The sequence below is a fragment of the Eumetopias jubatus genome, unplaced genomic scaffold, assembly GCF_037043125.1.
Source record: "Eumetopias jubatus isolate StellerSeaLion01/CBP00866 unplaced genomic scaffold, mEumJub1_p1.0 scaffold_8, whole genome shotgun sequence".
NCBI lineage: Eukaryota > Metazoa > Chordata > Mammalia > Carnivora > Otariidae > Eumetopias > Eumetopias jubatus.
In genome coordinates, this window is record NW_028274814.1 from 47,388,446 (window position 1) to 47,532,624 (window position 144,179).

General features: G+C 37.7%; 6 protein-coding genes across 18 annotated transcripts; 2 read left to right on the plus strand and 4 right to left on the minus strand.

The window, feature by feature from the left end:
- Positions 1 to 3,250: 3,250 nt before the first annotated feature.
- On the minus strand, positions 3,251 to 21,115 carry CLEC12B (C-type lectin domain family 12 member B). 6 transcript variants are annotated; one of them, XM_088025910.1, is made up of 7 exons: positions 20,008 to 20,249; positions 10,073 to 10,171; positions 8,470 to 8,566; positions 7,844 to 8,054; positions 6,961 to 7,115; positions 6,475 to 6,590; positions 3,251 to 3,605 (listed from the first exon to the last, which is right to left on the minus strand). In XM_088025910.1, exons 1-7 carry the CDS (start codon positions 20,043 to 20,045, stop codon positions 3,542 to 3,544), a joined length of 780 nt encoding a protein of 259 aa, XP_087882036.1. In that variant the 5' UTR covers positions 20,046 to 20,249; the 3' UTR covers positions 3,251 to 3,541. The 6 variants fall into 6 exon arrangements, with proteins under 6 accessions (XP_087882036.1, XP_027975520.2, XP_027975521.1 ...); XM_028119719.2 differs by having other exon boundaries at positions 3,251 to 3,692; positions 20,008 to 20,246; XM_028119720.2 differs by lacking the exons at positions 8,470 to 8,566; positions 20,008 to 20,249 and adding an exon at positions 20,932 to 21,115 and having other exon boundaries at positions 3,251 to 3,692; positions 7,844 to 8,062.
- Positions 21,116 to 26,576: 5,461 nt separating this feature from the next.
- Positions 26,577 to 35,508, plus strand: CLEC1B (C-type lectin domain family 1 member B). Its single transcript, XM_028119721.2, has 6 exons — positions 26,577 to 26,706; positions 27,338 to 27,436; positions 28,443 to 28,559; positions 28,714 to 28,865; positions 31,605 to 31,711; positions 33,527 to 35,508. The coding sequence occupies exons 1-6, from the start codon at positions 26,577 to 26,579 to the stop codon at positions 33,669 to 33,671; spliced, it is 750 nt and encodes a 249-aa protein (XP_027975522.1). The 3' UTR covers positions 33,672 to 35,508.
- Positions 35,509 to 35,605: 97 nt separating this feature from the next.
- CLEC9A (C-type lectin domain containing 9A) lies at positions 35,606 to 52,423 on the plus strand. 3 transcript variants are annotated; one of them, XM_028119722.2, is made up of 6 exons: positions 35,606 to 37,819; positions 39,474 to 39,554; positions 47,809 to 47,955; positions 49,684 to 49,835; positions 51,035 to 51,156; positions 51,856 to 52,423. In XM_028119722.2, exons 1-6 carry the CDS (start codon positions 37,729 to 37,731, stop codon positions 51,986 to 51,988), a joined length of 726 nt encoding a protein of 241 aa, XP_027975523.1. In that variant the 5' UTR covers positions 35,606 to 37,728; the 3' UTR covers positions 51,989 to 52,423. The 3 variants fall into 3 exon arrangements, with proteins under 3 accessions (XP_027975523.1, XP_027975524.1, XP_087882038.1); XM_088025912.1 differs by having other exon boundaries at positions 37,733 to 37,819; positions 38,810 to 39,554; XM_028119723.2 differs by lacking the exon at positions 39,474 to 39,554.
- Positions 52,424 to 55,655: 3,232 nt separating this feature from the next.
- On the minus strand, positions 55,656 to 83,873 carry CLEC1A (C-type lectin domain family 1 member A). 4 transcript variants are annotated; one of them, XM_088025913.1, is made up of 8 exons: positions 83,726 to 83,873; positions 80,719 to 80,778; positions 80,165 to 80,593; positions 68,186 to 68,284; positions 66,404 to 66,580; positions 62,947 to 63,098; positions 60,438 to 60,556; positions 55,656 to 59,124 (listed from the first exon to the last, which is right to left on the minus strand). In XM_088025913.1, the coding sequence occupies exons 3-8, from the start codon at positions 80,277 to 80,279 to the stop codon at positions 58,974 to 58,976; spliced, it is 813 nt and encodes a 270-aa protein (XP_087882039.1). In that variant the 5' UTR covers positions 80,280 to 80,593; positions 80,719 to 80,778; positions 83,726 to 83,873; the 3' UTR covers positions 55,656 to 58,973. The 4 variants fall into 4 exon arrangements, with proteins under 4 accessions (XP_087882039.1, XP_027975635.1, XP_027975631.1 ...); XM_028119834.2 differs by lacking the exon at positions 83,726 to 83,873 and adding an exon at positions 82,590 to 83,442; XM_028119830.2 differs by having other exon boundaries at positions 80,165 to 80,778.
- Positions 83,874 to 90,216: 6,343 nt separating this feature from the next.
- CLEC7A (C-type lectin domain containing 7A) lies at positions 90,217 to 103,657 on the minus strand. Of its 3 annotated transcripts, XM_028119845.2 has the most exons (6): positions 103,462 to 103,657; positions 101,644 to 101,742; positions 100,348 to 100,485; positions 99,086 to 99,237; positions 97,202 to 97,320; positions 90,217 to 91,560 (listed from the first exon to the last, which is right to left on the minus strand). In XM_028119845.2, exons 1-6 carry the CDS (start codon positions 103,562 to 103,564, stop codon positions 91,425 to 91,427), a joined length of 747 nt encoding a protein of 248 aa, XP_027975646.1. In that variant the 5' UTR covers positions 103,565 to 103,657; the 3' UTR covers positions 90,217 to 91,424. The 3 variants fall into 3 exon arrangements, with proteins under 3 accessions (XP_027975646.1, XP_027975647.1, XP_027975648.1); XM_028119846.2 differs by lacking the exon at positions 101,644 to 101,742; XM_028119847.2 differs by lacking the exon at positions 100,348 to 100,485 and having other exon boundaries at positions 90,218 to 91,560.
- A 22,936-nt stretch (positions 103,658 to 126,593) lies between these two features.
- OLR1 (oxidized low density lipoprotein receptor 1) lies at positions 126,594 to 137,440 on the minus strand. The gene is made up of 6 exons (XM_028119667.2): positions 137,307 to 137,440; positions 135,305 to 135,406; positions 133,374 to 133,619; positions 130,072 to 130,211; positions 129,683 to 129,798; positions 126,594 to 129,413 (listed from the first exon to the last, which is right to left on the minus strand). The coding sequence occupies exons 1-6, from the start codon at positions 137,392 to 137,394 to the stop codon at positions 129,269 to 129,271; spliced, it is 837 nt and encodes a 278-aa protein (XP_027975468.1). The 5' UTR covers positions 137,395 to 137,440; the 3' UTR covers positions 126,594 to 129,268.
- Between the last annotated feature and the right edge of the window lie 6,739 nt (positions 137,441 to 144,179).

A 144,179-nucleotide genomic window follows, 5' to 3' on the forward strand; every position in this document is an offset into this window, starting at 1 on the left:
TTTGTAGATTATTGAAAATCATGCTAAGATATATTTTGAGAGTACTGAGGGGAGATATATCTCATTTATATTTTATATATCTTGAAGGAGAGAGAAAAAAACCATGTTATTACTTCAAGTTACTGGCTCAGCAAGACTCACATACCTGAGGAATGAAACATTACATTTGCTTTGGGATCACCTTGCTAAATTTGACCCTCTCTTCAGTTCTCTGCTTCACAATAAATTCTCAATTTTAAAAGTTAATTATGCCCTCTTCCTGTCCAGTTTTACTATCATCATAACTGCTCTGAGGAAAATAGCATTATAAACTTGTCCTTCACATCTGTCTCCACATATAAGCAAACATATACAAGCATGATTACACATAAACTGCTCAGCATGCGGCCTCAATTATACCATTGACCTTAGCTTCAGATAACAGTCACTATGCCCACTGTCCCAGCGCCATGGAATCCTCACCAAGGGGACTAGCTCACTTGCTCTTTTAATATATGATGGAAGGTTGGCTATTTTGCCAACACGGTAGACCTGCATCAACATAACGGTCACTTAGAACGTTCTCAGTCCAGTGGTTTCCAACCTTAGCTGAAAATTAGAATCATAAAAGTAGCTTAAAATTTTTTCAATAACCGAACCACACCCTTGATCAATTAAATCAGAGTCTTAAGAGGTGACATAATCTCAGGCATCAACATGTCTTCAAAGCTCCTCAGTCTAATTTCAGGGTACAGCATGATTTGAAAACTATTTCCACAAAGGAAGATGGGTCAAATTGTGAATCACCTGTCTACCCTGACCACCCCAACCAATCTCCTCATTCAGGAGTTTTTGCACAAGTTTACAAAAGTGAAATAAGTGAGGTTTGAATTACTTTTGACCCAATTTTGACCTTACCTGACCTAATTTGGCCTACACAAACCAAAGTAATTTTGCTAACGTAGGAGAAAGGGCCGTCCACCGAGATATGGATGTGTTAACTAAACTTATTGTGGGCATCATTTCACAATACATATATACATCAAATCATGGTGTTTTACACCTTAAACTTATACAATGCTGTATTTTAATTATAACTCAGTGAAGCTGGAAAAAGATAAAAAATAAATAAATAAAAAATTTTTTAAAGGCGGGAAAGAAAGAGCCTTCAATTTGATGGTTCCACCACCTTTGCCTCTGAACATACTTGCTCAAGGAAGCTAGCGCTGAGATCATTTAGCCAAACATGGTCAAATACCCAGGCTGAGTTAAGTATCACCAATGGACTTTGTGAAACTTGCAGTTTCTGCTGTCTTGCCCTCCAGTCATTTGAGATGTGGCCCGGGAATCTGTCCTTTTAAGGGGCCTATCTCTATAAATCTTATGTGAAGACAAGTTTGGAAACCACAGTAGTCCCCAATGAGGGAAAGACAGTTATCCAAAAATAAATACAAAACATGGCCTTTCCCCAGGAATTTTGACAATGCATTTGTGTTGTGCACGTGTGTGAGTGTATGTGTGTGTGATATCTTCCAGAAATTTTGCGGAGAGAGAGAAAGAAATTCTTGTCATATGCCATGTCTTATAAGCCAAGGTACCAGAAAGCAGTAAGGGCTAAATTATTCCGGCAAAGAGTTTGGTGAATCCTCAAGAAGACCTTTGGGTTTACTCATCCAGTGTAAAGGCTGCCAGGGATGACATCATGATGGCAAGAAAGCAGGGATGAGCAATAGGATCTGATCAAATTCCAGAGCCACTCTGAGGTCAGAAACAGAAATGTTCTCTCCTTTAGTGAGTGTGAAAGTCAGAGTGTGCATGAGAGAAGAATGAAAAGATACAAAATACCGGGGGGGGGGGGGGAAGCATGTAACCTCTTTATAGGAACAAAATAACCAACAGAGATATTTTAATTATTAATAGCAGATCTTTCTATGGTTAGAAATAGAGGAATAAAAGAAGAAATGATCTTTCCCATGCGAATAAAGAAAAACCCAAATGTGTGGGCGTCAGGTGCAGAGTTGTTGACTTTACTGAATAATTTTATCTTTGTGAGATGACAGTGGCAGTAAGCTACTAAAGAATGAAAGAATAAAGTTTCTTTTTTAATCTGTGTATATGTAACTTATATTTCGGTCCTGTATGATAATTAGTAAAGCCTGTTCACTTAAACTATGACGAAATAATTATCTGTATTTTAAAATTTGTGCTTAAATATATTTTGCTTATAATTTTCACCAGATTTTCACATTGGACTTTAATTCCTGTGTTTTAGACTTTCTGTTAGTGTTTATATAAATTGTCCATTAGCTCACAATTTTAATTCTTTAGAGTATAACAGACTACTAGATGTCCCTATGGTGATGCTCTTTTAAAGAACTGTCAAAATATTCTGAAATGCACCTAGCTCAGAACTCGGATCATATCAGTTTTTCCAGTAAATTCTAGATCTCTGATTTAGACAAATCAGTATTGCAGGTTGGTTTACTGTTTTCTTTAGCCTATACATAGATATGTAATTATATGTGGAGCAAATGAAAACTCCTTCACCGTTATTCTTAAATCAGCAATTTTGTCCCAGAAAAACTCTCAAGTTCTAGATTTACAAGGTTTGACATCTAAAGTGCAGGGACACTGACCAACTATGTTAAAGGAAAGTTCTTTTTTTTTTTTGACAGAGAGAGACACAGTGAGAGCAGGAACACAAGCAGGGGGAGTGGGAGAGGGAGAAGCAGGCTTCCCGCTGAGCAGGGAGCCCGATGTGGGGCTCGATCCCAGGACCCTGGGATCATGACCTGAGCCAAAGGCAGATGCTTAACCAGCTGAGCCACGCAGGCGCCACAGGAAAGTTCTTAGAAATAAAATATAATGGTTCTACTATCTTCAGGTAATTTTTTAGGATTTCTCTAAAGGAAATAACATTTCAATGCAAAGATTATAAACTTCTATTAATAATGTCCAGATTACCACAACAATAACCTCAAGATTTACTTAATCTAAATAAATGAGAATGTAAATACTAAATGATGTGCTACTTCACCTGTATTACAAGGCTGGTACATGGCTACAAACCATTTGCTAAGATACTAAGATATTTCCAAATCACTTGGCACGATACTGCTGCTCTAGCCAGCGGGACCCCCACCCCAAAATCCCCCAGACCACTATCACAACAGGGTCTCCTGAATGTCATTCCAGTGCTGTGTCTTCTGTCAGTTCCAGCTGCTAAATATTTACATATCCCCCCGTGCACTTGTGCATATGCAATCACAAAGCAGGAAAATAATCTTTTATTCGAGACAGGGAATTCGGTGAAATGATGCTGAGATAGAACAATAGGGCCATAGAAGAGCTATTCCTCCGGGTCCCTAACAATAACCAGAACATCAGATCAGAAGGCATCGACGATGAAGTGGAGAATGTTCTGTGAAGTTTATTTGCCTGATGGGTCTGAATACACAGTCATTTTTTTCATCTGTTTTTGGCTCTAGTAGGGGAGATTTCTCTTTCTTCACATGAATTTAACCACAAGTCCCTTACATCCGGTGAATCTGGAAGAAGCATATTAATCCAAATCTTCAATCTTCACTAACGCAGCTGTCTTCTCACAAATCCAAGAAATTTCAGCACTGCAGCGGGAAATATAAATATTTCCTTTTTGAAAATAGGCACATCCTTTGGATCCATTGATCTGAGCATACTCTTTAGTGCTGAATCTGCAAGTTAATCCACTTAAAATTAATTTTAATTTCATATTTGAAATCTGATCACAATTCAGTGTCCTCAGTTACAAAAGACTATGTATCTGAACTTTGAGAGACTTCTGTTTCCATAACATATCAGAGGTCTTAAAGCTGGCAAATCTGAGCGTTCCATTTCAAGTTAATCATAATCCCAGCTAGAATAATTTAAGGAAGATACTTAAATTCCGGGTTAAGAATTTGTATCCCCTCCATTATCATGGTAGAAACTACCCAGTGCAGATTATATCAGAAGCACTACAATTTCTTTACTTTGGAACTTTAGGAAGAAAAACAGACAAATGAGATCATATTCTGGGTAAAAAGTTATAACATTTCATTATGCACAAATATAATTTTGTATATATATAATTTTGTGTTATATATATTTATACACACATATGTGGAAGGTGAAGAGAGAATAAGATAGGGGTTCAGAGAGAAAATGGACGATTACATAGATGTGGTTCTGATATCGGTCCCTAGTTCCTCTGCTAAGGAATTGGTGATAACTCTTCAATAATATCATTACAGGGGCAACTGGGTGGCTTTTGTTGGTTAAACCACCAACTCTTCATCTCAGCTCAGGTCATGATCTCAGGTGGTGGTATCAAGCCCTGTCCCAGGCTCTGGCTGGGGCTCAGCGGGGAGTTTGCTTGAGATTCTCTCTCTCCTGTCCCTCTACCCCTTCCCATGCATGCGGTGCACTTTCTCTCTCTCAAATAAATAAATAAATAACCTTTAAAAGAAATGTCATTACTAGATTATGCTCATCAGATCTAAATCCCCTGTGTGTCTTTTTACTCAAATGATCTGTGCTACACTGCAGTATTCTTGCTTCAGGGCTGGGCTTACTAAATTTTTTTTTAAGTCTTTATTTCTTTATTTGACAGAGACAGACACAGCGAGAGAGGGAACACGAGCAGGGGGAGTGGGAGAGGGAGAAGCAGGCTTCCCGAGGAGCAGGGAGCCCGATGCGGGGCTCGATCCCAGGACCCTGGGACCATGACCTGAGCCAAAGGCAGAAGCTTAATGACTGAGCCACCCAGGTGCCCCAGGCTTACTAAATCTTCCTCTTGGCATATGCATTTGCTGAGAGTAGCCTTACTCAGTAGGGAATATTCCGAAGTTCAGTTCCACCACCCCTACACCCCTAGGGTGGCCAGCACAGCCTCAGGGCGTCAGTGTCCACAGACTCCGAACCTTGCTGCAGGAGGCCACCTCCTCCATATTTTCACTAGGAGTGAGTGGAAGGGCCCGGGATGATGACAACTCCTTTAGGAGAGGGGACCCATCTTCTTAAAGTTCAAAGTGGAAACGGCTGCACTTACAGGGAGGGTATCCTGGTCCTGTTCTGTAAAGCCTCAGTCTAGCAGAAATACCTCAGGTTAGTGGGAAATCATCTCATGCCCAGGATCACTCCATTAAAAAGAAGTAACTGTCATTTTTGGGGGGCTGTTTGTTACTTTGCATGTGCATGTCACCACGATTATTTGCATGAAACCAGACTCACTGATTTAATATGACCAGTAGTGGACATTAGAGAGTAGGAAATTGCTGTGAGTAGGAAAGGCCATGACAGCATTGTGGGAAATGGGTGAAGATAAAGTCTCTCTGGGAGTAAAGTATAGGCATGTCATTGTGTATTATTCAGGGAATTGGGGGAGTCACAGCAGAAACCTAGTATCCTTGATGGAAATGAGTGATTATAACTCAGCTTAAGGAAACTTTGACAGCATGCATTAAGGAGCAAGACAGGAGGGAGGTGAACAGTTGAATAATTTGATGGGAAGGGAGGTGGAGAAAAACCTACTACACCCAGAAAGGGGCCAAAGCTCTTAACACTTCATGTGATATGCAAATACCATATATTATATTAAAAATGCAGATATAACTGTATCAATATTGTTGTGATGAGCTGTGTTCCTCAAAATATTTGGTTTGTAGTTGCTAAGAGAATTTTACAAGACTATGTGTTCCTTTCCATATTTTTAAGATAACCCTTACTTTTTATAACTTTAAATAGTTGCAAAAACTGTAATTTTCAAAGTATCATATATCCTGTATGCACTTTAAATATTTCTTCAACACCTTGAAGTGGCAGACTTAGCACATTTTAAGTCGTGAAAAACATTTGCCATATAATCTAATTAGCAAATCCCTATCACAGAACTAATTGTTAAACTAATCTGTCAATTCAGACTTACTTGCTGCTAGAAAATGGCTGACAATTATTGAATTTAAATAAATGTGTTAATGTATGTTCTTATGATAAACCACCCTTGGGACTGTAAGTGTTGGAGAGCCAGGGGAGCTGAGAGGCCAAGCTCCTGGTCACGGAAGCACTCAGTCCTGATTTTGCCACTCAGGAGGTAGTGAGCTTGGGCAAATTATTTAATCTCTCTCTGACAATTGTTTCATCCACAAAATAGGAATATAACAGTGCTTTTAACACAGAGCTAATATTTTACACTACTTCGAACAAAGCAAGTGTATTATTTGTTTATTATTAAAAAAATAAATTTTAACCAATAGATAAGCTTCAGTGTCTTGCCATGAGTTTGTCACATACACGAAATTAGGTACTCTTGCTTTCATTATTTCTTACTGAAGCTCTCTTTTCTTTGTATGTTGCACTCTTTTTTTGTATCTAGATTTATAATTCTTACAATTAACATTGACTTTCTTAGTATTCCATTTCCAATCAATTAACATTGATTTTCTTAGGATTCCACCCCCGCAACAGTTAGCGACTTACAAGGATGGAGAAGGGCCAGAGCCATCCTCCCATAGCCAGCTCCTTCCAGATGGGTCCCAGGATAAGCCCAGCCAGAAGAAAGAGAACGTGGGTAATGGCTGTGACTTCAGAAAATCCTGAGAGGGAGAACGGGAACAATGTCATATGTGAGCCACATTCTGGAGTGCAGAAGTAAGACGTTAGGGGCGCCTGGGTGGCTCAGTCATTAGGCGTCCACCTTCGGCTCAGGTCATGATGCCAGGGTCCTGGGATCGAGCCCCGCATCGGGCTCCCTGCTCCGCGGGAAGCCTGCTTCTCCCTCTCCCACTCCCCCTGCTTGTGTTCCCTCTCTCTGTCAAATAAATAAATAAAATCTTAAAAAAAAAAAGAAGATGTTAATTCTCCTTCAGAACGTACTGAATTCCTACTTTGTGAGTCACACATCCCACTTGCTCTACTTTCTACGACATGAATAATCTCTCTAACCAGGGAAGGAGTCAACCAGACCTTTTCCTCCAAACTATCTATCTTCACCAAAGTGGAGTTCCTGTCCATGCAGTTTTTCCTACTGTCAGTCCAGGTCTTCTCCTCATTTGTTGCAAAATAATAGCAGCTGTTTTGGGACCACTGCCACATCTTAGGACAAGGTTTACATCTGTGGTCTGAAAAAGAAATTACACCCATTAGTACAAATTAAATAATGCTAGAGTGACTAGGGAAGGTTTTTTTTTTTTTAAGATTCTTTCTTTATTTATTTGAAAGGAGAGAATGAAAGAGAGAGCGAGCACATGAGAGGGGGAGGACCAGAGGGAGAAGCAGACTCCCTGCTCAGCAGGGAGCCCGATGCGGGGCTTGATCCTGGGACTCCAGGATCATGACCTGAGCCGAAGGCAGTCGCTTAACCAACTGAGCCACGCAGGCACCCTGTGGGGAAGGTTTTAGAAACTAAATGATTGAACTTGGTGAGAGGGTCTGAGACCCAGCGTTCTGGAACCATACAGCTTTAGGAGCCTGTGAAAATGAAGTCACTCCCGATTATGGGGTGGAGCAACAGTGATTGAAATTCTCACTTCAGGGCTCACTTTACGGGTCTCAGAATTACCAGCTATACTTTTAGTTTCTTAAAATGTCAGGATCATCTAAAAATAGTTCACAAAATGAGAAGCTGAAGTATCCAGGTTGGTATCATTCCATGACGCATCTCAAATTCACCTCTGTGTTTTCAAAAATATTAAATAAATTGATATCTTCCCGTGTCTTCTATAAATTTAGTGTGATATCATTAGAGGTCGCTGGAGAACACAACTTTCTCATACTATGAGGTGGCGCACGTGATCAATGCAAACTGGTACAACAAATTGCACCTGACTGGCCCGTAGGTCCCAGTTACCTGAAGTGTGAATGATTAGCTCCTGGCAGAGTTTGATGGCCATTTGTCCCTGCCTCTTCAGCAGACTGGAGATCTGTGATTTGAGAAACTCCTCCTCGGTGGGAAAGTTTCTGTAGCTGTTCAGCTGCTCGGATAAGTTATCCTGCTGTTGGTGGATGATTTTTTGGAGTAGATTTAATTTCTCTGAATCTGAGTTAATTTCATTAGATGTCTGCAAAACTCCAAGACATAACAGGAGATAAGTTCATATATCTTCCCATTCTCATCATTGCCATAGATAATTCTTAACACAGAAATATTTCTCACATTGTTTAATATTTATCAGTAGCTTCCAATAATTGAAGTATCATGGAAGGAACACACCAGATGCCTTTCTATTCCAAATTGTTTGGAGCTCATCCTCATAATTTTATTGAGATTTTAAATATGATTACACTCGTATTAAAGTAATGAATTAATAATTGTATGTCTTTGACATTTAATCTAAGGCTGTGCCAGGCATTTTGCCATTCATTTAGTGGAACTACTTTTCTTTTTTTCTATTTGGAGCTGGTTCATGTAATTGTTGTTTTAATAGGAATAGAATCCTTTAAGGCAATGGGTATCTCAAAGTATGGTATACAGACCACTTTTATCAGAATCACCCAAATATCTGGTTTTGTTTTAAATGCAGATTTTAACACCATACTGGACCATTTCTGGCTCTGGATCCATAAAATCTGCCTTTAAAAAAAAAAAAAAGATTTTATTCATTTTTTGGAAAGAGAGAGAGAGTGCCAGCAGGGGTAGGGCAGAGGGAGAGGGAGGGAGAAAATCTCAAGCAGACTCCACGCTGAACATGGAGCTGGATGTGGGGCTTGATCTCATGACTCTGAGATCATGACCTGAGCCAAATCAAGAATTGGAAGCTTAACCAACTAAGCCACCCAGGCACCCCAAAATCTACTTTTTTAGTTAACACTTCAGGCAATGCATCATCACAATAAATTTAAGAGTTATTACACTAAAAGCAAAGCACTTCAGGAAAAAAAGGCTTCACCCTTCTATGGTGAACCAATGAATGTGTATCATTGCATCTTCATTGTTTAAAAGATTTTATTTATTTATTTCAAGAGAGAGAGAAAGCACGAGTGGGGGGAGAGGGGCAGAGGGAGAAACAGACTCCCCGCTGAGCAAGGAGACTGACGTGTGGGGCTCGACCCCAAGACCCTGAGATCGTGACCTGAGCCAAAGGCAGATGCTTAACCAGCTGAGCCACCCAGGCACCCTTCATCTTCATTTTTAAAATATACATCATTATAGAAGATCAACTGCTAATCCTCATAATGACTGGCTATTGAATATTTGTTACTGCTGCTAGAATATCATATTTCTTTCTAAAAGAGCAAGCTACATCATTAGGCCCTATTCATATGTCCAAATCGGTATGTCTAAATTCTAATTATCCATGAAATCCTACATATGTAAAAATAAAGTAGCATGGAAGACGCTAGTGTCATTCAGAGAATAAACATTCTTGACCGCAAGTCCCCCAAACGGGAATACTGTGCCAACTCACTACTCTGTCCATCATATAGTTAACAATATCCTACAGAGTATGGATTCTTAGGATATTCTTCCACTTATTTTTAGTTCAAGACTCCCTATCCTGTTCAACCCTGATGGCTCAGTGATGGGTCAGAACCAAGAGGATGCTTTTTTTTGGCTATTGTACTTGGGAGTGGAGCTTCCATTGTTATCTGGAGGTGGTTCAACTTTCTGTTTAGAGGGTGAGGTATCTCAAGCAACCATTCCTCCTTGTTTGTATCTCTTTTTCCTTTATAGCACACAAGTATTTCTATACTAGAATGGTCTTCAGTGAGTATATTAAGCCAGTCTTGTTCTAAGTCTTCAGGGTGAATGAGACAGCATGCTCTTCCTTGAGGCCACCTCCCTTGGCTCCCCATTTCTTACCATTGGAATAATAAGTGGATGTGTGTCTATGCAGAAAAGAACCTCCTTATTCCAACCAATAAAGAGGAATATAAAAGTTGTCTTCATAATCCAGTTTAGTTTATCAAGAGAAAATGGAGTTAGGGCAAAATCCTCAAGTCTGTCCCTTGCTTGCCAATCTTAGAGACTTGGAGAATGAAGGAGCTTTGATCACATAATACAATCAAACCGGAATTTACATAGTTTACAAACGAGTTTCCTAATCACTTTTCTTGGGTTTGATGAAAGTATACTTACACATAATCCCCAAGGTCACCAGCCCAATCAGCAGCATCAGACAAAGAGTTAGCAAACTCAGGGCAGCCTGGCGCCAGGTGGGTGAAAGAGCTGGATACCCTGAAGAAAGCCAACAGAGGAATTATGGCTACACATGAACTGTTTATTTCTCTCTTACCTCTTCAGTGCACCATCTAGAAAATACCTAAAGTGATGTGTGGTGAGGGCCCCACCATCAGTTCTCCCCCACTCCTCTTCCCCACCATTCTCCTTTCCTTTAAGAGTGTCTCCTAATTTTCAGGTTTTTGTTTTACATCATCACACATCCTTCTTCTTTAAGTTTACTAAATGCACGTACTAGATGTTGTAGAAACTGCTTCTCTGAATGATCCTGACAATAGGAGAGACCTCAAGTTTTTGAGATTACAATCCTCCACAAGGCAAGTGTTATTGTGGATTTTATTTATATCTATTATCCAGTCTATTTATCATCTCATAGATAATGAATGAGTATGAAATGAAAGACAAAATGAATGTGCACTCTAACCTACACTATTTCTTAATTCAGGATCTAATGGCATCTAGCCCAGTATTTCAGACAGATGGATTGAAAATTTCCAGGGGCGCTATCACATACATCACACCCATGACTCCTTTTCTCTCAAGGATTGCAGCTATAATTTAAACAAAAAAACAAAAATGTATAACCACTGTTATTAGACTCACAACAAACCTATTCCCATTCTCTTTGTATATCACCCCCAAACCATGCACACACGTGCATACGTACACACACCCACTTAAAGTAAAAATAAATCCAAGAGAAGAAGAAAGTAGTTCCTATATTTTAGATGATTTGGGGTAATAGCCTGAACTGTCAACAAATTCTTGAAAATAAGGGATATAGTCTGATATACTAAACTGGATTCCTGACCACAGAGATTAATATTTCTTCCAACAGGGGATAAGGGAATGAGGTAAAGACTGGCACTGAGTTTGGGCCTTTATCCTTCGTAGGAACTTGGTTAAATTGTTTAATTTTTTTTAGACTCAGTTTCGCTAATATTATTCCATTTACTTCACAAATATATTTTGATAAAAATATGATATAATGCATATAAAATACTATATGGATATTGTTATTATTGACTCAACACTACTAATTATACTAGGAATTTCCACTCCCTAAAAAAAATTTTAAACTACTTATAAAACAGAAACTATCTCTTACCTATTTCTGACTGTCTTGTTCTCCCATTTCTCACTTCAGTTATTTATACCTTTGAAAAGAAAAATTTCCTCTATTTTCTCTATTTTAGTGACCTCTAATCTGGCTACTAAAAGAATATTCACCTGGCATCTCTCACAAAGTATAAATATCAAGGATTCATTTGTAAAAAGAATTCTGTTAGCCCCCAAACTCAATTTCTCTCATGTCCAATGTTTCACTATAACACAGAGCTTCACGATACATAGTGATATCACACAATTTAAAGAGGTCTTGGAAGCCACAATGTTTTCTGGCCAAAATTGGGAACACTCATTCTACTAGTGTATTCCACAACTCTGTCTCCATTTTGGAGATTCCACAGCATACCTCTCTTTAGCATCTGAACCAAAGCATTTATCACCTGTGCATTCCCCAAGGTCACATCACGCTGTATCTGAACTCCTACCTCTTTTCCTTAGGTTATTTCTATCGCTGTTATTTCTCTCTCCAACAGAATCCTGAAATACGAGTGTCGCATAAGTCACTTCTTCAGACATTGTAGAAGAAAGCACTACTATAAATTATGTAATTAATGTTTCAATATCTTCAGGCCCAGGAACGGGATGTTCTTCTCAAGGCTGGGAGCTTTTATAAACACACTCAACTGACCTAAGACACACACCCACACCCCTCTGTAAAGACAGAATGACAAACAGGTTTTTTGCAGAGAAAGTGAGAGAAGTCAAATATTCTCTTTAGAAATCAAAATAGCATAGATCTCAATCTGCCTGCTCTTTCATCATTGTTTCTTGTGAAGCGAAAGGGATACTTAGAAGCAGAGAAGGAATAGTGGTTTCATGGGGGAATCCCCATGATCTTCAGGGTAGAGGCTGTTCTGAGTTATTCAATAAAGGGTCAGGTTGTCATTTTTACATGTGTCAAAGGCCAGCTAATCCTGTATGAAGACATTGGATCTGGTTTATACTCACTCATATCAGAGAGATATACATATGACAGAAAAAACTTTGTAGTTAATGACCACCCACACCTGGCTGATGTTTTAAGAAATGCAAATGTGTGTGTGTGTGTGTGTGTGTGTGTGTGTGTGTGTGTGTGTGTGTGTGTCAGACAGACAGAGACAGAGAGGCAGGGAGGAGGGAGAGACCCAGCGTTGGTAATGGGGCATAGAGAAGAAATTGACAGTTGTTAAAATTGGGCATGAATGGGAGCTCCCTCTGGCAGGGCTAAATCCCTAACAGAATAATCCCCCTGCAAATTACAACTAGCACGGAGTATGGTGCTTTCCCTTTTTTTTTTTAATTTGTTTGTTGAGTTGGTTTTTAACCTGAGGGCAGCCAACAGTCATTGTTGTGCAGCTAAAATTCCTATAGAAAGCAGGCAGTCTTTCAGGTTCGAAAAATCAGAAGATGGAGTTTGGGGCAAATGCAAGAACAAACAGTGCTGGCTATTCACATGGACCACTGGATATGGGGAATCCCTAGAGCATCTTTAAGTCTTGACCTCTCTTTGAGCTACAGGTTATATACATTTCATTTAAAAAATAATCTTATATGGGGGGGCACCTGGGTGGCTCAGTCAGTTAAGCGTGGGACACTTGCTTTCAGCTCAGGTCATAATCTCAGGGTTCCGGGATGGAGCCCCTTGCTGGGTTCGCTGCTCAGCAGGGAGTCTTCTTGTCCTTCTCCCTCCGCCCCTCCCCATGCTCACACGTGCACTCTCTCTCTCTAAAATAAATAAATCTTAAAAAAATTTTTTTAAATCTTATAAAATAATCAATCTCTATTTTCCCTTTCTTAGAACAACAACAACAAAAATGCCCTGAAAAGAAGTTTCTAATAAAACTGAAGTAAACTCACTGCAGAAGGGTTTAACTGTGACACTTTGTTTCAACAACGTCACATGAGCGGTAAAAAGCAGACAATTTATATAGAAAGCGTTCTGGCTGTTATTTGGAGGCACATGAGAGGAAAACCGCACATCACACGTGCAGTTTGTCACTTAGTCGGTGTCAGACTCTTAAAGGACTGCATTTACTTCTAATGCCAATATCACATCTTGTGAAATTTACTAATTTCTATAGGAAAATTCATTGTTACTGAGAACCTGTGAAACCTGTGAAAGGTAGAGTAACAGCCCCCAAAGCTGTGCATGTTCTAATCCCCAGAACCTCTCAATCTGGTAGTTTACATGGTAAAAGGGATTACGGATGGGAAGAAGGATTGCAGACCTTGAGATGAAGAAATGATCCTGCATTATCTGGTGGGCTCAATTTAATCACGAGTCCTTAAAAGTGGAGAACCTTTTCTAGATTCAGTCAGAGAGATAGAACACCGCCGGCTGAAGGTAGAGGATGAGGGCCTAGAACCAAAGAATGTGGGCTGGAAGACGTAAAGTTAGGGATGGGTGCTCCCACAAAGCACTCAGAAAGCAACACAAACCACCCCCCCACACACCCTTGATCTACCCCTGTGAGATCATGTCAGATTTCTTTTTTTTAATTTTTTATTGTTATGTTAATCACCATACATTACATCATTAATTCTTCATGTAGTGTTCCATGATTCATTCTTTGTGCATAACACCCAGTGCTCCACGCAGAATGTGCCCTCCTTAATACCCATCACCAGGCTAACCCATCCCCCCACCCTCCTCCCCTCTAGAACCCCCAGTGTGTTTTTCAGAGTCCATCGTCTCTCATGGTTCGTCTCCCCCTCTGACTTACTCCCCTTCATTCTTCCCCTCCTGCTATCTTCTTCTTTTTCTTTTTATTTTTTAACATATGTTGCATTATTTGTTTCAGAAGTACAGATCTGTGATTCAACAGTCTTGCACAATTCACAGCGCTCACCATAGCACATACCCTCCCCAATGTCTATCACCCAGCCACCCCATCCCTCCCACCCCCCATCACTCCAGCAACACTCAGTTTGTTTCCTGAGATTAAGAATTCCTCATATCAGTGAGGTCATAGGATACATGTCTTTCTCTGATTGACTTATTTCACTCAGCATAACACCCTCCAGTTCCATCCACGTCGTTGCAAATGGCAAGATCTCATTCCTTTTGATGGCTGCATAATATTCCATTGTGTATATATACCACTTCTTCTTTATCCATTCATCTGTCAATGGACATCTTGGCTCTTTCCACAGTTTGGCTATTGTCGACATTGCTGCTATAAACATCGGGGTGCATGTACCCTTTCGGATCCCTACATTTGTATCTTTGTGGTAAATACCCAGTAGTGCAATTGCTGGATCGTACGGTAGCTCTATTTTCAACTGTTTTAGGAACCTCCATACTGTTTTCCAGAGGGGTTGCACCAGTTTGCATTCCCACAAACAGTGTAGGAGGGTTCCCCTTTCTCCACATCCCCGCCAACATCTGTCGTTTCCTGACTTGTTAATTTTAGCCATTCTGACTGGTGTGAGGTGGTATCTCATTGAGGTTTTGATTTGGATGTCCCTGATGCCGAGCAATGTGGAGCACTTTTTCATGTGTCTGTTGGCCATTTGGATGTCTTGTTTGGAAAAATGTCTGTTCACGTCTTCTGCCCATTTCTTGATTGGATTCTTTGTTCTTTGGGTGTTGAGTTTGATAACTTCTTTATAGATTTTGGATACTAGCCCTTTATCTGATATGTCATTTGCAAATATTTTCTCCCATTCTGTCGGTTGTCTTTTGGTTTTGTGCACTGTTTCTTTTGCTGTGCAAAAGCTTTTTATCTTGATGAAATCCCAATAGTTCATTTTTGCCCTGGCTTCCCTTGCCTTTGGCGATGTTTCTAGGAAGAAGTTGCTGCGGCTGAGGTCGAAGAGGTTGCTGCCTGTGTTCTCCTTTAGGATTTGGATGGACTCCTGTCTCACGTTTAGGTCTTTCAACCATTTGGAGTCTATTTTTGTGTGTGGTGTAAGGAAATGGTCCAGTTTCATTCTTCTGCATGTGGCTGTCTAATTTTCCCAACACCATTTGTTGAAGAGACTGTCTTTTTTTCCATTGGACATTCTTTCCTGCTTTGTCAAAGATGAGTTGACCATAGAGTTGAGGGTCCATTTCTGGGCTCTCGATTCTGTTCCATTGATCTATGTGTCTGTTTATGTGCCAGTACCATACTGTCTTGATGATGACAGCTTTGTAATAGAGCTGGAAGTCCGGAATTGTGATGCCGCCAGCTTTGCTCTTCTTTTTCAATATTCCTCTGGCTATTCGGGGTCTCTTCTGGTTCCATACAAATTTTAGGATTATTTGTTCCATTTCTTTGAAAAAAGTGGATGGTATTTTGATGGGGATTGCACTGAATGTGTAGAATGCTCTAGGTAGCATTGACATCTTCACAATGTTTGTTCTTCCAATCCATGAGCATGGAACGTTTTTCCATTTCTTTGTGTCTTCTTCAATTTCTTTCATGAGTATTTTATAGTTTTCTGAGTACAGATCCTTTGCCTCTTTGGGTAAATTTATTCCTAGGTATCTTATGGTTTGGGGTGCAATTGTAAATGGGATCGACTCCTTGATTTGTCTCTCTTCTGTCTTGTTGTTGGTGTATAGGAATGCCACTGATTTCTGTGCATTGATTTTATAGCCTGCTACTTGACTGAATTCCTGTATGAGTTCCAGCAGTTTTTGGGTGGAGTCTTTTGGGTTTTCCACATACAGTATCATATCAACTGCAAAGAGTGAGAGTTTGACTTCCTCTTTGCCGATTTGGATGCCTTTGATTTCTTTTTGTTGTCTGATTGCTGAGGCTAGGACTTCTAATACTATATTGAGTAGCAGTGGTGATAGTGGACATCCCTGCCGCATTCCTGACCTTAGGGGAAAAGCTCTCAGCTTTTCCCCATTGAGGATGATATTCGCTGTAGGTTTTTCATAGATGGCTTTTATGATATTGAGGTATGTACCCTCTATCCCTATACTCTGAAGAGTTTTGATCAAGAAAGGATGCTGTACTTTGTCAAATGCTTTTTCTGCATCTATGGAGAGGATCATATGATTCTTGTTCTTTCTTTTGTTAATGTATTGTATCACGTTGATTGATTTGCGGATGTTGAACCAGCCTTGCAGCCCAGGGATAAATCCCACTTGGTCGTGGTGAATAATCCTTTTAATGTACTGTTGGATCCTATTGGCTAGTATTTTGGTGAGAATCTTTGCATCCATGTTCATGAAAGATATTGGTCTGTAATTCTCCTCTTTGATGGGGTCTTTGTCTGGTTTGGGGATCAAGGTAATGCTGGCCTCATAAAATGAGTTTGGAAGTTTTCCTTCCATTTCTATTGTTTGGAACAGTTTCAGGAGAATAGGTATTAATTCTTCTTGAAATGTCTAATAGAATTCCCCTGGGAAGCCATCTGGCCCTGGGCTTTTGTTTGTTGGGAGATTTTTGATGAGTGCTTCAATTTCCTTAGTGGTTATAGGTCTGTTCAGGTTTTCTATTTCTTCCTGGTTCAGTTTTGGTAGTTGATACATCTCTAGGATGCACCCATTTCTTCCAGATTATCTAATTTGCTGGCATAGAGTTTCTCATAGTATGTCATTATAATTGTATTTCTTTGGTGTTGGTTGTGATCTCTCCTCTTTCATTCATGATTTTGTTGATTTGGGTCCTTTCTCTTTTCTTTTTGATCAGTCTGGCCAGGGGTTTATCAATCTTGTTAATTCTTTCAAAGAACCAGCTCCTAGTTTTGTTGATCTGTTCTACTGTTCTTTTCGTTTCTGTTTCATTGATTTCTGCTCTGATCTTTATTATTTCTCTTCTCCTGCTGGGTTTAGGCTTTATTTGCTGTTGTTTCTCCAGCTCCTTTAGGTGTAGGGTTAGGTTGTGTATTTGAGACCTTTCTTGTTTGTTGAGAAAGGCTTGTATTGCTATATACTTTCCTCTCAGGACTGCCTTGGCTGTATCCCAAAGATTTTGAACAGTTGTGTTTTCATTTTCATTGGTTTCCATGAATTTTTTTAATTCTTCTTTAATTTTCTGGTTGACCCATTCATTCTTTAGTAGGATGCTCTTTAGCCTTCATGTATTTGAGTTCTTTCCGACTTTCCTCTTGTGATTGAGTTCTAGTTTCAAAGCATTGTGGTCTGAAAATATGCGGGGAAAAACCCCAATCTTTTGGTACCGGTTGAGACCTGATTTGTGACCTAGGATGTGATCAATTCTGGAGAATGTTCCATGGGCACTAGAGAAGAATGTGTATTCCGTCGCTTTGGGATGGAATGTTTTGAATATGTCCGTGAAGTCCATTTGGTCCAGTGTGTCATTTAAAGTCTTTATTTCCTTGTTGATCTTTTGCTTAGATGATCTGTCCATTTCAGTGAGGGGGTGTTAAAGTCCCCCACTATTATTGTATTGTTGTCAATGTGTTTCTTTGCTTTTGTTATTAATTGCCTTCTATAATTGGCTGCTCCCATGTTAGGGGCATAGATATTTACAATTGTTAGATCTTCTTGTTGGATAGACCCTTTCAGTAGGATATAGTGTCCTTCCTCATCTCTTATTACAGTCTTTGTTTTAAAATCTAATTTGTCTGCTATAAGGATTGCCACCCCAGCTTTCTTCCGGTGTCCACTAGCATGGAAAATTGTTTTCCACCCCCTCACTTTCAATGTGGGGGTGTCTTTGGGTCTAAAATGAGTCTCTTGCAGACTGCATATCGATGGGTCTTGTTTTTTAATCTAATCTGATAGCCTGTATCTTTTGATTGGGGCATTTAGCCCATTTACATTCAGGGTAACTATTGAAAGGTATGAATTTAGTGCCATTGTATTGCCTGTAAGGGGACTGTTACTGTATATTGTCTCTGTTCCTTTCTGATCTATGCTGCTTTTAGGCTCCCTCTTTGCTTAGAGGACCCCTTTCAATATTTCTTGGAGGGCTGGTTTCATGTTTGCAAATTCCTTTAGTTTTTGTTTGTCCTGGAAGCTTTTTTATCTCTCCTTCAATTTTCAATGGCAGCCTAGCTGGATATAGTATTCTTGGCTGCATATTTTTCTCGTTTAGTGCTCTGAAGATATCATGCCTGTCCTTTCTGGCCTGCCAGGTCTCTGCGGATGGGTCTGTTGCCAATCTAATGTTTCTACCAGTGTAGGTTACATATCTCTTCTCCCGAGCTGCTTTCAGGATTTTCTCTTTGTCTCTGAGACTCGTAAGTTTTACTATTAGATGTCAGGGTGTTGACCTATTTTTATTGATTTTGAGAGGGGTTCTCTGTGCCTCCTGGATTTTAATGCCTGTTTCCTTCCTCACATTAGGGAAGTTCTCTGCTATTATTTGCTCCAATATACCTTCTGCCCCTCTCTCTCTTTCTTCTTCTTCTGGGATCCCAATTATTCTAGTGTTGTTTCGTCTTATCGTATCGCTTATCTCTCGATTTCTGCCCTCGTGATCCTGTAGTTGTTTCTCTCTCTTTTTCTCAGCCTCTTTATTTTCCATCATTTGGTCTTCTATATCGCTGATTCTCTCTTCTGCCTCATTTAGGCAGAAGATTTAGCACTAACTGCTAACCTAGCAGTTAGTGCCCCCATTTTTGATTGCACCTCATTAATAGCCTTTTTGATTTTGACTTGGTTAGATTTTAGTTCTTTTATTTCTCCAGAAAGGGTTTCTCTAATAACTTCCACGCTTTTTTCAAGCACAGCTAGTATCTTTAAAGTCATGATTCTGAACTCTAGGTCCGACATCATACTAATGTCCGTATTGAGTAGGTCCCTGGCTGACGGTACTATCTCTTGTTCTTTTTGCTGAGGTAATTTTTTTTGTCTTGTCATTTTGTCCAGACGAGAATAGATGAATGAGAGAACAAGATGCTAACAGGTTAACAACGTCCCCAGCAAATATACTCTATACAAATCAGAAAAGACCTGAAACCAGGGGAAAAGAAAGGGAAAGAAAGGAAAAAGAAAGAGAAAAGAAAGAAAAGAAAAGAAACAAAAAGAAAAAGATAAATACAAAAACAGAACAATACAAAAAAAACAGAATATGATCAAATATGATCAGGCTAGTGCATAGATCAGTGCCACACACTAGATTTTGAGCGTATTTTGGTCTGTTAGAAAAAAGTGCCTCCTAAAATTTTAAAGGAAGAAAGACTTATATATGTACAAAATAAGGGTTGATACAATGAAGGGATGGAAGATGACTGTAAAGATGAAAACTATAAAAGATTTTATAAAAGGGACTGATATGATAAGAAGTTGTTTGAAAAAAGAAAGAAGAAGATTTAAAAAAAAAGAAAGAAAAAGAAAATTAAAAAAAGGGAGAGAATGTGATCAGGCAGGAGACTAGAACAAAGCCATACACTAGTGATTTAGAGTATATTTTGATCTGTTAGAAGAAACTGTATCTCAAAATTTTAAAGAGAGAACAACCTATATATATATATGCCAAAAATAAGGGTAACTACTATGAAGGGATAAAATATGACTCTAAAAATGAAAAATAAAAAATGTTTTTTTAAAAAAAGGGATCGAGGGCACCTGGGTGGCTCAGCTGGTTAAGCGGCTGCCTTTGGCTCAGGTCATGATCCTGGAGTCCCGGGATCGAGTCCCACATCGGACTCCCTGCTCAGCAGGGAGTCTGCTTCTCCCTCTGACCCTCTTCCCTCTTGTGCTCTCTATCTCTCTCTCTCAAATAAATAAATAAAATCTTTAAAAAAAAAGGGATTGATAAGATGTTGGTTGAAAAAGGGAAAAAGAAAAATTTTTAAAAAACCGTTTAAAAAATTACCTTTGAAAAACTAATGAATCATGGTAAAAAAAAGCCATGAATTCTATGTGCAGTATTCCCCTAGTGCTGGAGTTCTCCCGTTCTCCTTGATCGGTAAACTTGGTCTTGGCTTGCTGGCCATTCGTGCTGATCTTCTGGGGGAGGGGCCTGTTGCCATGGTTCTGAAATGTCTTTGCCGGAGGTGGAACTGCCCCGCCCTTGTCGGTCCAGGCTAAGCAAGCTGCTCGGGTTTGCTCTCAGGAGCTTTTGTTCCCTGCAAGCTCTCGGTACAGCTTTGGAGGACCAGGGTGAAAATGGTGGCCTCCCAATCTCCACTCGGAGGAGCCGAGAACTCGGGGCCCCGCTCCTCAGTGCGCCCCCAGAGAAAACCAGTCACTCCTGTCTCCCTGGTCTCCGGCCGCACTGCATGCTCACCCGGCCTGTGACTGAGCGTTTCTATCTCTGGCACCCAACCCCATGTGGAGTCTCCAAACCCAGCAGATCCCTGCGGTGCGCTCCCGCGCCACTCCTCCCCGGGGGAGGAAGGGGAGTCTCCCCGGATCTGTCACGTGTTGGGTCCCTGCTGGAGGAGCAGTGGCCCGACTGGGCCGCAGATCACGGTTTATGGCCACCCTGAGCTGAGAGCCCGCGCCTCGGCTCCGTCTCTGCAGCCGGCTTCCCCGCTCTGATACCTGGGAGCTCTGCCGCACTCAGGCACCCCTGGTCTTTCTGTGACCCCGAGGGTCCTGAGACCACACTGTCCCGGGAGGATTCCACCCCCCGCTTAGCCACTGGAGCGACGTCCCTCAGCGGAGCCGACTTCTAACAGTTCCGATTTTGTGCTCCGCGACTCTATCACTTGCCAGAAGCAGCCGACGGAGGCCCCCTCCCCCGCCGCCTATCCTCCCGAATATCGCCTCGGATTCACTTCTCCGCACGTCCTACCTTCCAGTAAGTGGTCGCTTCTCTGTTCAGAGAGTTGTTGCTACTCTCTTCTTCGGTCTCCTGTTGAGTTCGTAGGTGTTCAGAATGGTTTGACCCTATTCAGCTGAATTCCTGAGACCAGACAAAATCCAGGTCTCCTACTCCTCTGCCATCTTGCTCCGCCCCCCTTCTGGTTCCTCTTTATCTGACTTCAAATGCTGTCATGGCCCAGAGTTGAGTTCCCGGCCCTCTGACCTGTTTGTGCTCATCCTTGGATGAACTCTTCTAGATCCATGGCTTGGAGTGATGGCCATGTATAAGTGATCTCCAAATGTATATCTTCATGCCAGGGTTTGATCACCAGGTCCAAATATCTGACTGGAGACTTGGCATATGTATTTACATATGCTATAGGGTTTTTAAATGTAACACATCAAATAAATAAATAAACAAACAACTCTTCCCCAGTTTCACTCTGTGCTTCTCCATTTCAGTACCTAAGCCCAAAACTCAAATCAGTTTTGACTTTTCATGCTGCTCTCACATGCATTAAATCCACCAGAAAATACTGTTTATTGTGGAAAATAAGGGAATGCAGATATTAAATATGGAGGTATCGTTGGTCTGGGATACATTAAAAGAAATACTGAGTTTACACAATAAAAATTTATCCTCTACTCTGTTCTTCTGCGATCATTCCATTCCCACATATTATATGCCTATTTCAGAGAACACTTTAAAAGAGGGGTCTCTATTGGATAGTATCAAGCGATTAGGTAGAATGGAAATTAATTCAAAACTATTTACAAAAAAGAATGGAGAAAATGAAGATTTATTACAGAGGGATCGGACCTAAAGATAGAAGCAAAAGAAAAAAATGACCACAAGGTGGAGCTAGAGGATAAATACACGATAGACTATTTTGAGTTTTTTCTTGTTTTGGGTTTTGTTATTTTTTTTTTTTTAGAATTTATTTTGAAATGTATATTCATCCAATCAGGATAATCAAATATCCTGATTAAAATAAAGGGCTATGCAGACAGATTGATTACCTTAAATCTCAGATCAACATTTACTTGTCCGGTGAAATGAACACAACCAGGGTCTGCCCCAAGCTTTGCCAGTAAAGATCTATTATTCGAGTTTTTTCATAGTACGTATCATGATCTGAAATTACTTTGCTTTTTTCTTTCTTTGCTCTCTATGTTCACACCTTTCACTAGAATATAACCTTAATAAGAGCAAAACTCTTGGGTACCTGGGTGGCTCAGTTGGTTAAGCGGCTGCCTTTGGCTCAGGTCATGATTGCAGAGTCCCAGGATCGAGTCCCGCATTGGGCTCCCCCTCATGTTCTCTCTCGGTCTCTCAAATAAATAAATAAATCTTTAAAAAAAAAGGTGCAAAACTTTTGTGTGTGTTTTTCACCATATTATCCCAGAAAATAGAATAGTGCTTGAGACACATAAAGTGATCAGTAGATGTTCAAATAATGGATTAATTAATGGTCCCTGCAATGTACGTTTTATAGTGATTTTAACAGGATACTTTATATCCCAAAATATTGTAACATGAATCTTCAGTTCAAACATGCTTGATCACTTTGTTTTCCTTGATCATATCATACTCATTCATACTTCCATAGCTTTGTTTAGATGTTTGCCCTGCCTGATAAAAAAGTATTCCTTTCCACTCTCTTCTTCTGTAATCTTTGCCTTTCCTTCAAATCATAACTCAAGGCTTATATATTCCATTTGATATTATTTAACTTTACAGATATTTTGTATACATGTGCATGATAAGCTTATCAGTGTGGTAGATGCTGTCTGACATATTTTCCCCTTTATTTTCTCTACTCTGTAACAAAACGCTCTGCCACAGTTGTTGTCTGATAGTTATTCATTGTTTAGCTCATTAACTTTTAATAAAACATGCCACTTTTCAGTCCACATGTTTAAGCTTTCTGGAAGTGAAAGAGAAAATATTAATTATGCTTTTTTTCATGACAGGAAATTCTAGCTTTTTCCAAAGATAAACAGTATTTGGTATGTGTGTAGAAGGCTAGTAAGTCAGAGGTGAACCAACAATATTAATGCAGAGGACTGAGAGGGAACAGGATATCACTGATAAATGCACCGAAGGGTTAGCATAAAGGTGATGTGCCTTAAAAAGTCTGAGACTCTTAACTATAGGAAACAAACTGAGGGTTGCTGGATGGAGATAGGTTGGGGGGGATGGGGTAACTGGGTGATGGACATTAAGGAGGGCACTTGACGTAATGAGCACTGGGTGTTATATGCAACTAATGAATCACTGAATCCTACCTCTGAAACTAAAAAAAAAAGTCTGTAAAAAGATACCACGAGCTGCAAAATTATCCCTTTCTTTATATATTTTTTTCAGTTTAGATACATTACTATAGCATTCATAATAGTCAACATCATTTTCCTTCGGTCTTTCTCTTTTACACATCCACTAGCCCTCATTATATGTTGAACAGTCTTATCCACAATGTTATGAATTCCACTGATTTCTTATTGAATCTATACCTTGTTGTGAGTTTAGTGTCTTTTATTCATTCTTCAGCTATAAACATAGATAATGGAGTCAGGACAATCCTCAAATTTGAAAGACTTTATAATATAGTGGAAAAACTTGGAAACTAGGTAGATGGTACTGCTTTCTACAAGCAGTATGATCATAGAAATGTCTCCACATTCTTTAACCTTCCCTTTCTACATGTGTAATATGAGGATGAGACTGCTGTTTGGATACATATTCATTCATTCACCAAATATCTACTGGATGGTAACTGTATGTCAGTCACTATTTTAGACCATGCTTTAAAATTAAAGAGATAGCTTATGTAAAAGTGCCTCTTAATCTCTAAAATATTAAACAAAGATTTTTATTCCAAATTCAAACTCATCAGAATATTTGCAATAAAGGACTTTTTCTGTTATACTTTACTAAGCCAAGAAAAGAGGGGCAATAAAATATACAAACATATCAATGACAGACCTTGTAGGGTGATTAAGAGAAATCTAACAAAGAGGCACCTAGCTGGCTCAGTTGGTAGAACATGTAACTCTTGATCTTGGGGTTGTAAGTTTGAGCCCCACGTTGGGGGTAGAGCTTTCTTTAAAAAAAAAAAAAAGCGGTATCTAGCAAAGCCTTTGGATTTTGGAAAAGGAAAAAGAAAAGTTTTTAATCTCTATCTCTTTTTCCTGCAGTTCTCTGCTTAATTTTTGCTGAGTAACTCAGCTTGTATTTATAGTGTATTTAGAGGAAGAAAACAGAATGAAGACTAATGTTATCAGGGGCTCCTTTGACCCTGAGAGACTCTGTACTCACCCAGCATATTTCCTAACAAACCATGTTGGGGGGTTACAAATAAAGGCAAATATATTTTTATGGACCATAGATCCGGACATAAGACCCTCAGCCTGCGGCTAGTGTTACCAAAGATCCAAAAACCATGCCTTGCTGAAATAATATGGAGTTAGTGATTACTGTCTTTCAGTAACGTTTTCACTTTAAAGTGAACTTCCAGGAAGGGAAAAATCTTAATTAAGTGAAATTGTGTAATTTCAAGTATGGTGGTGCTTCAATGAAGAGCTATTTGTGGAAGGGACAGAAGATATCTTCTGTTATTCTGTTACCCAGAAGATAACAGAAAGGAAGGATAAATGATGCATTGCAATCATTAAAAGGAAAAAAACAAAAGAAAGTCCACAGGCTGAGCTATAGGTAGGAATGGAATAGCATCTGAGGCTTAGGTTTCAGCTTTACCTACATCTGGTGTTAAACATACAGTTTTAAACATTCATGAATCAAGTAAGCCCAGCATATTCCTGGCGATTTGCAAGAAGAATAAATGGGATATTTTTATAACTCAACCAATTGCCCAAGACCTAGAGAATGTGGAAACCACAACAAAGCAAGCTAACTGTTATGTTTCATAACTCCTGAAAGTTTCTGCTAATTGAACATGAAAATGTTTATAATAATTACGAAGGCTTCCAAATGTTCATGGATCTTGCATTTACATATTTGATTTAATTTAACCATAAATTTTCAGAAGTTACATGTTTGATTACTAAGAGAACAGAGTAAAAGGTTTATTGAAAAAATGTCATTTAAATTGACCTTCCATCCTTGTTTTGTTTATTCTTTACCTCACTTTTAAAATTATTTGAGGAGTGTAGGGCAAGAAATTTCAAGATGAAAGATTATTTTAAGGAAGCTGACAAAGAATTCAGAGTGAAGAAGATAACAGAAAGGAAGGACAAATGTATACCAGATGTACCAAAGGGAACATTAGTAAACAAAATACCTACCATGAGCTCTTATATAATTACTATATTGAAAAGTAATGTCTAACACACTAGTAACTAAAGAAAAAATAAAATAAGATTATTTATAAGATAAATGCCTAGAATTAGGCACTTAGAAGAAGGGAAGCTTTTCTGGCTGTAAAGGTTTAAAAAAATAAAAAATATATATCTGGGGGCACCTGGGTGGCTCAGTCATTAAGCGTCTGCCTTCGGCTCAGGTCATGATCCCAGGGTCCTGGGATCGAGTCCCGCTTCGGGCTCCCTGCTCAGCAGGGAGCCTGTTTCTCCCTCTCCCACTCCCCCTGCTTGTGTTCCCTCTCTCGCTGTGTCTCTCTCTGCCAAATAAATAAAATCTTAAATATATATATATATCTGCTATAAAACTATATAAAAGCTATCCTAATGACAAAATAGACAGCACCCTCACTAACATCCTTACATTAGCACAGCAGCTAGCCTTCTCTAGCTACTCTAACTCCTTTCAGTGTGAGCTACAATTACAATTTGAAAACCCATTTTATAGTTAAATGTGTGGAATACATATTACTCTCTGATGTGAAGGGCACTAGGAACCTGTCCCTTCCACAAATAGCTCTTCATTGAAGCACCACCATACTTGAAATTACACAATTTCACTTAATTAAGATTTTTCCCTTCCTGGAAGTTCACTTTAAAGTGAAAACATTACTGAAAGACAATAATCACTAACTCTGTATTATTTCACTTTATATGATTGTTTTTTCTTTAATGCCTAAACCTAAGCAATATGAAGCCTACCTCCTGTGGAGTCCTCAAATTTTTGAAAAATATGATTTGTGAATGATGCAAAAATTTGGACGGATTCTAGGTCATAATTAGGAATGGTGCCTTCTAACACAAGACCCTGAAACATCTACTTTAGCTCCTATTAGATCGAATTATATTAGACTTGCTCCTCACAATGGAATAGACTATGTATCTGCTCCTGTTTTATCCACGAATCTTCATCAGAGAGCAGGTCATTTAAACAATACAATTTAGACTCCACTAAAGTTAAGATGAAGCATGAACTTTTGTTCTTTGAAAGGATATAATAAGGAGACATTCCTTCATTCAGAGTTGAAGATAAGAAAACAGGAAACAAATGCGATATCTACTCCTTTACTGCAAGTTATTATTTTTATATTTTTATGTTCAAGGTCCATGTATTTCTGAACAGCTACGAAAGGGCTTCCTGGAAGAAAAAAAATTCAAAACACAGAAACAGAACAAAACAAAAAACATGTGCCCCAACACATATGGCTCCACCTTACCAGAGAGGGGAGGGTCACGGACTGGCAGGCACTGAAATCTATGCGTGGACATGACAATTCTCCTAAGTCATCCAACCCTGAGCTCACTTGCAGTCCGAGGGAAGCCATGCTGGACGAAGATGGATACATCACCTTAAATATTAAAAATCGAAAGCCAGCTCTCACCTCAGGTAAGAATACCCAGAGCCAGGGATTTGGAAGTTAATTATTGAAATAGGTCAACCCTACTTTCCTTTCTCTACTAGTGACAGCACATATAGTTTTATTTTATTTTCCTGATGATCTTCCTGCTCTACAGAATTCGAGTAACATCTACTTAGGCTCAGACAGACTTATTTAGAATATAAGCAACAAAAGATAAAAGCAGGAACATTATAATAAGACTTATAATAAGGAAAAAATAATAATGCAGGATGGAATAGAAACCAAGAGAGTAAGAGGAAAGAAGGTTTTATAACCTCATTTTCTAAGCTGTCAGCAAGTGGGTGTGATTCTTCAGTTGTTGCATATAAAAGCAATTATTTATGGGGGTGGGCACAAAACAAAACAAAGACACACAAAACCTTAACAGTTATATTTTGACTCAGAGAAAAGTCCATTGGAAAAGGGTTGTACATGCTATTGGGAATGGGAATGGGTTGTACTTGCTATTGATGATCACCAAAGAAACACCAGCAAGATATGGCAATGAAGCTGTCTATAACACTCAGAAAGCATTGAGAGGGCAGGGGGCAGGGGTGATGCTGCCCCATAGCTATGCCATACAGCCTGCCCCCTAACATCTGTATTCTATGTCTACAGTTGACCCTGCTTCCTCACCTCTGTGGCGTGTGATGGCTTTGATTCTGCTGATCTTGTGCATGGTGTTAGTTGTTGGGCTGGTGGCTCTGGGGATAATGTGTAAGTATTGACTCACTGCAAGAGATTTGTTCTGAGGAAAGCAACACCTAAGGGTCCTGGTGTAGGCCACTAGGCTTGATTGTCACTATGTGTCTCTTTGTTGCTACTTCAATCATTTTATACATGGCTGCCAATATATTCTCAATAAAGGAGAACTCTGACTTTTCTGTTCTAATTCAAATCGCTTTAATTAAAATTATTTTCAAGTTTTTAAACTCGTCTTTAAGATCCCCTAAGGTCTAGATCCACACTAGCTTTTCATTTTTTTTTTCCTATCCTGCATATCTTCAGTTCCAACCAACATGGACTTTTCACAGTTTCACAAATAAATCCTCTTTCCCTGCCTGAAATTTCTCTCCACTGTATTACCTCTTCCTAAAGTGCCCTCTTTCCCACTTTGTTTAATGAATGCATTTACTTTCACTCAGAAGCAATTCATATCCCACCTAATTTATATATTTTTTCTTTTTATAAATCTAAAAGCCCTCCAATGTCACATTACCCCATGTAGCTGTTGCTTGTTTGTGTGCTTGTTTATTTGTTAGAATGTTTTGTTCACCATCTTTTATTCACCTGAATATCATATTTTGAGCACAACGAGAAATCAATATGTATTTTTTAAATAAATGGATATTTTGATATTACATGAAAAACAAAATAACAGAGGTCATTCACCTCTGAAATCTGCTTAGAAATCTGTATTCAAAGAAATATCAAAACATTCGTTTTGATATGGCATGATCATGGCATTTTCTTATTTGTGATTGTCTCCTTCATATAGTTCACTTCTTCTTTTGGATAACCATCAGGCGTCAGTTTTGCATAGTTCTTAATTTGTTCTTTATACACCCCTTTACCCAGACCCCTTTGCAGTACTCATTTACTCGTGTGTATCTAGTAAACACTTCACAGATTGACAATTCTACTGAAATTAAAGTTCATCAAAAGGTCTCTGCATCACCCTTATGATCCTGATTACAAATTATTATCTAATTTTTACATCTAGCCGTCACAGAGCAAAATTACCAAGTGGAGAATAATAATGTCTCAGGAACTCTGCACCAAGTAGCAAAGAAGTTCTGCCAATATTTAATAAAACAATTGGAACAAAAGAGCAGTGTCAGTAAGTATGGTTTTGGAACCTCTTCATCTCCCCTCCCCCTGGAGTATTTCTGTGATGTTATCCATAGGGAATCTGGAGATCTGCAGAAAACACAGGATATGGGGGAAAAGCAAAAGTAAAAAGTATGGATTCCTATGCTTGGTTTCACCTTAAGGCCATAAATGCAGCCCATGTGACAGAAACTGGAGATATTATGAAGATAGTTGCTATGGATTCTTCAGGCGCAACTTGACATGGGAAGAGAGTAAGCAGTTCTGTATTAACATGAACGCTACTTTGCTGAAGATCGCCAGCCAGAACGTTCTGGTAAGGAGATTCCTATGTCAAATATTTTGGAGTCGTAAGAAGAATCTTAAGTGAAACATTTGACTTTAAAATCTATATCTATTTCTCACGTCTTCCAGTCTGTGCTGATCTTAGAACCTTATCAAGCCCAGTAGAAATGACCACATTTAAGAATTTCTTAGAAAGGGGTAAAATGAGCTAATGAGACTGACCTCTGTGACAAGTCATTTCACTTTTCTCAGCTTCCTTGGTTGCATTTACTAATCCATAAAAGAATCTGAAAGTATAAAGAAACTCAATATCATTGTAAAATATAAAAAGCAGTGCCATCCCAATATTACATGAATCCTCAGTTCCTGCTAAATTGTTGAACGACTGAACTTGAACAAACCATGCAGACTTTACCTTTTCACAGGCTCTTCCATAGTTTCGGGAACAACCTCATTTGTGAAACACACAGGATTTCAGTTGAAATTTCTTTACTAAACGTCTCCTCTTCCACATTTTTCTCTTTGACAGCTTCTAACAAAGGCTTTATTTTGAAGCAAAATATATTCACATCCACTCATGCACTCTCCCTTTATTATTTAATGTAGCTTTTCTCTTTTTTTTTTTTGTGAATCCTGGGAGCAAACCAGAAACCAAGCCTTGGAGTCTCCCTTCTGCCAAATGATAGATTTCTTAAGACATTTTTTGAAAGGCAGAAATTCTTTATGGTGTTTAACCTACAATTTCCAATATGGTAATGATTCACATTCTGTATATTAAAAATGAAAGCAAGGGGAGCCTGGGTGGCTCAGTCATTAAGCGTCTGCCTTCAGCTCAGGTCATGATCCCAGGGTCCTGGGATCGAGCCCCGCATCGGGCTCCCTGCTCCGCGGGAAGCCTGCTTCTCCCTCTCCCGCTCCCCCTGCTTGTGTTACCTTTCTCACTGTGTCTCTCTCTGTCAAATAAATAAATAAAATATTTTTTTAAAAAATTTAAAAAAAAAGCAAATAGGAGATCTGGATTTGGGCTTGTGCGGAGATTAAACTGAACTCAAATAGTCAAGCCAGTCAGATTCTACAGAACTGCTATAATTGATCAGCAAAATTGACTTATATTTTCCTGAGCTGAAGTCCACAGTAATGGGCCAGACATGAGGAGATCATTCCAGTGACACTGAAGGTCATTTGTTGCCTTGTTACTATCCTCTTAACTCTCTTTGTGGACTCAAACTAATAGAGAAGATATTCAGGTAAGTAAATTATCTTTCTTTCCAATCAGGCAAAATAAGAGAGTGTCCTAAAATCTCAACTTCAATAACAAGGGATTAATTGGAGACATACAATATGTCTTGAATCTTGCACTGATGCCAGGTTGAAGGTTTATAAATGAAAGAAATAATGTCATTTTTGAGAAACAAAGAATAGTTGAATTTCAGGCAGAATATATTTCATATAGTGAGGTATATAATGTAGATGTATTTTAAAGAATAGAACAGGAGTTAACAGAAAGGTGGGGGATAGCTCAAGCTTTAAAAAATAAGCAGTCAAAGTGCTTGGGTGGCTCAGTCAGTTAAGCATCTGACTCTTGGTTTCGGCTCAGGTTGTGATCTCAGGGTCTTGGGATTGAGCCCCATGTTGGGCTCCATGCTCAGAGGGGAGTCTTCTTCTTCTTCTTCTTTTTTTTTTTAAAGATTTTATTTATTTATTTGACAGGGAGAGACACAGTGAGAGAGGAAACACAAGCAGGGGGAGTGGGAGAAGGAGAAGCAGGCTTCCCGCCGAGCAGGGAGCCGGATGCAGGGCTCGATCCCAGGACCCTGGGATAACAATAAATAAATAAGCAATCAAAAGTGACTTTCATACAGTATCGATTATGGAATGCCATTCTGTGTCTCACTTCTGTTAAGAAGCTTGAGTCATTTCTTATTTGCTAAGAATGCATTCTCACCTACCTCTTTTTCTGGGAAGTATGAGAGTATATGAATATTTGACTCTTTAATTTTGTTACCCATGGATTGACTGATTGATTGACTGATTGACTTTTCCATTAATTTGACAAATATGCACTGGAACTATTTCAGAATCTGAACCCATGAAGTTAATAAAACAGAAATCTCTAACCTCAGGGAGCTTATGTTCTAGTTGGAGCAAGAGGCAATAAACAAAACAAATAAGTATAGTGCATCATATAGTAAATAGTGACAATTCCTAAGTAGAAAAAGGCAAATTAGAAAAAACAAATGCTGTTTGTAATCCCTTTGAGAAAGACATCATATAATTCCTTTTACTCAGTCAACTAAAACAAATTAATACTTCCAATGTAAACATTGTAGGCTACTACAAAACTAGCTAAGCAATGAAACCAAGGCAAGTAGAAGTTAAATGTAGGGAATAAAAACATTTCACCAACAATATATTTCTTTTTTTTAATTTTCCTTCTCTAGTTGTTTACCATTATCTTATTTAAGAGCCATATTTGGTACTCTATTTGAAACTCTAGTCTTTAATCAATGGAAGATAAACGTGTAGAAAGGTTAGAATATCCTCCTTCTGTGAACATTTTTTCCTATATTCTACAAGCAATTTTTTTTTATTCTAAAACAAGTGAACTTGGCACAATTCTAAATATCAAATATGATTAGTTAACATTAACGTAGACATACAATCTAACTTGTTTTTGTTGTTCAGGGTCTTATCATGAAACTTTGTCTTTACATCATTACGAGAATTGTGGAAGCAGGTTGACCATTATATTTATCTGTGTTTGCAATAGGAATACATGAAGTCCAGGACTGGATTAATTCGTTGGGTTGGATTGTCCCGCAAGAACCCTAATGAAGTCTGGATGTGGGAAGATGGCTCTGTGCCCTCCAAAAATGTGTAAGTCAATGGACATTCAGAATACAAGTCACAGCGAGCAAATTTTATTCTTGAGATCCTCTACCCTCTTGAAGGCACACTACTTAAAAGTTGGGAGGTGGCTCTATGACCTACTGTGTGCTATAGAAACAGCAGCACACTCACTGACACCCTACTCCTAATAAGTGAACACTGGTAATAAGACAATTCTACTTTACTTACTTTCCCATTCCTCTGCTCTTTATCTAAGTCATAATCCACCTCTATTCCTGATATTTTTCCGCATTCATTTCTACCCTCAAATTTACCATTAGAACGTGTGTGTGTGTGTGTGTGTGTGCGTGTGTGCACGCGTGTGTTGCTTGATCTGATTCTCTTCATGTATTTCTAGAACAAAATGATCGTTCTTGTTATTTTATGGTTGAAAGTGATTACTTTGGGGATTCTTTTGGCTCTTCAGTATCATTTTCCCTACTCTTCTTCCCTAGGGGTCTCCAAGAATCAGGCACACCATCATTCACAAGGTGTTTCTAATGTTCATATCATAAGGCTCCATCCTTGTACAGACAATCCAGGCAAAGGAGGCATTTATTTAATGTGGCTTTCCAATCTCCAATCTCAAGACCTTTGCTCATCTTGTATATCAAAACTGTAAGGTCTCTCCAGTTAAAATTAAAACTGATAACCACAACCTGTACAACCTGATCATTACTTAACATTTCAATTCATTTATTCAACAGATACTAAGTATTTACTATGGGTAGGAGCAAAGGATACTGCAAGTACAAGCAGACTTCTTCATAGATCTTGAGCTTTCTCTCCTATCATTTGCGCGTCATTCACAATATTGCAGGCAACTGGTGAACCCTCTGTTCTTTCAACAAATTAAACTTGTTTTGTTGTCTTAGGGCTTTTGTACTTAACTGTTTTCTTCTAGATTGTTCCACTTCCAGAACTCCATGATGGGCTCCCCCTTGTGACTCATGTGTCTTTTAAACATCCCTTCCTCAATGAGGTCGACTTTAATTACCCAAACTAAATTAGCCTCCTTCCACACACACCCACTCGAGTCCATTATCACACCATTTCATTTCTTCGTAACTCTTACCACTCTGAAATTTTCTATTTGTTGGCTTCTTACCAACATCCTCTTACTATAATGTAAGTTCCCCAGTAGAAGAGACCGTGTCCCTGTTTACTCTATCAATATCGGCACACAAAACAAATTTGGCACATAGTAGGTATCCCATAGATATTTGGCGAATAAATTAGATCTACACATTTGTTGTTCTCTTGTCATAAGCAATGCAGCGGGGAATATAGACAAGTTAACAGGCAATTACAGTAGAGTGTGCTGCCTTATTTCTGCTACCCTACAACATAAATCCTCATTTCAAAAATATTTAATCAACTTTCTTTTCCTTGAGCTCCTTCCCACTCTGTACAGCTACAGCCCCTACAGGGCTCTCCCATCTCCTCTCTGTTTATCTAAATCCTACCCTTCTTTCAAGACAGAACTAAAGTGTGATCTTCTATGAAAAGATAAAGCTTTCCCCATCATTTTCAGATCCCATCCATCTCTTTCTCTGGGCTCCTATTGTGCTCCTGCTCACTAGTTGCTTAATCAATGCTGTACTAAATTGCTATTGAGTTACTCAGCTGTACATACTTAATACTCCCAAGCAGATGGAAAATTTCTCAATGATCTGAATGTTGTTTTTTACTTTTATCCCCATATTTTTGTTTCCATTTTGTGAGACAAAATACTTTCATGCAGAGTTTGTTGACTGCTTATATAGCTTTTGAAGGAACTCATTCTACCTTTTCCTTTCACAGGTTTGAGCTTTCTGGAAATGAAAGAGAAAATATGAACTGTGCTTATTTTTATGATGGGAAAATCTACCCGACCTTCTGTAAGAACAAACATCATTTGACGTGTGAGAGGAAGGCAGGCATGGTGAATGTGGACACACTACTTTAATGCAAAGAGATGAGCAGGATGTCACAGACAAGTGCTTGATTATACAATGAAAGATCTGGATGAAGTACTCACTAGCCATAAAATTGCTTATTTTTCCCTTTATTCCCATTGGAGTGATCTTTACATCAACTTTTCTACCAATACCACCTCATCCTTTCTTTGTATATCCCTTTATACTAAGGGATGATTTCATCCCTTCTTTTATACATCCAGAATTGTGTCTGTGAGTTGATCATTTGTTCTTAATTGTTCTGTTTCCATGGATTTTCTTTCTTGTTTTCATTCCTAATTATCTCAGCATGGTGTATGATTCACCACATCTTCAGACATAAACATATACACTTTAAATTGAAATAAGAAAGGTTAGGACTTAATTGACTCAAGTTGTGCAAAATATCTAAGTCTGAAAGACAGCATAAGGTAGCTGAAAGAATACTAAACTTGGAATCAGTAGAACAATCTAGATGGTGTGATTACTTAACGTACAACCATGGACCAGCTAGTCATGTAGCCTCTTTACCATTCATTTTCTCATATTTCAAATAGAATAACACTCATTACTTCACAGCTGTACAACCTAACAAAACATTGGAGTAGTAGCTATGTCAGAAATTCCGTAAAGGCCAACATCATGGCTTTCCCATTTGCTGCTGTATGCCTGGCACCAAGCATGGTTCCTGGCTCACGGGAAACAGAAAAAATAGTTGCTTTTCATTATGTGAGAAGCACCACAATCTGTAAAACACTACACAATTATAATTTGGATTCCAGGTCCACCTTTGGTCAGATTCTACAGCAAGGGAATTAAAGTTTCCTTCTGTGGAAGGAAATGAAATTTCTGTGCAAGGAACTTGACAGTGTTTGAAAATAAGAAAATATTTCTTAGGAAGGCCTATAGGCAAGTAGACAAAACAGCAAGTACAAATGTTTTATCTTTTCCTGACAGTTCTATGTTTGGTTTTTGCTGAGTAACTCAGGAAGTATTTATGGATATGTGGCGAGGCAGCCTTTCACAGGATAACAGGCAAAAATTGCATTTCTTTCCCACAGCTTCCCTGAAGCTGCTTTTTCTTCTTACATTGGTAGTAATAAAATTTATGAATATGATTCTCAAACATCTCAACTGAGATGTTTGTTAAAACATACAGATGCTCAAGAACAAATACTTAAGGTTCTCAGTTGGAAGGTTGAGGAGACACTGAGACCTGGGCTTTTAATAAGCTCTCCTACTTGATTCTGATCAAGTAGTTTTTAATACATTTTGAGAAAAATTACATTGAAACTTATTCCCTATGTGGCTTTTGCTAAGTTACTCTGTTTCCTCATTTATGAAATGGGCTTAATATAATTATTTTACTCATAGGTAATAGCGAGGATCATTTAATATAATATATAAAGCATTGAGCAGAGTATCAAGGATGTAATAAATACTCAATAAATATGTATTATTTTATACCTTTGAGCACTAATACTCAGACACTTGAATCATTGTCTTGTTTTAGACTATCAGTAAACAAGCAGATTTTGGGGGCTGAGGAAAAATAACACAGATACCTCAAATTCTGCTTCTACTTCAAATGTCTTGAGATCTTGACTTTTGGGGGATAGTATCATTATTTTATTGTTTTTTTACTTGTTGATTTAGAGAAATGGAATAGGAAATAGTAATTCAGAAAATCATCCAAAAAACAACCAACCATGTCTCTGGACTTTAGTGTTTTATTACCCACAAATGGAAAAACATATATTTAAATATTACTATATGGCACAAGTAAATTTCAAAGAATAATATCTTAGTTTGTGACAAAAATGCAATTAAAAAATGTAAACCAACCAACTGTGCCTACAAAGATTCTTTTTTCTGGTACTCATATCAAAATCGTCTTACCCATGAAATCAGAATAGCACAGATTTTAATAGCAGAGGCTCCGTGATCAGACCACCTAGTTTCAAATACTAACTTTTCCACTCACTACGCAAGTCAACTTCGGTAAATAATTTGACTTCTCTGTGCTTCAGTGTACAATTAAGTTATAATGTACTCATAACAGTGCTTATTTCACAGAGCTGTTTTGAGAATCACAGTAATTCATGTAGCCCTTTGAAACAGTACTTGGAATGTAATGAATAAATAAGTAACATGTAGTATGATTTAAAACATCAAAAGCAAAGCTAGTAACATTAGTTCCTTATTGGAAGAGCCCAATGTTTCCCCCAAAGAAATTTATCAGAGAATATGCCATATTAGAGAAAACTAGATCTTTCTGAGCTTGATATAAACTAGATCTTTCTGAGCTTGATATTTAGCACTGATAAAATTTGAGAGCACCTGGAAATTGATGACAACTCATTAAATTTCTGTTCCTGTGCTCCCAACATTAGTCTTAATGCATATTTGGTATGCTTATGGTTTCTTCCTCTTTTTCTCCTCAAGGTAGAAATCATTACATAATGAAGTCTGCAGAGAGTTAAGTCACTTTATTTTTCAGGTCAGAATCTCAGGTCACATGAAAATCATTTGAAATATTTGGAGAATTTGCTGGATATTCTCCATTTACCCCTTGAGATCCTCTCAACCCCACCCTGTGCCTTGTGAGGCAGAACTCAAATGAACAGCACTATTTGGGGCAATTTTCCTCTGGCTTCCAGTTAATTTAGCTATTGAGAAGTACTTGCAGTAATCAAAGGGTGAAAGGTGAGAGTGGTCAGGGTACTCGTCATTCCCTTGGCTCTCTCCCTACAATGCCATGTTCGGCAAAGGCTGCATGTTCCCTACCTTAGGCCATGGCCCTTATCAGATACCCTCCCCTTAACTCCTCAGGCGTAGGAGTGATAACATCGTGGCAATGCATAATTCACCACCTCTTTTTGTTCCAGTTAATCTTTCCCCAAACTTTACAAACAGTGTCTTCATTCAATGCCCTGAGATTACTCCTTGAGTATGTCATTTGTTTTCCTTTGCTATAGAGATCAATGATTGATCCAGGGAGATACTGAAACAAAAGAGAACATTGCAATTTTGCAGATTGTTGAGATTTGCAAACTATAAATTACCAAGACATGACCTTTGGCCATAAGGACAAATGGCCAATATGTGAATGATGATTAAAATATCAAGTTTCTTAATGCTATAGTCACAGGATGTGACAGAAATGGCCATCTATCCACTAAATAATTTAGAGTAAAGTTGTCATCAAAAGTTTGCTAGCCAGGCAAAAATTACATTTATCAGGCCCAGCCTTTTAGATCCAAACAAGGGCATTACATTAGTGGATGTGGACGTGATACATGTTACTTCTAGGTTATGGCTTTCAAGAGGCCTATGTGGATTTGCCATCTTCTCTTTTCCTTTCTAAGGGACTCCAATATCTCACAAGATAGAAGGAGCTTGGGTCCCATTTGGAGGAAATCTCTCCACTAACCAGGATTACTGGAGCTAAATTGTTATGTGAGCAAGAAATAATCTTTATTGTGTTAAACAACTGGGTTTTTTTTTGAGACTTCCTTGTCACAGAAACTACATTACCTTAACTAATAGAGTGGGCAAATTTATTTTAGGGATGAAATCCCTTCCTAGAAGCTTTTTTGTTTAAGGATACACAGTGATCTACAGCTCTTCACCATGGCTTGTCTGATGTGAGCTAACATCAAGTCTTTGCTGGCTAAGTCGTCCACATGCTTCATGTCCTGTACCAAAATATAAGTGCATTGTTTGCACGCCTATTCTTTTTATCTTGATAATAACCCAGTGCTATCACCTTCAACATCTGCTGGACTTCAGAACCCAGAGCAATAACCTATTCTACTTTAGGCCATTTCAAGTTCAGTTTCTTTTCTCATTTCCTTCTTTAACAAGTTGTACATTGGCTTAAACTTCATAAACTTCTACTTTCTAGATGAAGATACATCTACTGCATCCCTTAAACCCAAGCATAGTTTCCCACCGGTGTGAGAAGTAGCCAATTTCAGTTCTTTCACGAACGTGCTCCTACCACAAGAAGACATATTTGTCTTAGCTTCTCGGGTGGAGTGCCTTACCTATCACAGCATCTCAGACATGCAGGAGGAAGAAACATACACCTCTCTTCAGTGGGATGATCCAACACCAAGCCCTTACCAGAAACATCTGTCTTCCACCAAATATTCAGGTAACCAGTTCTGATTATTTAGTCCAAGACTTTGCAATTTATGCTTTGTTTCCGGTTCTATGATGAGCCCAAGGTGACTTTTCTAATGAGATAACCCACATATGGGTCTGATAATGTGCATTATATAATAACGAAGTGATGTGTAAGAGTAAGTAAAGGTGTCAAAGGGAAAGAGCAATGGATTTGACAAATATATAGTACCTTTTTTCCCTCTTTCTTGCTGGGAAGACAAAGCATTCCGGGATTTGGAAGACAAATGAAAGAAATCATATATTTTTTTATTATTTTAGTTCTTGCATAAAACTCCCTGAAAATTACCTGACAAACACTAGGAAATAAAGAGAAAACATAGGTTGAAAAATGGACAAAACTTGCCAGCCTGGAGCTGTGTGCTGTGGTGATCAGTTCTGGTATTCTTATTTAACATGTGTATTAGCTTCTTATTATTTTGATAATAAATGTCCACAGACCAGGGGGGTTAATACAACACAAATTTATTATCTTACATTTCGAAAGATCAGAAGTCCAAAGTGGGTTTCGCTGGGCAAGCTGTTGTCAGGGCTGCATTCCTTCTAGAGGCTCTAGCTAGGGAAGAATGCATTTGTTTGTGTTTCCCAGTTTCTGGGGCTGTGTTTCTTGCTTCACTTGGGCTCTTGGCCCCTTATTCCATCTTCAAAGCCAGCAATGCTATGCCTTCAAATTTCTTCCTGCTTCCATCATCATACAGCACCCTGACCACTGATCTCTCACTTATAAAGGCCCAGATAAAACAGGATTATGTCCCCAACCCAAGATCCTTAACTTAATTACAGTTTAAAGTCTCTTTTGTCACATAAGGTAATATTTACAAGTTCCAGGGAGTAGGGCATGGGCACTTGGGACAGGGGCATCATTCAGCCTCCCACATAATCCAAAGATAACTTTTATTTTTTTCTCTGATTAGTGTTAAGAATATAACAAATCACAAATTCTTTTTTTTTCCCTGAATAGATGCAAAATTACCTGGAAAAAAAGTGTTCCTCATTCAAAATTGTATGTTTAAAGGAAATATGTCTGAACCAATCATGTTCAAGTGGTGCTGAAAAGAGATGAGAGATGCACCCCAGCGTTTCTGCTTTCAAAAATAAAAGCCTGTTCCCTGGTTTGCTATAGTCTCTAAAAGGTTGTTGAAAAAGAATACAAGTAACTAGTTAGTAAGGTTGTGATATTATATAAGGATAAGAGGAGTATGTTACTTAACCTATTAGATTTGACATCTTTCAAAATTCAGGGTGTTCTGGGGCGCCTGGGGAGCTCAGTCGTTTAAGCATCTGCCTTCACCTCAGGTCATGATCCCAGGGTCCTGGGATGGATTCCCATGTCAGGCTCCCTGCTCAGCGGGGAGTCTGCTTCTCCCTCTGCTTGTGTGCTTGTGTGCTCTCTTTCCCTCTCAAATAAATAAATAAAATCTTAAAAAAAAAAAAGGTGTTCCAAGTTATAACTTGCATTTCAAAAAGTTGGAATTCTTTTTTTCCTGTTACCACAGTTCCCATGGCCTCTAGGATTCTCTAGTAAGAATGCTCATTCTTTCTTTCTCTCAGTCTAGTCTCACTCTGGCCCATCTCTTTCACCTACTTTCTCTAACTCAGTGTCATTGCCTCTATGCCTTGTTCAGGAGCATGGTGTCTGGTGATGGTGATTTCATGTATTCTCTGCGTGGGCTCAGTAACAACTTCTGTTTTCTTGGGGATCAAGTGTAAGTACAAAAGGATATATTCACAATAATCTATATACATATATTTCATATACTTTATACATTACAAACATACATATACACTGCATGTAGCTTTCTATACAATTCTGTGTATGTGTATCATTATAAATAAAATGTCATAATTTATAATAGAAAAATCAATTAGAAACATGTAAATGCATATAACTGATGTAAAATAATGGCTTCCTATTTTTTTTATTTTTTGAGAGAGAGAGAGAGAGTGCATGAGTAGGGGGAGAGATAGAGGGAAAGGGAGAGGGAGAAACAGACTCCCCACTAAGCAGGGAACCCCACTCAGGGCTTGATCCCAGGACCCTGAGATCATGACCTGAGCCTAAGTCAGATACTTAACCAACTGAGCCACCCAGGTGCCCCTTGGATTCCACTTTTAATAACTTTTAAGGTTCATTTGCATGTTGTTTAACCTAACTCTAATGCCATAGAGTCTCTTTGGGGAAAATAATGCAAATAATTACTTATATTATTATTCAATTTGTGAGTCATATTAGCATGCTAAAGGATGCAACTAACAAGATTTCAGTATAATGCTCTTTCTTTTCTAAATATGTATGTATTCTAAACTTTATGCAGAATATTTTAGTAAGTTTTTCACTTTATATTAGGCAAAGTAGAATTTAATAAGTTTAATGCAAATCTGAGCACTTCATATAGGCCATATTTAATCACATATCTTTTTTTTTAAGATTTTATTTATTTACTTGTGGAAAGAGAGAGATACAGAGCACAAGCAGGGGGAGCGGCAGGCAGAGGGAGAAGCAGGCTCCCCACTGAGCAGGGAGCCCAATGCGGGACTCCATCCCAGACTCTGAGATCACGACCTGAGTCCAAGGCAGACGCTTAAGTGACTGAGCAACCCAGGTGTCCCTTTAATCACATTTCTTTATTTCCTTTAGTGTAAATTTAAGACATGTTTTCATATATGGCAAGTGAAATTTTTATAAAATATAATTACTTGGCTGCAATTCCAAAAAACAAACAAAAAAACTAATAGCCTGCATTATCACTCATGCTAATACTAAGAAATATGCTTAGAAAGACAGAGATAAAGGTTATTGTCCAGATAATTCTTCCCTTTCGTATGCCCTGGCAAATCATTTCTGTACGTAGGAGACTTTAGCTGGTCTCCTACAGTTCGAAAGATCAGAAGTCTACAATGAGGAAGAGATCAGATTTGCTTCCACAAAGTACAAGAAACTTAATCTTGTTCATGTTAGCTATGAGCTTATTTTCCTGATTGTTCTTAGAAAATTGTTTTAAGCGGCGCATGAGTGGCTCAGTCAGTTGAGCATCTGCTTTCGGCTCAGGTCATGATCCCAGGGTCCTGGGATATGTCCTAAGTTGGGCTCCCGGTTCAGCGGGGAGTCTGCTTCTCCCTCTCCTCCCACCTCGTGCTCTCTCTCACTATCTCTGTCTCTCTTGCTCTCAAATAAATAAATAAAATCTTTTTTAAAAAGTGCTTAAAAAAAGAAAATTGTTTTAAGAATTACTAGAAGCTCAATAAATAATTTTTACTTTGTTTATCACCTGAAAAGAAATTTCACTGCTCACAGCAAATGTTAGCACTTCCAGAAAGCTTTCCTTATCTCACCCTATACTCCCTCTGTGCTTCACATAAAAATGCATTATTGAAACCAAATGCAAGTCCATTTTTTTAAGAAACTCACATTCAAACAGACAAACTGGAAATAGATTGCAGAGTTGAAAGAGAACTAACAAATAAGTCAATTGACATCTAATAATTCAGTTTCTTCTCTAAAACCTGGGCACTTTGAACAGAATATTGCTGGGCTCCATTCTAATGACAGTACAAGAATTCATATTTAACTGGCATTGCAAATATCAAAAGATATGGTTTAAATATCACACCTTTATGATAAATTTAAATGCTATTTTATAAATATGAACTACTTGGGGTAAGAAGATAAAACAAATGAAGTATAAAGAACACTTTCAATTAAAAACAAGATTAACTGAAGATGTAATACTTAAAGCAATATCATGAAGTGATTGGGATATAGAATTTGTCTCTATATAAAAATGAACCTGTAGTCTCCAATCACCAATTATTACCTAGCCAAAAAGCACATTGTACATACTAAGGATGTTCATAAAAGCATACTCTACATTTTTTCCATGTCCTCAAAAAACTTGCTGTCCAATATATATTTACTTTTGTCTATCTCTGTAGTTCATGAAATCTGTTTAGATGAATTATCATGTTCCTAACAAACTCTAGGTCATTTTAAATTGTACTAATTAACTTTGACCCACAAATCCCACTTTTGGAAGCTTTTTCTATAGAAGAACTCGCATGTATAACAATGGGGTAAAAAAAAAAATTGGAAAAACTCAAATGCCTTTCATTAAGGGATCATTTAAATTAACAATAGTACATCCACATCGTGGAATACCATGAAACAAGGAAGAGAAAGAGAAGGAGAAACAGAAGGAGGAAAAGAAAAAGGAGAAGAAAGGGCAGGAGAAAGAAGAAGTAGAAAAGGAGGAAGAGGAGGGTGAGGGGAGGGAGGAGGGGAAGAAGGGAGGGAGGGAGAGAAGGGGTAAGGAAAGGGGGAGGGGGAGAAGCAACAGCAGTAAGAGCAGCTGCTCTCTATGGACTGATATGTAAATGTCTTCATGATACATCCTCAAGTGAAAACTTCTAAAGTAATGTATACACTACCCCACAATTTGATTGAAAACGGGTATTTTCTTCATATGCCAAGTGACACTGGAAGGATATATAAGAAGTAACTAAAAATGGGGTCAGGAGAGGGGGATAGGTGGTGACAATGTCAGTGTTTATTTATTTTTTTAATGTTGTAATTCCATGGATGTAGTATGTTTTAAACAATTTTTTTTAACTCCCAAAACAAAAATTGGGGAAGAAAATATTCTGATGAGGATAAAAGAAAGCCGGCCAGAAAATAAAGTATTTAAATCTTTCAGTAATTTCTGGAAAATGCTTACAAATAAAAGTTTTGGCTTTCTTTTGTTTTGTGTTAATAGTTATAAATACTTTTAAAACTTTTGGGCACCTGGGTGGCTCAGTTGGTTAAGCAACTGCCTTCGGCTCAGGTCATGATCCTGGAGTCCTGGGATCGAGTCCCACATCGGGCTCCCTGCTCAGCAGGGAGTCTGCTTCTCCCTCTGACCCTCTTCCCTCTCGTGCTTTCTATCTCTCATTCTCTCTCTCTCTAATAAATAAATTAAAAATTAAAAAAAAACCAAATCTATATTTAAAAAAATAAATAAAAAAACTTTTAAATATTACTACACAAATATAAAATATTTTTACCATTTGGCTTTTGTTCAAGTATAGTGACTTTCATTTTTTTGCTACCAATCCTGTCACTTGCCAAGGTCATCTTATACATTCTCAAAACATTCAAAGGGATTTTATTAAGTAAAGCCAGTTACAGAAACAAAAGAGTTGTGTTAAACAAGAAGCAGTTTGTTCACTTCAAATTTCCTAACTAACTGCTTGTCCTTGCTAGTTATAGATTATGTTATAGCCAGTAGATTTCGAGTTATAAAAATCATTTAATTTTTAATTTTTAATAATTATTTCATCTTAATCATCATTCCATTTCAACAAAAAACATTAAATGTTTTGTCCATGAAAATTTTCAGTGTAAGAGAAAGGTCAATACTAAAATTTAAATTACATATATAACCACATATGATGTATATAATTTAATATACATAGTAAAAACACGGACATGTTTCTGACAAAGAGTAATGAATGAAATCTATATCCTGTTTAAAATATGATATCAAAGTAATGAATGGGTCAATTACAAATTATTCTTATATACCATCAAAAGTGCATCCATGGATATCTGACAATAAAATAACTGGTAAAAATTAATCATGCTACATTGATATAAAAGAACACTCTGCAGTAATTTAAAGAAGTCTTCTAGAACTATTGTTACTAACACAGAGATATGGTTATGTGATATTTTCCCATGAAATAAGCAGATTGAAAAGTCAGTTATGGAAAAATGTAGTTTTATAAAAATTATATGTAAAATAGATGTATTTTTTACATACAGATATGGAAAAAAGTTTCAATAGATATAAACTAAATGTTAACAGCTGTTATTTGAATGGTAGTTTAAATGTAAGAAGTAATTTCTTGCTTTCTTCCTACTATTTTGTATATTCTGTTTTTTCCCTCCAAAACTCTATATGCAAAAGATTTTCTAACAAATCGGATTTTTTCATTTGTTTTTACTACTCCTTTTCATTTTCTTTTCTTTTTTTTTTAAAGATTTTATTTATTTGACAGAGAGAGACACAGCAAGAGAGGGAACTCAAGCAGGGAGAGTGGGAGAGGGAGAAGCAGGCTTCCTGCGGAGCAGGGAGCCCAATGTGAGACTCGATGATCTAAGCTGAACGCAGACGTTTAACGACTGAGCCACCCAGGCGCCCCGTCTTTTTCATTTTCTTAATTCATCAATTAGATATATCACATAAAATCATATAATAAACACTTTTCTTTTGGGGTTTTTAAAAACTTTTGTCTTATATTCCTCTAAGTAAATATATTGTTTAATCTATATTCTTCACTTGTTGCAAACTGATTACAAGCCCAACACCAGTAAAGGCACGGTACATTGCTTCCCATATAAGGAGAAACAAAGAAAAGTCTCATTTCCCTTTCTACAGTTTTATTACAGTTTTATGTAGTACAACCTTTTCAGATCATAATAAACAAAAGAGCAATAACCTCAAGAATATAGTTAATCTAGAAAAAGTTCGTCAAAATTCAAAATTTTGGAAAAGGGTATCTCCAAACATGCCAGATTATAAATAGAATAAAATAAATAACATCACTGTCTTACTCCCACTCTGGTTACATCCAACCTTTTGCTAAGAAGGAACATAATCCAAGCCACTAGTAGCCGGGATTACTTGAACCATCCACAGATGGATAAGGCATAACCATCCATTGTCCATAGCTCTTGAGCAAAATATAGAAAAGAGGGTGAGAGTCGTAGAGCATATTGAAAAAGATTAGTATATTTGTAATAGTAGACCCAAAAGTAGAAGAGAGAGAGAGTTAGACAAAAGTAATATCATTTTAAGACTTACTGGATGAATATTTTCCAAAATTGATTAAAAACATTAAGCCATAGGTTCAAGGAATTCTATAAAAAACAATCAGCATAAAGAAAAATCAATATCCTTGTTAAGAAAAATATTTAATAAAATAGGAATACATACTTTATAGAATGATTTTTAAAAAGAACTGACTTGGGACACCTGGGTGGCTCAGTCGGTTAAGCATCTGCCTTGCACTCGGGTCATGATCCTGAGGTCCTGGGATGTAGCCCTGCATCGGGCTCCCTGCTCAATGGGGAGCCTGCTTCTCCCTCTCCCTCTGCTTGTACTCTCTCTGTCCAAAAAATTAAGTTTAAAAAAAAAAAATCTTAAAAAAAAGAACTGACTTAAAAATCTAGTCAGACTTATAAGGAAAGAACTACAAAAAATATGAAAATAATATGAAAATGGGAGGACTGGCCCTGCCGAATATTGAAATAAATTATAAATCTAAAATAATGAAGGCAGTGTGGTACTGACCTAGGAATAGATAAGCAGGTGGATTGAATATCATTAAAATAATAGAAATACATCAAAGTAGTTTATTGGAAATTACAGTAAGCTAAAGATAACAATTAAAAGAGGATGAGGAGGGGGTTATTTAGAAAATGATATGAGACCACAATGTCGCCATCTAGGGGAAAAATTTGGAAGTCATACCGCATAAATTCCAACAAAATAAATTCCAGCTAAACAAACTGACGGGTATTAAAGAAGGCACGTTCTGCGTGGAGCACTGGGTGTTATACGCAAACAATGAATCATGGAACACTACATCAAAAACAAATGATGCAATGTATGGTGATTAACATAATATAATTTAAAAAAAAAGAAACAAACTAAGAGTTTTAGAGGGGAGGGGGTGGGGGATGGGTTAGCCTGGTGATGGGTATTAAGGAGGGCACGTCCTGCATGGAGCACTTGGTGTTATACGCAAACAATGAATCATGGAACACTACATCAAAAACTAATGATGTCATGTATGGTGATTAATATAACATAATTAAAAAAATAAAAAATAAATACATTCCAGCTACATCAAAATATGAAAGTGAAATATGCTTGTAAAAAGTATGATCTCAGGTGTAAGATTTTTGCTCAAAATGACTCAAAAAGCATCTGATGTATGTGGGGTGAATTACCACAAGCAAAGTCAAAAGACACATTGGGAAACTTGTGGCTCATATCACACACAAGCTAAGTTGACCCAAATGCAAGTGCACTAACACAATCAGTTAAACAGGATTGGTTGCTAAAGCAGATTCACACAACCTGAAATGACAATGCTTACAACTCTATAGTTTATTACAAGAAAAGGATGCAGTTTAAGAACTGCATTAAAGTCAGGATATGGTCTGGAGAGGCCAGGTACAGACAAGTACTTTGTCCTTTCTCTGTAACTATCTCCTCAGGACAAAATTTCTCTCTTGAGTCAGGAACCACTGATGTGTATGTCCACAAAACACTTTGGTGGCAGGGAGCCCAAAATGGAGTCTTGCTTGGTAATTTTTATCTTATGCTGACCACATAGGATATTTCTTTCTTTTTTTTTAAGATTTTATTTATTTACTTGTCAGAGAGAGAAAGAGAGAGAGAGAGCACAAGCAGGGGGGGAATGACAGGCAGACAGAGGGAGAGGCAGGCTCCCTGTTGAGCAAGGAGCCCAATGTGGGACTTGATTTCAGGACCCCGGGATCATGACCTGAGCCGAAGGCAGACGCCTAACCCACTGAGCCACCCAGGTGTCCCCACATAGGCATATTTCTTCCAGGTAACCAGCTTCGACAGCAGAGACTGCTCAGGATCTCATTGTAACCAGGGGCAAATCATCAGTCATATGGCATCAGTAAACAATGCTGACAAGCTAGTATCATCTGACCAAAAAATCCTCAGACTGATGATTACAAAGCTACACTATTAATCAGTATGTCTCATACCTTGTCCATAGGTCAGTGCCAGGCAGGAACTTTAGAAACACTGTTCAGGCTGAGCCCAAGCCTGTCTGAATGCATTCCCACAGCCCAAGAAGGACCTCATATAAAACAATAATGAAAAGACCAGAAACCCAATGAAAAAAATTATGATATATAATTATATCTTATATATAATTATACACTTCATAGAAAAGGAAATGCAATAGACTTTTATATATATGAGAAAAAGTTTCAACACCAAGCATAAAAAGGGAAACGCAAATTCAAATGATGTTGAAACACCATTTGCAACAGCTTATGTGGAGGGTAATTTGGAAATATCTAATACAATTTAAATGCACATAAACTTTGACCTAGCAACTTTTCTTAAAAATATACTTGCATATGTGTGAAATTATGTCTGACTAAGGTTCTTTATTACAGTATTTGGAATACCAAAAGATTACAAATAGTCTGAAAGTCAGTAGGAAATGACTAGCATAAATCATGATATATCCATACAATAGAATCTGATACAGTTTTAATGAAAGAACGAGAAAGTTCTTTATACACTGACATGGAATTTTGTCTAAAATATATTTTTAAGTGGTAAAATATGAAATATGAAAATATTAAAAACCATATAAATAGATCATTACTATTTGTATAAAGAGAGGGCATTTTATATTCATTTACTTGTAAAATTCAAAATACATGTGGAAGAATAAAAAAGAAATTCGTAAACTGACGCTCCAGGCGAGTGGAGTTGGGTGCATCCAGGTAGCAAAGGGGTTTTTGCTCTGTATCCTTTGAAGATTTTTTTTTTAATTAAAAAAAAAATTTTTTTTAAGATTTTATTTATTTATTTGAGAGAGAGAGAGAGAGCACAAGCAGGGAGGAGGGGCAGAGGCAGAAGGAGAAGCAGGCTCCCTGCAGGGAGCCAGCCACAGGGCTGGATCCCAGGTCCCCATGATCACAGCCTGAGCCCAAGACAGATGCTTAACCGACTGAGCCACCCAGGCACCCCAAAGTTTTTGATTCTTGAACAGTGTAAATTTTAAACAAAACCTTAATGCAAATTAAAGTCACAAAAATAATCAGTAATTTGTAGTTGTCCTTAGTCTGTATGGAAGAATTACTTTGTTCTAATTTGTCAGTATTTTTAGTTAAAAATGATTGTTATTTATTGTTTGAAGTGTTCCAGGTATCCACTATTGCAATGAAGCAGCAAGAAAAACTCATCCATCAGAACAGAGCACTGTTGAATTTCACACAATGGAAGAGAAACCATGACCTTCAGATGAAGTATTGCCAAAACTTGATGCAAAACTCTTTCAGTTCAGGTAATTGATATAAAATCAGTTTCCACTGTACAGATACAAATACAGGCACCAATTCCTCAAAAGAAACAGTGGTGCACATTTTACTGTCTGCAAAATTGCAGACAGAATTTTAAAATTAGGAGGGACATAATTGTAATCCACACTCCAGTTCAATGTTTTTTATATATTTATATATCTCAGTAGTAAGTGGAAAATACTGATGTCTCAAGAAATGCAGATTTAAAAAACATACACTCAAATTTCAAAGGGAAATGTGTGGGAGTAGCAGATGGGATTTTTTTTTTTTAAAGCAGCATTTTATGTTTTAGCCAATCACTCAAATTTATAAGTGTATCTTTATAGTCCTAAATTCTTCAATATACTTAGTTTAAATACTGCTTTAGATTCAAATTTAGATATCTCTTTGAGCAGGAAAATCATTTTTTAAAAAATCAGAGTATTTACCATAAAATTATAACAATTAGGATTCAACTCTTTTAAAAATTCTATGCCTTTACTTCAGTTTTATCTTTTACATCTCTCACTAGAATCTTAAACCTAAAACAGCCTTATTTCTACGTGCAGTATAGTTCGCCAAGTATTCTATGTTTACTTAATTGACATTAATTGTCCCTGTAGTGGATATCATTTAAATAATCACCAATGAGAGAGGTCAAAAACATACCTTCTGGTTGAAATTTAGTCAAATAAATGTTTACAGAATCACTGGGTGCCCAACAGTGTTTTTAAATATAACAGGCTTTTGCAAGCATGAATTAGCCCCACCTCTGAGCCATTAACCTTGAGACAATGGCAATATCCATTTTGGAGACCTACAAATTTAATATGTCCTCCAAAATTTCAGCTGCCTAGTCTTGCCTTAACAATAGTCAAGACACAGATTAGCATAGATTCCAAACAAAAGATATTGAAAAGCTTTAAATAACTCAACAGCCAGGCCCTGGACACTGATAATGAACTATTTGTGACCCTAAATAGAAGGTCTCTTTCTAGAAAGTAGAGTTCTGGAAATTTCAGTGTCCTTCCCTCTGGGCAAGAAACACTTGGTCAAGTTCTTGCATTTTGGTCCCCCTCTTACAGTCTTGAGCCCAATTCTTTTGTGAATACATTCTTTCTTAAGACAGGTTTCATAAAACTGATTAAACAATATGGCTTACTTCTACGTTACATCCAAGTCCTGAAATAAGCCAATTGGTCACTTATGTTTTTCTCCAATTTTCCTCACCCACATATTTTCAAATCAGCCCTCAAAGTGCGCTATTTGTTCTGTCCGTTCTATAGGAAATATTTTCATGTTTAACTCTCAGAATTTACAGATCAACTTGAAACTTATTATCAGCTTGCCTAATGGTCCAGCATATATTCCAACTAAATTGGGTGATTAAGATTAACAGACACGAAACAATATTAAACAATGAAGACTATACATGATGTAAGCTTAAAGAGAGGAAAGATTTATAAAAATAGAATCATCAACTCAGTTGTTATAGAAGAGGAACAATTTCGGAAAAAAAATTCTGAAATTAATTTTATCTTAAATTAATTCTTACAGACCTATTGCTGTTGGAAATGTAGAAATCTTTCTGTGGTAAGGACCAATGCATCTGAACCATTTGGTTACAATGAATGGTTAGCTTCACTGGGGACGGAACAAAGGTTTCTTTTGAGGAGATGGGCTACTAATATTTTTATAATAATTTTAACAAAGGGAAATGTTTCTATTCAAAGCCCATAACTGCAACCCTTGTCCAGACAACTGGATTCAGAATGGCGGAAGTTGTTACCATGTCTTTGAAAACTGGAAATTCTGGCACACCAGTAAAGAGGACTGTTTGAAGGAGGGTTCTAATCTTCTACAAATAGACAGCAAAGAAGAAATGGTAAACAGCGTCTCATGGTTTCATATCATTCTGAAAATACCCTGGTACACATTAAAAGCAAGGACTGATTCTAATTCTACAGAATTTCTTAATATTCTATAACAAAAATATATTTATTGTATATAATAAGGGTTTAAAAGAGACAATGTAGGAATTACCAAGATTTATTTTCCTTTTGATTGGACAAAAACAAACAAACAGGAAGCTATCCAGAAATCAAGGGGAATGTGTTAGTTGTATGTCCTTTGTTAATCAAAAAGGAGAGGGAATAAGGGAAATACCATCTTGTCACTTGTTAATTCACTCCAAGATATACATATATTATAATTTTGTATATGCTCCAAATTTGTTATTTTCAATGCTGTTGGGAAGTGTAATAACCAATAAAAATTTTGTAATTAAAAGAAAAAGCAGAAATATAAAAAGGGAAGTGATGTCATGAAATGGCGAGGTCTATAAAAATAAGCCTTTGCTAAATGAAATGTTTAATTGACATTAAGTCTGCTTTACTAACATCTTAACAAACATCTTAAACAGTGTTTCCCTGAAATCTTTTACCCATAAATATGTGTGAGGTAGAATACACAGTTACACATTTCTGACCTTATTAAAAATGTGTGCTTGCTATACTCAATAATTAGTTAAAGTTTATTTTTCCAAAAATAATGAGAGAACAATTTAAGGATATGTTAAGGATATGCAGTAAACCAAGGCAACTTGGACTTACAACAATTACAGGTTTACACTACTTTTTCTGTGCAAATTTGGTGACAAAAATCAATAATTTTTTTAACAAAATATGTCTACAGTTAAGTTGCCTCTGGAAATTCCTAAACTATGGAAGTATGCTGGGAAAGAATGATCTATGTGGTCTATGATGTCAAGGATGTTTTTACTTTTCCTCATAATGAAGGTTCAGTATAACACCTTGTTTTGACATATATTCTCTGTCAAATTCTGAGTCTAAGATTATTTTAATACCAGATGCCTATTTTCCCCATAGTCCTCAACACCCCATCTATCATATGGCAATAAAAAAATCTATAAAATGTATCGCTTCTTTTAAAAACCCTCTGTCTTCTTCTCTAGCTCTCAAGTTCCCACTAATGTCTGTCTAGGCAAAATGCCACACTTTATACCTCATGACAGTTTGTTGTTGTTTTTCCCTCAGTTCACTGTTCAGGTCTTGTGTCTTCTAGGACTTTATCACCGGCAGCCTGGGGACGGTCAAAAGAGGCTATGATTACTGGGTGGGGCTGTCTCAGGATGGACTCAGCAGAGCTTGGCTTTGGGAAGATGGCTCCTCTCCTTCCCCTCACCTGTAAGTACCTGAGAAAAATGTTACAAGAAAAAGTAGAAACATGAGGGAATTCCAAAGTTGATTTTATTTTATACCTCAGATTTTCTCCAGAAGACGTAGCCAGCATGATAATTTCACAGGCTTTTGACTGGAATCAAAGCTGAGGTAATTTCAGAGTAGCTTCATGGCTTCCAAGTCTTCCTACTTCTCAGCCTCCTGCTATTACACTCTAGCACAATTCACATCAAAATTTGAGAATCTGAATGAACAATGTAATTATCACGGATGTTTCCTGTGTATTATTTAATGGCTAGCGAGTGCTACGGGAAAGAAATTATAGTAACTATTAAGAGATTTCCCTCTTAAGCTTTTTACTTTTATTTATTTATTTTTCCCTATTAAGCTTTTTAGATAGAGCTAGGGAGATTGGTGAACAGGACTAGGTGCTTTAGTATTTTGAGAATTAAGAGTCAGGGAAGAGATCCTAAGTTAGAGCCTATTTTTGTCTATGTATTTCCTTTAATATGAGGTTTTTGATATTATGTTAACATATTTTTATTGAGAGAAAATACCGTTATTACTGAAGAGGGGGTGTGCCACAGGAGGGTACCATGTTAAAACAAAACAAAAGAAAAAGCTACCCACCTCTCATCAGTTACCCACAAGAACATCACTATAAGCCCCATACCTAATGTCAGATTCACTGACTTTCTTCTCCAGATCACCAATACAGACACTCCAATCAACTGACCAGCTCTGTGGATATCTCAAGGACAATTTCCTTTCTTCTGCTAACTGCAGCATTTGGAAATTTTTTATCTGTGAGAAGTATGCATTAAGATCCCCTATCTGAAAGAAATTGTACCAGAAGAGATCTATTACGATAGTATGTTGAACAGGACATTGGAAAACCTGCCACAAAATTGCAAAGAGCAAGTGCAGAAGTAAACCCAAGTGTGGGCTATGAAACTACCTACCTGTACTCAAAACCTATCTCTACATTTACACTGGGCAATTTTCTTCAATACTTTCCAGACCTTCATTTGACATTGTTTAAACTGCCAAGAATAAAACCAATTTATAGCTACAGAGGACAAAATCCTAAAAGGTTGAGAACAAACTGAAGAAAAATTATTTCTTTGTGTTTTGTTTGTTTGTTTTTTTTTCTAATCTAGAGTGACTATACACTCCACACAAAAATCTATAAGCCACTGGGGGGAGATGATGCATTTCTAGCTGACTGATTTTTTAAAAATTAATAAATAAATGTGGCCTTTTAAAGTCTCTACCTGCCAGATTTTTCTATGCATTTTCTGCTATCGAACCAGTAGGGTGGTTGGACAGAGATATGGATTTTCAAATTAGAAGGAAGACAGGAGCTATCTGCTGTTGGTAAGACAATACCCTTTTAGGACTGCAGAATTCTACTGGACACGTGAACTACCAGCACTTCATATAAGTGGAAGTAATAGTCAGGCTGCGAATACCAATGCATGTCCAGTAAAGGACAGCTGTGAACTTCCTTCCTCTTTCTCACTGACTGTCCCCACCACTCACAAATCAAAGGGCTCAGATTGGGACTCTCAAGGTTAACACTCCAGCACTTTTTTTTCCTATTTTTTTTATTTTAATTCCAGCATAATTAACATACAGTGTAATATTAGTTTCAGGTGTACAATATAATGATTCAACAATTCCATACATCATCCAGTGTTCATCACGACAAGTGTACACCTTAATCCCCATCACCTATTTCACCCATCCACCCACCCACCTCCCGTCTGGTGACCATCAGTTTGTTCTCTAGAGTTAAGTCTGTTTCTTGGCTTGTCTCTCTTTTTGTTTTTTGTTTTTTTCCTTTGCTCATTTGTTTTGTTCCTGAAATTGCATATACGAATGAGATCATATGGTATTTGTCTTTCTCTGACTTATTTCACTTAGTATTATAATCTTTAGCTCCATACATGTCATTGCAAATGGGAAGATTTCATTCTCTTTTATGGCTGAATAGTATTTCATTGCATGCGTGTGTGTGTGTGAGTGTGTGTGTGTGTGTGTATCACCTCTTCATCCATTCATCATCGATGGACACTTGGGCTGCTTCAATATCTTGGCTATAGTAAATAATGCTGCAGTAAATGAGGGGGCATGTATCCCTTTAAATTAGTGTTTTTGTATTTGGAGGGGTAAATATTCAGTCGTGTGATTACTGGATCGTAGGGTACTTCCATTTTTAACTTTCTGAGGAACCTCCATCCTGTTCACAGTGGCTGCTCCAGTGTGCATTCCCACCAACAGCACTCAAGGGTTCCTTTTTCTCCACATCCTCATAATGCTTGTTGTTTCTTGAGTTTTTGATTTTAGCCATTCTGACAGGTGTGAGGTGATTTCTCATTGGGGTTTGGTTTGCATTTCCCTGATGATGAGTGATGTTGAATATCTTTTTTTTTTTTAAGATTTTATTTATTTATTTGACAGAGAGATAGAGAGAAAGCACAAGTACGCAGAGTGGCAGGCAGAGGGAGAGGGAGAAGCAGGCTCTCCACCGAGCAGGGAGCTGGATGTGGGGCTCAATCCCAGGACCCCAGGATCATGACCTGAGCAGAAGGCAGCTACTTAACCGACAGCCACCCAGGCGCCCCTGATGTTGAATATCTTTTCATGTGTCTGTTGCCATCTGGATGTCTTTTTTAGAGAAGTAACACTCCAACACTTTCAACTGCATCTCTCTGTGCCTCAGTTTCTTCATTATAAAATAATAATAGAATTTATTTCAAAATAATATTTGAAGATTGAAGTATGTATATGTTAATTGCTAAGAATAGTGCCTTTCTTAGAGTTTTGACACTGTATCAATGCTCCCTACTGTTATCTGGAGTAAATCACCAGTCAGCTCTAGGCATCTAGGGATGTAGACCAGATAAAAATGACCTTTTTTCCTGCTCATGTTACAGGAATATTGAGAAGATGAAGTTTATATGTAAAATGTCAACAACTGTCTAGACAGAATATCTGTTTTAAAGTTAATGAATATCCTCAAATAAATCTATAGACAATCTGTATCTTAGGTCTGGAGGCTCCTTGGACATAGATTAGCTTGTTCCCAAAAGACAGGAGATATGAAAGTATCTTATGATCTGTAGGAAGGAAAAATTCACTAATTATTATTATATTACTTTTTTACCACTTACCATCCTTAGAATACCTTACTACACGGTAAATTTTCATCAAATACCTGCTAAATTCAATATAATTTTATTTAATCTTTCATTTTTCGCAAGGAGTATTTGAGCTACATTGGAGTCTCATCTTTCTTTATAATAAAGACACCACTTACTTTTTTTTTAAGATTTTATTTATTTATTTGACAGAGAGAGACAGCAAGAGAGGGAACACAAGCAGGGGGAGTGGGAGAGGGAGAAGCAGGCTTCCCCCTGTGCAGGGAGCCCAATGCAGGGCTCGATCCCAGGACCCTGGGATCATGACCTGAGCCGAAGGCAGACGCTCAACGACTAAGCCACCCTGGCGGCCCATCCACTTACTTTATTTTAAAAGTAAAATAAAACCCAATTCGCCGAGGCAGTGGAAATCATTTAAATGAACCTAGAAGTCTATTATAAAAGGTGACCTCTGAAGGAGTAGGTCCTTTAAGGATGGGCAGGACATGTTTCATGTTGTTGTTGTTGTTTTTAATTTACCCTTGACCTGGAGTTTAAATGATGGGCCTTTCAGTAAAAGGGATTTTTCTAATTTTCTGCTGAATCTAGAGAAAGAAAATAGCATGGAAAACAGAGTATAAGTTGAATCCTGTGTTTGGTTTTCACAGCTGACAGCTGGAAGCTGAATATAATAACTTGGAATGGAGGAGAAACAATAACAATTTTTAGTAGTAAAGACCGTTTGTCTTCAAGATTCTTCAGAGCATTGTCATGGGACTATGTTTAGAGAAAGGATAGGAAGCATTTAATAACTCTTTTAAGAAAAAGTACAATGAAGCAAAAGGCAAACATCCTTCGGCTGATGTCATCCCATCAATATGTGATGCAGTCTTTGCAAGTCAGAATCTTATCGACAGCCCAGCTGGCAAATTTCTTCAGTGGCAATACTGCTTTTCACATAGATATTATGGGTGGAAGATTTTTTCCTACAGGTTGCTTTTGGTCCAAAATATCAAGATCTTTTTCCAGGCACTGGTGAGAGATTGGGCCTTGGCCCTGGGATAACAAGTTTTAAATCTCGGTCTCACCCATAATAAATGGTATATCTTTGATCCATTTCATTGAAATCCAAGTTAGATTTAAAAAGGGGGGAGGGGAAAAGGAAACAGAAAACTCTGTCCTACAAATGTAAAGAAGCTTTGTTATACACCATGGGTAAAGTTTATTAAGTGTGTAAAAAAGAAAAACATTAGAATAGTAATATTGATAGAATAATAATATTAGATCATAAATATCTGTTCATACAATGAACCTTGTAAAAAAAGTTATATACACTTTAAATCAGATTGTGATTTTTTTTTTTGTACTCTTCATAAATGACAAGAATCCCTTCACAAAGTATTTGACCTCCCAAATATTAACGCTGAAACTGAGGCAATCTACTAGACTCTTCTACTTATTTCATAATTGCTTCTGTCCCCAAAGTAAAAGCTCCCCTTATACTTCTCACTCTTCCTGCTATTGCAGGACTCATGACTGTTTCCTGTTGATAAGTTTTAAGAGCTGGTTCAATATCCTCAGGAAAAGAAATAGCTCATTGTGTACCCTAGGGCACTCAGATCTACCAGGAAAGACTATGTTCCTCATTTGACTTTTCCTGAAATTTCTTCGGAATGACCTAAACACACAAGAGCCTGGAAGAGAAAAGTTCTCAAGCCAAAAAAGTTCACGGGGCAATACTCTCTCTGATTCTCCACGGAAAAATGTTCTCAGCAAATTATGTCATGATTATTTCCTATTCTTAAATTTTAAAAAAGTTTGTGGAGAAAATGTTATACCATACTACTCTTCTTTTGAAATATTTGCTCATATTGGGATTAGTGTTTTGAGTTTTGTTATACAGATGATGGGATTGAGGGCAGAGATGGAGAGAAATAAGGTCAAGAATAGCAAAAACGTCAAAGAAATGTTATTTTTTTCCCTCCTCACTATCTAAAGTGACACTTTCCTCAGGTTGCAGATTTGAAGGGAATACTTCAAATACTATTCACCACCCATGCCCAGGCAGCTAGACTCTTTAAAGCAATGGCATTTAAAGAGACACTTGTCATCCAACCTTGCACTAGACTGCAGTTATGTAGGATGCCAGGGGTCAACACGTGTGTCATGTCACTATTTACAACTTAGTCCACAAAGTCATTCGATTTTCCTTAGGTTAACCACATTTTCTTCCTGTAGTAACAAGACTTAAATTACACTTAATTGCTTGGCCGAAGTCCTCATCCACATTTCTTGTTACATGTTTATTATATTAATTTGCATCCATTAAATATCTGCACCGATCATAGAAAATATTTGGTAATATCCACAGCTTTCCAAAGTGCTTCTCTACAATTTACGAAAGAATACAGGTCTCCAAAAAGGGTTGTTTATGCTTGTGTGTGCTCCCTTATTTAAAAAAAAAAATTACTAATTCCTTTTTTTTACATATTTTAATATCTTTTACATTTTATATTACAATTTGGATCATAAAACTAATTTCACATTTACTTCATTTCAGCTAACAGCACCATGAGAAAATTATAAACATTTGCACTTTATACTTAATGAAATAAGCTTAGTGAAGTGAAGTGATTCACCCAATAACAGATCAGAATACAAGGTCTAAAACTCTCATTTTATGACCACAAATACAGTGTTTTTGCATGACACACTAAATGGAACACAAAATTTGTTCAACACTGAAGAAATTTCGTAATCAAGAAAAAATTGAAAGGAAAATTCGTAAGGAAGAAATCCACAAGCAGCGATTGCTAAGTAACACAGTCTTATGAAAATGAATACAGAAATGTTCTCTTTATCATGTTTGCTAATTTAATGTCATTTCACCATGCAATAGATGTTTACTGAAAATGAAACTGAAGCAGCCTAGTTTTCACTGCTGAAAAGTAAAGATAATAGATTATCCTCATGAGCATTAAACCCCTAAAACTGATTTCTCTACAAGTCAACAAAGTCACTGGTTGTGATGGTGTTATTTGCGGTGACCCCTGTTACTATTGTACATCTTGGCATCCTGAGAAAGGGGGCGCCTACACAGGAAGCCGGTGATGTGTGCAGATGTTCACAGTTTCTTTTCCACTTTCCATGACCTTATTGGGTAACTCACCCTATTAAGATTGTATTTACTCATCTTCAGCTATGTGTTAAAGACAAACTTGCCTCAAAGGATTTCATCTCAGGAGCGTATTAAAATCATCTTCTTAAAGACAGCATGTTTCTCAAAGACTTAACCCCCAAATAATCAAATAATCAGTACTCTTGTAGAGTCCCTACAAACTCTCTGTAAGGCACAAACAACCAGAACACAGATTGCTACCATTTTTGAAGAGCATCTCCATACTGAAATTGTCCCCAAATCACAAATCTATTCTCCATCACACACATTTCACATTATTTACATTTATTATTATTAAATCTTCAGTACCTGAAAGGCATAAACATGGATCAAATGGAAGAAAATAGGAGCTGAAACCAAACTATTATAGACCCACATAAAGAGACTGACTTTTGCTCTGGTCTTCAATATTGCTGAAGGGAGCCTCAGGGACAGTAATTTGGATATGGAACTGAGCTGAGAATATTTCTTTCCTGGAAGAAATTCCTAGGGAAAGGACACAATTATTGGAGGGGTTTTTTTTGTTGTTTGTTTGTTTGTTTGTTTTTTAGAGAGAGAGAGATCATGAGTGGGGAGGGGCAGAGGGAGAGGGAGACAAAAAATCTTAAGCAGCTTCCACTCAGCACAGAACACGAAGCAGGGCTCGATTCCAGGACCCTCAGATCATGACCTGAGCTGAAATCAAGAATCGGATGCCTAACTGACTGAGCCACCCAGGTGCCCCAATTGTTGGAGTTTTCAATGGATATGGGGAGGTAGGTTCATAAGAAGTTAAGATTCTAACTAAAAGAATTATCCCAGTGGGAAGCAGGCCATTGACATGGCAGGTAGGGGCTTTATTGAAAGACTAGGAAGGGAAAAATATGGAGTGAAGCAAACAGAAAGAATTAATTATGTATTTAGGAGCACAGTATAGGAAATGATTGCTAATTTCTCACAGACTACTTGACCTTTGGGGCAAAGAATGTTACACACATTTATTTCCTCTACTTCGGTAAGTTTCTCACTTCTCCAGATATGAAGGAAAACGTATTGGAAACAGGGAGATGACACTAGATGCTGAGAAGGAAGAACACTAGAAGTGATCTCTAAGACAAGAAGGTGGATTACAACTTTATGAGATTCTGGGACTGGTTGTTGGCACATGGGATTTCTCTGTGACTGGTAAATATATGCATGAACCCAAGCTCAGGAGTGCTGGGGATCCTGAACAGGAAGCATGAAAATCCTTGCACCAGTCAGAAAAATTGCTTTTCCTAACTTTTTTTTCCATGTTCTAATGTCTCAAATATCCTTTGCATTGACTTTGCTTGGCTCAACCTTTATGCTGAATTGTTGTATAAATATGGATCACATGGGGAAAAATAGGAACTAAAACCAAACTCTTACACCTGCACATAAAGAGATTGATTTCTGTTCTGATCTTCAGTTTCCCTGAAGGGAGCTTGACATTGCAGTTATGGTGGGAGAGTCCATCACCTCCATATAATAGCTCAGGGAAGCTAATGGAGGCTCTCGGGCTTCACCGTGGCCGCCTTTCTTTCACATGCACACCGCCTCAACTCTTTGCAGTCCTTCGAAAAAGCCTTTCCATTGAGGATGGTCACACAGTCCCTGCTTCTTAGGCTTGTAAAATCTATTATAATCTCAAACCTTAAAGAAAAAAAAAAGGTTCATTGAATCATAGTTTGCCTCTAAAATGAAATGTTAAATACCCAGAAAGTACATAGGGAGTACTAACTCGATAAAATCATAGAATAGATATGCAGAATGAATTAACTGGAGAGATGGGGTCACCAAGCTCTTTCTTTTCAGCCCCTCAATTTCCATACTTGTCCCTAGAAACATCAGTTCATTTAAAACAACAAAAACTGTTTGTAAGAAAAACTAAGAGGTATGCTATAATCCAAATTTATCATATTTTACCATCATCTGAAAAATCATCTACTTTCTCTGTGACTCAGTTTAATTAACTATAAAATAAAAATTATTACATGAGTATGTCTTATCTCCTGGGAGAATAAATCCCATATGATATATAGAGAAGAAAGGTGTCTGTCCAAACATGACTTCAAATTGTAATTATATTTTAGAATAGACACTACATTTACCTATTTCAAAAGATATCATACACAATCTTATCTAAATACTCACATAAGTAAAACCAATTTTTGATAATATTGCTCCTTATAACCTCAGTAAATCTATTCTCAGAGACTGTATTTTTAAAAATGTTATTCATTTATTTGAGAGAGAGAGAGAGGGAGCCTAAGTGGGGGGAGGAGCAGAGGAAGAGGGACAAGGAGACTCTGCACTGAGCGCAGGCCCCTGAGATCATAACCTGAGCCAAAACCAAGAGTCAGATGCTTAACCAGCTGGGCCACCTAGGTACCCCTCTCAAACTGTACTTCCAAAGATGTGCTCCTTATTACACTGCACAGGAAGACAAGAAATCTGAGGTCTTGCATTATCTCTGGGTATTGGTAAGTTGTGAAGTTGTGTGGTCTTAGGCAAGTTACCATCACGACCTGGGTTTCAGTTTATTCATCCATAAAAGATCTCTTCCCCTCCTCCTCCTCCTCCTTCTTTCTCTCTCTCTCTCTCTCTCTCTCTCTCTCTCTCTCGGTCTCTGTCTTCCCCCCTTCCCCTATCCGCAAATCCCAAATACTTAATAACGCTCCAGGGGACTTCAGACCCTGAAATAAAAACTCTGAAAGCTTCCAAACAGAGAACGGTCCCTACTATTTTACTAACATTTTGTATGTCTCCTTCACTGGTTTATAAGCCATTCAAAAGCAAGCACTATGCTTTATTTTTATACATCTGTGTACATCCTCCTACAAACACAGTATCCAACACAAAGTGGAGGTTTGATTAATGCTTATTGAATCAAGTTGTTGAACTCAGTTACTGAAGCGCAAGCTCTCTACTAAATGCCTTTCCCACAAAATGTTCTGAAGGCTTACAGTTCAGGAGAGTACGGGGCTCCATCAGTCCACAGCCAGGCTTTGCCACTGCCGTTGCGAGAGAGCCCTGTCCAATAAGAGTAGAAAAACTCAGAGTAGCTCTGAGGCATGGCAAACTCCTGTGAAAGGCACACAAGAAGACCTTTAGCTTTAGACATGTTATACTATGTATACGCAGAGATGTGTAGGACCAGCCAGCACTTTTAATATGAGAACAGCACACGAGTCCTGCCCCACATAGGTGAGAGTACACTTGAGGGAAAAAGTGTCCGAGCTGAAGTCAGTCCAAGTTAAAGAATTTACTTGTCTTAATAAGTTTGAATATATACGGATATTCTAAAACCAAGAATCACATCAACCAAGATTAAGATTTATAAATGACCCATTATTTTCAAGTCACAGAGTAAACACTAAGATTTAGATAAAAAAATATGGGGGGCGGATTTACAAGGAGATGTGGGGTGATTGCAAAATGGAGGAATAGGGGAAGAAAAGTGTAAAAATGGGGAAAGTAATCTTTATAAATACATGCAAAGGGACTGACAGGAAGGAGAAGAGAATAATAAATATACTTTTTTTTAAGATTTTATTTATTTATTTATTTGAGAGAGAGAGAGAGAGAGAGAAACAGCATGAGAGGGGAGAGGGTCAGAGGGAGAATCAGGCTCCCCGCTGAGCCGGGAGTCCGATGTGGGACTTGATCCCAGGACTCCAGGATCATGACCTGAGCCGAAGGCAGTCGCTTAACCAACTGAGCCACCCAGGCGCCCCAAGAATAATGAATATACTTTAATGCAAAAAGAGGTAAGAGAAAATTTGGAAGGATGATTTATGTCTCAGACAAGGAAGGGGAGAAAGGGAAATTTTTCATATATGTGTGTGTGTGTATTTATATTTTTGTATAGTATTTATGTATATACACATATATAATTCCTTCTCTAATATCTATACGGATTTTTTTAAGATTTTATTTATTTATTTATTTGAGGTGGGGGGAGGAGCGGGGGGAGAGGGACTCCATTCTGAGCGTGGAGCCCAACTTGGGGCTTGATCTCACGACCCTGATATCATGACCTGAGCTGAAATCAAGAGTGAGACACTTAACTGACTGAGGGACCCAGCAGCCCCTCTATATTAAATTTTTTTAGTTACCTACTTCCTTCTATCCAGTCTTATTCTTTAACATAAATTATTTAAATTTATTATAATTATCAATTTTTATGTCCTTCCTTTCCACTATACTATGAGTTCCTTAAGGATACATACTTTGTTTTATGTCCTCAACCCTTCAGATAATTAATGCCATATGTTGATTCAATAAAAGGTTATTGGAAATAGATATGAAACTATCACTAAGCAATAGTCATCTAGTAGGCATATCAAAGGAAGTGTAGTTGAAAATACTTCCAATTTATGGTAGACAGCTCAAATTAAAAGTTCTAAAAATAAGTCATATGAAAACAACTTAAAAATGTGCAATTCTTTGAAGTGCATGAGACAAAATCACTATATAACTTGCACAATATTTCCTACCATTATATATAATACAATTCAATTATAATATACCTGAATCCTCAGTATGTGCTAGAGGTGGAGGAAACAAAGAGTACAAGAAAAATCAGGTGGGCATAATTATGGTAGGACACATTGTCTCAGTCAAATAAATTACCTCCCTTTCTGCTTAAATTGAGCCATCGAGAAAGGATAAAAAATACTATTTTAGTAGATGAGAGACACTTCAGAGTTGCATTCATCACAGATTTCAGAAAAGTGGGTAGGAATTAAGATGTAACTAGAAGGATGTTAAGAGTTTGCATAGTGAGCTGGGCATTTATTTCAGTTAAATAATCCTTTGTTGATAAACTACTCTGTGCCAAGACTTCTGCTAAAACAAGGATAAATAATGGTCACACTGCCTAAGGCTTTAAATCCAAAGGCAATAATAAATATTTTTAAAAAGGGTGAGAACAATTACACAATTTTAAAAGTTTATCTTAACTGCATATACTTAATATATGTCAATTTATAATTTTACTTTCATATTTGCCTCGACTAATCTATGTTAGGTTATAAACTTCTGGAGGACAAGATATTTATCTGCAGGTTATAGTAATGATTTAATTAAATATTTTTCAATTAAAAGCTTTGTCCTTTTATAACGGAAGAACAGGAAATGCTATTTTCATCTTTCTAACCTTGCCTCAATATTGTGCCTTTCCTGCCCAAACCAAAAGCGGTAAGAAATTAAGGGATTTTTTTATTTGATTCCTGACTGCTGGGGATTTTGAAGAGCTTCCTCTAGTGGTTTTTTGTTTGTTTGTTTGTTTGTTTGTTTGTTTTTGTGGAGAGCAGAACAGCTTTTACATACTCAGGGAATCACTCCAAACAATAGGAGTAAGACCTTGATTACAGTAAGTGCAAAAGTCTGGGCACATTGACTCCTTAGGCTCTTCTTGTATAGCTCTTTTAAGGACCTCTTTTTCGAGAATAATTCAAACAGGAATCTTACCAGCACTTCTGGTGTGTTTATCTTCAGCATGGTCGCGTTCTCAGCGATGCAGAAATAGTCACAGCCCTGCCAATTCTTGCTCTCTCTACAGAATCGGTAGCATTTGTCCCCATGCCACTTCCATTCTTCTGGACAAGGGCTGCATCTGTGTTCTTGGAAAGAAACCAATTTTAATGCTATTTTCTATCCAGGTCTGCCATCTTTCTGCCCCTGAAATTACACAGTACTTGATGATTCAAGTACTCTTATTATTTAGAGTACTTTCTTTCAGATATTTAATTGCCCAGAAATGATAACTACAAATGTTTACCGAACACTCACTATATGCCAGAAATTGTAATTGGTACTGAGTATACAGTAAAAATTAAAACAGACACTACCTGCTTTCATGGATTTGGAATCTAACAATAAATGATTAGAACTTCCTTGCTTCTTGCCCTATATAATTCAGCACACAGAGGATATTCAATTTCATAAAGAACTTTTCATATGTTCAAAAACTCGTTATGCCTTATATTTAAGAAAGGACTGAAACTTCCACAATCTTTTCCTCAAAATCCTCTTATGTAATTATAAAAGGATTTTTTTAATGCAATATATACCAATAAGATATGGACTCTTTTCTTACTCTAAACACAAGCAAATAAAATTTTAGAAAAAAAAAGACAAATATACTAAGCAAGGTATGATTTAGAATGGTAAATCTCCATGTGTCAGAAATCAAGATGGGCACCAAAGTCAGAGAAGTAAGTGCAGAAGTCAAGGGTGAGATGGACTAATAGGTAGAGGTTTTAAGTATAGAAACTAGTCCCTGAGAACCATGGTTTTAACACTGATGAGGATACATGGCCTTGGGCCTTTGAGAGTTCTGACTTGTAATCAAGTCCCTGATGGTGGGATGGGAACTCAATCATTCCATAAAAACGTCTTTATTTTAAGAACATGTTAAAATTTGAATGGTCAATATGCACTTGAATATTATGTTATTGTTTGCATTTTTGTATATTTGAAATCTTCCTTAAGGTAAAATAGTTTTAAATAAATAAATAATTGAGAGATTCCTTTGTGAGTCAGTTCATATTTCCGGCCCAGGCCTTATACCAAACTACTTACTCAGATCTCCACTTCAACATGCCCAAAACAGCATCCCTAACCTTTCCCACTCCTAACCACAGAATTCTTCCCATTTCACTTGATCACATCTCTTGTAATTGCTTTGCCCCCAAACTCTGGAAGTATCCTTGACTCCTTTATTTCTCTCATGCCCCTTTTTATTCCATCATGCATTCATCTCTCTAATAATATCCTAGTTTGAGGCAACATCATCTCTCTCCTGGATTACTGCAAAAGCCATCTCTTAGGTGATTTCTATGTTTTTATTTTTCCTTCTTCCAGTGTATTTTCAACATATTTGCAGAGTGAGCCTTTAAATGCTCATGTCAGATCTATATTTCCTCTGCTCAAGATCCTGTAATGAATCCTTATTTTGCTCAAAATAGAAGCCAAATCCCTAATAACTTCACCTAACGCCATATATAATCACTACCACATCTCCTACCAGTCCTCTCCTCCTTCACTCTGCTCCAGATGCACAGACTCCTAATTGTTCCCTGAACATGCAGCTCCATTCATTTCAGGGCTCCTGCACTTCCTGTTTTCTCTACCTGGCTTCTGCTTTCTTCATGTATCTACATGGCTAATTCCCCTAAGTCTTCAAATCTTTGCTCCTATACCCTCATCTTAATTAGGAATTAAGTATTAATTAATTAATTGTATCCCTACATAAATTAGCAACCCACCATCCCTGAATCCCTGATGCCTCATACCATATCTACTTTATTTTCCATAGTATTGATTACCTTCTTACATGCTATGTTTAGTTTGACCAACCATTCTTGCATGTCTGAAATCTAGGCTTTCCCAAAATATAGGACTTTTAATACTAAAACTGGAAAAGTTTTGAGCAAACTGGGACAAGTCGATCATCTTATTTTACTTTTTTAAATTGATTTATTACCACCACCCCAATCGAGTAAGAGGTCTACGAGGGGAGAAATCTGTGTATGCTTTGCATGGCATGCATCAGTAAATCTTACTCGTGTGCAAGAGTAGGTGGATGGATGGATAATGGGAAAGAAATGGAGAGCAGCAGGATAACACTGAGAGCTAACATCAAACCAAAGGTATATGAACATTTTCATGGGAATAGGGATATCATTAATACATTTGCATGTTACATTTTATATTTAAACAAAATATAGTTTATTTGTATATACAGCTTTCTTTTTGTCTTTATACAGCTAGATGTAAATTCCAGAGACCACTGGTTTCAGAGAAACCTGGATTATCTTTTGATGACATGGCACCCAACAAAGGAAACAATATACAGTGGGTTGTCGGAAACACAAGAAGAAAAACAAAACTATATGAAGTGGTAAATGTATTAATTATCTTGGCCTTGATAATCATTGTACAGTGTATAGGTATATCAAATCATTACATTGTACACTTTAAATATATACAACTCCATGTGTCAATTATTCCTCACTAAAGTAAAAAAAGGAAAAAAAGAAAAGAAAGAAAACTGTGACCAGTGAGATCATTAATCATGTGGGGAAGAATCACTTAGAGAAGTGGAAATGTGTGCCTGCGGGTGTTATTTTACTGGGTAACCGCGCAATCTGGCCTTCTGGTTAGTGTGGGAAGAGGAAGATTCATCCTAATTTCAAGTCCCTGAAAGACAAATAAAAAGTGACCACTTAGAATGTATGTTGCTTCCTATGCATGCAAGATAAGCAGAATAGAAGAGAGGGCTAACATGAGTAGAGTTAGACACTACGAAACCCCAAAAAAGACAGGAGGAAAAGGCACAGGAATGAGGTAATTCTTCTAGTCTTGTCCAGAGGTGGTTATCAAAGCATGGTTCATCTCCCACTGGCATTGTCATCATTATTCAAACGCCGATTTATGGTACCCAGACAAGGCACAGTGGATTTAAATACCTGTAATTTGATTCCATTCATCAGCATTTTTAACCTGATCCCATATGACTCTTAAAATGTGACAACTTTCATGAGCTCATTAACTTCTTAAGGGGAGAAAAAATTATGAACACATTATGAAATGTATACTACTGTTAGGTCTTTGTGTACCTAGGTAAATTGAGAAATGACCCTGTGTTTTATTTATTTGCAGTGTTATTTTGGTTATTTGAAGTTAATTGGTTTTTTTGTTTAAAATGTCTGAATTTGAAGAATCCGTTTATGTATTACAACACAGACCTATCTGAACTAAATGAGCCCAATAACTGGAGATTGACCTGGGTGTCCAAATTCTTCATGAAGTTTGCCTGACAACTAACTAAATAACTTGTGACTCCCAGGCATACGGATGGGAAAGTCAGTTCTATAATAACAGCTAGCCTGAGGGCAGAGGGAGCTTAGTGATCGGGACTCACCTCCACTTTTGTTATAGAGCTCTCGACACAGTTTTTCGGCCACGCGCTGTAGGATTTCTGCAAGCTTCCTGTTCTTGGTTTGGAGAGACTGCAGCTGTCGGGAGAGATTCCCCAATCTTTCTTCCTTGTGAGAAAGGCTGTCTTGCTGAGTATTGGAAAGGTGATAGAACTGAAAAACTAACCCAAGTTACCAAGTCAGACTGGACAGCTGATTTCTTCATTTCTATTTCTACTTTTTACATATGGGGGAAGACAAAACATCGTATTGTTTAAGATCTCATGCTCTGAGATTTCATTTTGCCTGTGTTCAAATTTGAACTGAAGCACATAATAAATTGCATTGTCTTGGGCAAATTAATGTCTCTAAGTCTGTTTTTTTTATCTGAAAATGTAGAATCATAGTAACAGTTTCTAATTTCAGGACTAAATTCCTTAACCATATTTACTGCTCAATAAATATTTTGTGTCCACTCTTAAACCACTGTTTAATAAAAACACAAATCCATTTATCTATTGATTATTATATTGAGCATTGACAGTGTACCATATATTGTTATCTAGTTCATTCACTAAAATAGTCATATTATCATTTCCATGGTTTTATACTTCCAAATTGGGCTCAGTGAGAACAATTGGGCTCAGTGAGAACAAGTAATTTCCTTAGTATCCCTTGGCTAGAAAATTTCAACACTTAGGTTTAAGCTCCAGATTTCTAAATCTAAGTAGAGAAATCCTTCATGAATCATGAAAGTTGATTTATATCCCTCAAAAGAATGGTGGTTGTGAAACAAATTATATCAAAATGAAGTAAAAATTGGGGGGCCATGGTAGAAACACTAAGAAACACTTTTTTAATTTAAAAAAGTTACAATAACAAAGGACAGTTCTAACATGCCTTAGAAAAACCAAATGTTTGACCTGCTCTTCAGGGTAACCTTTTACCTTGAGCCACCTTCTTCAACTGCTCAGGAAACATTACTGTAGGGTCTCAATCTCATGAAGCAAATTCACCCACTTCCTTTTTTTTTTTTTTAACTTTTTTTACTTGTCTTTACTTGTTTTGAAATTTAAAGACTTTTTCACATGCATGCATTTTTCCTTGTTTGGTTTTCACAGGATTTTGCGAAATGATTCCATAATTTCCTGGACTTTTTGAAAAATACTGTAGAAATTAAGGACCTATTCTGCTTTCCTTATATTGAGGGAGTAGATATAAATGAAATCTCTTCTCTCTGTATTAGCTACTGAGCTATGCATACTAAGAGCAAAAACCACAGCCTGTACTCTTGTAGAATGAAAGAGAGCTAAATCATGCATTCATTAAAAACTGCTGATTTTAGGGGCTCAGTCGGTTCAGCATCTGACTCTTGATTTCGGCTCAGGTCATGATCCTAGGATCTTCAAGTGAAGACCCTAGCGCAGCTCTGTGCTCCGAGCGGAGTCGGCTTAAGATTCTCTCTCCCCCACTCCCTCTGCCCCTCCCCCTCCACAGAGCCTTTCCTCTGCCCCACCCCCCCAAAAATTGCTGATTTTAAATATTGACATGTAAACAAACAGATAAAACCTGCTTATCTCAAACAGAAAGTCTAGCTGGCAAGTGATTGCTGTATTTTTTAACGCTTCTTTCACTGCTGGTCATTTCGATGAGTGCTTTAGAATAAGGTATATTGAATTATCCATGGGCTCCAGAATTAAAGTAAAAAAACCCAAAAACATAAGTATTTCTCATCCTAGACAAACCTTAGAACCAGGATCCTCCCCCAAGTCAGAGCGCAGACTTACACACAAGCCCCAGGGCTAACAGGCCAATCAGCAGCACCAAACACAAAGTCAGCAGGGTCAGGGCCACTGGACGCCAAACTGAAGAGGGAGGCCGGCGCTCTGCAGGGAACAAAGAGGAAAAGGCAGGATTTCGCTTTTTCTTTCTCTTGGATCCATTCCACCAGCAAGTCAGAAGAGCTGGTTCTGGGAAAGAACAACAGTAAGCAGGAGCTAGGTAACACTCCCTCTGTCCTCAGAACACTGTCAAAAGCCTCAGTGCCAAGCCTCCCTTCCACAGCGGGATTCCCTCACACGCCCCGCCCATTTCCATAGCCCCAACACCACCCGCAGTTCTACCGAATCAAGTTACGCATTGCCCTTATCTTTAAAAGGTTGTTTGCATAACCTTCTTTGTGTCAAAATTCGAGTTATGAAAGACATAGAAATGCCTGAACGGGGAACCGTTTTTCATATCATCAGAGAAGAGATGAAACTAATTTGTTGTTACTTTTGCAAAACGCCTCCCCACCGAGTTCCATATGGGCTTCTTCTGAAAAGAAAATTGCATATCAGTAATGAAAATGATCATTTGACTGTTTCCTTTTTGAGATTGCTTTGTTGAAAGTCCCTCTTTTATAAGGACTTTGTTCATTCATTTGATTTCTATCTCTGCAAAAATGGATTATAAAGAGACATGGTCATCAGTTTCTTGAAGATGGATCCAAGCTGTCTCAATTTTGAACAGTTAAGTAATAAATGCCACGCCCCCACGAGTTTGCCTTCTGCTAATTGCAGAGGCTCTACCCAGTCAACAGTGAACCCATCATCACCTAGTGGGACTGTTAATCTAAATGACCTGTGATATCAGACAAGAAAGACCCTCCCACTCCCATCCCCTCAGGTCACATAGCATCTAGCGTTGTGATCAAAATGAAACAAAGGGAGAGCAACACCCTCAAAGAAACTTTGGTGTCTCCAAGACCTGTGTTTCATTTCATTGGGAAATGAAGTCATGTTCTTTTTTTAAATTTTTTCCCCTAAATTTTATTTATTTATTTGACAGAGAGCGCGCACAAGCAGGGGGAGGGGCAGAGGAACAGGGAGAAGCAGACTCCCTGCTGAGCAGGGAGCCTGATATGGGAGTTGATCCCAGGACCTGGAGATCATGACCTGAGGCAAAGGCCAACGCTTAATGGACTGAGCCACCCAGGCATCCCTTGAAGTCATGTTCCAATACAAAAAGATTGAAGACCTATAAATTCATTTCCTCTTTAGCAAAGTCCTTTATGTAATGTAGTCTAGGTATAGAAGTTTCTGTTACACATTATTTCCAAATGGGGAATGGTAAGTGGGAAAGATAAAAATGGAAAATGTGATTACTATCCTTTGGAATTTACAATCTAGTAGGAAAAATCATGGAGCAGACATTGAGACTGATATATTTTAAAAAGTGAATCTTACTTTCTCTTAATTATCTCCATTAAAAACTTTCAGTGGATTGCATTACAGTTGGAATAAAATCCAAATCACTCTTTGTGAAGATTCAGATTTCTCTTTTTAACAGAATTTGAAATTTGAAGTTACGTTATTTCCCAACTTAAAAACTTCCAATTACTTTTTTGCACTTAAAATTACAAGTCTTTTTCTTCTGGACCCGACCTACTTCTTTAATCTTTTTCTGAACTACTCTCCCCTCACTCAAGTGTTCTACCCACTGGCCTCTGTTTATCCTTAAAACAAACAAATTTGTCCCAGTCCTTGCCCATTTGAGTGAGCTCTCCTCTGCCCTGCATTAATCAATCCTCAGAGCACGTGTTGGTAGGCTACTCCCCGCTACTCAGCTTTCCATTTAAAGGTGCATCCTTGGAGGAGCTCCATGAGTTCATTTCTAATACATAACCCCTTTACATAAGTTTTTTAAAAATAAGATTATTAATATTTTCATGGCTTTCATGTGTTTGTTTTCATTTATATCCTCCCTCCCATTGAAGGTACATTCCATGAAAACAATGATATTGTCTGCCTTGCTCACCAGTATATTTCCAAGACTGAAAGTAGTGCCTGGCACATAAGGGCTGAATACATATTTGAATGAGTAAATGAATGAAGAATGAAATTGTGAAAACTTAATATGACTTAAACTATGTAATTTTTACAGCGGCAAGGAGGATTATCTAAAGTTAAACTTTGTTGAATTTTTTAAAATCTATTGACCTTTCAGCAGTATTTCTGACAGCAGAAGGTGGACTCAGCTAAATTTATCTTCTAGACATACTAGTCTCTATTCACTGACTCGTGTGAGATTCAGAGAGATTTGCTTTCTCCCCTATTTCCTTCAATTAGCTTGCCTATGTAGTTTGGTCTAAATTTTCCTGGAGATTGTTGGCTTCTCAAGGCATTGACCTAAAGAATATCTCAAATCAGCAGAACATAAAAGAAGAAGATCAGAGGGCAGAATATAGTTTAAGCTAAACGTCCTCCCCAAACCCTAAGTCTCTTGAAAGTTCCGTGCAGCCCAAGAAACTTGAATAGGTGGATGGTTCTAGATTTCAGAAGTACAAGTGCATATGTGGACCCACCACCATGATGGCTTTATTTTTCTCCATATATCTTATTACTATCAAATATATTATATATCTTACTCATTTCTTCTGGTTTATAGCTGTAGAAAGTAAGCTCCCTTTGAAGAAGGTTATCATAGTCTATTTAGTCACCAGAAGAACATCAATTCTAGCACCTAGAACATCAGATGGAAGAAGCTCAATTAACGTTGAATGAATGTATCAACTATATATAAATATCTGTTATATGCCTATCTACCCCTGCTCAAACTTATTTATATTAGTACACATCTGAAAGGCATAAACTATTTTTTAAGTTTTTTATTTATTTATTTGAGAGAGAGAGCAAGCAAGAGCAGGTGGGGCAGAGGGAGAGGGAGGGAGAGAATCTTGAGCTGACTCTATGCTGAGCACAGCTGGATGCGGGGCTGGATCATGACCTGAGCTGACACCAAGAATCAGTCACTTAATCAACTGAGCCACCCCAGCACTCCAGGCGTAAACGTTGTTTTAAATGTTGTTCCTTATTGTGATTGATATTTCCCTGGCTAAATATTATAAATAATAAGAAGGTAAAAGAACAACCATGGAAATCAACCAAATTATCCCTTAAGAAAACTGCTTTTCCTTGTATAATACAGGGGCAACAGAAACGCTGATCTTCTGCTCAAAGGATCAAAAAGAATAATCTTAAATCCTTACTGTAGAATGAGGGCATGGACTTAAGGAATTAGAATATTATTTAATAATAATTATATCCATGTAAACAGATCATCCTTCCTAAGGTTGTCTCTAGGACAGAAGATGCAAAAAGTATATGATATCTTCTGCACAAAGTTTTAAAAATTCCCTTCCAATGAATCATCTTTCCCTGGTCATTTGGAAATTTTTCTACTCTGACTCTCTTCTTGCTCTCTCCTTCTCTCCCTTCTTCCTCCTTCCCTTTCTACCTCCTTGCTTCCCTTTCTCAATATTCACCATCTTTTTGTTTTATCTCAGGACCCAGAAAAACACAACCCTAAGGAGTTTCTACAGCAGATGTGGCAATTTCCTAGGAACCTTGGCTTCCATTATGGAAAGACCATGGAGCTGAAAGTTTCATTTTTTTTTTTTAACTGTAAAGAACAAACTGAGGGTTGTTAGAGGAGAGGAGAATGGGGGGATGGTCTAGGTAGGTGATGGGGATTCAGGAGGGCACTTGTGATGAGCACTGGTTGGTGTATGAAAGTCATGAGTCACTAAATTCTATACCTGAAACAAAAAGAAAAAAAGAAAAAGTGAAACTTTCTTTTTGATGCTGTTTTTCCCTCTATTTTCCTAACTATAGGTTCAATATCCCTAAATTTTATTCCAAGTGCCTTGATCATAATGAAGTCTCTCTCTAGGGACCACCCACACCCTAAAGTAAGAAAAATAAGCTGCCTGGAAGGTGTTTCAGTTTGGCTTGGCTTTATTGTGGTTTTATTTTTTGGAAGAGAACCCCTATTCTGTCTCCTGAGGCATGTTTAGAAAAAGGTGTGGACAGGGCTAGGAATGATATAAACATCCTTAGGAATAATAAGATATATATAGAAAAAAAAACAATACTTTCCTGTATCCTTTTACTGTAACTATACTATAAAAGGCTACAGTGCTAAGGCCAAGTTTTGAACACAAATTCCTTTGTAGGTATAAGAAACTTTGTAGATGAAGAGTTGTCATACTTGACCAGTTACTCTTCATCAGGCATCAGAGAGGGGAAATTTTATACACTTCCATTCCCAGAGCCGAGGAGAAATGAAACATATATTACCAGATGTAATCTATTAGTATGACTCTGAAATAGCATAATGAAAGCTGGAAAAGACACAAAGGCTTTATTTTTTTTTAAGATTTTTTTTTATTATTTGAGGGAGATCGAGAGAGAGGGAGAGAGAGAGAGAGAAAGAGAGAGATCAAGAGCCTGAGCAGGGGGGAGGGGCAGAGGGAGAGAGAGAAGCAGACTCCCCGCTGAGCAAGGAACCCACTACAGGACTCCATCCCAGGATCTCAGGATCATGACCTGAGCCACCCAGGTGCCCTGGAAAAGACAAAGAAACTTTAGATAATCTGTACAAAGCCACATTGCAAAATAGGGGCAGAGCCAGGATTAAATTGTCCTGCTTAACACCACACTTTGTATACTTCTTCTTGACCAGGACTCAGACAATTGGGGACTAAACTGGTGACAAAGTGCATAATATTTCAGAAATTACTTTTAATATTTTTTAATCATGAGACATTGCTGATTGGATATCTGACTTTTGGATATATTTTTAAATTTTAAATGTTGTCTTTTCAGCAACTTCCTGTTGTTTCCTTAATCCTCACATATGGCACATAATAAATCTCCTCATGGGAGAATATTCAACGTTCCATGAGTTGAGAGTATTTTTCAGTGTTTGTGAAAATGCAGGTTTTCTTTATCTTATGAGTCTATTTCAAATATGTGATCTTTTCATTCTCTCTAAAAGTAAATGGGTGTTATTCTTCCTATAATTTCAAAGGAATATACATCCACAATGTATAAGCTATTTCCAGAATAGCAAGTTTTCAATTCACGGCAATTAGAAAGTCAATATATATATATATATATATATATATATATATATATATATAGGAATGTCAAATATAGTGTCTCTCTCTGTCAAATGAATAAATAAAATCTTAAAAAAAAAGTCAAATATATATATATTGGTATATATAGTAAAATTTAGCTGAGTCAATTTTTATAGCCCATTTAGGGAGTTTCATTTATGAAATATAACTAAAAAATAGCATCACTATTAATAACGATTGCTAACACTCCTTGAGTTACTAAGATAAATGCCTTATATGCATTATCTCATATCATGGAACACCCTATGAATAGATATTATTATGGTCCCTACTTTACAGGTAGGTAACTGAGTTCTACGGGGGTGAGCTACCTTACCCAAGGACACACAGCTTCTGATAATAACAACTCCTGAGTGTATTGTGTATGCTGTAGAGTTTCCTTTGACTCATCCAAAACTTATTTAAGTTGGCACTATTTTTAACCTTTGTTTGGATTTTTAAAAACTGCAGTACCTAAGAGTTGCTTAATCTGCTTTGGTTTGCATAGCCAGTAAGTGATGGAGCCAGAAGTACTAATACTCTCCTTCCAGATCCGAATATTTTACATCATTTTCCTATCCTCCCAACAGACCCCACATTAATACTTGCCCTTATATGACAGTTCCTTACGAAATTGTAGAAAGGCTCTAGTGTTTTACTTCTTACTACTTTCCACTTCTTTATTATGAAATATCTCAGGAATAGCCACCTTAAATTATACATTCTCCACTCTGCCCCCAAGGTGAACTTTCTCAAGTATAAATTTAATCTCTTCCTTAAGGAAAAAAAAAAAGTTGCTTAGCATGCTCTATAAGACCCTGCATGGTAGGATTCTGTCCCATTTTTCATTTATTTGATTTTATTTCATATTATTTAAAGATTTTATTTATTTATTTGAGAAAAAGAGAGAGAGAGAGAGAAGCAGACTCCCCGCCAAGCAGGGAGCCCGATGTGGGACTCGATCCCAGGACTCCGGGACCATGACCCCAGCCGAAGGCAGACGCTTAACCGACTGAGCCGCCCAGGCGCCCCTCTGTCCTACTTTTTAGCCTCATCTGCCCACATGCCCCCTCACATACCCCTCCCTTTGAGGACTAACCATTCCTCAACCCAGTAATCTACCCGGCCATTGTGTTTGAATCATCTGCTGATGATCCCAAATGATCTTATCCTGTTCTAAATTCCGATCCAAAAATCACACTTCCTCTTTTCCCTCTGAATTCTCGTCTTTCTTAATTTTACCCATTAATACACTGCACCATGCTAGCTCTTATCTGTCTGCTTTTATCTCTGTGCATCTAGTCCTCACAACTCGTTTCCACCTTGCTCTGCCTGGAAAACTTGGACTCAGCCTCACAGACAAGAGCAAATGTCATCTCATTCAAAAATACCCACATGAGTAAATGCAGTCAGTAACTTATTCATCCCTATTTGCTTCTGTGGTCTCCTATATATATATTCAATAGCACTACGTAACATTTACTTATAATTGATTCAAATTCTTCCTTCCACTTCTCAAAGCGCCTGAAAATAGGGTCTCCCCATAAATATGGAAAACAAATGGATGATTGCAGGAGAGGAGGCAGGTGGGAGGACGGACAAAATGAATGAAGGGGAGTGGGAGGTACAGGCTTCCAGCTATGGAACGAGTAAGTCAAGGGGTAGAAGGAACAGCACAGGAAATATAATGGATGGTATTGTAATAGTGCTGTACGGTGATAGATGGTGGCTACCCTTGTGGTGAGCACTGCATAATGTATAGACTTGTCCAATCACTATGTTGCACACCTGAAACTAAGGTAACATTTTGTGTCAACTATACTTCAATAAAAAAAGTGTCTCCCGTGCCTATCATACCACTTGATATTAAGTAAGTATGCACTAGGGCACCTGGGTGGCTCAGTCGTTAAGCATCTGCCTTCGGCTCAGGTCATGATCCCAAGGGTCCTGGGACCGAGCCCCGCATCGGGCTCCCTGCTCCGCGGGAAGCCTGTTTCTCCCTCTCCCACTCCCCCTGCTTGTGTTCCCTCTCTCGCTGTGTCTCTCTCTGTCAAATAAATAAATAAAATCTTTAAAAAAAAAAGAAAAAAGTAAATATGCACCAAAAATTTGTTGACTCAATTAGATGTGATGTGAATCAATTTATGCTATGACACTTCAATGAAGGGTTTATGCTTTAGCTGAGGAAGTGAAGCTAAAAAGCTAGAGAAATTTGAGACTATTGTAATTAATGTAAGTAGGGGGAAAGTAAAATTTGAATTTATTATTAAAGGGTTTTTATTTTTTTCTTAAACCCAAATAGGTTTTCATATTCTTTTGATAGGTTTATATTTAGTCTTCAGTAGGAATTTTAGCCTATCAGTGATTTTATTCTTTCTCTCTCTGATATATTATTACCATGATGCACTTTTGCTGTGCTTCTTTTCAAGCTGCAATTGAGTTAGAATCTCACATCTTAAAAAATAATTTTAAAAAGCATTCACACAAACTCATAATACCTCAGGTCTAACACTTTATCTTTATATGGCTGGCTTCTCAAAAAGAAAGAAATTTAAAAAAAAGAAAATGACAAATTATTTATTTTCCTATTTAATTATGGTCCTTTCAAACCCCTGCTATTAAAAATTACCAATAATCTATTTTTTTCCTTATTGCTAAGACAATAAATTGTTTTTAACCTTCTTTTTACTTGAACTTTCTGCAGTATTTATTGCTTATTATTTTTAAAATTCACTATCTGTTACCATTGACTTTTCCATCTAGCATGAAGTTATTGTTTCTTGGCTTCCTTAATGTCTCTCTCTCCTGGCCCACTTCTGCCACTGTCTGCCATTCATTCTCAGTAGCTTTTATTGAAATCTCTCAGTATCCCTCCCCTCAGTTGGTATATTGCCTAAGATTCTCTCCTTGATACTCTATTCCTTTGGGCTTTTTGTCTTTTCATTTTACGCTCTCATCCTCGGTGATCTTGCTCATTCTCAGAAAGTTTAATTCTTACCAAAATGTCAACAATTCTCGCATACAAACATGTAGCTCAGAATCCTTACCTGCACCCCACATGCAGCATACACAAGTGTCTTTGGGCAAATACAAGTGCATGTTCCTTCTCTTCCAGGCATCTCAAACTCAAATTGGATTCATCATCATTCTTAATTCTTCCTGTAGCGTCTATCTCAGTTATCAGCAGCACCATCTACATAACATCCTATGGGACCTAGTCAACCTATGTTTTTCTTTACTTGTATTCAAGTAAAGAAAGTAAAAGTAAAGACTCCACTTCTAACCAGTTGCCAGTTCTTTAAACTCTACCTCCTCAGCACCTGATTTCTCCTCCTCATTCCCATACTACTTCAGTTCAGATTCCTCTAATCTCATGTTGAGACTAGTGCGAAATACCCAGCTATTAGCTCATCCAATTTCTTCTCCTTCAATTCATCCTCCTCATTGCAGGCTAGATGGTCTTCTAAAAACACAAAATTCATTATGTCACTTCCTGTTTAAATCCTTCTGTGAGCTCAATTTATGGACTTAGAATCAAAATACCTGAGTATGATATAATAGGCCCTTTATCATTTTCTATACTTACTTCTTGTCAGCTTCTTCCCTTTCCAACTCTACACATCAGCCAGAACACATTGCTTATTGTTCTCCAAAAACACAAAGTTACTTAAGAATGCCATGGCTTTTCTCTCATGTATCTGTCTGACTATGTCAGCCCAACCCCGTAAGCACTCCCATTTTTGCTTTCATATAATGTGGAACATCTTAAAGTCAACTCAACTCAATGGCCATTTCCTCCCCAAACCCTTCCTGATCTCCTTTACCCCTACCAGATAGAAGTGACCAAGCTCTCCATTGTATCATGTATATACTTCCATCATGGCACCTTATCATACTTATTTCATAGCTAAGAGTTGTATTAGACTTTTAAGTTTCCTTATTAACAGGGATCATATCATATTTGGCATTATACCCTTAGTACTTTGCAATAAATCTGGCATAGTATGAACCTGAGCATAACATGAACATGAAACTTTCTTTGGAAAGGAGGTATGAGGACGTTGTCTTTCACTTTTCCTTTTTATCTTCTGAATTGTTCAGCATTTTTAAAGATGAACGTAACTTTTATATTGAAAAATGAAAATCTGGAAAATAAATGAGTATACATAATTTATTTTTATTAATTCTGAAGAAAAAATTTAACTTTCCAGTCATAATGGTGCCACAACATTATGTTGCATTTAAATTTTCTTCATTGCCAAAATATTCTTGGAATGATTTTTGCTTTGTTATTTTTAATAGCAAAATTGTATCAAATCATTTTTCTAAGAAATAACTAAACTTCTGTAGTGACATTCCTCTACATATTTGCATTATCACAAGATGAAAACAAGGTATCATACGTGTAGGGTAAGATTACTATTTCCAGAGGTTTGCCTTCAAGACACTTTGTAACCTCTACTCCTACTGTTTCAGTTTCCACTTCTTATGGAAAGATTGCCAGATGTTTCAGTAAGTGTTTTATCCTGCCCCACCTACCTCTCCACCCTTGAGCTCAGCAGAACTTATTTGTACACTCTGTTCCTGATTATGCTGATCACCAATTCTTGTGAGAATTCTTGGCTCTAGTCAAAGGTGAAAAATGAAGTTATACACAAGCCACTTAAAACCATAGCCCTGAGACCTGATTCTTCACAGGGTTTGTTGGAGGAAAACATAACGTATCTTATTACACATATCCCGTGGCTACAGAAACTGACATTCCGAAGTTGTCATTTGCTTCACATCAAGGAGGCTGGAAGTCCCCAGTATCTTCTTATAGCTTAGTAGATAGTTTAGTAAAAAGAAAAAAATAAAATAAAGTCACATCAGTGAGTCTCAGGTGGTGATCACTCAGTGAATAGAAAGGGAATGGAAAAGTTTAACAGGGGAAAAGGAAGAACACCTAAAAGCTATGTGATAAGGGAGAAGTGGAAGAGAACAGTGAAAACGTATGTGCCCAGATTTATAGAGGTGAAGAAAACCTGAGTGTGGTCAAAAGAGAAAGGACATACTAAGATACAGTCACTGAATGAGAATCTCTCTGATGCCGACTGACACAAAAATGTTAAACAGAACACTTAGGAATTCTCGAGGAATGGAATATTGAAAGAAAATGCACATTTCTGGTGTGTCTGCAATACGCCAAGGACTTTACATAACCTATCAACCTTATACTCCAACCACCTTATAAAAGAGCTGTTTGAATTGAATTATAAAATATTTAATTTGGGGGCACCTGGGTGGCTCAGTCGTTAAGCATCTGCCTTTGGCTCAGGTCATAATCCCAGGGTCCTGGGATCCAGCCCCACATCGGGCTCCCTGCTTCGCGGGAAGCCTGCTTCTCCCTCTCCCACTCCCCCTGTTTGTGTTTCCTCTTTTGCTGTGTCTCTCTCTGTCAAATAAATAAATAAAATCTTTAAAAAATATACTTAATTTGTTACATTTAGCTTCCAACTTATACTTTCATTTCCAATAATTCGCCTTCTGACATAGTAATAAATTTTTTTTTTCACTCCCTACAAGAGAGAATTCACATACATAGAGAAGGATCTTATTTCCTGGGCAACTCAGCCAATGTAAGGCAGAAATGTGACTTGAGTTCTAGTGAGTGGAAAGACCTCACAGTAGAACACAAACAGGATGATGTTCTAATACCAGGTGTGCCGCTTACAAACTGTGATATTGGGGACACCTGAGTGGCTCAATCGGTTAAGCATCTACCTTCGGCTCAGGTCATGATCCCAGGGTCCTGGGATCGAGTCCCTCATCAGGCTCCCTGCTCAGTGGGGAGCCTGCTTCTCCCTCTCCCACTCCCCCTGCTTGTGCTCTCTCTCTCTGGCAAATAAATAAATAAAATCTTAAAAAAAAAAAAAACCTGTGATATTGGACAAGTTACTTAAGTATTCTAGGGCCTCAGTTTCTTCATTTATAAAATATTACTGATAGTAAACATGTATATAGTGAGCATTATGTGCCTGGAATTATTTTAAGCACTTGTATATATAAAGTGCCTCTCTTACAAGATGGTTGGAGTATAAGGTTAATAATTTATGTTATATATATATATATATATGCGCTGAGTTGCCCAGGAAATAAGAGCCTTCTCTAAGTATATGAATTCTCTCTTCTATGGACTGGAAAATAATAAAAGGGAATGGGATGGGATATAATTGCATCCGAGGCCACTATTTAGATCATCAAATCACAGAATTTTAGAGCTAAAGGACCTTAGAAAGCATTTACTTTAATTTGCCCCCCCCCTCATTTCACAGATGACAAAACCCAACATGACTCTCCTAAGGTCTCACAACTTCAAGATACAGAATTATGACAACAATATACCAGGGTTGGTGTGTCTGCTTGGAAACCTCCCCTAAAGCATGAGTTCAAAACTAGCAAAAAGATAGCCTTTATAAATCCAAGTTTCCACATCAAATCACAGATGGTAAATAAAACAGCATTGGATCTGGCCTTCACAGGAAGCCAGGAAGAAGAAGCACTGCTTTAATTCTACACACAACCTCACTTTTGTGTACTATACCGACTTGGTGAAAACAACACACCCTCAACTGCAAACCACTGTGCCAACAACAAAATCTTAGAAAAACAAACATCTGTGTATATACTGAGTTTAATTTTTCAGATGTTGTGGAAAATGCACAGTTACACATAAGCGTAAGTCATGAAAACACTTTCTCTTTCCCTTACTTTGCACATTCCTCAGACAGTTCATCTCATGTATTGCTCAAGAGTCTGACCAATTTGGACGGAGATAGAATACCTGTGTGCCCAGCCTCTGGCCGCTGGGTTGTAGAAGAGGTTCGAGATTGCACACTCCTGATGGTATCCCCATCAAAGTCCAGCATGTCCCTTGTGCTGCTGTACTTGGCCTGCATCTGGACTCCTGCAGGGGTGAGGTTGAGCTGCAGTTCGACGGCCCCCAAGCTGTGTGGCTACTTTGAGACAGTGTAGGAAGTACGGTGCTGAAAGTCATTCCTAATGTTCTCTCCCAGCGAGTAGCAGGGGAAGCCTCTGACTCCAGTTCCTGCTTAGAGAGGCCCAGCCCCTCTCCTGGGAACTTGTACTCTGAAGGTCAAATTGGTCAGGCAGAGGGGAAATAGCATGTGTTTTCTATTTGGGCAGTCTCTTTCTGAACAATTATTGAAGAGTTGTCTTTCTCGGATCTCTTTTGTTCATTTATTTGTAATTCCTGTGTAAGTACAGTATAAAAAAGGCAAGACCCTATAATCACACAGAGATTCCTTCAGACTCTATGGAGCAATAATCAGGCAAAGGAATACATATCACCTAGTCTCTTATATACCAGACACTCACTGAGTCACTTAGATGAGGTTTAACTTCTGAAAAGAGATCATAGGACAAGCCTCTTCTTTCCTGCAAAGGCATAGTATAAAGCATCATATACATGGAATGTCAGCACAGAGTCTTTTTGAGAATATCTATTGATTCTACTTTTTCATTTTACAAAAAAGTAGATTGAAGCCCAGTTAGATGAAGTGGTTGTTTTAAGGTCACATAGCTGCTTAGTGACAATATTAGCTTCAAAAGTGTTCTCCTGTTGGATTTCTCCAGGAACAAAGGAGCTGTCAGGTGCCATTTCCCTCCCCTGCCCCTCAGCATAAACAACAACCGCCTGCAGAAACCATTGTGGTGCCTAATTTGCACACACACACACACCTAACCCCTAACATCCCACCCCACCCACACTGCTTCAGAAGATCTGCCCTTTCTAGTTATGCTCACCTCAGTCTTAGCACTGCAGGTGCCCTCCCCTAGAAGACCAGCACAAGCCTGGCCAACACCCAGTCTCCTGCCCCCACACACTTTGCGGGACCTTGGGCCAGCTTTGGTAGTGACAGTGGTAGCAGTGAGTCCCACAGAAGACCAATTGTTAACACTGTGTGCCCTGCCCATGCATTCTTTACAGATCTGCCCTAGTCAAGGGAGTAGTGGTGGCTGGTCTCACTTTGCAAGCAGACCAGTATGCACCCTGTGAAAACTGTGGACCCTGCTCTGGCTAGTGTGAGAGGCAGTGGCATGTTTGCTCCAATACACTCTTGGGCAGAACCAATTCAAACTGGAGCCACAACGCTGGCAGTGTGCAAGCAGCCCCAACAGGGGCCAGCATCAATCCAAAGTGACACCTGCCCTGGAATAAGAGGAGATAAACACATACACCAATCAGAGGGCTGCCCCAGCCATGGGCTGGGGGCAGACAGTGGGTTTGATTGTAGGCCCCGCTCACCAGTGAAAACTACTCAGGGAAAGTGCCTCGCAATTTGCTGCTACTGCATCTCTAACAAATATCTAGTCTGACTCAACTCAAGCCCAAGGTGGTCCCAAACAGGTCCACTAATACCACAGGGACCAAACACTGCCCACAACAGGGAAAGAGAGCTAGATGACTGGACTGAAGGAAAAGCAGTCAAGACTCAAAAGCAAGGCCCACACAACACACATAGGAGACACCTCTGAAACACCAGGCCATACTTTCAAGAGCAGGAGATGTAGCTGACTTCCCTAACACACTGAAACAGACACAGAGAGTTAGACAAAATGAGGAGACAGAGGAATATGTTCCAAATGAAAGAATAAGACAAAACCACAACTAGAAACCTAAGCAAAATAGATATAAGTAATATGCCTTAGAGAATTTAAAGTAATGATCATAACTTTACTCATAGGACCTGAGAAAAGAGTGGAGGACATCAGTGAGACATTTAACAAAGAGTTAAAAAAGGAACAGAGATGAAGAACACAATAAATGAAATTAAAAGTACACTAGAGGGAATAAATAGCAGGCTAGAGGAGCAGAAAAACAAATTAGCAACCTGGAAGACTGAATAATGGAAAGTAATCAAGCTGAGCAGATGAGAGAGAAAAAAGTATATACAAAATGAGAATAGACTTAAGGAACTCAGCAACTCCACCAAGTGTAATAACATTCACATTATAGGGAGCCCAGAAGAAGAAGAAGAGAGAAAAGGGGACAGAAAATTTATTTGAAGACATAAAAGCTGAAAACTTCCTAAACCTGTGGAAGGAAATAGATATCCAGATCCAGGAGACAGAGAGAAACTCCAACAAAATCAACCCAAGGAGGTCCAAGATACATAGTAATTAAAGTGGTAAAAAGTAGTGGAAAAGAGAATTTTAAGAGCAGAAAAAGAAAAGAAGACACTTACCTAAAAGGGAAACCCCATGAGACTATCAGTGGAATTTTCATCAGAAACTTTGCAGGCCAGAAGAGAGTGGCATGATATATTCAAAGTGCTGAAAGGGGAAAAAAATTCTGCAGCCAATAATCTTCTATCCAACAAGGCTATTATTCAGAATAGGAGAGGGACACCTGGATGGCTCAGTTGGTTAAGTGTCTGCCTTCAGTTCAGGTCATGATCCCAGGGCTCTGGGATCAAGTCCTGCATAGAGCTCCTTGCTCAGCAGGAAGCCTGCTTCTCCTCCGCCTGCCACCCCCCCTGCTTGTGATTGCTCTCTCAGTCTCTCTGACAAATAAATAAATAAAATCCTTACAAAAAAAAAGGGGGGGGAATAGAAGGAGAGATAGAGTTTCCCAGACAAGCAAAAGCTAAAGGAGTTCATGACTACTAAACCAGCCCTACAGGAAATGTTGAAGTGGACTCTTTGAGTGGAAAGGAAAGACCATAAGTAAGAGCAAGAAAAGTAGGAACCACAGAGGCAGCAAAAATAAGTATATCTGTAAAAGGTAGTCAAGAACTCACAAAAGTGAGTCATACCATGCATCTTTTCTGATCAAAATGCAATGAAGCTAGAAATCAACCACAAGAAAAAAAAATATGGAAAACCCACAAATACATGGAGGTTAAATAACATGCTACTAAATAATGAATGGGTCAACCTAGAAAAAAGAAATAAAAAATTACATGGAGAGAAACAAAATGAAAACACAGCAGTCCAAAATTTTGGGGATGCAGCAAAAGTGGTTTGAAGAGGGAAGTTTATAGCAATACAGGCCTACCACAAGAAAAAGAATAACCTCAAATAAAGAACCTAACATAAACTTATACCTAAAGGAGCTAGAGGAAGAAGAACAAGCAAAAGCCCAAACCAGTAGAAAGAAGGAAATAATAAAGATTAGAGCAGAAATAAATGATACAGAAATTAAAACAAAATGAAACAAAACAACAACACGACAAAAACCCCAATAGAATGGATCAAATGAAACCAGGAGCTCGTTCTTTGAAAAATCAACAAAATTGATAAACCTCTAGCCAGACTCACAAAAAACCAAAAAAAAAAAAAAAAGGAAAGAGAGGTCTAAAATAAACAAAATCAGGGGCACCTGGGTGGCTCAGTCGTTAAGTGTCTGCCTTCAGCTCAGGTCATGTTCCTAGGGTCCTGGGATCGAGCCTCGCATCGGGTTCCCTTCTCGGTGGGAGTTCTGCTTCTCCCTCTCCCTCTCCCCCTGCTTGTGTTCCCTCTCTCGCTGTGTCTCTCTGTCAAATAAATAACAATTAAAAAAAAAATCTTTAAAAAAATAAAATAAAATAAAATAAACAAAATCAGAAATGAAAGGAGAAATAACAACCAACACCACAGAAATAGAAAGGATTATAAGAGAACATTATGATAAATTATATGCCAACAAATTTGACAACTTAGAAGAAATGGATAAATTCCTAGGAACATACAACCTTCCAAAAATGAAACAGTAAGAAATAGAAAATTTGAACTGACCAATTACTAGCAATAAAATTGAATCAGTAATTAAAAAAAAAAAAAACACCCAACAAACAAAAGTTCAGGACCACATGGCTTCACAGGTGAATTCTACTGAACATTTAAAGAATAGCTGATACCTATTTTTCTCAAACTTTTCCTAAAAATAGAAGAGGAAGGAAAACTCCCAAGTTCATTTTATGAGTCCAACATTACCCTGATACCAAAACCAGATAAAGACACCACTAAAAAAGAGAACTATAGGTCAATATCTCTGATGAACATAGATACAAGAATCCACAACAAAATATTAGCAAACCAAATCCAACAATACATTAGGAAAAAAAAAAAAAAAGTCATTCACTATGGGGGCGCCAGGGTGGCTCAGTTGTTAAGCATCTGCCTTCGGCTCAGGTCATGGTCCCAGGGTCCTGGGATCGAGCCCCGCATCGGGCTCCCTGCTCCGCGGGAAGCCTGCTTCTCCCTCCTCCACTCCCCCTGCTTGTGTTCCCTCCCTCGCTGTGTCTCTCTCTGTCAAATAAATAAATAAATAAAATATTTAAAAAAAAAAAAAGTCATTCACCATGATAAAAAGGGATTTATTCCTGGGATGCAAAGGTGGTTCAATATTTGCAAATTAATCAGCATGATACATCACATTAATAAGAGAAAGAATAAAAAGCATATGGTTATTTTGGTTTTTTTTAAAGATTTTATTTTATTTATTTAAGAGAGAGAGCAAGTGAGTGAGAGAGAGAGCACGAGAGCAGGGTAAAGGTCAGAGAGAGATGCAGACTCCCCGCTGAGCGGGAAGCGCGATGCGGGACTCGATCCCAGGACGCTGGGATCATGACCTGAGCGGAAGTCAGACGCTTAACCGACTGAGCCACCCAGGCGCCCAAGCATATGGTTATTTTGATAGATGTATAAAAAATATTTGTCAAAGTACAGCATCCATTCATGATAAAAACCCTCAACAAGGGCACCTGGGTGTCTCAGTCAGTTAAGCTTAGTTTTCAGCTTAAGTCATGATCTCATGGGTCATGGGATTGAGCCCTGCATCCGGCTCCATGCTCAGTGGGGAGTCTGCTTGAAAGATTCCCTCTCTCCACTATCTCTCTCTCTCCCTCTCTCTCTCTCAAAATGAATAAATAAATCTTAAAAAAAAAAACCTCAACAAAATAGGATTAGAAGAAACATACCTCAACATAAAAAAGGCCTTATATGAAAATCCCATAGTGAACATCGTACTCAGTGGTGAAACACAGAACTTTTCTCCTAAAGTCAGAAACAAGACAAGGATGTTCACTTTTATCACTTTTATTCAACATAGTACTGGAAGTTCTAGCCACAGTAATCAAACAGAAAAAAATAAAAGGCATCCAAATTGGTGAGGAAGAAGTAAAACTCACTATTTAGAGATGACATGATATTATATACAGAAAACCCTAAAGACTCCACCAACAAACTACTAGAACTGATAAATGAATTCAATAGTTGCAGGATACAAAATCAACATACAGAGATCTGTTGCATTTCTATACATTAAATGAAGTGGCAGAAAGATAAATATTAAAAAAACACTTCCATTTACAACTGCACCAAAAATAATAAAACACCTAGGAATAAACCTAACCAAAGAGGTGAAAGACCTGTGCTCTGAAAGCTATAAAACACTGATGAAAACAATTGAAGACAACAAAAATAAATGGAAAAACATTCCATGCTCATGCATTGGAAGAATAAATATTGTTAAAATGTCTATACTTCCCAAAGCAACCTACAGATTTAATACAGTCCCTATCAAAATGCCAACAGCATTTTTCGCAGAACTAGAACAAACAATCCTAAAATTTGTATGGAACCACAAAAGACACCAAATAGCCAATGCAATCTTGAAAAAGAACAACAAAACTGTAGGTATCAAAATCCCAGACTTCAAGTTATACTATAAAGCTGTGATCAAAACAGTATGGTACTGACACAAAAAGACATGGATCAATAGATTAGAATAGAAAGTCCAGAAATGAACTGATAATTATATGGTCAATTAATCTCTGACAAAGGAGACAAGAATACACAATGGGAAAAAGTCTCTTCAACAAACGGTATTGGGAAAACTGGACAGCAACAAGCAAAAGAATGAAACTAGACCACTTTCTTACACCATACACAAAAATAAACTAAAAATGGATTAAGGACCTAAATGTGAAACCTGAAACTATAAAAATCCTAGAAGAGATCATAGGCAGTAATTTCTCTGACATTGGCCATAACAACATCTTTCTAAATATGTCTCTTGAGAAAGGGGAAACAAAAACAAAAATAAACTACTGGGACTATATCAAAATAACAGGCTTCTGCACTGAAAAGGAAACAACCAATAAAAGTAAGAGATAACCTACTGAACGGGAGAAGATATTTGCAAATGACATATCCAACAAAAGGTTAGTATCCAAAAAATAGAAAGAAATTATACAACTCAACAACAAAAAAAACAAAAATTCCAATTAAAAATTGGGCAGAAGACATGAACAGACATTTCTCCAAAGAAGACATTCAGATGGCCAACAGACACATTAAAAGATGCCCAATAACACTCATCACCAGGGAAATGGAAATCAAAACCACAGTGAGATAACACTGCACACCTGTCAGAATGGTTAAAATCAAAAACTCAAGAAACAACAAGTTTTGGCAAGGATGTGGAGAAAAAGGAACCTTCTTACACTGTTGGTGGGAATGCAATCGGTGCAGCCACTCTGGAAGACAGTATGGAGGTTCCTCAAAAAATTAAAAAATAGAACTACCATATGATCCAGTAATTGCACTACTAGGTATTTACCTAAAGAATACAAAACACTAATTCAAAGGGATACATGCACCCCTATGTTTATTGCAGCTTTATTTATAATAGCCAAACTATGAAAGCAGCCCAAGTGCCCACTGATAGGGGAATGGATAAAGAAGAGGTGGTGTGTGTGTGTGTGTGTGTGTATAATATATATATATATATAATATATATAATATAGGAATATTACTCAGCCATTAAAAAAGAATGAAATCTTACTAGTTGCAATGACATGGATAGAGCTAGACAGTGTAATGCTAAGTGAAATAAACCAATCAGAGAAAGACGAATACCATATGATTTCGTTCATATGTGGAATTTAAGGGAAAAAGTAATGAACAAAGGAAAAAAGAGACAAACCAGAAACAGACTCTTAACTACAGAGAACAAACAGTTACCAGAGGGAAGGTGGGTGGGGGGATGGGTGATAGGTGATGGGGATTAAGAGTACACTTATCTGATGAGCACTGAGTAATGTATGGACATGTACCTGAAACTAATGTAACAGGGTATGTCAACTACACTGAATTTTTTTAAAACGTAGTCTTCCTGTTGTCAACTCAATGATCTTTCTTCTTACATTATAGGAACTCAATTTAACATTTTATAACACTTTCAGTAGACCATGATCATGAACAATTACACAATTAATTGTAAGTCAGGAATTTTAGAATTATTGCTAACTACATGTGACTTTATATGTGACTCCAGGAAACCAGGTAATAATTTTTACCTAAATTTCCTAAGCTCAGAAGGAAATGAAAAAACCGTTTTAGATGTCCAAAAATCTTTCTTGAATTAATAAAATATAACTGTATTATTTTACCAATATTTTTCTATGTTTTGGTTATTAGCTTAGCTAAATCAAGCATACAAAATATAAAGAAATGGAGAAGATGCTTGGGTGGGGACAGGCAGGCCCTATGAGGGGTTAGGAAACACATACTGTAGATTTATTATGTGTCTCAAACTATGTATTGTTCATCAGGTTATTCTAAATAAAACAAACCTAAAGAGACCTTTCTCTTGCAGCATGCCTTGTAAAAAGTAGTAAATAAAAAATTATTTGGTTATTTGCATTGGAGTGATGTATTAGAAAAGGTTACAGGAGATAAGGCGGTAAAAAAACTTGAAGGAAGAGGTAAGTGAAACACATTGAAGAAAGGAGCAGGAAGATCAGTAATAGAAATTGCAACAGCTGGGGCCTGAAAGAATACATAGAAGGTGCTAATGATTATGATTCTCATGAAAAGCAATTAAAACTATTCTCCAAACTTCATTGATTCAAGTAGATTCTTGATACTTTTCACTAAACAACCTATATTAACATTTTTCCTACTTGTCCTTAAATACTTATTTTTTCAACAATGACAAAAATATTTTTTGAACACCTGCTTCATTTCAGGTGTTATTCTCAGATTTTAGGATGCATCAGTGTAAAACAAAACTCTCTGTCCTTTAGAGCCTATATTTTATGGAGGAAGGCAGATAACATAAAAGAAAGTAAGTAAATAATAGAGTATATTAGACTATAATAAGACTTATGAAAATATATGGAAGGTAAGGGAGATTAAGAATATACAAAAAGGAGGAGTACCTGGGTGGCTCGGTCAGCTGGGTGACTGACTCTTGATTTAGGCTCGGGTCATGATCTCAGGGTTGTAAGATTGAGCCCTGCATCGGGCTCCACACTCAGTGGGAAGTCTGCTTGAGATTCTCTGTCTCCCTCTGCCCCCACCCCCTCTCTCTCTCTAAAATAAATAAATAAATAAATCTTTAAAAAGAAAAAAGAATATACAAAAAGGCGGGTTGGTAATTTTAAATATGGCAGTCAGAGTCAGCCTCGTTAAGAAAATGATGTATGTGCAGAGATTTTTATAAGAAGTGCAAGAGTAGGTCCTGCAATATGTAGGGTAAGAATCATCCAGGTAAAGAGAACAGAAACCTCAAATGCCCTGAGGTGGAAGCATGCCAGTTATTATGAAACAAGAGAGAAATCAGTGTCCTAAATGGAATGAGTGAAGAGGAGAAAAGTAGATTAGGTCAAAGGAGTAAAGTGGCCCACCGACAATTGAAAAGGTCTTTTCTTTTTCATTTCAATTTATTTATATTTAGTTTTACTCTGAGGTACATGGGAAGTCTAAGGGATTTTGAGTAGAGGGCTGACATGATTTGTTTTAAATTTAAAAGCTCACTCCGCATGTTTGAAAAAGGAGCTTAGAAGGACAAAGGCGGACACAGGGAGATTACTTTGAAAATTACCACAATAACTCAGGCCAGAGAAGATGGTGGTCCTCCAGTAGGTAAGTGTTTCCTCTAGCATGATCATTACTCATCTTGAATTTACCCTTTAGATAGAAGTTCAGGGGCGCTCGGTTGAGTGGCTGCCTTCGGCTCAGGTCATTGTCCCCGGGTCCTGGGATAGGGCCCCTCCTCGGGCTCCCTGCTTGGCTGGAAGCCTGCTTCTCCCTCTCCCACTCCCCCTGCTTATGTTCCCTCTCTCGCTGTCTCTCTCTCTCATTCTCTCTGTCAATTAAATAAATAAATAAATAATCTTAAAAAAAGAAAAGTTCAGCTAGTAGCTATTTTCCCTTTTCTGTCTCTTAGAAAAATGGATGTTTCCTGTTCATTCCCACATACATGCCCATGTAAACTGTGGTATAAACATGTATTAACAAGTCAGGTGTAGTATGCTTGGACCATCTAGAGCATCTTACTTTGTATCATCATTTTGTTATAGTCACACTTTTATCTTTAAACATAAATATTTAAACAATAAATATTGTTGTCTGCTCTAAGTACATTCTGCATCCAGAATTATTTTTGATTTTATGACTTCTCAAATCATCCACTCCATCCTCAGGACCCAGGAGGAATTGATCAAACCAAAAACAAAATTAAAAGACATGGTACTCTTCAAAATCTCACCTGTGCCTTAATTTAACTCTCAAATTATCTTTGCCCTTTTCACATGTCTTTTCATATAGTGACAATTCAAGTTTGTATATTAAAAGGCATTAAGAAACTTCACCAAAAATTTCTATATCTTCTTCTTTTCAATTTTTAAATACTTAAGATCCCGAATTTATTCTTCAACATAAAACTACTACTATACTACCTCTTCCTAAGAGCCAAGTTCATCATCATTTTCTTATGGAGAGAGGGCATATTGTGATAATGTTTACTACACACAGCATTTGGAGGCCAAAGGTTCTTTGATTATCATTTTTTTATTACAGAGAAATTCACATAACATAAAATTAACCATTTTAAAGTGAAAAATCCAGTGAACTTGTTGCAGTTTCTGTTCACATGGTAATAACAATGGAAATAAAAACACGACCAAGGGGAAAATTTAAGAGAAAATAAGAAAGAGACAGATCATCATATAAGGAAACACGTTCCAATAATACCTTTTAATTGTAATTATTGAAAAATTGCTAAAAACTGCAAATGGTAATCATAAAAAATAGACATGTTTTGCCTTTCAGAATGTTAATACCTCAGTGATAAGATTTTTTTTTTTAAGATTTTATTTATTTAGAGAGAGAGCACGCATGAGCAGGGTGAGGGGCAGAGGGAGAGGGAGAGGGAGAGAGAGAATCTCAAGCAGACTCCACACTGACCATGGAGCCTGACACGGGGCTCAGTCTCAGGATCCCGAGATCACCACCCCAGCCGAAATCAAGAGTTGGATGTTCAACCAACTGAGCCACCCAGGCCCCTGGATTATTTTTTTTTTCTATATTCATTACCAGATCTTTTTTGATTGATAATATTTACAATGGACAACACTTTCTTATAAGAGCAGTTACCATACTATTTCACATTATACAAGATCCTATTACTCAGAGATGTGGCAGACATATTCTCTGGGCTATTTAACTGAGGGGAAAAAAGAGATGGAGTTGCTGCTTTTTCATGATGTTTTTTGATCATAACCATATTGATGAACAAAATAATAAAATAGCTCTGATTGTAGTGAAGATTTTTTTTTTCCCTCATTTTGCTATTCAAAAATACATTTTGCCTTCCACCTGTGTCTGATACACTATTAGACATGGAGGAACATATCATGGAAACACATCGTGTGTACTCCAGGGGCATTTTTTAAGGACAAAAAGCAACTCTAGTAGACCCAGAAATAAAGATCTTCTTGAAACACCAAAGATTTATGGCCAGTTCCATGTTAATATTAGGTCAGTCAGTGGTGGAATGAAGATTTAAGTTCAGCTGACTTGACTCCATTTCTAGGGCTCTATTAACTAGAACCTAATACTGGTCTGCCATTTAAGTTGGTAAGTTCAGAATCATAGCTTCTCCATTCTCATCTAAGATTAAAGTTGGCTGAGCTCTCTTGATATTTTCAGCAGTTATTTAGACCTCAAATATCTCTCTTTTCTGTTTTGTTTTCTGCCCTTCTTATTATTTTACATACTTCTGTCTGCTCTTCCACACTGACACCCCCCCATCATTTTACTGACAACTTCTTCTCACAAATACTGTATGAGGGCACACTACAAAGTTGGTCGTAAATTATTGACAGGTGAATCCACACACAACTGTGAGATGAGTTTTCTTGGGTTTCTGTGCTTCTGATTTGAAACCTGTTAAAATAAATGAGGCAATTAAAACAAATGTAAGAAATACTGTCTACTATCTACAGAATGCTGAAATAAATTAGCGAGGATATGGGTAAGGATATTGGTGAAAAGAGTTCCTAAGTGGTTATGTTACTGGGAAAGGAAACTTGAATTTAGATTGCATTAGTTCTCAAATGGTAACAGAAGAGCATTCATTATTAAGGCATAAAAACGACTCAAAAATTTTTTAAGAAAAATACTATTAGTCACATAAAACTAAATAAAGCTCCTGACAAGAAAAATCATATAGTATTCTATAGACAGTTCTTTATTTATCTTTCAACCTCTTACCTAGAAGTATATTTATCAAATAAAACAACAGACTAGTGAAACCAAGCAGAAGAGTTATTATTGAGAAGTATCTAGAACTAAATGAAGAATCATAGGTGTACCTGGGTGGCTCAGTCAGTTAAGCATCTGCCTTCAGCACAGGTCATGATCCCAGCGTCCTGGGATTGAGTCCCACATCAGGCTCCCTGTTCAGTGGGGAGTCTGCTTCTCCCTCTACCCCTCCCCCCGGCTTGTGATCTCTCTCTCTCTCATGCTCTCTTTCTCTCAAATAATAAATAAAATCTTAAAAAAATAAATGAAGAATCATAGATATCAAGGCCATTTAAAGGTGGGGAAAATAGCATTATATATTTTAATGCATTCTGAAGACAGAATTATATTACAATACAGTGATAGACAATTATGATAATTATCATGGGTAAGTGGGAGTACCACTCTGTTCTATTGCTCTTCAGTCTCCTGAAGGAGCAGTGTTAATTAGTCGAGCTTAAAAGGTAACACTGGCGGGCGCCTGGGTGGCTCAGTTGGTTAAGCGACTGCCTTCAGCTCAGGTCATGATCCTGGAGTCCCGGGATCGAGTCCCACATCGGGCTCCCTGCTCAGCGGGGAGTCTGCTTCTCCTTCTGACCCTCTTCCCTCTCGTGCTCTCTATCTCAAATAAAAGGTAACACTGGAGCACCTGGGTGGCTCAGTCGTTAAGCGTCTGCCTTCCGCTCAGGTCATGATCCCAGGATCCTGGAATCGAGCCCCACGTCCGGCTCGCTGCTCAGCAGGGAGCCTGCTTCTCCCTTTCCTCTCTGCTTGTGCTCTCTTTCACTATCTCTGTCTCTCTCTCTCAAATAAATAAATAAAATCTTTAAAAAAAAATAAGTAAAAGGCAACACTGAGCTTCACTGTAAAAGCTGTGAACTGATGCTCTTCATCCTGTGTATCCAGCTCTTCTTGGCCCTGGGGCTGGAGGATTGAGACAATTCTTTTGTAGAAATGACTAGGCTAAAAGCATGAAACAACTTTGATTCAGGCCTCCGGGAGAATTCTGACTGGTGTTCCCCAAAAGTTTTCCTTCGCGTCCAAGAGTTTTTTTGGGTATGGACAGAGCTACGTTAAGTTACTGCCACCCAGGAAACCAAGGCATAGTAACAATATCAAAGTGATAATTTGGGCCCACTCTTGTGATTTTTAGAATCCACTAGTCATATGTTTAAATAGCAAAAGAAAACTCAAGACGAACACGTGCTATAAAAACAGTAGGACATATATTTTGTCAAGATTGTTAACAAATTCACTGTGCTTAGGCCGGTGGGAGTGAAATAGTTAAGTGGTGTTAAAATCAAAATGTGATCATACTCAGCAGTTTGTATTATTTACACCCAAATAATGCCTACCAGAAGCGAATTAAAAGCCACTCTGTAAATTTCAAATTAATTCTACAAACATTTAAGATATAATGTTGAGCACACTATCAAAAATAATCAGGCATGGGGCACCTGGGTGGCTCAGAAGTTAAGCGTCTGCCTTTGGATCAGGTCATGATCCCAGGGTCCTGGGATCGAGCCCCGCATCGGGCTCCCTGCTCAGCAGGGAATCTGCTTCTCCCTCTCCCACTCCCCCTGCTTGTGTTCCCTCTCTCGCTGTGTCTCTCTGTCAAAGAAATAAATAAAATCTTAAAAAAAAAATCAGGCATAAAAATCAAATAATCCAATTAAAAAATGGGAAGAAGACATGAACAGATATTTCTCCAAAGAAGACATTCAGATGGCCAACAGACACATGAAAAGATGCTCAATAACACTCATTATCAGGAAAATGCAAATCAAAACCACAGTGAGATATCACCTCACACCTGTCAGAATGGCCAAAATCAAAAACTTAGGAAACAAGTGTTGAAGATGTGGAGAAAAAGGAACCTTCTTACACTGTTGGTAGGAATGCAACTGGTGCAGCCACTGTGGAAAATGGTATGGAGTTCCTCAAAAAAATTAAAACTAGAATTACCCTCGGATCCAGGAATCACACTACTGGGTATTTACTTAAAGAATATGAAAGCACTAATTCAAAGGGATACATGCACCTCTATGTTTACAGCAGTTTTACTTATAGTAGCCAAACTATGGAAGCAGCCTAAGTGGCCAACGATAGATGAATGGATAAAGAAGAGGGGCTATATATATATAAATATATATATATAAAATACACACACACAATGGAATATTATTCAGCCATAAAAAAGAATGAAATCTTGCCATTTGAAATGACATGGATAGAGCTAGAGAGTATAATGCTAAGTGAAATAAGCCAGTCAGAGAAAGACAAATACCATATGATTTCACTCATATGTGAAATTTAAGGGGAAAAAAAACAAATGAACAAAGGAAAAAAGAGACAAACCAAAAACAGACTCAATTATAGAACACAAACAGGTTACTAGAGAGAATGTGGGTTGTGAAATGGGTGAAATAGGTGATGGGGATTAAAGAGTATACTTTATCATGGGAAGCATTGAGTAATGCATAGAATTAATGAATCACAATATTGAACACCTAAATAACACTATATGTTAATTATACTGGAAGTAAAATTTTAAAAGTTAATAACAAAATAATCAGACATATAAGAAAAATCAACATGAATGAAAAATAGGAGAAAAACATAATAGAAACAGACATACATGAGTATAAGACGTTGGAATTATCAAATACAAATGTTAAAGCAACTACATTCTAGGAGTTAAAAGATAAATTTGAAAAGGTTGGAAGAAAGCTAGGAATTATAAATAGTGACAGAGTAGATTTGACAAAGAACCAAGTTGAAGTTATAGAACTGAAAAAATCACTAAACAAAATTAAAAACTTTAACACCAGATTAACCACAGATGAGAAAAAAATTGAGAAATGAAAGATATATGAGAAGTAAATATATAAAGAAAAAGGGATGAAGGATTAAGCAAACAAGACATACAGAATGTTGTAAATGGGTCTATAATGTATATAACTGGAATCCCAGAAGAAGGGAAGAAAGATAGGGTGGAAGCAACATTTGAAGCAAGTTGGCTGAGATTTTTCCAAAGCTGAAAAAAGGCACCAGGTTTAAAACATATATTACCTTCAAAGAGCTGACCTTTCAAAAACAACAATAAAAAATAGGAAAACATTATAACAGTATCTTTGAGCGGCTGAGAGAAACAAACTACACATTTCCAATTTTATAATCAAAGAAAATATTTTTTTAGAAAAGTTGAAATAAAAACAGTTTTAGACACAGAGAACTAAACTCTAAAATTTCTACTCTAAAGGGAATAGTAGAGAGCGTTCTTCAGGTTTAAGGAAAACAGTTGAAATGGAAGGTAGGAGACAGAAATAAATAGGAAGCAATGCAAACCATAAATACATGGAAATATCCAGATGAACTGTGTATAAATCTATACATCTACTGTTTTCTAGGGCTATATTTTTTACTGAATCTGAGATGCCATCAATTGTTGAGAGACCATTTATTTAACTAATACTGTGAAATAAATTCATCCAAGATGGGAATTTAGAAGAAAACCCTGCAGAACAAAGGATTATTCTGGTGTAGGAGTAAATGAAAACAAACTACAACCAGAAAAGAGTTAACAGTGAGAAGTGCCTGTCTCAATCTTGCCACCAAGTGGAAGATGGGAGAAAAAAATTACATCCCCTGAGAAGTTGAACCACAAGCTCATACTTACACAGATCTTCTAATTGAATCCATAATACCAGTGTATTTAAATAACAAAACAAAACAAAACAAAACAAAAAAACAAGCAGAGTGTTCAAGTAATCTCAGGTTTGTGGTGCCTCTCTTTGACTGGCAGAAGCAAACACTAAGCCTTCTTGACAGGGCTCAACTTGAGTTCAGACCTACAGTGATTATAAAAGCCTGCAGTTGTAAGACAGGTGCCATTTGTAGAGATTTAAAATGTGGGGAAAGATGTGAGAACATTAAAGTATACAAAAATAATAGCATATAAATTGGGGAGGGAATACACAGAGTAAAGAAATATTCTAATATATTTTTATATTGCCCAGGAAGAACATTATAAAACAATTAATATTAGACTTTGATGAGTGAAGAATGTGTGTTGTAATCTTTAGAGCAACTATGAAAAAATTAGTAAGAGTAAATTCTAAATTAATATAAGAAAAAATGGAGTCATAAAATTATTTAAACAGTTCAGAAAGAGGAAAGACAGAAAAGAAGAAGTACTTTGAATGGGCTGTGCACCTGTACAGTATAAAAATTCTAAATCTATATGTGCCTAATAATACGTCATCAGCACATCAAAATAGTTACAGAATTTTAAGTAGAATCGCAGTAGGAGATTTTAATATACTTCGGAAACTTTACCTTTTCCTGTCTCACTTTGTGAGCGGAGACATCTCAGTGTAGCTCATCTTCTTTCTACCTGACCCCTGGGTTTCACACCATTAGCTCCCCTCGTTCCCAGCCCTTCATACTTGAAGGGAATTTATAGCCCCAGGCTTTCCTGGGTCACCAGCTTGCAGATGGCAGATTGTGGGCCTTAGCTTCCATACTCATGGGAGCCAATTCCTCATAATAAATCTCCATGTAGCAATTATTCCTCATTGTGTGTGGATCAGTCAGAGTTCTTCAGAACCAATAGGAGATCTATATAGATCTTCTTCTCTGAAGAACCCTAGCTGGTCCACATACAATAAGGGAGAATTTATGATGAAAATGGAAATATGTTTAAAAGAACTTTATAAAGTGTGAAATGTGGTTACTTTCAAAATTAATAATAGCATGTGTCACATATTTACTAGGTACAGAACACTATGCTAAATGATTTGACTTTTATCTCCTTTATCTTAAAATCCTAACAGACAGGTATTATTTTTATTCTCATTTACAGATGAGGAAAGAGGGAGGGGTTCAGGTAGGTCAAGCAGCTTAACCAATTTCACACAGTGAGTGAGCCAATCATTGTCTCAACCTGAGAAGTGACTCCAAAGCCCATGCTCTTCACCACAGTTTTATACTAACAGTGATGGATCCTAACTGGACTACTTCAAACAGGTGCCAGAGGCCCTCCTTGTAAGAAAGCTGAGGAACATTTGTGTCGACAGCACTAGACGACCACTCAACGTATTGTGACTGTAAAATTCTCCTCTACCCTCTTTTCTTTTTTTCCTGATTCATTCTTTTTCTCTCTTCATCACCATTTCCCTTTCTCTCATTCTCATAAACGACCCACAAATCAGATTCTTAACTGCTTGACATGCTCTTGTCTTTCTGAGAAAGGGTGTGAAGTTTTGTCTTTCCAGATACTTACAAGTTAGAAGAGAACGTTGAGCCATCCTCCCAGAGCCATGGTCCTTCAGTCCGATGGCGAGAAAGCCCTATCCAGAATGAATTATCAGGTTGAGAAGACATTTGCCTTACTATAAATTCCTGTAGGAAAGCATAAATACAAATACATGTCAAAGAGTCACTGAGAGAATGAGACAGACAGAGATGATAGAGATAAAAAGATGGAGAGAGACTCTGACAGACACTGAGAAAGAGACAACAGATTGAGTCGCCTTGGTGAAGAATGCATGCGTACCCTGGCATCAACCTAGAGAGAAGTGTCAATTATTAAATGCCACTGAGTGCCTCAAAAAGTATATTTCATTTCTTCAGAGTCATTATTGTTTAATTTTCCAATAAGGAATAGACCCATAATGTCAAAATTATAATGCCTCCATGCAACCTGCCTGACAAGATCCGAGAATGACAGAGCTCCGAGGCAATTTTCACGGACAACAGGCCACTATCTTCTCAAATCAAATATATGAATTTGTCACATTTTTGTCAAGAAATCCTTTGCAGAGTTAGATAAAAATATAAAAATAACATAGTTCCACTGCATGTTCTATGAACAAGTAATTTGAGGTTTAATGATGACACTTGACAAAGGACAGGAACATCGAAAAGCCAGATAGACTTCCAGTGTCATTCCCTTTCTTTGCCACAATCTACTCCCATTCATTTTCATGCGAACTACAACTGTCAGGTATTGCAGGACAGAAACACAAGCGTTGAAAGGAAGTGAAAGTAAATGTAGGAGTTACAGATTGTTTAGATTTATAGTGTAGAGTGTTTCCTGACTATTGATCCCTTCTTATAGCCCAACCGAGTTCTACCTTTCACTCACAGTGCATTATAACTTACACTTTTCTGTAAAACTTTATATATCCAGGGATCTCTGTCTGAATTCCTATGTCATTGGGTGCCAATACCAGATATTTAACTTTTAGCAGCTGTTGAGTTGTTTCTTTCTTCTTACAAACTATATAAGCATTGAAATAGCAAGGTTACTTTTTAAACCTCTTTGCCTTTCCTGGTATCTTGCAAAGACTAAATGACTTATAAATGTATATTATCATTGCTGCTATTTTCCTTGATAATGACGACAAGGGGGAGAATTTTCTATTTTACTCCACCAAATTTAAGAATTGAAATCCAAATGCACAAAACTGAGTAGTGACCTGATTGTTATTGTCATGCAAACTTGGAGTGTGTTCGAATAGATTTGTTTTAAAATAAAACACGCCGGGGCCCCTGGGTGGTGCAGTTAGTTAAGCATCTGACTCTTGGTTTTGGCTCAGGTCTAGATCTCAGGGTCATGAGATCAAGACCTGCATCAGGCTCTACACTCAGTGCAGAGTCTTCTTGAGATTCTCTCTCTCCCTTTGACCCCCTCCCCACCTCAAGCACACGCACACTCTCTCTAAAAGAAAATAAATAAAATCTTTTAAAAAAATAAAGTGAAAATATTTATTTTTGAATTAATTAAAAAAACATATATTTTACCCACTTAATACATGCTGTTATTATAATTATGGAGGATACTAAATGTGACTTTCTCTTAGGAAAAATATATTTTTTTAAGATTTTATTTATTTATTTGTGACAGACAGAAAGAGAGAGTGCTAGAGAGAGCATGAGTGGGGGGAGGGGCAGAGGGAGAGGGATAACTCCTTGCTGAGTAGGGAGCCCGATGTGGGGCTCCATCCCAGGATCCTGGGATCATGACCTGAACCGAAGGCAGACACTTAACCGACTGAGCTACCCAGGTGCCCTCTTTTAGGGAAAATTATCATTACCTGGACTCTACCTCTATTTTTCTGCTCAATATAGACTACAGATAATTATAACTGAAGTCTACACCTACCAGTTCTTCTGCACTGTCTATCTTCAGGAGGTTAGAATGCAGTTGAGAGCACTGTCTTTTACTTCTATTCCAGGAAGCTAATGATGTGCTAAATAGATAACAGTTGTTTTTATGTATGATCCAATTAGGAGGACAAGAGCTGGAAAAAGCTCCTGGAAATAAAAAGTAAATACAATGAGGTTCATAACATACCAATTTGCTCTTTCAGTGCAAGCATCATTCATCCCAAGGATACTTAATAATCAATGAATTGCCAGTAATATATTCCATTTTCAGTTCAAATTATAGGTATACGATTTTTACAGAAGAGACCACATTGAAACCCCCTCATTCATTTAAAACTTAAAAATGAATTAACTATAAACAGTGTTTTAGACAGTCAACCTTCCTTTCCTTCTTGACCTGTCTTCCATTCTTTCACCTTCAGTCTGTTACTCCCTTTCTTCATGATAATTTTTAAAATAAATCAACTCAAAATCAATCTTCAAGATATACAGTAATTTCATGTTAACTTATTTTAGAGTTGTGAGATCCATTTAAGAATGCGACTTTCCAAATGAGAAACGTATAAGAGCAATTATTCACGTTATAGAGTATCTCTACTTTCTATTTTTAGCTATTTGATACAAACAGTGAGGAGGTATGGGTCCAGAGATGGAAAATTGAAGTCAAAACATTGTCATAGTCAATTATGATACAATTAGAAATAAAGGTCAAGTGTGTATAAAATTGTAATGAATTGTATGATTAAATATAACCAGAGTTTTCAGGAACGTATCTATTCTATTAGGTCTATGTCTCTTGTATATGTTTAATTCACATACAATTCTTATTCTAAGCACATTTTCCCTTTTTTCCTTTTCTCTCTCTCTTTCTTCCTTTCTGACATCCAATTTCCTATTCTATCTCTGTTACTTTAAAATGTCAATTCTTAAGGGGGGGAGAACACATTTCTTTCCTTTGCATCAAATTATACAATCTCCTATAGGTCTAAATATGTAGAGAGTGATAAATTCATCACTAATTTGAAAAAAAATATCCAACTTAGAAATCATTGGCCGAATGCATGGGATATTTATATCACTTTATTACATATATGACAGGGACATACTATACTGAGATAATACTGATGTGTGCTTTCCTTGGATGCACAATCCTTGCATGTAAAAATACTGTCTTTACCAACCCTACTCCAGGCCTTAGCCACAGTAATTAACTTTCCTGTTTCAAGGATTCCATTCATCTTTTAACCCTGCTCTTGCCTGTGGTTGTGAGAGCCTTGGTAGGAGCCACATGGTCTTCTAAAGATGATTGTGTGGGTTGACTGTGGTTCTCTTTATTTCTTGATGGGAAGCTGTCATTCTTCAATGGGTTGCTCCCTGAATTGGATCTCCAAATAGCTTCATATACCAACAACAATTACAGTGACAGGAAAAAAAAGTCATTCTACTATATTTGAAATTATAAGTCCAAAATCCACATTTTTGTTGGAATACAAAGGGATATATTTTTGATTAATGATAAACAGATAACACATTGCTGATTGAGAGGTAAAAGTAGTTGAAAGATAGATGATAGATAGATAGATAGATAGATAGATAGATAGATAGATAGATGATAATGATAGAGGATAGATAAATAAATGGAAAGAAAACATTACTGCCATGAAGGTGTAGGAAAAAGGAGAAAAACAAAGCAGATAGAGGAGTGTGAAAGAGAGAATGAGAGGAACATGAAATACCATCAATTGGAGCATGATAGATTTGAAATAGTAATAAATCTTCTATCTTTCTTCTGTTATTTAAAAATGAGAGCTCCTTGGGTCGCCTGGGTGGCTCAGTTGTTAAGCATCTGCGTTCGGCTCAGGTCATGATCCTGGGGTCCTGGGATCGAGTCCCACATCGGGCTCCCTGCTCTGCAGGAGGCCTGCTTCTCCCTCTCCCTCTCCCACTCCCCCTGCTTGTGTTCCCTCCCTCGCTGTGTCTCTCTCTGTCAAATAAATAAATAAAATATTTAAAAAACAATAAAATAAAACCAGCTATTCAAGGAAGATACTAGAGCAATATAGTTAAGAGTATGTATTTTTTTAGGGGCGCCTGAGTGGCTCAGTCAGTTAAGCCTCTGACTCTTGATTTCAGCTCAGGTTATGATCTCGGAGTCATCAGATGGAGCCCCATGTCCAGCTCAGTGCTGAGTGTGGAGCCTGCTTGGGAATCTCTTTCCCTCTGTCCCCCCGCACTTGTACTGGCTCTCTCTCCCTCTCTAAAACAAAAAAAGAAAGAAAAAAAAGAGTATGCGTTTTTTTCAGTCAGATTGCCTAAATTTCTAATCATGGTCTTACCTCTACCTAGTTTATGGCCCTAGAAAATGAAATGCACCTCTCCCCACCTCTCACTTCTCTTATAAGTAAGATGAATTAGTAGCACTGATTCAATGTGGTTAATAATATACAGATTCAATTAGATTATGCATGTCAAGCTCTTAAAAGAGTGCCTGGCACGTAGTAAATGCTTATCAAATGTCTGTTGTTGTTGTTGATCTCCCCCACCAGTACTCACCCCTGGTACCCAGGATCACAGCTATCACCAGTATTAGCAAGCATAGGATTCCCAAAGTCACAGCAATGGGACGCCAATGAGGAGATGTAGCAGAAGTTGCTAGGAAGCCAGAGGGAACAGAAATTAAAATGAAGAAATATGACAAATCACAGAGCATTTCAGTTCTACAGTTCATTAAAATCTGGAAAATTCTAAAGTGAACTATTAATCTCTGATATGCAGATAATCTAGTCATCTAGGATTATCTGAATTTTCCCTCACATTTAGCATAACTCTTTAGGTCCTGGAACTATAATTTCAGCACAGTGCCCTGATATCTGTACACTCCTAATTTTGGGTTCACACTGATGGTCCTGACATTACCAGAGTTTCTGAAATCCCACTCATTTTTATAGAAGACATACTACTGTAGGGGAAATAGCCCTGGTTACTGAGGACAACCTTCTCTTTTCACTTATTTGTTGCATAGCCTTGGGCGAATTACTCCCTCTGTTTATTCATTTCTCTTTGTGAAAAATTGGGGTAATAATACCTCAGAGGATTATTGTGGAAACTAAATGAGCTAACACATAAAAGCACCTAGTCTAGAGGCTACTAGCACATTATACATAACTCACTGTTTGCCAACAAGTACGTAGAAACATACACCTGCCTCCCTACCTCTTGCATCATCTAGTTTTTCTAGTCCTCCTCAACAGGTTGAGAAAGAAAAGGATTTCATAAGTGGTAAAGGGAAAATAATTGTACAATGTGGGTTACCATAAAGCAGAAGAGAGCAAATCCTCATGTCAAAGCTTATGAATAATCTTTCTCTTGATAACAGGAAACTCATTTTATGTTAATACCACTGCACCAAGGATATAGTTCTGTCTTTGAGAATAAACATTACAAGCATTTCAGAGAATTGTCAAATAGAACCACAGAGGAAACTACATGACTCATTCTATTAAGGGAGCGAGCATATAATGCCTTTCTCCATATTTTACTCCTTTTCTATTATGTTTAAGACTCATGTTCTGCAAATGGAATCTTTTCATCTAGCACATATATTTTCCTTCACTAGTATACAAAAGACTCCTATTTGGTTAAGAAAAAAAAATCCAAATCAATGTCTTACCCCCAAAAAACACATCAGATTCATGATTCCAAAATCTATGACATCTGAAGTTCCTTTGGCCTTTACCACAAAATCACAAATTTGTTTTTTCCCTCACCTATCTTCTCTCTCTAATCTCCAATATCCTGATGTTGTTCATACACATTACTTTAAATTTCCATGACTTCCATTCTATGATTTACTCCTTTCTACCAAACAAGCAAGTCATGCCTATTGAAATTCTTACATCTTTGCATTTCATCACACTTATTTATAGTTCCTTACTGCTGAAGTGTCTATTTCTACAGAACAGAGAAATTGTGCTTTCTTTTTTTCTTTTTAAAGATTTTATTTATTCATGAGAGACAGAAAGAGAGAGAGGCAGAGGGAGAAGCAGGCTCCCTGCTGAGCAAGGAGCCCAATGCGGGACTCGAACACAGGACCCTGGGATCATGACCTGAGCCAAAGGCAGAAACTTAACCAACTGAGCCACCCAGGCACCTGAGAAATTGTATTTTCTGCCATCTTAATAATTAATTTAAATACTAATAATTAGTTACCAAATGCTTGCAACGAACAAAGATATTTCAAAATATCTTCAGTGACTTCCGAAAATCTTTTAAAAGGTTTTCAGCCTACAAATCACAAGTCTTTCAAATTTTCTCCACATAAGTGTTTTAGTTGATGAGAACAAGAACATTGAAAGCAAAAAGAAAAGATACCTTTCTCTAAGACCACAGGTCTCCCAGTGATGCCTTGAGAGCGGAAGTCTAATTGAGTATAACCATCTTCATCCAAATTTTCTACCTCAGAACGGGAATCCATTGTTCTACTGAGTTCCTAAGTTGCCACAGCATTTGAGAGCTCTTTCCGCTCTTAAGACAACTGCTTGTGGACAAAAGAGGATGTATGAGTCAAATCATGTGGGGTAGGCATTTATTGAGTTTTAACAAGTTGAGCTTAAGTAAGTAGTCCAACCAGATATAGCCAAAGGCAGGAAATGAAAACTATGCTGTAGTAAGTTCCCATTTGTACTTTTACATCCTATTTCTAAGACCAATGAGTCTTTTTTTTTAAAGATTTTATTTATTTATTTGAGAGAGAGAGAATGAGAGATAGAGAGCACGAGAGGGAAGAGGGTCAGAGGGGAAGCAGACTCCCTGCGATGCGGGACTCGATCCTGGGACTCCAGGTTCATGACCTGAGCCGAAGGCATTCGCCTAACCAACTGAGCCACCCAGGCGCCCAAGACTGATGAGTCTTAAGAAAATTTTAAGGCAGCACAATAGATAGATCTTTGTGTCAGACCAAATATAAGAAAAATGAAACATGAATTCACACATGCATTCATTTATTCATGTACTTGCTCATTCACTAAACGTTTATCAAATGCCCATCTTTTCAAATGGCAGGAGCTGGGGATATAGGGATAAAAGATATCTGTGAAGCTCACTGCCTATTAGAGGAAACCTACAGACAGGTGTGTGAAGGATGCCATAAGGAGGCACTGTAACGACAAAAAAGAGAAGCAAATTTCTTCAGGATTTGTCAGGGATTGATAATTCAAAGTAGTAATTATTTATTGAACAATTACTCTGAGCTAGGTATTACCCATTGCCCATGTTTTCTCATTCAATCTCAATTTTCCAACAAGTCCATACAGTATATATTTATTTTACTCTTTTAAAGATTTTATTTATTTATTTTTTGAGAGAGAGCATGAGAGATAATATAGGGAGAGGGAGAAGCAGACTCACCACTGAGCCTGATGTGTGGCTCGATCCCAAGACCCCAAGATCATGACCTGAGCCACCCAGGTGCCCCTTTTTTTAATTTTCAAATGAAGAAAATGAGATACAGAAATTTTAGTCCCTTACCCAGTTTTAAGAAGCTAATAAAAATATTGAAGCAAAGACTCAAACTAAAGTGTACTTTTGCTACAAAATGCATGATCTGTTCATATACTTATACTACAAGTACATAGTCCCCCTTTATTTGTGGTTTTGCTTTCCATGGTTTCAGTTACCCCCAGGCAACTGCAGTCAGGAAGCAGATGATCCTCCTAATGTATTGTCAGAAAGTCAATAGTAGCCTAGCCCTATGTCACAAGGCCTATTTCATGGCTATGTATGTACAGGAAGAAGAAAAAAACGGTACACATGTAAGGTTCAGTACTTTCCACTGGGGATCTTGGAACATATCCCCCAGAGATAAGAATAAACTAGGGTGACAGCTTATGGAGAATTCTGGGACTGAAATATTATGCAAAATACCCAAATTAATGAGATATGGAAAACACTTATCACTACTGGAAACTGGAAAGGTACCCAACCCACTTACAAGACTATGAAGCAAGCAGAATGAAGGAGACATCTGAAGCGAAGCCAGACACTCATTAGAGCGGTGAGGACAGCTTTCATTCAGTAACAGAATTACTGTGGAAAAGAGGGACCAGCATGAAGGAACTCAACTTCCCCAAAACAAAATACTAAAGACTTTTTAATGGTATGCCAAGGGAAAGACATTGAGTGGTATTAAGAGGTATTAAGATTTGTTAGTTGGTGCTTATCTAGGAGAGAAATAAACTTCTCCTATCTTTATGATTGTGGCACCCATACATATTAAAGCAAGATGGTGACCCCACTGAAGTTAGACCCTTTTGCTCCCACAGGGACTGGGGAAGTGAGAATTGTCTCTCTTAACTCCCTGAATGTTTGCATTTCAGAGAGATGGCTCTCAAGTCCTTGAAGAAATAGTTTCAAGTAGTAGACTTACTTTTCAAAAGGTCAGAGAAAGGAATTATAATTGTAAGCTTTCTAAGATAACTGCTCTAAGAGGGGATTTAGAGGTGTGTCTATCACCAAGTTTTGACTAGAACAAACAGTATATTTTCCTGGAAGCACTAAGCTTTCTCAGGCAGGCATTTCGGGGGGGATTCTAGCCATGCTAGACGATGTCAAGTCTCTTAGTGCAGAAGTTTGGATGGAGATATTATAGCCAAGAGCTCTGTGGTTCTTACTAACACATATCAAAATTCCATTTTGATGGAATTTTCAATGGAGAGTAAATAGTTGAGTTTCTCCCCCTTACTTAGCCTGCCACGAAAGTTTTGCTAACTTTCTGTAGACACATTGCAAAGTAGTCGTGTGGATCTTAATCTCAATGTTCATCAGCCTCCCAGTTCTATAACACAGTCTTTTGGAAAACGGGATTTTTCACAGATTGCATATCTGGTTCAAGCAAGAAAAGCCAGCCTTCTAACAGAACAGTAAGGTGAGCACCTTCCAGGCAATAATAGCTGGATTTCTACTGTCAATCCAGACCATCCACTGGGAGAATTTTGTGTAATAACTTTTATTTTCTAGGAATCTCTTCCTCTAATCACAATCCTACAAAAACAATTGGCTAAGTTGTCAAAGAGATTTTCAATAAACATAAACTTTAGTCTTCTCTTTTTGTCTGGGATTAAAACAATTTAACAGTGATTACACAAATCCTTGATGAACCAGAAAAAGACATCTCTCAGTATTTCAGTATTTCAAGGAACAGGAGGGGGTGGGGAGAACAATCCATGTATTCAGAGAAAAATACCCCTGGTTAAACATTAATGTAAGAAGCAGGTGAAAAACAAACCAATCTAATCAAAACAAACAACAACAAAAATTGCAAACAACAATTATCTAATTCACATTCTCAGTGAAATTAAATTTGATGAAAAATTGCATTCATACAGCAAGTTTCTCTTGAAAGATGAAGAATCTGAGAAGAGTTCTTAAAAATGAAAAACACATTTTATAAAGTGAAAATACAATTAGTTGAATCAAGAATAACATTAAATATTACATCAATAAGGCATCACATTCAGAATAGCTGAATCAGCCTGGTCATGTTTTCATTTCTATATATATTTAGCTTGTTGTCAACAGTAGTATTTACTCCCAGAATTAAAGCTCAAAAAAATAATATTTTTCCTACACAAATATCCATTTTGTTAGGTTTACTAGAATGAGTGTTAAACCAGAAAAAGGAAACACAGGAAAGCCTGAAACATATGTTCAGGGTGACTCTTTGGAAAACTTACATAAAGAAGTGAATAAAAATAAATAAATAGATATAAATAGATGAATAAATGAATTAAATAGAAAACAAGATTATTAAAAACAAATTAGCATTCACTTAAAACCGTAGAAAAAAAATATTGAGTCTACAGGAGATAGCAACCTTCCAAAGTATCTTCCCCATTCATGTTCACAAATTTCCAAAAAATCCTGAAATTTCATCTCTAATTTGAATGCTAACTTGGATCTGCTTCCTCCCTCCCTCCCTCCCTCCCCACCTTCTCTACCCTCCTCTATCCGTTAAGCAATTAAACATCAATTAAACATGTACCATAGTCTCAGAAGCCTGAATACAAAGAAGAATGAGACCCAATCCCCATCCTAATTGGCTTCACATTGTATTTGGAGGACAAAAACAAAACAAAACAAAACAGAAAACAAAAACTTAAATTGTTTAAGTACTTCTGGTTTGGGCAGACCAAAAAATTACTTAGCTTTGTTCACAGCACCCTTTCCAGTTTTAATTTTAAGCTTATCACAAATGAGGTAATTGACATGGAATTCTTTCTTAGAGGGCTAACAACTTCTTAAATAAGCCAAAGGCCGTCTTTATATCAATAGATCCTTCATAGTTACAATGTGCCTTCAGTCATCTTTTCCGAATTTTTCCAAATATATTTATGCTCTTGCTACCCTTCTGCTCCAGTAGCTTCATGGTTTCCATTTGCTATATTGTTCACATTTCACATATAACTTCTACTATCCCTTCCACCTTTTGCCTCTTTTCTTCCATTTTACAGGGGGAGAAGTATATATAGTGTATACCTCACTCTCCTATGGCATTTGTATTTGAAATTTCCCAGTCTCCCCAAGGAAGAGATGAATTTATGTGTCATTTTCTTATTGTTAGATGCTTATAACGGTTTTCCTCACTAATTCTTGAGTTCTTAAGCAGTGGTATACCTAGCATATTTAACACCGAGACTGTTATTTTTGTTTTGTTTTGTTTTTAATTTTTACTTTCCTTTCCTTTACACAACAAAATAGTTTTCAGTAATGATCATGGAATGGAATGAATGAATAATAAGGGTCAGAAAACAAATGTAGGTAGTGAATATTTTTTGTTGAAAGTTGTATATAAAATAGGGGTGCCTAGTGGCTTTTTCAGTTAGGTGGCCAACACTTGGTTGTGGCTCAGGTCATGATATCTAGGTCATGGGATCAAGCCCCACGTGGGGTTCTGCGCTTGCACGAGTCTGCTTGGGATTCTCTGTCTCTCCCTCTCCCTCCGCCCTTCCCCTAGCTCATGCATGCTCTCTTTCTCAAATAAATAAATAAAATATTTTTTAAAAGTTGTATATAAAATAATGCCAATGAAAATTAAAATGTGTAGGTAAAATCTTTTCAATTACATTAATGCCTTTATTTTTTTGGAAAGGGAGTGGAATTTATACCTATATATAAGTATGTCACAGTAATACATAATATTACAATTTCTGTTTGTGTCCCTTACCTTCTCCAAATTTATCAATGATATTGTCAGAATTAATCTTTTTTACATGTTCGTGGTAAGTAGACTGTGTTTCCAGACACAGCAATTCATCTTTGCTCAAAATTGATTTAAGACCATTTTTTTGTTCATTTTGTTGAGGGAAGAGAAGGCAAGCTGAGGACAAAGCAGAAGCTGACACCCTACATCCCTCCACCCCCATGGGATATATCTGACATTCCTCAGGCACTCCTGGCTGCCCTAAAGGAAAAACAAATCGTTAACTTGTAGAGATCACAATCCTGCAAGACCGGAGTCTTCCTCAGTTTACTTACAAAAGCCTTAGCAATAGCTTCCAGAAGGGAATGTAAATACAATTAAATGTCTTTATGACCTGCCGCCCATCGACATAATTGAAGTGGGCAAAGTGTGATGTTCCTCCCAGAAGTTCCCAACTATCTTAACGTTAATGCCTTACTAGAGGGGTAAACAACATTAACTTGACAAAGGCAAAGCCTCCAGTCTCCTGTGAGTCTTCTTTAGCCTATGAAAGTTCTTCCAGAAACCTCCCTTTTTCCTCACCTCCCCCAAGCCCATAGCATATAATCCGCCACCCCTCACAACCCCAGTGCAGCAGCTCTTTCTGCCCACGGCTCCTGTCCCGGTGCTTTAATAAAACCACCATTTTGCACCAAAGACGACTCAAGAATTCTTTCTTAGTCATTGGCTCCGGACTCCACCCCATTGAACCTCATCTATATCCCCAAACCCCATCAATTTTAATTCTGAAAAAATTTCTTTCACTGAAGCAACAGATACATAAATACGAAAAAGACTTATACATAGAATATGTGTGGCAAAGATTTATAAAAATTCTATTTCACAGTGATTCCAGAAATTACAATATTGTCCATGTCTTTGTTTTCTCAGGATAAATTTTAGAAACTTCAAATTTCTCTGTAGGCTGAAAAATTGTGTAAGGACATATGATAATTGAAAATTGTCACATAGAGGGGCGCCTGGGTGGCTCAGTCGTTAGGCGTCTGCCTTCAGCTCAGGTCATGATCCCAGGGTCCTGGGATCGAGCCCCGCATCAGGCTCCCTGCGCCGCAGGAAGCCTGCCTCTCCCTCGTCCCCTCCCCCTGCTTGCTTTCCCTCTCTTGCTGTCTCTGTCTCTGTCAAATGAATAAATAAAATCTTTAAAAAAAAAAGAAAAAAAAATTGTCACATAGAACGAACAGAAGCTCAAAATCATTTTCACTTTATAATCACTGCGCAAAGCTATCGATGTTGATTTCAAATCTACATTTTAAACAGAAATATTCCACATTGAGTAATTGCAAACAATGCAAACCAAGCGGTACTCTGAGTGAACTTCAGCAATTCCAAACCATTCCAAATTGTTCCACAATCACAACTAGGAGTTCTGTGAATTAACTTCCATGTAGAATACAATATTTACTAAAGGAAAAGGGACATAAACCTGCTAATTTGAAGCATATATAGATAGGTGCCACGGCCCGCGTACAAGGTCGAACAGGGATGAGGGCAAGAGAATGAAACATAAAAGTATGGGAACAGGAGGGTTGCCCACGGGGATGCCGCGAGCAACAACTTTATTCTTACTTACACACTTTATATAGGTTCAGGTTATATAACAATAGGACATAAACAAGTTCCACAGGTTCCTCCCTGCCCTTCTCCTGGCTCCGTCCTGAGTTTCTGGTTCAAGGCCAGGTTCCTCAAGTGCATAGTTTCTTCCCATGCCTTCAAAGGGCCCGGTGCGCTATTTTTCAGGGCCTATCAATAACACTGTGGTTTTCTTGGCCTACATACAACTCAGGCTAGCCAATACAACATGTTTTTGTATGGGGGCAGTCGGGTGGCCATGGTTCAAAGGGATCAGGGAGACTTTGCTCTACCTGATTAACCCCCTTGTTGCTCATGGCTCCCGACAGATAGGCATATAGATCTATATACACAGATAAATTGATCCTCATTGTTCATGGATTCCAAAATTACAAATTTGCCTACTTGCTAAAATTTAATTGTAATCCGAAATCAATAATCACGGCTCTTTCACGATCATTCACAGGCATGCGCAGAACAGTGAAAAGTTTGATCCTCGCTGTCCGGGAAAAAGACCCTCCTTTGCCCTATGGTCCTTCTAGCTGGACTTAGAATCAAACTACACGAGACAAAGTAACAGGAGAAAATCAAAAGTAATAGGCATAGGTAAGGGGCAGAGATTCTGAGGGCAAGGAGACAACAGGAAGCTTATATGAGCTAAGGAGAGGGGGAGGGACTGGGGACACAAAGGGGAGGAAGGCCTTTAGCAGGAAGGTGAAAGGAGATGTTTGGAAGAGCAAGGTTGTCCTATTATGCAAATGAGTTCCTTCAGTAAAAGAGAGTCTCGGGGCGCCTGGGTGGCTCAGTGGTTGAGCGTCCGCCTTCCGCTCGGGCCATGGTCTCAGGGTCCTGAGATCGAGCCCCGCATCGGGCTCCCTGCTCCGCGGGAGGCCTGCTTCTCCCTCTCCCGCTCCCCCTGCTTGTGTTCCCTCTCTCGCTGTGTCTCTCTCTATCAAATAAATAAATAAAATCTTAAAAAAATAAAAATAAAAAAAGTATTAAAAAAAAAGAGTCTCAGTTAATACTCCTGTACCTGTCGCAGGCTCTCCTTTCCAATGTAAATTTAGGCAGCTGTGGGGGAGGCAGAGAGATTTTCTTGCATCTGCTGGGCTTTGATTACTTTTAACTGAAAAAAAGCGCTATGCCAAAGTGGCCCATCTTGGGGCAGCCTGCAACGCAACATGCCTGATTCCAGATGAGTTTGAACAAAGCAACACTGCTTTCTAGTTCCAACTGTCATACCGTAAGAGTGTCCTTTTCACGGTCTATTTAGTGCCTTTTTTTTTTTTTTGCATTCTTTGTTGATGACTTCACTGCTTAAAATGCCCTCAAACATCGTGCTGAAGTGCAGTCTGGTGTTCCTAAGCTCAAGAAGGCTGTGATGTGCCTTACAGAGGAAATACGTGTATTAGTTAAGCTTTTTGCTGGCATGAGTTATATAGTGCTGTTGGCTATGAGTTCAATGTTAATGAAACAACATTATATATTTGCTAGGGTGTCTTTAAACAGAAACATATATAAAACAAGTTTATGTATTAATCTGTTGACAGAAAATGTTGGGATCAGATGTTAAAGAAATGTAACCCTGCATTTCCCACAGAAGCGATAGTTATTCAGTGTTCTCTTTCACATCATAGATCATAACTACCATAAATAACGAGGATGGACTGTGTAGATAAATAGATAAACAGTTTTAAGACTAAACAATAATCACAAAAATTGTTCAAAACTTTGGGCAGCAAAAGATATTTTCAGGGACTATTTTATCATTGACATTGTTCACTATTGCTGGTGATAAAAAGCAGACTGACTTTTAATAAATTTTGTTATTTTTTAAATTCTCTGCAGATAGTTCACTACCCCCATATCGCTGCCTGGCTCTATCTCTCAGCCCTCTTGGCCTTCTTTTTTATCACACAAACACACTGATTTGCTTCTGTCTGAGAGACTTTGCTCTTATACTTTGGCCACATGCTTTGCCTTCAGAACTTTGCATGCGGGATTCTTCTGCATAATCAGTTCTCCGTTCAAACATCATTCTCCCTGGGCAGTCTTCCCTGATATTTCAGTCTGAAGCAGAATACAACCAGGGTGCTTTCCCCATCATTCTGAATCACATCGTTATTTACTTTTTTTCTTCAAAGCACTTCATGCTATTCAAAAATCACTCCTCTGTTTATAATTAGACTCCCCCTGTTCACAAGTTTGTAAGCTCCATGAGTTAAGAATTTTGTTTGTCTTGTTCACTGAAATATCCCAAGAACCTACACTAGCTTCTGATTCATGGCACATTAGCAATAAATACACGTTGGGTTAATGTATAAATTAATTAAAAACCTTTAAAAGTAATAATATATGTGCACCATATATACATTTACCTTCATATATTATAGTCTAGAATTATCCAATTCTATTGTCTGATCCAGTTTATAAGCTCCAAAAAGACAAGAATTCTGTCTCTATGTCCTCTATGGACAGGGTATTCTCTGTCCAATGTCTAGTACAGTGTCTCCAGAGTTGTGTCTATCTGGGGGGGTGGACAAGCAACTATACACCTTATGAAAAAACCAAACTATTGGCAATTCTAATTTCTAGTCCCAAATCACAACCAAGTTGTCTTTAAATTTCCTTTGGAGAGCAGAGGAAAACAATGGGCATTGGGTGTCATTTTCAAGCGGGAAGTATTTTTTGTGTGTTTGTGTGAGGTTACCTGTGGCATTGTCCCTCTCTCTTCCACCCATCATGGCTCTTCTTTCTCCATTGTGTTTACTTTTATTGCTACATTGGACATTCACATTTTAGTGGAACATGACTGCATTAACTGTATTTTTATTTTCTCCTGTACCCTTGAACTCAGCCTCATCTTTAATAGGAAGAAAGATACAGCAAAATGTGATATAGGACAGAACAAACAGGGAAATCTCTAGACTGCCCCAGCATTGATACAACCAGAGCATCTCTGATTTTGCTTGTGGTTTTGTTTGTTGTTGTTGTTGTTGAACTAGGCTCCATGCCCAACGTGGGGCTTGAACTCAGGACCCTAAGATCAAGAGTCACATGTTCTACTGCCTGAGGCAGCCAGGCACCCCTGATTTTGCTTGTTTTGTATGTAGGAATTTCATAATTTCACTTAGAAGAAAAGCAATTGAACCCACAAAATAGAAGCTATTCACCTGGTATATTCCATTCTTTTTTTTTTTTTTTTTTTTGAGAGAGAGAGAGGAAGCAACCCAAGATAGGGGATTTGAATTGCATAGGGGGAAAAATATCCCTAAGAACTTCTTGTTGGCAGAACTTCTGTATTCGAAGTCCAAGTTCTAAAAAATGCATCATGTTGCCTGGCCTCTCCTGATTCTGTCGCTGATTGACTTTAGATATGTTGTTTAATTTTTTTTTTTTTAATCTGCTTGTTTCTTCACCAGTAAAATGGGTGTGATGGGTCTTAAATCTATACTGGGAACATTGGATAGTGAGTAAGAGAGGTACAGGATAACTAAAAAAAAAATGAAAACAGATTCCATGGGGTGTGTGATCTGAGTGAAGTCAGGACAAAGTAATCAAAAAGATTTAGCAAAATTTGGCAGGCGTGAACGAGGTGATGGGGCCATCTGCTGCTTTGTGGTGGGAATTTCAGGACAAGTTAGAGGAAGTGACTATTTTATTCACTTGTGAGTAAAACTGAAGAATTTCTGCAGGTTGGCCCCAATTCATAATAAAAATGTGACTTTCACTCTGCTTAAAGGCATCTATATTATTGCCATGTATGTTTATTTAATTTTTAATTTCTTAAAGATTTATTTATTTTAGAGAGAGAGAGAGAGTGAGAGAGCGCATGCACCTGAGAGCATGGTGGAGTGGGGCAGAGAATCTTCAAGCAGACGACCCATGAGTTCATGACCTGAGCTGAAACCAAGAGTGGGATGCTTAACCGACTGAGCTACCCAGGCGCTCGTAATTTTTAATTTTTAATTTCTGCCACCATATCATAAGTTCCCAGAGGGCAGGGACCTTGTCTTGTTCACTGTTAATTCCCAACATCCAGAATAGTACTTGTACATGTTAAATAAATGAATAAAATTGTATACATGAAGCTATTTTTAATTTAACTGTTATCTTTCTTCATCCACGCTAGATTGTAAGCAGCATGAGAATAGGCTCTATGTATATTCATTACTGTTTACACTGTGAGTATTAAAGAAAGAAGGCACTCAAGAGAGCTGTTAATGAATGAATAACCAAAAAAAAAAAAGTAAATGAGAAAAATATTTAATCCACATCTCTCTGTGAAAGTAAATTAGAATAACTTGGAGAAAAACAAAATATCCTGACACTATTATTTGGATATTTAAGATAATCAGCTATTTTAAAATTAAATATTATGTATCCTACATTATTTTCAAAATGTAACACATATGCTTAATATGATGGTCATAATGTTTGGAAAAATTGCTCATTCAAATGTTTTTGTTAATATTTGAGATTTAAGCTCAGAAAAAAGCTTAGCGAAGGCAGATCATTTGACATTTATGAATATATTGAGGTAGATTTCTGCTGTCAGTCTTATAGGCTGCTTTACGGAACTTAAATAATTTATACTACCACTGGATTGTCTATTCTCTAATGGTAGAATTATAAATGATCTGTCAGCTGTGCTCTTAATGGAGTAAAAGAGCCAGGGAAGAGCTGAGGCATGTAACTGTTCACTGACTAATAATAGGGACCATTACGTTTAAATGTGTCCTAAGGGGCAACTCAATAATGTTCAAAGCCACTTAGATTTTCTTATGGTCCAGGTACAAGCCAAATGGCTAGTATTCTTACTTAGAATTCTGAGTTTCCCAACTGTGCAAATGCTCAGAACCACTTACTTCTCTCTCATTTTTAAAATTTGCTCCCAGGAAACATGGTCCATCAATTCTCTGGTCCATGGAATCCTTGACAGGTTCATACCGTGCACACTGTGTAGATTAGGATAAATGATCATGGAGAGGCAGAAGTTGGAGGTAAATGTAGGTGCAAAGAAGGTACGTTTGGAGATATTAAGGTATGAAGATTGGATATTTAAAATTTGCTCATTTTACTTGCTAAGATGTAAAACTTGAATGATAGGTTCAGGAAAGCATACATATTCTGCTCATGTCTCCAAACCAGCATAGCCTAACTCTGTGAAATGTTCTAAGGTAACCCAATATTTGAAAAATAATATTCACTTATATGCCATCTATTCTCATTCTGACCCAAATGTCTTGCAGAGCCCTGATTAACTCAGAAAATCTCTATAAAGTAGAAAGGAAGAAACGTTGAACTGTAATTTTTTCTTTTTTCTTTTTTTTTTTTTATGGTTAAGAAAACAAGTGCCAAGTCAGGGTACATTCCACAGCACACTATTTCAACAACAACGACAATGAAATTCTAAGCAATGTTTACAAACACAATTATTTTTTTTTAAATGTTTTATTTATTTATTCGACGGAGAGATAGCGAGAGAGCAGGAACACAAGCAGGGGGAGCGGGAGGAGAGAGAAGCAGGCTTCCCGCGGGTCGGGGAGCCCGATGCGGGACTCGATTCCCGCACCCTGGGATCGTGACCTGAGCCGAAGCCAGGCGCTTAACGACTGAGCCACCCAGGCGCCCTACAAACACAATTAAACCTAGGTTAAGAAAGTCTTTGTTATTTGGCCAAAATTTGTTGTAAGAGGTTGAGAACCTACTATTAAAAACGGAAACACTTGTAGAACTTTATAAAGCCAGGAAGAAAATGAACTAATAATATAAATAGCTAACATTTCTTGAATGCTTGACAAATCTTAGGCACTACGTGAGGTATTACATAAACATTATCCCACTAAATTCTCTATCTATGAGCTACTAGATGTGATAGGAAGATCTATGAGTTACTAGCATGATTTGTGTCTTTCAATTAAGGAAATCAAGGTACTAAGATATCAAGTAACTCACCTTAGACAACAGAGATAGTAATAGACTAGAATTTGAACTCAGGTAGTCCAAATTCAGGGTCCTTATGCATGTCTTTAATGCATTAAGTTATTTATATCAGGAGTCAGCAAATGTTTTTGTGCAAAGAATGAGAGTAAATATTTTAGACTTTGTGGATCACTTATGGTCTCTGCTGCATATTTTTTTTAAATAACCACTTTAAAAATGTAAAAACCAGTCTTTGCTGTCAGGGTATATGTAAATAGGCTACAGATCAAAAGCTATAGTGGTTTAACAATAACTTTATTGTTTAAAATGATTTAAACCAATCAAGAAACAGTCACCTAAAATAAGAAAGAGAGAGATCCCCAAAATTGATCAGATTAGGTCAATTGCCTGCGAATCTAAGGTTTAGGAAGACAAGCCACCAATGTCTGTAAGAACTGGAGATAGAAATAGGAAGTGTGACTGGACAGTGACTCATAGGCACTGTCAGCCTGGCTTACAAAGACAGCTCTGTCATCAACTTTGAAATAGAAACTATGCTAGACACAGAGGCAAGAAAGTCATGTTCTAGAATTTTTTCCCCAGGGATTCTTTCATATATTTAAAAAGCTGCATAAAGACATGGAAGATATTCTTTAAAAAAGTAGGTGCACTGGGCTGGCTCAGTAGGTACAGCATGTGACTCTTGATCTCTGAGTTGTGAGCTTGAGCCCCACATTGGGTGTAGAGATTACTTAAAAATAAAATCTTTAAAAACAACAACAACAACAACAACAACAAAGCACACTTTGAGAAATGAAAACTATGAAGCGTAAGATGAAAACCCCACTGAAGGATATTAATGACAGATACTCAGCAGAAGAGATTAATGGACTTGAAGATTTAACAATAGAAACTATCAAACATGAAACATGAGAGAAATAACTTTAAAAGGGAAGGAAGGAGGGAGAGAAGGAAGGGAGAGGGGGAGGGAGGGGAGGGAAAAGGAAAGAAAGAAGCATTAGGGTACTGTGGGATAACTTCTGGCTACCTAATATACATCTGATTGGAGTCCCTGAATAGTGTGTGTGGCAGGGAAGAGGGGTTCAGGGTGAAGCAGAATACATATTTGAATAGATAATAGCTTAGTAGCTTAAATTTTGCCAAATGTGGTCAAAAGGCAGAAAGAATTCCTCACAAGCAGACCATCCCAACAGGAAATGATAAGGGAAGTCCTTCAAGACAAATGAAAATATCACATGATAATAATGTAGATTTAGGGGGAAAAAATGAAGAGCATCAGAAATAGTAATTACATGGGTAAATATGTAGTTTTTTTATTATTATTTAAACATCTTTAAAAGATGACTTACATTGGGGTGCTTGGGTGGTTCAGTCAGTTGAGCAGCCAACTCTTGGTTTTGGCTCAGGTCATGATCTCAGAGTTGTGGGATCGAGCCCTGCCTCTGCTGGGGATTCTCTCTCCTTCTCCCCTCCCTTCCCCAGAGCATGTGCTTTCTCTGCCCCCCAAATACATAAATCTTTTTTTTAAAAAAAGATTACTTACTCTTTAAGCAAAAATAATAACTATGTATTTTGGTGTTCATAATATATATAAAAATGAAATGTATGGTACCATTAGCAGGACAACTGGGAGAAGAGAAATGGAAGTATCCTGCTGTAAGGTTCTATTCCTATACATGAGGTTGCATATCACTTCAATAAGTTGTGATGTGTATTATAAATCCTGAAACAAATACAAAAATAACATAATGAAGAGAAATAGCTAATAAGCCAACAGGAAGATAAAATGGGATAGTTAATTAATACAAAAGTGGGCAGGAAGGGCGGCTGGGTGGCTCAGTCTTTAAGCGTCTGCCTTCAGCTCATGTCATGATCCCAGGGTCCTGGGATCAAGCCCCGCATCCGGCTCCCTGCTCAGCGGGAATCCTGCTTTTCCCTCTCCCACTCCTCCTGCTTGTGTTCTCTCTCTCGCTGTGTCTCTCTCTGTCAAATAAATAAATAAAATCTTTAAAAAAAAAAAAGTGGGCAGGAAGGTGGCTCATCAATTAAGCATTTGACTTCAACTCAGGTCATGATCTCAGGATCCTGGGATCAAGCCCCACATTGTGTTCCTCACTCTGAGTTCAGCAGGAAGTCTGCTTCTTGCCTTCTCCCTCTCCTTCTACCCCGTCCCCTGCTCATGTGCACACACTCTCTCTCAAATAAATGAATAAAATCTTTTTTAAAAAAAGGAGGCAGGAAAAGGAAAAGGGAACAAAGGTAAGTTGAGACAAATGGAAAACAAATATCAAAAAGATTTAAATCTAATTATATTAAAATCACATTAAATGTAAATGGTTTAAACACCTAAAGGACAGAAATTGTCAAATTATATAAAATAACAAGACTCAACTATATGTCACCTAAAAGAACCACATTCTAAGTATAAAGAGAAAAAAATATGTTAAAAGTAAAAGGACTGGGGTACTTGAGTTGCTCAGTCGGTTAAGCATCTGGCTCCGGCTCAGGTCATGATCTCAGGGCCCTGGTATCAAGCCCTGCATCAGGTTCTCTGCTTAGCGGAGAGTCTGCTTCTCCCTCTCCCTCTGTGCTCTCTCTCTCTCACTCTTGCTCTCTTTCAAGTAAATAAATAAAATGTTTAAAAAAAAAGGTAAAAGGACTGAAAAGGTATGCCATGTTAACATTACTCAGAGAAAACCAGGAATGGCTATATGGCAACATTAATTTCAGACAAATAGATACATAGCAAACATTATTAATAGAGATAAAGAAGTTCATTTCATAATGATATAGGGGTTAATTCATCAAGAGGGAATAACAATCCACAATATTTATGCCTCTATTATCTTTAAAACATACAAAGCAAAAACTGATAGAACTACAAGACAAACATAAAATTACAATTATAGTCAGAGGCTTAGATATTTCTTTTTCAATAATTGATAGGATAATAGACCCCCAGAAATCATCAAGGATATAGTAGACTTGAACTAAGTCATCAACCACTTTCATCTGATGTACATTTTTAGATCATTCCACTTAACAACAGCAGAATACACATTCTCCTCAAGTATACATGAAAAATTTAACAACAGGTCTCAATAAATTTAAAAGATCAAGTCATAGAAAGTTTGTTTTCTGCCTAGAATAGAATTAAATTGAAAACCTATAGCACAATGATCTCTGGAAAATCCCCAAATATTTGGAAACTGAATAACACATTTCTAAACAACCAACTGAGCAAAGAAGAAGTTTTTGGGGAAGGTAATTGAAAAAAAAAAAAAATGTAACTGCTAACTGACCTGTGAGCTAACCCCAGGGAGGCTCCTCACCTTCTCCTCTGTTTATGGATATGATTCCTCTTGCTTTTCCCACTCCCAGGGGCTGCTCCAAGGACATAAGCTTGAGATAGTGATGTGGTGTTGAGAACACCTGCATAGTGTAGGTAATTGAACCTAATTAAGGTCTCTACATAAACTTTTTTAAATTGGTGGGCGTGGGGATTCACTTTCTTATGACTGCCCATGACAAGCTTTGTACGTAAGTTTCCTTTGCTTATTAAACCTGCCGCCTACCAATCTTGAAAGGCCTGCCTCTTTCCTTCATTTCTCTCTGCCCTTGATGAATATGGGGCTGGTTTCAGACTACATGGAGGAAACTCCCAAGAGGGTTGCGAACCAACAACTGGTGAGCCAGCCAGGAGACTGAAGAAACAAGCCATGGGAAAGAGGGATCTTCCGGGGGAATCCATTGACTTTTATGTGGGGAGGGATGGTCCATATGTTAGATGCTTGTGGACCACTGCATGGCTCCAGGACACCCCGAAAACGCTGGCTGTGGTAATGTGCTTATTGGGGAAACTGAGGACAGCTCACTGTGGCAGAGAAGGGAAGCATATGGGTGCTGCATCGGGCTGGCTTCTACTGTGGGCAGCTCGGCTGGCCACCGATGCCCAACTAGAGGCTGACACTCGGGTTAGAAAGTTAGAAGAGCTGACGGTAGAGAAGGATGTGTGGGTGTCCACTAGTCCGCCAGCTTCCGGCTGGCTGCCAAGGTAGGAGAGCAGGATAATCAGTTGGAGAGATTAGCATGCTGTTTTGCAAAGCTAGGAGGGTGCAAACTGCCACTGATTAAGATCCAGGCATTGGTGACAAAGCCTGATTAAGAGGTGGAATTTCTGGGAAAGATGAAAATGAAGAGGAGGCTATTAATGGTGATTGATGAGGGACTCCCATGACTTGGGATCCTTTATACAAAGAAAATTTTAAATAGCAATTACCCCAAAACTCCCAAGAGAAAACTTACATTCTTTCTGTGTCCTTTTGAGTTGTAAATCTTACATGTCTTTGAAATGTAAACACCCAGTAGATAACCTTTGCCCACAGAGACTGAAGGGAAAAAAAAAACGAGGAGAAAGGCTTTTTAAAACACACAGTGCTTTAGAAGTTCCCTTGCCCCAAAACTAGTCTACAGCCTCCAAAAGATCACAAATATCAGTGAAAAGCTTAAGCCATGGGAGTGGGTACCTAATTCCCAGCTGGAATTTTGGAATGACAACTGTATGGGTTTAGAAAGTTGCAGAAGGTTTATGGAAAAGGCATATTGAGAAAAGAATTTTACCCGTAGTCAAGCTAAGATTAGAATTGATTTATGTAAGTTTTTTGTTTGTTTGTTTGCTTGCTTTAGAGGAGAGTTTTGATTTCAAAAGTACACCATAGGAAAATGAAAATTTGGTTTTCTCTCTGTTAGGAGGACAAAGTTCTTGTAGATTATTGGTCTGCTCTTAATAAGAAATTATAAACAAAGGTTTTCCTTTACTCTTAATGTAATCTGCCTAGAAAATAACGATTCCATGTTTTGTCTTTACCAGGTTTTTATTACTTAAGAAACTGAGTCTTGTCTATTAAAAAAAATAAGGTTTTTTGGGTTTTTTTTACAACTATGTAATTTTTTGTCTATGTTAAATTTCATGAGAAGCATCGTCAAATCAGAAGTGGTGCTAAACTTGCTTTACGGTATATTTGTATAAAATTCTTAATATCTGATATGTCCTGGTATAATGCTACCAATCACAATTTTTTTAAAGATTTTATTTATTTATCTGAGAGAGAGAGAAAGAGAGGGAGAGCACTGAGGGAGAGTGAGATGGAGAAGCAGGCTCCACGCTGAGCAGAGAGTTCAATGTGGGACTGGATCCCAAGATCCTGAGATCATGACCTGAGCCAAAGGCAGACACAACCAACTGAGCCACCCGGGCGCCCACAAATCACAATTTTAAAAATGTATGTCATAGAAATAACCAAATTCCCTTGTCAATTTCATCATGATGAACTCTCAAGTCTTTAAGCATGGCCATTTTAAGTTTTTTTGTCATTTGCAATTATTGTTTTACTCTGATGCTTTGGTCAAAAAAAAAAAAGTCTTTTATAAGTGCTTCATCTTCAAGGAGATTTCATGGAAAAAACTTGGACAAGCACAGGTTTCTGATAACTAAGATCAATTTGCCTTCATGTGTGAAGGACAAAGATGAACCTTTCAGTGCTCCTGCAAGGCTACCTACATAAGACCCACCATGTGCGGGATGGTAGCTGGGACTTGTCCCTGTTGTCCTTCCCCACATCAGTAAAATGGGCCCCTTACACTGATGATACAGCGTTAACATGGGAAGACTGGCCTCTGCTGCAGAACACTCTGCAGACTTTGCTAGAGCATCTCTAAGGGAGAAGATGGCTAATGGACCAACGGAAAATCCAAAGCCCAGGCACTGCTATAATGTTTTAGATGTTGTCTGGTTGGGTAAAACCCATGTCGCCCCAAAAGCTATAATTAATGATGTACAAGCCTTTGTAAGGATTATGGGGTTCTGGAAGACTTTTATTCTTCTCCTGGCCCAGTGCCTCCATTCCTTATACTGCCTGCTAAAGAAAGGGTGCATATGGGACTGGGGATCAGAGCAGCAATGAAAAAGCAAAAATTCGAGTTAAGTAAATTAAAGCTCTGGGCATCTCTCTCGAGCAGGGCTACCATTTGAGGTACATGTGTGTACGACTCCAGAAGGGATGAATTGAGCACTGTAGCAGAGATAGCAGAAAGGGGAGTGCCCCTAGGAGTTTGGTCCCAGCCCTGTAAGGGGACAGAAACCCATTACACCCCTACAGAGCAACAGCTCCTAGTGGTGTACACAGTGTTCCTCCAGGGAGAGCCTCTCACACAGCTGCCAGTGCAGCAGCCCAGGGGCTGAGCTCAAAGCAATCTGCCTAGTGATCACTCATGAGTCCTGGTCATTAATCCTTTGCAAGGACAGTTGGGCTGTTCTCAGAGGGATTGATCCTATGGCTTGGACAACGGGAAGCCAAGGGATGGATGATCATATACAAGCCCTTGTGGGGGCAGGATATGTGGAAAGACATTTGGGTCCATCTGGAAGAGCCTGAGGTACTCGTCACTGTCCTCCATGTCCCAGCTCACAAGGCACTGACACCCCCTCGCAGTCAGAAAGCTGATGCTCTAGCTCAGTTACGAACCCTATCTACTGACCCTTCAATAGATTCAGCAGATTGGGAGCACTGGGTGTTATACACAAACAATGAATCATGGAACACTACATCAAAAACTAACGATGTAATGTATTGTGATTAACATAACATAATAAAAAAAAAGCAGATTGGGTGCATACAAAGAATGACCACCACAGTGTCTGGTGGGATGGCATCTTGCCAAGGATGCTGAACTGCCCTTGAAGTACAGTGACTTGGTTAATGAAGTAACATCATGTCCTGTGTATTCTGAACAATGCCCAGGACAACCGCTGGAAGAATCTGGGAACATCCACTGAAGTTCCCAGGCAGTAAGGGTTTGACAAATTGATTATGTCGGCCCCCTTTCTCTGAGTGAGGGTTCTAAGTATGCCTTGGTTTGTGTGGAGACACTGAATCTTACCTAATCCAAACTTTCCCCTGTCACTGGGGAAACCAGGCTGCCACTATTAGGGGATGAGAGAAGCTGAGTATTACGCCTAGACAGTAGTGAGGGGTCACATTTCAAAGGTTATGAAGTACAAGACTAGGCAAAAGAATTGACATTGGATGTTCCGTCTCCTCTACAAATGGCAAGCAGCAGGGTTGGTAGAAGGGAAAAATGAACCACTAAAACAGCAGATTAAATTATTAACAGGCAAAACCACCTTGACTGCGTGGGCTAAAATACTATCCCAGGCTTTAATACATTTGAATGATCAACCAGTAGGGCCTGTCGCCTCACATGCCAGACTAGGGACCACGGCTGAGGCACAAATACAATAAAGGTATGGAAGTCTTGGGAAACAGCCATTGACCTGATTCTCACTGAGGATCAATGTTCCATGCTGCTGAGAGCACAAAGCCCCATAATGACTGGGGAAAAAAATTATCTACTGGAATTTGCAATGGGACATCCCCCCAAGATGGGTGAGTTACTTTGCACCCTCTGGGTGAGGGGAAACTATTCAATCTCCACTGAAATTCTGTTGTCCTGATGCAAGATGCACCTGTTAGAATATATGAATGGACAGGAACATGTGTCATTGAAAGAGAGGAGAAGATAGGGGTCCTGGTCTGACATATCCTGTTCCTAGTCCATCTCCTGCCTGACAGTGCTGCCTCCCCCACAGGTATGTACAACCAGGTCAGGTTCCTAAAACTGCCAGCCTCCCTCTTCTCAAGGCCAGGTGGGCACATTCTGTTTTCTACTAGTTCACTATTTGGCTGCTATCTTTGCTCCGCATTGGTTTAGAGGATGTTATACGACACAGAGGAGCCCTTACAAAATTCACCCAACAAGCCTTAAATGATAGTCAACACAACCTGTCCTTACTGAACGCTGAAATGACTCTAATGAGAGTCTTCAAAAATAGAATGGCCTTAGACATTATTACTACCTCTCAAGGAGGCACCGATGCCATTATCCAAACAGAATTTTATGTGTTCATACCTAATACATCTGCTAATATATTATCTTTATTAAGTCACAGAACAACGCAAGTAAATGCCCTAAATGATCCAACCCCCAGCCCAGGGGAATTAATAAATCAGTGGTTTGGATCACTGGTCTCTTGGTAGAAAAAATGTGTCACTGGTTTTAGAATCATTGTTTTCTCTTATGTGTACCTGTATTCTTGCTGTGGCATCTGCCTCCAGTGCAGCCAGAGAGCCACCAAATGAGCCACCTCCATGCTGGTGAAACCCCTTGCTGACTGCTCAGGGCACATTGTGGAAGAGAGGGGTACGTGAGATTATAAAAGCCAGTCAAGAAGGGTGGAGTTTTGGGGAAGGTCATCGAAAAGACATGACCTCCAATTGACCTGTGAGCTGGACCAGCAGTCAAAGGTTCCTCATTCCCTCCCCTGTCTTTCAAATATGGATTCTGCTTGCCTTTTCTGCTCCCAGGAGCTGCTCCAAGGATATATAGCCTCAAGACAGTGATGTGGTAATGAGAACACCTGCCTGGTGTGCATGGTTGAGCTTAGTTAAGGCCTCTGTATAAATTTTTAATATTTGGAGGGTGGGTGGGGAATTAACTAGTCTTGCTGCCACCTGAGACAAGCCTTGTATGTAAGTTACCTTTGCTTATTAAACCTGCTACTTCCCTTGGGGCGCCTGGGTGGCTCAGTTGGTTAAGCGACTGCCTTCGGCTCAGGTCATGATCCTGGAGTCCCGGGATCCAGTCCCGCATCGGGCTCCCTGCTCGGCGAGGGGCCTGCTTTTCCCCCTAACCCTCCCCACTCTCATGTACTCTCTCTCTCTCTCTATCTCATTCTCACTCTCTCAAAATAAATAAATAAATCTTAAAAAAAAAAAAACAAACCCTGCTGCCTCCCAACCTGGAGTAGCGTGCCTCTCTTTGGTCTCCCCTTGCCCTTTGAGTAAGGGAGATGAGGCAGTTTCAGATTTCATCCAGGAATAGGAAGCTCCCAAGGGAGTTATGAGACAACAGAAATTAAAGGGAAATTAGGAAGTATTTTGAACTGAATAAATATGAAAAAAAAAATCAGAATTTTTGTATACCACTACAGTTAGTGCTTAAGGGGAAACATATAGCACAACATGGCTATATTTAAAAAGAAAGAAAAGATCTGAAATCAGTGAACTGAACTTTCATCTTAAGAAACTAGAAAAAGAAGAGCAAATTAAAACATAATTAAGTAGAAGAAAGAAAAATTATCAATTGAAGAAGAAATTAATAAAATAGAAAACAAAAGTAATAGACTGTACTTTTTACAAAAAAAGTAAATTCAATGAAAAAAGTTTCATCAAGAAAAATGAACTTTTTCTTCTAAACCAACTAATTAAAAAAAAGAGAAAGACAAAAATTAACAATGTCAAGAATGAGAGAAGTTGCATTAATACAAAATCTAGAGATATTAAAATGATAAAAAGAAAATACAAAGAAAAATGTTAGGCCAAGAAATTAAATATTTAGATAAAGTGGACAAATTCCTTGGAAGACACTAACACCCAACAAAGCACACTCAAAAAAGAATTATTTGAATGATATTATATCCATTCAACTGAATCTATTGTTAAAAATCTTACAAAAAGGGGCGCCTGGGTGGCTCAGTTGGTTAAGCGACTGCCTTCGGCTCAGGTCATGATCCTGGAGTCCCGGGATCGAGTGCCGCATTGGGCTCCCTGCTCAGCAGGGAGTCTGCTTCTCCCTCTGACCCTCCCCCCTTTCGTGCTCTCTATCTCTCATTCTCTCTCAAATAAATAAATAAAATCTTTAAAAAAAAATCTTACAAAAAAAGAAAACCCATGTCCAGATGACTTCAGTGGTAAACTATATGAAATAATGAACAAATAGTACCAATTCCACACAAAACCTTCGAGGAAATTGACATAGAGGAGTACTTCTCTAAAACATAAACCAGACAAAGCCATTACACAGAAAGCAAATTACATATCAATATCCTTCATAAACATACTTGCAAAAATCCTGAAACAAATTTTAGCAGAACTAATCCACCAATATATTAAAATGATAATAAATCTCAAGAACCCAAGGTTGGTTTAACCTCTTATAATTATTCAATGTAATTCATCATGTTAAAAAATTAAACAGAAAAATATTAAAATATGTGATCATTTCAATAGGTGTAGAAAAAGTAGATGTAGACAAATCAATACCCATTCCTGATAAAAACTCTCAGCATTCTAGGAATAAAAGGGAACTTCTTCAAATGAAAAAAGAGCATCTACGAAAAATACACAGTTAACACCATACTTAATTGTATTAACACTGATTTCTTCCAAGATCAAGAACAAAATAAGGATGTTCACTCTCAACATTTTCTTTCAATGTTTACTAGAGGGTCTGTCTAGTCTATGAAATCTAGCAAGGAAGAGAAATAAAAATCATCTAGAAAGGAAGAAATAAAAGTGTTTTTATTTGCAGATGACATGATTATCTATGTAAAAATCCAATGGAATACACACACACACACACACACACACACACACATTACTAGAAAAAATAAGTGTTTCAGGATATAAGGTTAGTATAAAATGTTTATTATAATTCTATATACTATCAAGAGACATTTGGAAATTAAAATTATAAATGATAACAATACCATCTCTAGCAGCATCAAAAATATGAAATATATGATGATAATCTAAGAACATATGTGAAACATCTATACAGAGAAAATTATAAAACATTGCTTAAAGAAATTAAAGAACACAAGTAAATGGAGAGATATACCTTGTTTATGAGTTGAACAAATCAGTATTTTTAAAATTTCAATTTTCCCCACATTTTTCTAATAGATTCAATGCAATCACATTCAAAATTTCAACAGGGTTTGTTTGTTAGGTTTTAGAAATGAACAAGCCAATTCAAAAGTTAACATGGAAATACAAAGACAGAGATTAATCAAAACAACTTTGAAAAAAGAACAATGTTGAAGGATTACCACTACATGATTTAGAGAAATTGCAATATTCATGGTGGCGTAAAAATATATAGGTAGATAGATCAGTGGAACAGAAGAGAGAGACAGAAAAAGACCCATGCACATATGGGTGACTGTTGACAAAAGTGCAAAGGCAATGTAGTGAAAAAAGAATAGTCTTTTCAACAAATGTTCTAAATCAGTTGAATATCCATATGCAAAAAAAATAATAATAATGAGAGAGAGAGAGAGCACTTTACTACCTGACTCACAAACTAACCCAAAGTAAGTTACAGATTTCCATGGAAAACCTGTAACTATAAAATGTCTAGAAGAAAACACAGGAGAAAATTTTGTGACCTTGAGTTTGGCAACAAGTTCTTAGAAACACCAGTAAAAACATGAAAATGGACTTCATCAAAATTTAAAACTGCTTTTCCAGAGAATTAAAAGTCAAGCCATAAACTGAAAAACAAAAACAAAAGATGATCAAAAAGACATCTGATAAGGGACTTTTACCCAGCATATACAAAGGGCTCTCAAAATGTAACAAAAAACAAACAACTTGAAACTTCTCAGATTTGTACATTACTTTATGAGAGAAAATATGTAGATAGTAAATAAGCAATATAAGTAAATAAAAAGACCTCAAGATTATTTTTCATTTAGGAAATGCAAATTAAACCACAGTAATATACCGCCATACACCTATTAGAAGGTTACAATTACAAGACTGACCATACCAAGTGTTAGCAAGGTTAGGTGGAATTGGGACATTCATACATTGCTGGTAGGAATATCAAATGGTACAACTTTGGTAAATAGTTCGGCAATTTCTCAAATACACCTACTGAGTGATCCTGACATTAAACTCTTAAGCATTTACCCAAGAGAAGAGAAATACTATGTACAAACAAAGACTTGTACACAAATATCTAGAGCACCTTTATCTGCGATAGACAAATACTGAAAACAACCCAAATGGTCATCAACAGGTAATTCATCAACAAATTGGGGTATATTAAGAGAATAATACTCAACATTTAGAAAGAGTGAAAAATTGATGCAAGCAACAAGATGAATGAATCTCAAAATGATTAGCTAAGTGAAAGAAGCTAGACCAAAAATAAAGAAAAAGGCATACTGTTTGACTCCATTCATATAAAATGTTACAAAATACAAACTGAAAGCAGTTCGGTGGTTGTCTGAGGAGAAGGCATTGGGGAGAGGATGACAAAAGTTGGAGGGATGGTGGAAATGTTCACTATCTTAATTGTGGCGATGATTTCAATGGAAAATGTTCATATATATGAAAATTCTTGTTACTTCAAATATATTAAGTTTGTTATATGCCAATTAAACATCAATAAATGTGCTAACAAAAGAAAATATCTCTTGTCTTCCTAGGAATGATACAGCTTTTTCTTTTTTTTTTTAATAAAGTTGGTGCTAGATTATGTGCAACAAAATGGAAAGGCTTCCTTTAAAAAGTAGAATAACCTGTGAAGGAGGTAGCAAGGGAGTAGAAATACTGAAAATAGAAGGAATACTTCTAATTCCATCTGTTTCTATTCAGCTATATATCCATACCTGGCTCAGTTTGTTCTTTAATTGAGTATCTTCATATTTTCGTCCTGTGTGTTTCCATATTAGCACAGCACAACAGAGTTGAGAACTCATTTACAAATGGTATGTACTTTAGGGGAAAAAAAAATCTATTTTTGCCTCAGGCCCCATGATTCTAACAAATACTATCTGAGGATTAAAGTGATTAAGCTATCCTTTGATAAAGGATGAAGAAATAATTAGATTCCAAAACCAATAATGAATTGTGATTAGTTGACTGAAAAGATCATTCAATTTGTAATTACTTCCTGGGACATCCCAATTGCCCCAAAATGTGATGATGTGGGGTGTGTATGTCGTGTGTGCGCGTGTGTACGTGGTGGAATCTGGAGAAAGATCACAATTTAAAAGACCAATAAGTTGTAGCTTTTAAATGTTGAGAACACAAGTTTCTGGATTCCAGCATGGCCTTTCCCTTTTTCTGTTTCTTCAGGCATTCTTTTCTGTTTCACATGCATTTTTCCATGCATCCACCAGTTGGGCAAGTTCTCCACGTTCCATCTTCTATGTGGTTTAGGAGGGTGAGGGGAAGATGGTACTGAGGTAGAGAGGACTGAGTACAGAGGGCTCCCAAGACTTGAAGAGGAATAAGACTTTAAAATAAAAAAAAGTGAAGGGGGATTGAAGGGCTGGCAGGAAGACTTGGGACAAGCTAGGTGAAAAACAGAGAGAGAGAGACAGAATCAAAATTTCTGATATCAAGGTGCCAGGCAGCCGGAAGCCCAGTCTCTGCTAGGGAGTTCTGCCATCAGCTAATAACAAGCAGGGCTCTCGTGGTTTACACCTAAGTGATGAAGGACAACTTAAATTCCAGAAAAGAATTCTCCTTCTCTTCTTCCCAAGCGCTTTCGAATTCACTCTGCTCTCAGTAGATTCGCCTTCTTCTGACATATACTGAATGCACTTAAAATGCAGTTGTCAGCAAAAACAGCTCCCCTTTGTATATATGCACAACTACCTGAAGGATAGTTCTGGGAAACAGGACCCTGGAGTCTAAACCTGCAGATGGGGAAGGGGGAAAAAAAAGTAGATTTACTGCCACCTTGTGTCAGAAACTTAAACTTGTCTTAAAGCTTCAAATCAGTAATAAATGTGGGAAGGAAAACTCCAGAGAAGGTCTGAAAGGCTAAATGGGCGAGTCCCTGTCTGACAGAGGTGGAGAAGGAACATTCAGAAATTCCTCAAGCTTCTCCCTGACAAGAAGAGGACATTATGTGGAATGTGGAAGCAACTTCACTAGCACCTTCAGCAAAGAATAGGAAACTTACAAGTGGGGCCTCAAAGGAGAGCCGTCCTCCCAGAGCCACGCGCTGCTGGGTTTCCTCAGAGACAACCCCAGCCAGAATGGGAAATTGGAATGGGCACTTGTTTGCCGGACGAATTCCTGTGGGGAGTAATGTTTAGGTTAGATTCACAAACCTAAAGAACCAAAAGAGATCTTCGACATCCTTTCCATGGTTTTACAGAAATGTTTACAAAAGCTTAGAGATACCATGTAACCTCTCTACCCAAGGCCATGCACATCATTAGTGGTCAGATGAGCCTAGAAAATAACTATTCTGATTCTCAAACACGAGCTCCTCCACCAAGGGCATAAATCTGATTTATTTCCCTATAAGGCACTACTCCAGCACAATGTACAACCATAAAAACTCACCAGATCATCTGTGCTATTAATTTTCAGCATCTGGGCATCCAAAGACAAACAGTTCTCCTGGCTTTTTTCCCAATTAAATGGGCCAGAGGAAAATAGGTAACAGTTTTCTTCATGCCAGAGCCAGTCTTGGGGACAAGGACCTAGGAAGTGTAGCATATCTAATCAGTGAGTGATGCCTGAGTAAAAATATTTCTACAGTTCTTAAATCAATTCTCCCCTCAGGACTGTCACATGCATATCATCTCTTCTTAATTAGAATTATATCCAGAGTCTTCAAAGACCTCAATACACCAATAGTCTTTATTTCTCTTAAAATATTCTGATTTTAGTAAACTAAATTAAAAACAAGTGTGTTCAAAAGCAAAACTTGAGCTGAGATGTAACTTTAGAATCTGACCTATTTTTTATAATTATGTTTGGAAGAATAGGGAGTGGATATGTTAATAGCCACACTGCTCTCAAAAAGATAAGCTTGGGGTGCCTGGCTGGCTCACCCAGGGGAGCACACAACTCTTAATCTCGGGGTGGGTTTGAGGCCCACGCTGGGTGTGGAAAATACTCAGAAATAAAATCTGGGGTGCCTGGATGGCTCAGTAGGTTAAGTGACCAACTCTTGATTTTAGCTCAGGTCATGATCACAGGCTGGTGGGATAGAGCCCCTTGGGCTCTGTGCTCACCAAGCAGTCTGCTTCAGGATTCTCTCTCCCTCTCACTAGTATGTGCACTTTCTCTCTCTAAAATCAATCAATAAATAAATCTAAAAAAAAAAAAAAAAAAAGAAAATCTTTAAAAAAAAGACACATTTATATATTTTAAAACTTCAGGTTTTCAAATAATGAATTTAAGCTTAAATATTGTGCTTCCTGTTTCTGGACATATGTTGTCCAATACATAGCCATATGTGGTATTCAAACTACCTGTGTTTCTTTTAATTCAAAAAAAATTCTTTTTTAAGTAAACTCTACACCCAAGCCCCCGTTGAACTCATGACCCCAAGATCAAGAATCTCATGCTCTACAGATGGAGCCCACCTGGGGTCCTCTTTTAATTTTTTTTTTTTTAACAAACACAATATCACTATGTTGGCAGTACTTTACACACATTAACTTATTTAATCCTCACAACAACTTGATTAAATAAATTCCATTCATTTTCTTCCTTTGGCAGATAGAATAAATGGGAATGTGAACCTTCGCAGACTCGCTCTCACATCCATGTGTTTAATCACGACATGCACTACCTCTCAAACTTTCGCGTTTGAATCAATTGAGGAAACTTCTTGGTGCCCTTCAAGATATTTTGATACAGAATCTCGGGATAAACCTAGAAATTGCCATTTTTAAAAAGCTACTGTAGTGATAATGTTGTACACCAAAGGTTGACAACCACCACTAATTTCAGTCCTAAATATAAAGTCTGTTACTGTGCAGACCCTGCACCTTTCTGGCTGGATTACCTCCTGAAAACCACACTTGGTAACTTCTCAGAATCTCTCTCTCTTCATATCTACACTGTGTACCACAGACTTGTTAGTAAGAAAGATAAAACTTGTCTCAAACTTGAGGAAACCGGTCTATTTTTTTTCCATGTGGTATTTTATTATTAATGTTTTTGAGAATCTTCTCAAAGCTGCTTGATGAAAAGCAGTACTTTATTTGCTATCTCTATTAATTGGCCTTTATCTGACACTGTCAAGGAATGGAACATGTTACCTGGGATATCTACCAGTGAAAAACATATTACTTAGTATTTTTGATTGGTTGCCCATGCCTGGAATCTCTGGGAGACAGTTCTGGATGGTCCTGATGTAGATTTAATCTCATACAACTGATAAAAACAAAACAAAACAAAACTGTTTACAGCCCCATCTGGGGACTAAATCATTGGTTGGTATGCAGCCATGTCTGCTTATATAAACATTCCTATCTTTGATAGATTAGTCTCCTTCCTTTACACCTTTTTAGAGACAGTGTATTCTTTAATTTCCTCGATAGCTCCCTCCTTAATAAAGACATTAAATAGAGGTTTGATACTTGCTAAAGATCAGTTTGTCCAAAAAGCTCTGCTTCTTTTGGAAATTTAAATAACCCTGTAAATATTGAAGGGATTTATTAACTTCAAAACTTTATTAAAAAAAACTACTTATCATTTTATCATCACTTAACTTCTCTGGCTATCAATTTTTTTCATCTATAAAATAAAGATCTGTGGGTATTTGTGAACTGTTATATAATCCATATTCAAATAAATTGCATGGTTGAGATCAAGTGAGATGTACAAGCAAGAAACTGGAGAAATCTCTGTTTATTAGTAGCAGTTAGTTACTAATGCTGAGAATAGGGCACTCATTCATACACCACCAAGAAAGCAATGCATCTCTGAGAGTAATTCCATCTCATATCCCTTAAATCTCCCTATGATGAAAAGCATATGCCTGATTTAATTACATGTTGTACAAAGACTAAATGACACAGATAACTCCGTAATAACATCAGAGTTCACATCATCATCCCCTTCTCAGAGATACTATTTCTACTTGCCTCCTAGATTCTAAGATCAACTCAATTCTTCTTATATAAACTGACTTCCTGGGCCCTTTATATTTTTCTCTTACCTAAAGTATCTACCCAACACTTGCAAGTCAGCTTACCTCCATTCATTCAATTTAAATTGATGTTTTATACTCTAAGAAATAGGGTTATAGAATAAAGTTAATGTAGAGCTTCCCAGGGACAAAGGAGACACCATAGGGAAAGAAATCAATGATTAAGATACATTGGTACAGGGGCACCTGGGTGGTTCAGTAGGTTAGCGTCTGCCTTTGGCTCAGGTCATGATCCCAGGGTCCTGGGATGGAGCTCTGCATCAGGCTTCCTTCTTCACCCTCTCCCTCTGCCCCTCCCCCCTACTGGTACTCTCTGTTCTCTCTTATTCTCAAATAAACAAAATCCTTTAAAAAAAGAAAAGATACATTGGAACAGAAAGAAGTAAGAATCCATGGCAAAGGGTAAGGGTGGGAGAATTCTTCCAGAAATATCTCAAAACCAAATTTTAAAAATAAAGAAGAGGTTCTTATGAGGAAAGAAAATTTAAATCCACCAAAAACTGTGCTTAATTAAATCAGGTATCTCAAGAATTTAGCAGAGGGAAGGGTGGGTTGACAAAAATTGAGAAATTCTGGTGTCAAACATTATGAATATATGTTAATATGCCAATTTCGTGCCTAGAGACATTTTCAAAGCAGAGTTTAGATTAAACAGAGAAGTTTCCACTACTTCTTTTCACCTCTCCATCCCACATACCTGAAAAGTTTGCTGCTTTCCTCAGAGCTTCTTGGAGATTCAGGTTCTGATGATGAAGTTCCATCTGTTTTTTGGAATTTTCATCCATCTTCTGGTGAAGGGTTTCTATCGTTTCTTTGAGTTCCCTTTCTGACTCCTGGGAAGCTTTTTCTGCCTGCTTCTGTGCTAAGATCTGTCCCTCCAGTATAATTTCCTGGTTAGTAAGGTTTTCTTGCTGTTGCTTTAGAAGATCAGAAACCTGTGATACTAAATCATAGCTGAAATAAGAACTCCATTACCAATCCTGAATAAAAATCCCTCCACTGGATTTTGAGGAAATCAAAGAATCGAATCAAATTATCTATTTTGACAACCAGATAAACTGCTGGAAAATTACTCAGAAATTATGGATTTAAAAGTTATTTAATATTCCTGCAGTATTTTTTTTTTTAATGTCAGGAACTGTCACAGACACTTTTGGTTAAAAAAAAAACAAACAGGATTTTGCTTGTTATTGATAGTTATAGACAAGCTTAAAAGCAATCATAAGATAAAGGGTATATCAATGGCATAAATAAAATATGGACAATCTGAAATAGATGCCAACCAGACTCAGTGATTATTAATAGTCGTCATTAATGATTTACTCTATTTGTGTCTTTATTCTGCTGTTAACTCTCTACCCTTCCAGACTTCCTAATTTTATTTAAAAACTGTGACACCCCTTTTTTGAGGCACCCTCCCAATTATTGTAAGGTGCTATGTCATAACAATTTCAAGCATTTTTTGTTTCTTGGGTTCTTTTTTTTTTTTTAGCCACAGTACATTTTAGGAAGGGTGGGGATGAAATAAAGTTTGTGAAATCTGGCAGGCAATTAATGTTAAGGGTCAAATGTCTCAGTTCTAGAAGCTTGATGGTTCAGTACAAAACAGACGGACACCTTGGGTTGAAGGCTGGATTTGAGACTGTTGTGAAATGATTCTTCTCATGGGAAGACTCATCCAGTCACCACCACTGAGTCAAGGGCACTTATCCTAGTCATTAGGGAAGGCCCTAAGTGTTAACAGATTGAAAAAATAAATGGTTGGTGACTTTAACCAACAATTGAGAAACAAACAGCACTTCCAAGGCCTTAATCATCTAGATTCTAGATGGACAAAGTAACTCAGACCTACAATCTAAATACACAGGCAGATTATATGGATGATTGATACCATTTTCATTCCTTCTTGGCTACTCTCATCCTTCTTATCACTTCTTTTCCTCTCAACATCCTCTGAGTGGCCATTCTATAAATTTGAATTACAGTTATTTTAAATGTTTTATTTATTGAGATAGTGTTTCTGATTCTTAACTTTAAATTGGTATTTCATCATCTCAATTAAAACTCAATGTAGGAGCGCCTGGATGGCTCAGTAGGTTAAGTATATGACTCTTGATTTCAGCTCAGGTCATGATCTCAGGGTCGTCAGACTGAGGCCTATGTCAGGCTGTGTGCTAAACATGGAGTCTGCTTGAGATTCTCTCTTTCCCTCTCCCTCTGCTCCTCCCAGCACTCGTGCTCTCTCTCTCTCTAAAAAAACCAAACAAACAAAAACCAAAAAAAACAACCTCAATGTGAACTATATGAAGTTTCTTTTCCTTTTGGGTCTCAGGGGATCTTGTGGCTTAGTAGCTTCAAATTATTTTCTTTTTCATCATTCCAGGATTTAAACAGACTTTATCCAGGAAGTTATAACAACAAAACAAAACAAACACCTACCATTCATAATCTTAATTCCATGTCCCAGTCAATTTGAGGGACAAGCACAATGTACTTATTCATGTTCCCACTTATTCCAAAAAGTTTGTCTAAACTGTATCTAAATCAAGGCTGTTTATAGTTGTTATGAAACCAATTAATAAACCATGTTTGTAAGTTCTCACTTTTTCTCCCTGTTCCAGTACTTACGTTGCATTGTTAGCATTATAAGAGTTACCAGTAATCCCAAGCAAAGGATCCCCAGGGTCACAGCAGTAGGGCACCACCACCGAGAAGAAAGAAAATGAGGACCTAGAGTGACAGAGGATAGAATCAGAAAGATGTAAAAGATGGAAGCAAGTCATCAAACAATTCTTTGGAAACTGTCTGTAACTTGTACTTTGCATTTCTTACCTTAGAAGTCCTCCCAAGGGCTCTGCAAATAATTCATTGTCCATATTTACAGATGAAAAATACAGACAGAGAATTTAAGTAATTTACTCTTGGTCACACAACTGACACAATTTAAGAGCCGGGACTCAATATCAGATAATGTGATGTTAAGTATCTGATTCTAAAGCTTATACTTTATCTACTCTCCCCATAATGACTCTCTAAGAAACTCTCAGTCTAGCTTGGTTGGATCAGTTTCGTCCACAGAACAGAGATCCTGATACTTTTAATATAGACCATGTGGATGCACACACACACACACACACACGTACCTCATACACAGTGTGTTTTATAAGTAGTGTACCATAAAAGAATGTCAGACATCAAGCAAATAAGTTTTAGTTAGTTAATCAACAGATCACCTCAAATAATTATAATTTTGTGCTTTCAATTTTTATTCCACTAAAATTACCATTGGAAGTAAGGTTATTGACTGAAGAAAAATAGGAATTAAACTGCAATATTCATTTGACTCATATTAATGTCATGTCCTATACTTACACCAGCTGTGGCCCTTGTTGTTATAAAAGTTCACCATTATTATAGAAACAAATAAGTCATGTAGCTCACAGCTCCACCACTGCAAAAGCACAGATATTTTGGTTCAATGGGAAAATATCTCATATGATCTATGTGAACTCCTCACCCTGTGCAATACACAAATAGGGTACTGGTAGTGTTATCATCTATATGCAGATAAGGAAACCCAAAGTCTCAGTGAATTGTATGAGATCACACAGATGTTAAGATCCAAACATAGGTCTTTAATCCAACTGTCAGTTGCTACATGGCTTGGAACATTACATCCCCAAATTTCTAGTGCAAATGTGTAATGATCCAAATCAATCAATGGTCAAATATATTCACAGAGTCAAAAGCACTTCTGTTAGACTCTAGAGATGAGACAGACAAAATAGAAATCTTAACAGGAAGAAATACAGTTCATTCACTGATTCAAAAGTCATTAAGCTCCTGGAGTGTATGTGGCAAGTTGGCAGAGAAGTAGAAGATAGTTGTATCTCTTGCAAATAACTGCTTAGGATTCTAGCTTGGGGGTAGATATCTGTGTAAATCAACCAATATTTCCCTCTGATCAGTATTCATTCTATACTATGAGTGTATGTTGACCACTCTTGAGTGAAGAAACTCCTGAATTTTTAGAAGAAAATCATAGGCTCAACACCTGTTCAGGGAAAGCACAAGCTCCCATTTTCTACAGGACACCCTTTGTCCCATTTCGTGGGTAGGTAGAGACGATTAATCCAACCTCTGTTCCCATTAGTGATTTTCTGATCAGAAGGCAATTGGATTCTTTTCAGTAGGTGACTGATCTGAGAGATTTAGCTTCATAATTGTAGTAAAATTCAGGTACTCAATATTTACAACATGAAGAATGAATGAATGAATGAACAAATGACTACTGTTAACTTGGATGTCTACCTATGAATGCTGATTCAGAGAAGTAATGCAGGTAAAGTGAATAGGATAGAACATAACATATGATAATGTTTAATAAAAGTTATCAGAATCTATACATCATGATTCATATCAAGTTAGTTCATTCACAGCATCATCATCATCATCATCATCATCATCACCATTATATCTGAATTGTTTTTCTTTTAAGTAAATGTTATTAATTCTACAATATTTTTCCATCCTTGAGTGTTTCAGCTTTCTAATCTTATATTCAATTAATTTACATTTTTGGCCTAATCCTAGAATTCTGTTGCTGTGCACATTCACCCACCCCTAATACCTTTAGCTTTCTTTCTATTTGGCTTCTGATCAGGTTGATCCTTCATAGTCTTGCTCTTGAAGTCATCAAAAGTCATTTCCAAATTCATTCCACGAATGAGAGAGTGAAGCAGTCAAGGACTTCTGCAAAGTAAAAATGTGTGAGCTCCTGCTGGAGTGTTTAAATAGCTACTGCTATTTAATAGAAGAATGACTCAATCATTGGTAGGAGGAAGAAGAGGATTTTGCTTCATACTGGGAAGTTGGCTGATGCAAATTCTTGGGTTATGTCTATTGCAGGTGGGGAAAGTGGTGATTCTGCTAGTATTTCAGGATGTTTCAGTAGGTAATTTATGAAAGGGAAAACTGTATTTTCTGTGAGCATTAGAGGACAGGCATTTGTATTCATTCTTCAGATAAGGAAACTGAAACTCAAAAGAGTAACTCACACTAAATTTGTGAAGACTGTGCATTTAAACCAGATTACTTGATTCCAGTGTCCATATTTGTTTACTTCACTGTAGCAGACTATCTCTATACTGTGGCTTTCACAAGTCTCACATTTTCCTTTTTAATTTTGACTGTTTAAATAAGCAGAAGATGAGAAATTTTGGAGTTAATCACGTGTGACTCATCTCCAGCCATGGTGACCTGGGTAATTAAGAACTTAATTAGGAGTGCTATTTCATACAGTGGCAGTATAACATAGCAGCAGAAATTTGGAGCCAGATGGAGCTCGTTTCAAATCTTTCCTTTGTTAGTACCTTAGTCTATAATCTTGGGGAATTACTTAATACTCTGAACTTATGTCTTTGTCTATAAATTGAGACATTGCAATGTCCACTGGATAATGTTGGTAATGTTGCTATCTGGATTCATATGAAATATTGTTTCAAAATGCTAAGTATTCTACTTCAAACATGAGAACTCAAGAAATGATAGTTATTAATATTAGTAGTAGTAATATTCAGCACAATTGAATTGCCCATCAAAGGATACATTTTACACATAAATGACTGGAGTCTCAAAGACTTCAATGAACGCCCCATAAGGATGCTTATATGAATTCGTTGATAGAATTCTCACCTTTTTTCCCTCTACAACCTCCTAACCAGAGACGAAATATCTCACTGCAGTTATATGTGCTTTTTTAAAAAAAAAAAAATATTATGTATTAGAGATATTTTCTGAAGTATTCATGGGCAAAATGATACGATATCTGGAATTTGCTTTAAACTACGTGAGGAAAAAAATAAAAGGAGGGGATACATTAAAGAACATTGGAAAAAAATATACATACAAATAAAATATCTAGGAAACTATTAAGAAAATCACTGATATTGACAGTCTACTTAGGATTCCATTTCCTTCCTCCTTCCTGGATTACTTGTATTCCCTTTTCCTGCACAGGATATCTGAGACCAAATTGAAAATAGTTCACTTGTCATTTAAAGTTTTACTCTACGGGGCACCTGGGTGGCTCAGCCTATTAAGCATCAGACTATTGATTTCAGTTCAGGTCCATTATCTCAGGGTAATAATCTCAGGGTCATGAGACTGAGCCCTGTGTCAGGCTCTGCCCTAAGTGTGGAGCCTGCTTAAAGATTCTCTCTCCTTCTCCCTCTGCCCCTCTGCTAGCTTGCTCTCTGTCTCTAAAAAGAAAGAAGAAAGAAAGAAAGAAAAAGAAAGAAAGAAAGAAAGAAAGAAAGAAAGAAAGAAAGAAAGAAAGAAAGAAAGAAAGAAAGATTTTAAAAAATTAAATGTAGTTTTACTCTATGATACAGTTCACAAAAAAAGCTCAGCCTGTAATATATCCTAGTCAAACCAGCTTGTAACAAATCAATGCTACTTACCTTTATCACTGAAGCCCCACCCCACTTCCCTTGACTGTGAGTGCCAGGAAGCAACATTGCTTCCTGCGTTCACCATGCTGACTTTCACATAAATAGAATCTCAGGAAAGTGTTTTTATTTTTATTTATTTATTTTTAAGGATTTTATTTATTTATTTGTCAGAGAGGGAGAGAGAGAAGAGTGAGCACAAGCACAGGGAGAGACAGGCAGAGGGAGAAACAGGCTCTCGGCTGAGCAAGGAGCCCAACGTGGGACTCAATCCCAGGACCCTGGGATCATGACCTGAGCTGAAGGCAGATGTTTAACCAACTGAGCCACCCAGGCATCCCAGGAAAGTGTTTTTAATGATGAATTAATAAATACTGAAATCATGTCACAGTGAAGAGGACATTTTATCATTCTCCACAGTGACTCAATTATTTTGTATGCCATCAATATTCTAGTGATACAGAAGTGATACAGAAGCACACTTGTTGACATGAAACATTGTTTTCTTGTGAGCTCATCACTTACTAGTAACCTTTTATGGATTGTCCTACGAAGGATTGTCTTGGAAGGACGCATGTGACTCTATAGCTAAAACGCCCAAGGATACACACAGCACTAGAAAGAACTACATTCTTTAGAGAAGGCCTAAGATTGAGCTAGATCTCTCAGACTTCAGTTATTCACCTTCATACCCCACCCATGAAACCCAGGAGAGCATAATCATCCATTGTTCTTTTGGGTCCACACTCATAAGAAACTCAGTAAACAGTCCAGGACTTGGTGATGAGCTCTACAAATCCTGTACTCCCTACAAATACAATTCTGTTTTTTTCTTTAAAAAATCCTCTGTACTCAACATCTACAGGTAGGATTGCCAACACTTTTCACTCCCTCATTTTATACACTCTAATAGTGCACTCTATTGATTTTCAATTCCATTAAAATTATTCCATCTCTCCAACCAAATTACAAGCTCTTTAGAAGTAAAGATAGATCCCCTTCTATTAATAAAAACTAATTCTTTCCTATCACCCTGGCATACCATATCAATTGTAATATTCTTTAATATCTTGTAAATAGTAAACAGTTAACACTTGAGATTCTTAGCTATTAAGACATCACCAGAATAAGCTGGGTTTTAAAATACAAAGAAATTTAAGGAAAATATGTCTTAGTTCTTTATTTTGAGAATGTGGAGCTAAAGCCCAAAAAATATAAGTGATTTACTGAACATCTCTTTTCTACCTGATGTCAGATATTCTTATCCAGTTAAAAACTCTGTACTCATTAAACTATAATTCCTGTGATGCTTAGTTTTATGTGTCAACTTGTCTGGGCCATGGGGTGCCCAGATATTTGGTCAAATATTTTTCTGAGTTTCTCTGAGAATGTTTTTGGATGATATTAACATTTTAATCAGTAGGGTAACGTTTTCCATCCATAATGAGAGTGGGCCTCATTTAATCAGTTGAAGGCCTAGAACAAAGACACTAATCTTGCTTCAAATAAGAAAATATTCTCCAGCAGACAGCCTGTGGGCTGGAACTTCACCATTGGTTCTCTTGGGACTCGAGCCAGCTGGTCCACATTACAGATTTGGACTTGCCAGTCTATAATTGCATGAGTCAGTTCCTTATAATAAATCTTTCTCTATAAATATGCACATCCTATCGGTTCTGTTTTTCTGGAGGACGCTGACTATTATAGCTCTCCATTCTTTCTTTCTCCCAGTTCCTGGAAACCACCATTCTATTTTATGTTTCTATGAATTTGACTACTCTAGGTATCTCATGTAAGTGGAAACATACAATACTTGTCCTTTTGTATCTGGCTTATTTCACTTAACATAGTGTCTTCAAGGTTTATCCATGCTGTAGCATGTATCAGAATTCTCTTTATTTTTAAGGCTAAATAATATTCCATTGTGTGTATATACCACATTTTGTTTATCCATTCATCCATCGATGGACATTTGTATTTCTTCTGTTTTTAAAGATCCATGGGATAATTTCTATAATCCTGATGTAGCAGATAGCTGGACAAGTTTCACAGACTAAGTGGTTCTCATTATCCCTGCCTCCTGATGTTTATGCCCTTGTGTAATCTTCTCTGCTTGGTGGGTTGGTGTCTGTGGCTTGGAATGTGGCAAAGGTGATGGAACATATATGATCCTTTTTTGTGATTATGTAAGGTATAGTGCCTATCTTGCTAAAGGTTCTCTCCCTCCCTTCTGCCTCTCTGGCCAGATTTAAAGAAACAAGCATGCACAAATCCTATAGCCACAAAGAAATGAATTCCTGCCTGACATAGCTTGGAAGTATATCCTTCCCCAGTCGAGCCTTCTGATGAGAGCACAGCCCAACAGCTATCTTGACTGCAGCCCGTGAGACCCTAAACAGAGGACCTAACAAAACTGTTTTTATACTTCTGATCCACAGACACTGTGAGATAAAAAAAAATGTGTGTTGTTTTACATTGTTACGCATATAATTTGTGGTAATGTGTTAGATGGCATATAAAACTAATAATCCTGTGATAAACTTAATCCTTCTGTTTTGTTAAATTTCCTTAAATCTAATCCTGACTGTCAATACCTCTGAGGTTGTCACTCATTGCTTACACTGCAATCTTGATTCATAAGACAAAGGGACTTCCTAGTGGAGAAGTTGCAAGATGGAACTAATCTCTTCTGCTTTATTATCTATTTTTGAAGCCATGGGTATGGCCTAACTCATTGCTCAACACTTTATAACTCATGCTTGTTGACTCACAGTAAGGGTTGTCCTGGCATCTGTTTCACTGAGGCACAGAAAGGAAGGGAATTCTTGGTTGGTCACCTGATGTAGACAAGGTCAAAAGGAGAATAATCAAAGGGGCCAGAAATAAGTAATTTTTTTAGCTTCACTTGTTACAGGTTTTGTATAACAATTTCCTGAGGCATAGGTGAAAAGGCCTATGTACATGCACCCTCCATTGGTTCCACTCCAAGTCCTTAACAACCTGGGTATAAGCTAATGATTCACAAACTTAATGGAAGTACAACAAGATTGTGTAGGATTGAAATGAGGTCATTCCCCTCTACCTCAGCTACCTGCCCTTCCAGTGTGTACCCTCTTCAATCTTCCTGCAGGGGTCTTCTTTCCTCTGTCATCGTTCCTGATATGGAGGCTTTGACAGGGACTGAACTCAGCACTAAAATTGCCACAAGGCATAATCACTTTCATTAGGATAAACAAGAAGTTCTATTTCTTCAAGGAATAATCCAGTGAGAACAAAAAAACAAACAAACAAAAAAGGCAGTAGTAATTCTAAGAAAGAAAAGTAACAAGGACGTCATTAACAGAATCCCACTTTGTTCAAACCTGTTAGAAAGCTGGAGGGCAAAAAGATGATGGCAATCACATGCAGGAAAGTGTGATGGGGAAAAATCATGTTAATTGACAAACCTGTTCATGCAGGTTTGGCTGGTATGATTGGGAGAAGAGATGACCAGAACAGCAAGAGGAAATATTCAAGAATTGGAATACCAGGAAAGCTAAAACATGGTCATGGTAATAATACACCAAGAGGACATCAGTTATTCAGCATATTGAAGGTGAAGGTCATTGGCAAAACTGAATGGAAATCAAGATAATCCTAGTTAATGCTTATAAAATACTTGTTACATCAGGACAATTATATGCATTTCACATACATTAACTTGCTTAATCTCTATGTTTATGAAGTAACATTATTATTATTACCATTCTGAGAGAATGAAACTGACCCAACAGAGGTATAATAACTTTCCCAAGATTGTACAGCTAATAAGTGACAAAGCAAAAATAAATAAATAAATAAAAATAAGTGACAAAGCAAGTGTTTAATCCCAGATAAGCTAGCTGGATTCTTAGCCACGATGCTCTACTGTGTCTCTGACAAGAGAAAGGGCAGGGAAAGATTAATGATGCTACCATATGCAGGCCACTCTAAGTAGAAATATTCTAATCAAAATGCCTTCGTATCTCCAATGGTATTTTTTCTATGAAACAACATCTAGGGCAGGTCAAGTGAGCATTCCTCCTCTGTTTTATAAATGGGAAAATTCAGCCTCGGAGAAACCACAAATAATTTAGTGGAGGGCCAGGATTTTTCTGCTCTCCTTGTCCTATGAAATACCTCCCACCTTGTCAATTTTTCTGCTGAAATTTGAAAAATACTCTTCATCCTATCTCTATCTTCCTTCATTCTAAAAAAATAATGTAGCGCTCATTTAGTTTTGGAACTTAATGCTGTGTAATCACCAGTATCATATTAGGCTTTTCTGTCACTATTTGATTCCCTTGGCTAAGAGGAAAAAAAGATTATATTCTCCATGCTGATATCATATTTTAAAGCTGTGTAAGGACTCTTTGAATCAATCCCACTCAACAGTTGCCCTCAACAATCACTCAGTAAAAGTAAAATTAGACTTTCAGCATTAGTTATGATCTGAAAGTTGTTTTATTCAATTCATATGAGATAGATAAATCTGCATCAACTGATGTCTAATTTTCCTATGAAATACTTTGTATTTTAAAAAAATTTTGAAGTACTTTGTATTAAGTAAAAAATCACTGACTTAAGAATAAATCATTCATACAACATTCACTCATTCCTGTAGAGATGTTTCTTTCGAATATTCTCTTTCCACATGTGCTTATTTTTATGCTGACCTTAGATTTTATTTAAAAGAGAGAGAGAGAAACCTAGAGACTCATAGATCTTGGAACCCAATTTATTCTTTAGTTTTTGGAACTCAGTTTAAAAAAATGTGATGTGTGCCTATCTGACTTGTGTGTTTCAAAAAGAACTGAAGTCAAGGTAGAGGGGACCTGCTTTCCTCAAAGATGGGAGTGCTTTCCGGTCCATTTGTTAACGTCTCAGTCCTACTGCAATGGTTACGAACAAATGACCCAGAACCAGGAGAGTTGATTATCAACATAGCAAAGGGGTGGGTTTCAAAGAGCAAGGGAGGAGGGCTAATCACGTGGAGAGGGGAGTGGATGGTGATTGGCTGTTATTCAAAGGTCCCC

Coding starts and splice junctions, on each gene's coding strand:
- CLEC12B (XM_028119719.2), bottom strand. CDS start 20,045: ATGGCTTTTTTTTACCATGATTCATTAGTTTTTCAAAG. Junction 7,116..7,843: donor GCTAATCATTCACACTTCAG/GTAACTGGGACC, acceptor TTTCTTTTTCAG/ACCACAGATGTAAACCTTGT. Junction 6,591..6,960: donor TAGATAGTTTGGAGGAAAAG/GTCTGGTTGACT, acceptor TCTCCCTCTCAG/GATTTTCTGAAGTCACAGCC.
- CLEC1B (XM_028119721.2), top strand. CDS start 26,577: ATGCGTGGACATGACAATTCTCCTAAGTCATCCAACCCTGAGCTCACT. Junction 26,707..27,337: donor AAAGCCAGCTCTCACCTCAG/GTAAGAATACCC, acceptor CTATGTCTACAG/TTGACCCTGCTTCCTCACCT. Junction 27,437..28,442: donor GGTGGCTCTGGGGATAATGT/GTAAGTATTGAC, acceptor TTTTACATCTAG/CCGTCACAGAGCAAAATTAC.
- CLEC9A (XM_028119722.2), top strand. CDS start 37,729: ATGCAGGAGGAAGAAACATACACCTCTCTTCAGTGGGATGATCCAACA. Junction 39,555..47,808: donor TGTTTTCTTGGGGATCAAGT/GTAAGTACAAAA, acceptor TATTGTTTGAAG/TGTTCCAGGTATCCACTATT. Junction 49,836..51,034: donor TAGACAGCAAAGAAGAAATG/GTAAACAGCGTC, acceptor TGTGTCTTCTAG/GACTTTATCACCGGCAGCCT.
- CLEC1A (XM_088025913.1), bottom strand. CDS start 80,279: ATGCAGGCCAAGTACAGCAGCACAAGGGACATGCTGGACTTTGATGGG. Junction 68,285..80,164: donor GCCAGAGGCTGGGCACACAG/GTATTCTATCTC, acceptor TGTTCCCTGCAG/AGCGCCGGCCTCCCTCTTCA. Junction 59,125..60,437: donor GCCCCGTACTCTCCTGAACT/GTAAGCCTTCAG, acceptor TTTTTCTTTAAG/GTTTGAGATTATAATAGATT.
- CLEC7A (XM_028119845.2), bottom strand. CDS start 103,564: ATGGATTCCCGTTCTGAGGTAGAAAATTTGGATGAAGATGGTTATACT. Junction 101,743..103,461: donor ACCTGTGGTCTTAGAGAAAG/GTATCTTTTCTT, acceptor CTGGCTTCCTAG/CAACTTCTGCTACATCTCCT. Junction 91,561..97,201: donor TCAACGTTCTCTTCTAACTT/GTAAGTATCTGG, acceptor TTATTTTAACAG/GTTTCAAATCAGAAGCACAG.
- OLR1 (XM_028119667.2), bottom strand. CDS start 137,394: ATGAATTTGGAAATGACTTTTGATGACTTCAAGAGCAAGACTATGAAG. Junction 135,407..137,306: donor AAATAGAAAGAAAGCTAAAG/GTATTAGGGGTG, acceptor CTGTCACTCTAG/GTCCTCATTTTCTTTCTTCT. Junction 129,799..130,071: donor TTAATAGCACAGATGATCTG/GTGAGTTTTTAT, acceptor TACTCCCCACAG/GAATTCGTCCGGCAAACAAG.